Consider the following 141962-nt stretch of genomic DNA (forward strand, 5'->3'; position numbering starts at 1 on the left):
AAACTGGATTTAATCACTCATGCCTTGAGGGCCCTTGTCCTGAAGTATGTTTGCATGTTATTTTAAGTATTCAAAACCAAGAGTATTTTAGAGGAAATTTGGGGTGGTCAGTGATGCCTGCAGTTATGATTCTTTACCTCATCTAGCATCCTCAGTGATGGAGGAATGGTTATGTACCTTGGAGTCACGGCTGCAGCTGAGTCTTGCAGTGCGTGTTTAACAAGGAGAGCTCTGCAGGGACAATATATTTTGAGTGTGCCTTACTGTCAGCTTTCGCCTTCCCAGCTTCACTGTCGTGTGGCTCCGCCAAACCTCCAATGCCCAGCCAGCTCTGTCCAGCACATCTCGCATCGCCCTTGCTCTGGGATCCCCGCACTGCCACGCTGAATCTGTCCGCGTTTTCACTGCCTACTCCTTGCTGCGTTTTAACCTCTCTTCCTCCTCCTCCTCCTCCTCCTCCTCCCTTCTCCGCATTTGTTTTCCTCTGCGTGCCATCTTTTTGCGATATTAAACCTCGGCAATTCCAAGTTGCGGGCTAAACTTCCCTGCCCTGCCGGCAGACCCGGGATTCGGCCAGGCCTTGCAGCGAGGAGGCAGGTTGGCAGGAGCTGGGGCGCAGCGCATCCCTTGGGGTCTGGCCACCTCCTTGCAGAGCACCCGCGCCTTGGGGAGCTCCCCCCCTTCAACAGGTAGGCGTTGGGAGCAGCCAGCCTCGCTCTGCTCGTACTCCTGCGTGGAAAGGATGGCGGGGGCTGCCGCGGCGCTGGGAGGCCGGGCTTTGGCGGAGGGCCCCGGGGCATCGCCTGGGGGGTTGGTCCCGACCCGGGGCAGGGAGGACGGCAGCGACCCGCCGCCGCCGTGCGAGCTGCGGGGAGGGCAGCTCCGCACAAAGCGGGTGGGTAAACCCTCCTCCGGGGCGCAGGGAGGAGGAGGAGGAAGGCGGGGGGATGCTGCTTCCTTCCCTCCCTCTCTCCCTCCCTCGCCGCGGCCGGAGGAGCGCGCAGGCGGCGGCTGGCAGCCCCGGCTGGGGGGCTCGGGGCAGCGCTGCGGAGCGGAGCGGCTCCGGCCGCCCCCCGCTGGGGCAGCGGCGCGGTGAGTGCGTGCGGGGCGCGGCGGCCGTTCGCGTCCCTGCTCCCCCGGGGGCTCCGCTCCGCGCCTCCCCGGAGGCTGCGCCGGGTGGCAGACAACCGCCCCGGCGGGGGCTGGGGGGCGCGGGGGGCAGTGCGGACCCCGGCCGGGGATGGGGCTTCCGGGTGCTGCGCCGCCCCCCGGCTATTGTCTACGGGCCGGCGAACAATAGGGGGAGCAGCGGCCCCGCGGGGGAAGGGGGGCTCTGCCCTGCTCGCATCCCCCGGGCGGGGGGCTCGGGAGGGCGGCCGGGGGGTAGGAGCAGCTCCGCTCCCGCAGCAACTCCGAAGCGCGTCGCTCCGGAGCCGAGCGGCTGCCTGAGCCGTGCCGGGTGCCCCCCGCCCCCCGCCGGGCACCCCCGGAGCTCCAGCCTGCCCGCCGGCACTGTCGGCTGGAGAGTGGGGAGAGGTGTGAGAGGCTGCGATGGAAAATGTCTGGCCGAGGACAATACCGAGCCCCGTTCCTAGAGCCGGACGGTGAATGCAGGGGAAGGGCTGTGCAGGGAGAGCGGTGTAGTAAAGCAAAGTCAAATTTCCCCCTGAATCCTGCAGCCAGGCCTAATGGGCCCTGATGCTGTGGCGGGGTGGGGAGGAAAGGGGGGAGGGAAAGGAGTTTGGGGGACTGCAGTCTCCGAGGCTGATATGGGAAGAAAGGGAAAAGAGCTCCAGATCTTTCCTCCTCCCCCCTGAGTTACTAGGACTGAGATATGGATCATTAAAAAGGAGTAGCGTAATGCCATTAAGCGTTAGACAGTCCCCACTGCAACACTTACCCATTGTTCCTCACTCTGCCTGCTGCCAGAACGATTCTCGTCTGGACAAGAGAAGTCTAATTGAACAAATAGTTCATTTCCCCGGCCAATTGCATCTGTGGTCTCTCCTCTGAATCTGCTGCTGACTGGCTGCAAACGCAGCAGCGTCCCCAGACAGAAATGGAGAACCGGGACCCTTTGGTGAGACTCCCACTGTTGTGGGCTAGCTGGTAAGAGCAGCTCTGAGTGGCTGCTCACCTGAGTTGTTCTGACGGCAGTAGCAGAGCAGGTTTGCTGCCTCACCTCTTAGTTTCTGTGTGGGGAGCGTGAAGAAGAAAAATAACAGGTGGTGAGGCAGGTCCAGCCTACAACTAGAAGATGCTACGTGTGGTTCAGGCAAGTTCTCCCATTTCTGTAGTCTGTCTTTCAACTTTCGCTTTACCCTGGAGGATAAAGGATTTCAGGCTGTTTTGAGGCAATGCTGTTTTAGTGGAGTTTGCCAGCCTGCCCCTCAGCCTGTGCCTGTGGTGGCTGGGTGCCCTGCAGCATGCGCGCGCACACATGCACAGAGGCAGGGGTGCGCGAGCCCGAGGCTCCGGCTCTTTTCCGAGGGCTCTGAGCAGCTGGAGGGGTTGCGGCTGCACCTGGGCCCCTTGGTACATGCTTGGCTGGAGGGTGTGTCCTTTCCCCTGGAATCTCCTCCTGGTTTGCAGTGTGCACCAGAGCTCAGAGCACAGATGCATTGTCTGCACCGCTGCGAGACATGCTCAGCACTGGGAGGCTGCTGCTTTTCCTCGCTTCTGGAGCTTATCATAAGCCTGCATCATGCACCTTTCCTCCTTCTGTTCTTTCTCCTTTCCTCTTCCTTCTTTGTCTGTAGACTGCCGCCTGTCCCACTTCACTTTCAGCTTCTCCTTCTCATCTTTCTTGTGCTTAATCCATCCTTTCACCTCAGTTGCTTTTTCTCTAAGTAGACCTTGTCCTCTTCAGCCTGCTCCTCTCAACACTAGAGAAACTGCCCAGCCCCTCATCTCAGTCGGAGTATTCCTGCCAACTCTTTACAAAAAGTAGCACAATACCCAGGCTGAACACTGACATAATTACATACCCAGCCAGAGAGTGTAGTAAATAATCCTGCCTTTCAAGCTTTTGCCCAGTGGTGAGTCTTTTGCCATCTCCTTTGCCCGTGGGCTAAATGTATTATACTTGGCTTGTATTTACTTACGTTCTGGAAATACTAAGTCAGCACAGTCAGTGCACAGATACATGGTATCAGAGCGGATGTATGTTGATGTCTTGCACCATATACACTTACTGTGCCTGTATGCATCATGTGCCTGAATATGCATCATACAGCTCTGCTTCTGGGTTTAGGCTTTGACAGCCGTGCTTGGCAAGTGTGAGGGCTGTCAGGGAAGGAACAATTACTGAGGTATGGATATTGTTCCACTGGTGGAGGAAAGATGGCTGTGAGGTGAAGGTCAAAAGTGCCAACAAAAAGCGCAGGGCTTGGCTAGCCATGTTTGCATTGGTTAGGGTGCTATCTAGTTTTCCAAGGATTCGTGCATACATATGATTTCAGACTCTGGATATTGTCCGCACGGTTGTATTTCCAGTTGTGCTTGTGAGCCTGAGTCTGTCTGCAGTTGCTTTGATTGTGAGTCAGTCTGTCTGCAGTTGCAGTAGCTGTGAATCAGTGTCTGCCTGTAATTATGTGGGTGAATCAGTGTTGGCTTGTTACACTTTGAGTGCAAACGGTTTCCCATAGCGGTTGAGGGTGTGAATCACTCTACAGTCCCTCTGGATGTGTTTTTGAGTAGAAAGATGCAATACTGGGATTAATTTTGTTTTGATGAGGAAAAACTGTCAAGCAGTTTCTCGTTTTGAAAAATTAAAGCTGGGTTGGCAGTTGGGCATAGAGCTTGTTTCTCTATTACCACCTTTCTACAGAAGAGATCCACTTTAAGGCTTGCTCCCAAGATTTTCATGTCGATCTGAACCTTTAATTTCTTTGCCCTGTGCTTCTGGTTCCGAGTGTCCTATTCTGCTGCCATCTCTTGCAGAGCTGCAGATAACACATTCTGTAACCATCACATGTGCCTTGCACCTTATGTGTGTGGCAGATTCATGGGAAGGTTGGTTTTGGCTTCTGCAGTGCATGTGTTTGTGGGAATGAGCCAGTGTGGGCCTTTTGGGCAAGTAAACTCAAACATGTTCATGCTCACGAATTGAGGACTGTGTGGTTCCTCTGCCATGTGCCTCTTGCTGTGAGACAGTGTTGTTTCTCTAAGTAGCTGGTAAACAGCAAGTTTCATTCAGGTAGGTGGAGGTACTGCTACCTGTTTCTTGTTTGCTGACTCCTATAGAATGCTGTAGTAGCTTCTGGCCTTCAGCAGCATCTGTACGGCACAGAACAGCGCTAAACTGAGAGGCAAGTTGGAGAAATCTGGGCTCTCTCAGGTGATGGAAGCAGAGCACTCACCTCAGTCCAGGCTAACAAACAGAGCCTTCCTCTGCGCTAGCTGGTGCAGGTAGGGTGTGATGCTGGCAGTGCTGGACTGCTTCCAGTATGCGCTGGCTTGGGTGTCTCTGCCTGCGTTGTGCAGTGTATGCGTGCATCCCAGTTCGCTCATTTCAGAACAAAGGGACACAAACAACCAGTAGGACAAGGTCTTGTGAAACACCACGGTGTCTTATTCTATCGTTTCCAGGCTTCCAGATGAATCTTGTCTGCTTATTGCTGCCCCTGCCCTCAAATTAAAGAATGGTTTTATTCCAGGGGTCCCTCCTTCCTAGCTGAAGTGATTGAGAGCTGGAGCAAAACCTCCCCAACAGGGACACAGGGCAGCATGCGCATCGCCTGCATTTCTTGCTGCTGCTGCTGCACTGAGTGCTTGCTGGCCATCCATCTCTGCAGAGAGAGCTTGGAGCTTTACCCAAAGAAGCACTAGAAGAGGCATAGCAGTGATCGCCACAAGGCTGGTGTGCTCACAGAGGATTGGGGAAGGTTGGACAGAGCACAGCCCGTGAAGTCTGGATGATTTTGGAATCCTTGAGAGGTGTCAGAGGACTCCTGATATCTAGGACCTGTTTTGCAGAGGCTGCAGTGCAATGAGGAAGGGCAATAAGGAGCGCTTGTGCTGTGCAAGTGCACCTGGCTTTGGGAGTAAATATGCAGGTGTTGTGAGGTCACCTATAGTGCTGTGCTTGGTTGTGCTACTGTGTGTGCAGGTGGGTGAATGTGCTTGGGTCTAGATCACCCTTTTCTCCCTGAGTGGAAGTGCTTATATCTGGGCTTTTGGACTGAGGCTGCCTCTACTTCCCAGTCTGTTTTCCAGCTGGCTTCCCAGCATCAGCTCCTCATTGCATACCCCTCCCTGAGATACCTGACTTGGCAAAGATGTGGAGCAGCTGCAGGTCCTGGGGGTTGCAGGCTGAGTGGGAGCTGTAAGTGCTCAGCACTCCTTCAGCTGATGCCACTGGTGTGGGTGCATGGCGCGTGGGTGTGCTGACCTAATGACACTGCAGGTACACATCTCTGAGTGCAGTGATGGGGCAAATATGTCCTTTGGGCTGCTTCATGAATGCTGCCTGCATGATGAGATTATTGCTAAGTGAATCAGATTGTTCCCTTGGCTGTGCATGTTCCAGGGAGGCAGTAATTTGGGAGAGATACAGATGTGACTCTCACAAATGCACCCAGGTGGGTTTATGGGCCTTTTCTGTCTTCATTCCCTTTCTGATGGTTGCAGTATCACCCTCTCTGGGCTGTTCTCCCAGATTTTTTTGCAAGCTTTACCTTTCAGTCTCTACTGCTGGAGCTCTATCTGTCTTTCCCTTGTCAGCAGTAAGCCTGTGCTAATCACTCCTTCCAAGGAAGGCATTTCAGAATATTTAATAGTTTCTAGAATTAGGATTTCTGAAAAGATCAGGCTCAGTACGCCAACTCAGGAGATATATTCAATGTTAACATAGTACTAGGGTACCTTGCTGATCTGGAAGGTATCAGCACTTTCTTGGTTCCCAAACCCACCTCAGCAGGAATAGGGGCTGGAGCTGTCTTGGGGAGAAGGAAGCTTTTCCAGTTCTTCATTCCAAAACTGCACATCCAATAGGAAGGTTGTATTTCTCAGGAGTGTTGTTATGCCATGATGCTGTGGAGATTGGACAGACTGCATGTGTTGGAGAGGAGTGGGTATGCTTATGATGCCTTTAGGTATGTGGTTATAAAGACACCTGCCAAACTCCAGAGTGCACAGAACTGTAAACTTCAAGTAATGCTGGATTCCAGCTGCAAAGTGTTAGCAGGACTCCTTAGAAAATCTGCATTTGATTCAGCTGTGGAGGTTACCAGCAACTGCAGAATTAGCAGCGAATGCATTTGCTAACTGTGCCATTAGGAAATGAGCAATGGACAGATGGAGGAAGAAAGTGCAGAGCTGCTTTGAACATGTACAGTCCCTATAGGCTCCATCTTGCATAGCCATAGACAAGAACCAGATGCTATAGTGTGATTTTCTTTAACTTATGTGAAAGAGGGGTCAATCTAAATAAGTTTTCTGAGCTTAGAAATCTTTGCATTCTGCTTTTTTTCTTCACAGATACTATGCAGTTTCCTTTCAGCAAGACCTAGTAAGAGGTTTTGGGGTTTTTCCTTCTTTGAGACAACTACCATCCAATTAACATTCCTAAACCCTCACTCGGTTACATGCAGTTAACTGCAAGTTGCCTGCATCCTCCCTCCCCTTCCCAGAGGATCAGGGGTTCCTGTAGGTATTCAGATCAAGACATTGACTGTTTCAGAGCCTACCTGAGTGGGAAGTGACAAATTAATAGCACTTTATTCAAGTACCTTCTGCAAGGACAGCACCGGTTTGGGCTGGAGGAGCCTCAGCATTTCTTTTCCTGAGGCATACTCGTGGGTGTTTGCATTCCTTCGCTCGAGATGGTGCTGCACACCAAGGCCCCCCTGCCTGCCTGCCCTGCCACAAGCAGTAGCTGCGGCGGGGCAGGCAGCCCTCTGCAAGAGTGACTTTCGTGCTAAAATCTGAGGAGCTCAATTACTGGAGTCTTGAAACCAGGACTGGTTTTACAAACCTGCGAGGCCAGAAATCTTGTTATTAGAGAGGCTGTGTGGCCAGTAGCTATTTGGCTTATAAAGCACTTGCACTGGGTGAGGTTCTGTGTGTCCCTGTGGTTGGTGCTGGGCCTGGACTAGTAAGAGCCTTGGGAAAGGGGAGAGGTGATGCTGAGAGCTGTTGTGCTGTGGGGACCAGACTAGGCTTTGGCTATGAAAAGCTTTGGAAGATTCCTTAAGGTATGAGTGGTGAAATGTCTTCTGCAAAAGCCTCCTTGCATCCTCCAGAAATGTGTTTCCTGACTGGCAAGAGGGTGATGAGCACCGGCACTGGAAGGCTGTTCCTTCTGCTGCTCCCCCAGCAATGCCTGACCAGCCCTGGCTCAATGTCACCAAGGCTACTACTTTAACCAACAGTCAAAGCCCCTGTGTTAATCAGGAAGGTCAGCCACAATCCTCAGGACCAGGTCTGCTTCTCAATCCATCTCTCAATTTTAACAGAGAAAAAGAACAAGGAAAATACCATGCAGCCTCTTCTATCCAGCTCCCCAGGAAAAATACAATTCAAGCACCAAAGGAAAGTGGTAGAAAACAGTGCCAAGCTATTTTCAATGCTGTGTTGTCCTTTCCGAGTTCATAAACGCAGCCACAGCAAACCAGCAGTCCATCTACTCTCACACCCTATTTGGAAGGCGTTCTCTGTGCCAGCAAACTGAAGCCATGGCTGGCAAGGTAATCACTTGGACAACAGTGATTTTTCTCCCAGTGCAGGTATATAGAACTGGTTCTGATGCTTAAAATGAGACTTGTGCATGTATTTAACTTTATTCAAGCAGCCCTGTTATCCTTGGCTAGCACCTTCCTCAACAGAACTATCCAAAGTAGAAGATTAGTCCTTCTTCTCTGTATAATATTGAAGGAAAAGTATATGAACAAGGTTTGGTGGAAATGCAGTTTAGAGCTTCTTGGCACAGAGAGAGACACATGTCTTTTGCCTGCCTACATGGAAGGTGTAAGTGCTTCTGGATTTTGTCACTGTTCCTGATCTTACATCTTTCTGAATTACCTTGCTGTCCCATTTTCTGTTTCTTTTTTCTTCAGCTGCTCTGTCCGACCTTTGGTGCCTCATCTCCCCCACCCACGGTCTCACCAAATCTAATAAAAATGGTCCAAAATGTTCTAGAGTCAGAACAGTTCCTGCAGAGCAAGGAGGCACCTGCTGCAAAACCAAAGGGTCCTCGTTTGTGTGGATATCCCTGGTCAAAAACTGATGGCAGTTCAAATTCTGCCAAAACAAACCATTTATTGATATCAGCAGTTGAATGGGAAAGTATTGCTTTCAATGAAGTTTTTTGGTGGTGGTGTGGGAAGGGGAAGAGGCAATGTTGTTTTTTGCTTTTGGCTGGTGTTTGAAATTGCCTTAGAATAAAAACATCAGTAAAATCCTATTGTATAATATGCAAGTTTAAGTGAAATGAAAGGGAAAAGTTAAAAGGAAATATGTCGAGGAGCTGCTAATTGAAGGAGTTTTGAATTTGCCTTGTAAGAGACATCGATGTTTCAGCTGTCCTTGTTGCAATTTGGAATGAGAGTCCCCTAACTGTTGGAATTTCCCACAGAACAGATGTTCAGCCTCTTAATTTGTGCTTCATCAGCAACTACTTGAACTTCCAAGACTGTGTCCCTTCTCAGCTGGAGGGTGGCAGGAGCCAGAGGAGCCATCCCAAACCAGAGTTTGCCTCCCCAGAGGTGTAGATGTGCACATGCCAGAAGGCTCCTGCAGCCTCCGGTAAGCCTGTGCTCCTCTGGTGTGAAGGCTGCACTTCCCTAGGTAGCATCCTAATTAAATAAGGCCCAAGTACACTGGCAAATGCTTACCTGCACAAAATTAATCCGTGCACTGATAATCTGCAAAGATTTTGAGTGATGAGGAGGAAGATAAAGGTAACACGTGTCTTAAGTATGCTTTATGAAAGGCAATGCTAGGACCCTGTGCTATTTTTTCCCCTGTGTCTGCTATTAGTGAATATCCTGCCAGAACAAAAGCTGACGTGGGTGGATAAGGACTTGTAGTGTCTGGCTCTTACCTTCTGCCTGCTTGACAGCTCGTGTCCTCCTAGAGCTGTACTAAGCTAAAAGGCAAGGATCAGGCACAGCACCCTGGAAGACTGTATAGGGTCAAAATATTGCAGGGTGAGCAGGGCAGATAAATGCAGAATTGTGGGGTATCGCACAGCCCAGCCTGGCGTTGTGCCCCTTCTCCTCTTCCAGTCGTCTGTGGCAGAGGGAGCCAGATACACATCGCTGCACATACATGATATACGTGATCTCTAGGTGTTTCCATCCTGCTTGACTGAGCTGCCTGCTCTCTCTGCATGGAATTTCTGCTGGGGGTTCCAGTCTCCTGTGTGGCGTGCAGAAACTCACTGGTAGCACTTGCATAGCTCACCTGCCCCCTTCATCCTGGGGCACCCTCCACGAGCTGAGAAATTCCATTCAGGTGGTGTGGTTTGGCTTTCAAGCCAGCATCTCCTTCAATGCTGAAAGGAGCTGCCCAAGGCTCTGCAATGTTAGTGCCCATTAGGTGGGGAAATCCAGAGGTCAGGTCTGGCTGGCAACAACATCTCGCCCTGGTTTCTGCAGACTGTGATTGAAGTGAGCCTACCTTTATGACTCTGGATAGCCATATCACACTGGTCAGTTCTGCCTAGCTGCTGTGTGTGCTGAGCTTCTGCTGGGCTGAATCCTGTGTGCGCCACACATGAGGTATCAGGCTGTGGAGACGTCACAACAAGCTGTATTTATACAGGCCGTCCAAGGTGCATCAGCATAATGAGATACATAAAAGCGGAAAACAGTTAAATGTGCAGTAACATCACAATAAAAATAAAACTGAGCATTAATGAAAAATCTAAGCACGCTAAGTGAGGTACAGACAAACACTCCCATTACCTTGGGCCTCAGTGCTCAAATTTAGTAATTTCTGGCAGTGTCATTACCAGAGTTAAATGAGGACCTAACTGTCCAGAAAAAGACATTTGGAAAAAATGGGTCTTGAGACTTTGCAACTGGTTCTGCTGTGTGGGTGTCCCCAGGGTAGCACAGGTAGTAGGGGAACTGGGAGCTGCTGCAAGGGGAAGGCAATGACTGAGAGTACAGAGTGAGGAAGAGGAGGGAGTGATAGCTGAAAGAACCAGTTGCTGCAAGATGCTGAAGCACTTGGGGAGCTGCTGGACAGACTGTGAAGATGGGGTGAGAGTTTGTATGTGTAGGTACATGCTTGGCTCTGATCCTATGCTGCCACATCCCCTGGGCCAGCAGTGCTGCACAGGACCTGGGTCCTCTGGGTCCCTGCGGGGGGGTCCTCTGGGGCTTCAAATACAGAACCCCAGAAATACTGACTGCTGGCTAACATGGATGAACTGCTAGGAGAAACTGAACTAAGTGGATTGCTTCTCTCCTAGTAAGTAAAATCTCTTTTCTCTTCTTTCCTTTCCCTCTGTGCCCACCCTGGCAGGTTTTGGAGGCTTGCTTGCTGGTCGCCACGTGCTGACGCCATGGCGCTGAGGATCCCGGGAACAGGGTCGCTCTCTCTTGTTAGCCTTGGAGTCCTAGTCCTGGTTTTGGCTGTCCCTGCTGATGCTGGGTAAGGTGGTGAGCGCTGAGGCTGTTGGCTAAGGCTGCAGTCCTCTTGGTGTGCTTAATTATCCCGGGGCCAGTACCTGTGTGAAGTAATCCAGGGCAAAGCACTAAAAAGCATCTCTGCTGTGTTTGACCCTCCCCTTGTCACTGTCCCCATGCCTTTCACCTAAGGACTATTCAGGCTGAACTGACTGATTACATTAGCATTATCTGAGGTGCTCTCACTAAGGACAGTTGTCAGCGTTTTTTGCAACGAAACCAATTTTCAGATTTGGCCTCTGCACAATTCACTCTGGGCAAGGACTTGGCTTGGATGAGTTTTAACCTGGAAGAGAGACTCCCCCTGCTTTAATTTTTTAATACTCTTTTAAAGAAGAGAAAATGAAACTGCTTCGGCTGGGTAGCTGTTTATGGTATAACGACCCGCGAGCAGCACACCTATCTGCTGCAGCATGGGGGCTCTGGCTGGGCATGCTGCTCGCCCTCTGCCTGGGCTGGTGTCCCTGGGCATGTAGGCTCGCGCTGCCCCAGCACAGAGAGCACTGCCACCAGCCTCGCCTTCCCAGCTTCTGGGAGCTGTCAGGAGAAGACGAAAGCCTGTTAGTCCATGACAGGCTCTGCAGCCCTCCTCTGCATCTGGCTGGAGCCTGTGCTGAAGCTCAGTGAGCTCCGAGAGCCCTTCGAAGAAGGGAGCAGAGACACCCCCAGCGCTGCCTGCCAGCCGCAAGGAGGGAGGAGCTCTGTGCAGAGGGAGAGAAATGCAAATAATACATGACTTCTATAAAAAATTTAGGAAAACCTTTAGAGTGCCAGGTACGGACACTGAAATGCTATCTGTTGAGTTACGAGTCCTGCAGCTATCAATGATTTTCATGCATGAAAAGATGTCAGTGCTGTCACTCCTGCTTCACTCATGCACGCCTCTGTGTGCAGCGGGTTGCCCTGCTGCACACTCCTACCCTGTCCTGCCCACGTCACTTCACCTGCTTGGATCTCACTTTGCATAAGCAAATGCATCCTGAGCATGCCCTGACATGTAGATGCTGACCCTCCTATGGATGTACAGCTGACTGCCCCTGCCTCCCTGCATGGGCACAGGCACCCCAGGCACTGGCCTCTCGCCTTCCCCTCCAGCCTGCTGGGGCTGGGTCCCCGTCCCCATGCCAGCTGGTGGGGGGGTGGGGGTGGTGTTGGCAGCCCCCGTGCCTGCAGCCCTGCCTCTTCCTTCCCCACCACTGCCCTTTTGCTCTCCATCATATATTCACTGACGCTGCTGCCACCGCTGCTGCTCCTTTGCCACCTGCCACGTGGGTATTGCTCTGGTCCACAGGAGGATTTGTTTCCTAAATTGCATGTGGGGGATCCTTGTTTGGAGGTTAGCGTGCTGATGTGGCAGCCAGCTCTCCAGAGAGCATGTGCACGGGGAACGGGTGGCAAGGCAATGACTTTTTCTCAAGCCCATCCTAATTAAATTTGCTGTAAAGTTGTCTTCCCTGCCTGAGGGCTTCTAGTTATTTTAAAACCACGATCTTCATACCTCTTTGCAGTTCCTTTATGCCTTGCTAAAAGGCAGCTTTAGCTTTATGTTAAGGCTAGGTATGCCTGCCCAGACCTGGGCTGGGTTGGGGAATTAGCCCAAATCAGGCACCAGGCAGAGGTGCTGCTGGCTCTTCCCTGCCTGCACCTTTCCCTCACCCTGCATGCGCTGCTTTTTCCCCAGCACCTCCTGAGTGAATCCCACGCTGCTCATATTGAAGTCGAAACCTCAAATGTCAGGCTAAGTAAAATGGCTTTGAAATTTGTAAACTCATTTTTTCTATCACTGCTGAGCCTCCGCCAGGAGTTCCTTCACAAAAATCTGTCCTCTCACTCTTTATATTACGGGTAATTTTTAAAGATAGCTTATAAAACATTAATGAATGAGCTTTCATGAGCATGCTAGCTATTCATAAGTTATAGATGGTTATATACCCATCAGCAGACACTGGTACAGATTGCTTTTAACCATGACATCTATTGAAAGCTGGTACAATTGAAATCTTACTAATTACAGTAGACATTTGTTAAATTCCTCAAAATTCTGCTTCCCGGTAGGGAGTTCAGCTATTTCAAATATTTCAAGTCCAGATGAAAAGCCAAAACCAGTGTTTTGATTCAAATGGAAAGTCTTGAAGGCTGTGATGCAGTTTATAATATCAATGGTGTTTTGATGTTTTGGATCTGACAAGTTGAATTAGGGCTGGGACAAGTGTTTTCCTGACCATGCCTCACCGCCATGCCCTATGGGAACTCCAATTTAAGCACTTTATTACTCTTGTTGGGCTCTTGTAGGCTGAACTTCCTGGCTTGACCACTTCTCCCATGATAGCAAATATTGGTTTGATAAAAACCGGAGGCCGAGCAGCTCTGTGAGAGGTGGCATCTGATCCCTGGAGAAACAAACCTCAAGCACTTGAATGCAATTTCCCGGAGTGTTTGGTCATTGATGCCAACACAAATTAATGTCAAAATTGCCAAAAATGGAATATTTCAATTAGCTGCTGCATGCTAAATAGTATTGATTCAGCCTGACTCTAAAAATACCCGTACCCTGCTCTCTGTTTTTCTTCTTTTGCTAGAAAATACTTTCTGCTCTTCTTTTATCTTACAGAAGCTGGGTTTTCTGTTGGGAGAGGATTTTGATAGAAAACTCCAAGCCAGTTCTGCTACTTGCCACCCTACTGACCCTTCACAGGGTATTTACAAATGGACCATGTCAGGGGTAACTAGTCTAACCAGATGGGATACAGCAGGATTAAGCTTTGAACTCTTTAAATTATATTCCTCTCTCTGATCTTTTTCCCCCCAATTACTTCCTGATGCATGCTTAAAACAGGGGCTGCACACATCAACTGGAGCAAAAGAAAATGATGCTAGGGAGGAGAAGGAAAGGGGCAGAAGTGTTTGAAAGCAAAATTTAGGGACTTCTTTTCCCCCAGCTGTGGGGAGTGGGACCCTGCTTCAGAAGGACACGGGTCCCCTCCCTGGTAATTGCACCCACATGTTGCATCACCAATGTCCCTGTAGTTTGCTGCATTCGTGGCCTTTGTCTGGGCAATGCTCCCCAGTCACTTACCTCTCTGATTAGTGGCATGGAGCTGATCTGCCAGTAAGGGCCGTCCCACTTCTGAGGGGCTCCTGGTGCCGCTGCTGAGGATCCCTCTGCTCCAGCAGCCTTTTCTCCCACTGCCTGGCTGGGCTTCCTCAGCCATCCTGCTGCCTGTCTGTGCTGCTTAATATTATTTTGGCCTCATTGGTGTCTCTTTTATTTCCCCTTCCATCTTCCTTACAACCTATGCATCTCTATAGATTTTTCTTTAGGTTTGCTGTTACTTAATCTTCTGCCTTTTCGTTTGTTTTGGTCCTAACAGCTCTTTCTGCTGGGGGAGGCTGTGCGTGGAGCTATAGCACTGGTACTTTGTGTTGTCTGAAGTCTCTTTTAGAGACAGCCAATTTCAGAAGGATGCCCCGGCTCTTTTTCTGTTGATTGAAAGGGAGACACAAAATTCAAAGGTGTTATTTGAGTCCCTTGGGCTTGCAAAAGTACATTGAAGATTTTGCTCGGTGAGATGAACTTTGTTTGAGAAATTTACTGCCACCTGGGGCAGAAATTGCCCTGAGGAAATAATCTTATTTGGGGGCCTCCAGGCTTCTTGTGTTGAGCAGAGATAGGAATGTGAAAACTCATTTGGTTTTATAAACAGGGAAAGTTCAAGAAATGGTTCACAAAGAGTTTTAGTGATGGACTCAGGCTTCAAGCCTGCTTTGCTGAATTCCTGCTTTTCTACCTCCCTTCCCTCTTCCCAGCAGAGAATTTGGGAATGGCTCTATATGGCGAATAACTGGCATAATTTCTTCCATGCTGCCTACAAGAAGATACTGGCACTTGAGTAACTAAGGTACCTGCTGCCTCTGTTTGTAAACTGCCCTTTCTTAGGGACAGGCGAAGGATGCTGGGGCAGCGGAAGGCTTCCCCCCAAAACAGGGCTCCTAAACCACTACCCATGGTGCCACTGACCCTCAGCATGGAAAGGTGGGGATGGGGCAGCAGGGATGCCTCAGCTTCCGTGGTGAGGGTTGCAGTGACAGAGGCCAGAGGGGAGTTGATTTGAGATGCCCTGTGGGGAATCCTGCAAGCACATGACCTTAATGGGCGTACCTGGTCTTGCAGTTCAGAGCCCACTGCAGCACAGGCTGGAGCATGAACCAACCACCCCTTCATTTCCAGTAACTGTTCACAGTGTGTAAAGAGTAGGTTTCTCTTCTGATGGTGTTTTTTTCTCTTTTGTCCCCCCTGCATGCCAGGCTTTCTCAGAAGCATGTCTCAGACGTTGTTGATGACAGCAAAGATAACATCACCATTTTCACCCGCATCCTGGACAGGCTGTTGGATGGATATGACAACCGCCTGAGACCTGGACTTGGAGGTCAGTTGGGTGGAGAGATGATGTTTTCCACAGCTGTGTAGCTTTAGAAATGACAGATCTGCACAGATCACTTTAATAAGTCTGGTGCTGCCAGGAAGAGAGGCTGGATCAGCGCCAGAGTCAGTCTGTTGCTGGTTTCCCCATTTTGGGTCTGTGCTATCTTGTTTGATATTTTGTAAGGTGAGAGGTGCAAGTCTTTGACTGCTGTGGTCTTCTATGACATTACATTGATAGGCCTGTAGATGGAGCAAATATGATTAAATTTATTTCTGCTACTTTTATAGGCATTGCATTTTCAGAAATGATGATACTACTAGTTTGCAGGACCTTCAACTTGCATTGGTGTTGCTTTTTGGTTAGTGGGCTGTCCTACAGAGTCTCTATCTCAATATCTTCTATTTCTTATGTAGTTGTCACCTGGCAAGCTCTTCTCTGTGTGCTGGTCTGGGCACCGGGCTGTCAGATGGGCTCTGCTGTTCCCTGAGCTGCTTTTAACACTGCTGCCATTATAGATACTGCTGCTGAGTTCCTCTCCGAGCGCCTACAGATGTTTAAGGTGCTTTAGAAAGCAAAACTATGGTAGTCACCTTCCAATGTTTATGGCATACTTTTATCATGATATAAGGAGGCAGAAGCAATGGGGAGATGTGTGGGGAAGACAGACGAGAGCTTGCTTGGTGAGATGAGGGAGACATGGGCCTATGTGGTTTCTTGGTACATTGTTGCCAAGGGGCATTCCTGTGGCAAAGAAGATGACCCCTGTCAGGTGCCAGCAACTGTGTGCCACAGGGGCTGCTGAGGTGATGTCTCTGCACTGCTTTGAGCTTTCCTGCTTGGCTGCAGAGGTGTGCTGCTGGACCACAATTCCCAACCAAAGCTGGAGTCACCATGTGCTTCCCTGTTCCCTGAAGGTCCTGATGCCAAGGGAGGTCGGGAATGAACTTTCCTGAGCTCATGCATGCTGATGGGGGCTCCAGTGATATAATAATAGCCTGGAATTGCACCCTCCATTCCTCAGAGCAGCCTCGTTGTCTCTTGCCAGCCCACACCTGCCTCTGTGCCAGCCCTCTGCTCTGCACCAGTTCAGGAGTACTTTTATCCCAATCAGAGACCATGCAAAATCTGGGGAAGAAGAGTTTCTCCAGTAAGCATCCTCACTCTGATGGGCTGCCATGCTGCCGTACCTGGATAGGAAAGAGTTACTGTGCCTGCATAAGCCATCCATCAGTTTTATTGCTTTTGTTGCTTGTTTCTTTCCCCCAGAATTAACTGCGGTCCCACTAATAGCTTTGCCTCCTCAAGTCTCCCCGATGGCTGTATTGATTTAACTGAAATGAATTCTGAAAGGGGACTGAGGAGGCATTTGTGTTCACTTTGGGCTCGGTTGCAGACAACCCCATGCAAAGTATTAACAAGAGGACTCCCAGGAGCCCCTTGCTGGGGAAGTTAAAACCTTTCTTGGAATCTCTGCTCTGTTGCTTTAGATCCTTTAATAACGTGCTTAGCATAATACATTGCCTTTGCCTGAACCAGACACTGCATGTTTAAAGACTGCTTTCACCTCTGATTTCCCCTCATGGAGCACTCTCGCAGACCCAGATGGGAGGTTTTGACAAGGGCTCTTGGCTGCACATGAGTTGTCCCCACTGCTGGATCTGTTTTCCCCAAGTCTGGTCTTTTATTCTTTGGAAGTCTGTCAGGGCTGCTTATCAGGAAGAGCACTGGAGGAAAATAACTTTCCCACCGGTGCTGGTGGCCAGAGAAGCAGAAATAGTCCTGCTGCAGACTCTAGACTTAGGGGTTAATCAAATAGCCTGGGGTGGTAGTGAGCAAGAGACTGGGTTCCTGCTGTCCAAGGTTATGTGAGATCTCTGAAAAGGATAGCTTTGCTTCAAATTAGTGGCTGTGCTGCTGGGTGATTCAGTGACTTACAAGGTACATTAGTTTTCCTGTGAGGCAGCAATGGGCAGTCCTTTTAAGCCCCAGCAGCACTGGCTCTCCCCATTTTCCTCGGGAATATATTGCTTTTCTGAGGATGTCAGGTGAGAGCACCATGCAGTCCTGCTTTGGTGTCCATGGAAAGGGCAGACGTGGTGGTATTGTGCCCATGCACAAGCTAACGGAAAGACGGACAGGCCTAAATTGTGGGTAACCAGGAAGCAGGACACAGGGGGTCCCTTCTTGGCCTTGGTTTCCCTGCTCTGTATGAGACAGATCCCCCTGAAAACACTGGGTTGGGGCACAAAGGGCTGAGCGAGGTGCAAGGCTGCAGCACATCTTGGGGCTATGTGTGCCCCGGTGCCTGTCTTCTGCTTTCGGCAGAGCTGCCTCCTTGTGCACCGGCAACCGAGCAATGTTTGTTTAGGCTTTGGGAAAAGAGACTGTTTAAGCAACAGAGTGTCGATGTGGTGACTTCTCCCCTCAAGATAGCCTCTTTGTATTTATTTTCTTATCCCCTCTGTTTCCACCATCTGCTGCCACCCACTCTAATAGCTCCCATGCCAGAGCTCATCTTCCTACCAGGATGCTGCAGACACAAACTGAAGCAAACCAGTGCTGAAGCTGCTCGGGAGTGCCCAGTGCCGCAGAGCCAGGCTCCAGGCGAGGGTGGCCCTGTGCTTTGCTGCAGCTCCTCTCCCCAAGAGGTGGCTCAGCACATTCTCTCCAGCAAGGAGTCCTTGCAGTCTTGACAGCATGTAGAGGTTTGTGAGCATACTCTAGGCTAGCTTAGATGAGGGAAGGTGGGGGTGAAGGTGGCTGTCAGACCCCTCATTCTGCAGGAATGCCCCATAGCACTGGGGACACAAACATTAGTGTCACAGAGAAGTCTTGCATGGCTGGTAGGAGATTTCTGCCTGTGTCTGCCAGGTGAGTTGGGGCTGGTTTGCTCTTAGTGACAAAGCTGAGTCTTTCATTTGGCTCCATGACCACTGAAATAGAGTCTGGGCTTGGGAAAGGGGTAGCTGCATGAATAGATCATGTTATAGGACTCAGAGTGTGGAAGGAGAGGAACTATTAGCAGATAACCTCTGTTTCCCCTGGGAAAACACAAGGCAGATTGGTTATTAAGTCTGAAGAGGAACAGAAATGGACCCTGAGGGGATGGAGACATCTGTTGTCAAGGCCAACCTTGTAGGATAAGAAAATCTCCCACTGAGAGTTTCTATGGACAGCGCTGGCCTCCACTCCTGGTCTGGAGCTATGCAATCACGCAGATCCTCTGCCCAGCCCTGTGGGGGCTACAGTGAGGGGCCTCTATTTATAGCTCCCAAATTCTCTTTGCTGGGGCTCCCTGCAGAGCTGGCACATGGAGAGGCCTCAGCTTTGAACCTGGAGTTTGCCTAGCTTGCAGGAGTAGGAGGGAGTAGATGTGGCCATGGGAAAGAGGTAGAACTGGCTGAGAAAGGGAGAGACATCGTACACCCAAAAAAGAAGAGATGCTCAAGGAGTGGGATGTGAGCGATGGGAGTGTGAGTGATCCTCCAGGAATGCAGGATGCACAAAAATACCCGGTATATCCTTGTGCTGCTTACTGTGAAGAGTGAATGAAGTTCTGCAATCCTTACATGGCCAGCGTGATGCCCAGCACAGTTACCATGAGAGGGGATGTGGTGGCTGGGTTGTTTGAGGTTCAGTGATGGTCCCTGTGCAGCTGCACCTCCTGCAGCCTTATTTCCTCACCAATGAAGTTCGGTTTATTGCGCTGCAACTGACCACAACCATCTAGTGAATGCCTGGGGAGGTTTCCAGACTTGCCCCAGCCTTTTCCTTCCTTACAGCTTTGGTAATACAAAGCTACTGGGGGGCACCTTACTGCTCAGGGAGGAGGAACATGTGGCCTTTTTGTAGCTGTTTGCAAAATGGGGTAGGGATTTCTTCAGCTCAGCCAGAGATTGACTGCTTCATGGGGGCTGGGAACGTGTCTGAGGTGCTATTTGGTAGAAGGATGAGGAACCCACGGGGCATCTGGAGCAGTGGTGAGCAAAGCCTCTGTATCAGGTGGTTTTGGGAAGCCTGCACTCCAGAAAACTGTTGACCTTTTCCAGGGGATGCCAAGGAGGAAAAGATTTTTCCCTAAGGAAGAGAAAGAACGAGTAGGCTGTTCAGTTTTCTAAAAGATGGGCTGTAAACATTCCAGATAAGACAGTTTCTCCGATTGCAATTAAAAAGTAATTTGTACCATGTTAAACAGCTAGGCTAGGATCGATTGGTGTTATCCCTCTCAGATGCAGCATTGCTTACAAGGTATCTCATGTTATTTCCTTCAAGTTTGTACCACCTGTCTCTGGAGTCCCTAGATGGCTGACTCAGCCCCACTGAGGGAACGCTGGCTGGTGAGCATCCTGCCGGGCTGTGTCTGCATGATGTACTTCTGGACAGTTGAGAGTCAGCAGCCTACTGAAGTTTTCAGAGCATGGAGTTTACTGGGACCAGCAAACACAGGCAACTGGATTAAAGCAATTCCAGACTTGGTCTGGCCTTGAACTCTTCCGCAGTTTTTCAACCTGTGTGTGATGAGGCTGCCTGTAGTTTGTCATAAACATTATCTAGATCTGTTTGTGCAAGAGAAACATGAGATGACAAACCCAGTGGTCCTTTGTGGTTTGTTATGATTTCCAGGGTTTCTGGACTGTGTTTAATCCGGTTTTCTGTCTTAACGTTCCACCTCTCCCAATTTCTCATCTCTTCTCATCTTTTCTCTCTGATCTGACTTCATGCCTTGTACTGAATACTCCAGGGAGGAATCTGATCCTTTCTTAGAAAAAATCCATGTCTTATCTCAGATTTTTGTCTTTTTCTGAGATTCCTTGATGAGTTTTAATTTGAAGCTGAGGCATTGCCTGAACAGTGTTTTCTTCTATTTACCTTTCTGGGCAACGGGGACCCTGCTCTGTCTCGTCAAACTTCTGAAGTTAAGATCTATGAACAAATTGAAAAAAAGGTTGTCTTCCCCTTGGGTGCAGCTCTCCAGAGGCATCTTTGCCATGGATTTGCACAGCCCTGATGCTCTCCTCTCTCATGCAGAAATCCCAGTTGTGCTGCTGTTTAAACCCATGGTGTACAGAGGGAGGGAGCTCTGTGTGAAAAGGCATGCACACATCAGAAGGCAAGTGACGAATACGGGTTTGACAGCTATGCCTAAGGGTGAAAGTCTCTTAAATAAGTTACGAATTTGCTTAGGGCAACAAGCCTGTATCAAAGCTTCAGGGATATCACAAACACTCTGCAGGGGTCAGAAACCCGCTGTGAAAAGGAGTTCCTAGCTTTTGGTGTGAAATGGCACCTGGGCTTCAGGTCAGCACCAGATCCTTCGGGGGCATCTTGCGTCTGCCTGTGTCCCTGCAGTGCCAGGAAAGACTGGACCACCGTGGCAGGTCTCTGCCCAGCCACACTCTCCATGGGGGCAGTCATGTGGGCAAAGTCGATGACCAGTGACGAGGCTGTCCCTGGGCTGCACGCTCCTGGGCTCTCCAGAGGGGCTGCAACCAAGCCCCCAGGCTGCCGGGGTTGTGAATGGGAAGATGTTACTCGCACTACTTCGTATGCCTTTTTTTAGGTGATGCCTTCGTTTGCTGTGAGTGGTTCCAATGAGGAGTCTGCCCCAAGCTGCTAACCCCTCCATATACCCATGCATGTAGGCAAGAAGTAAGATTTTCCCCAAAGGGTGAGAAATTTTTCTAGGAAAGTAAATCCATTTGGAGGAATTTTTTACCCCGGTGATTTGTACTGGAGTAACATCTCAGAGCTTCAGTGCTAGATCAGACACCTGCAGTGAACCCCTGCAAAAGCTAAGCAGCTGATCCCTGCCTGAGGGGAAGCTGGTGTGTGTGTGTTGGAGATGGGATCAGCTATTTGTTTATAATGACTTTGGAAGGGGGGAACTGATGCTTAAGCATGTTAAACATGTGTTAGATGGTTTTAAGAACATTAGTAGATGATGTTATAGATGGCTATAAACTGCTTGCAAAGATGTCTTTATTGATCTGTTGGACTATGGCTGCTACTCGTTTATTAGAAATTTCCATTCGTTTAGTCCTCTGTAAAGGATTTATAATGTGTCTTTGATATGGATTGTGAAATAAGGGGGTTTTTTATTAGGTATTGTAGAGTTTAAAAACAACTTTAATTGGTTTATTCTGGGAAGCTGGTGGTGAACCAACTGGTCAAATATTGAGGAAACAGCAGTTATTTTATTCGTTGAGTGAAAGGATAAAACATTTGCAGCCGTTCATGTACCTGTACAGAGGCCCTGATTAAGTCTGATGAGGCAAAGTCGTTGATCATGTTGGTGGTGAATTTCAGCCCAGTTCCATCTGGAAGAAGCAATCAAATATCTACTCAGGCCCCCTGCGGTGGGGGGATTAATGCTGCTGATTCAGACCTGTTGGCTCATTAGTGCTGTTTCATTTATTTAAAGCTTATTGTTTGATTAAATAAAAATATTGGAATGTTTGTGAGGCTCTGGGAGATGCACGGGGCTTTGGGGAGTGAGTTGATGCAAAACTATGAGGCTAAACCGTGCAGGGTCCCTTAACTAAATACTGTTAAAAGTCAGAGTGAAATTCTCACCCCGCTGAAGTAAATGGCAAAGCTCTCAGCAAGTCTGGTGGGGCAGGAATTTCATGTAATGATTTCTTTGTCTGTGTGTACTAACCTGTAGCTTACTTTAAAAATCTGCCTCTGAAGGATATACAGCTAATGTTTATTTAAAAAAAAAAGTCTTTGTGGACTACTGGCAGTTGTCCATATAGCATACAGTATAGCCTAGAGAGAATTTTTAATGTGCAATTTGTATTGTGAGAAAAGGACACCCCGTTCACTTTACCTTCTGGAAGAACATAATTCAAACCAAAGTGATGAGAACAGGCATGGAGAAAAGCATATGATTTTTCTTCCCTCCCCCAAAACCTGCTGGAAAATCCTATTGATGACAAAGTTCAGACTGAATCAGTGGATGAAATGATTCATAACTGGAGTGAAATAAATTGTGTCTGAAAATTCAAGATGCTATATCAACATTGCAAAAGTCATTTCAGGTGCCTTTTTTTTTTTTTGAAGGATCAGTTCTGGTACAAGAAACTTTGTCAAGGAAAGGATCTGATGACCATTAAAAAATTCCACTAAACAACAGCAATTTGCAAAGGGGAAGGTGGCAGAAGATCTGCACAAGACTTACTGCACACATCTGAATTCTTGTCAAGGAAGTTTGTGTTCATACAGGCCAGATCAGATTTTTGCAGTCCTGCATTCCTACTTACCCACCCGAAGACATGCCTCCTGGAGAGCTGTGAATGTCACTTTAGCCAGTTAAGGCCACTCTCTTGCAAAAAATAAAGGTGCAAACTCTTCTTTCCACAAGTTGTGTTTTCTGTAAAGGGTCTGTGCACACGTGGGAATTGAATGACAGGCTTTTGTGCTTGAAAGATTAGAGCTCTTCCCTTTGGAGAGATGCACCTTGTCTTGCCTGAGAATTTGAAAAAGCCTTTTCCTAGAAAAGGGCCCTGTTTGCTTGCATGAGGAACAAAAGCATGAAATCTTTCCTGATCAATCTAACCATCATTATGAGAGAAGCTTTCTGATAGCTTCTCTTTGTCATGTAACGTTAATAACATTAAGTCCACTTTGGCAAGGAAAAGCAACATATAATTAATTTGAAAATCAGGAAAGTGAATGTGATTTTTATACAAAAGAGGTAGTCTTTAACTGCAGAAGGCATTGTGTGGGCATGGCCGTGCTGCAGATGGGACCTCTCCCCTCCAACGGGGCAGGAGTCCCTCCTCCAGCATCCCCCTCCCATAACGTGATGTTGGGGCCTGAGGTCCCAGGCTGGGCTGGTTCCCCCATGTGCCCCCCCCCCCTCTGTGCCCCCACCTTCAGTGGGTCCCAGTTTGCCAGTCAGAAAAGGGATTGAATCTGACCAGTAAGAGGGGAACCAGGTGGGGCAGGGGTGAGGTTAGGAATGTGCAAGTGCCTCTGAACACCTGCAGAGCAAGTTAGTTCAACCAGGTGGAAGTATCTGAGTCTCTGCCTCCATCCACTGTTCTTTTCTTTCTAGAGCCTTAGCTCTACTAGAATTATTATTATTTTCATGCAGAATGCATTAAAAAGGGAAAAGGAAAAAACTCAAGCCCTATCTGAACTGATTTGTTCCCAGAAAGATGTTTAATTTTGTATGTATAATTGAAAGGGGCTAAATATAGCTGTATTAATATTTATGGGCCTTATGTTGGAGTCAATACAAGAGTTGCTGTTCAAGGCAATTAAGCTTTACCTTTTCACATCTAGGATTTCAGCGTTTGGAGATGACATTAGTTGTGTGACCTGCATGCAAGAGAGAAAAAACTAAAAGCATGCCATTATCTGTCGAATATTATACCCTGTATTTAATGCTGTTTGCTGACAGGCAGTTTGTCTCCGGCAAGGGTGATCTCTCAGAAGCAGGACTGCTATCTTAATAGGTGGGAAATTGGAGAAATGAGTAATCTCAGAGGCTTGCAGAACTGTCCCCACAGCCAATGCTGTGTTTGGGGAGGAACTGAGTGACTAGACTATCTCGCGGCATCAGAACGTGGGCATTGTCCACCTCTGCTGCATCGGTAGCTGCTGGGGACGAGCAGAAAATGATTATGGTGGCACTTCATGGACTCCATTTGTCTTCATACTGCTGCCACCATGGAACTGGGGTGTAAGAAACACAACCCTCAGTAGCTCTCACGTGGGGCAGGGCGGGCTGGTTGCACCCTATTCCTGGGCTCAGGCTATCTGTGCGTGTCCGCAGGGCTAGTCACAACCTTCATGTCATTAAAGCACAGGGAAAGCAAATCCTGTCCAGAAATCTGAGCTGCTGTAGGGAGCATGTGCATGGGGAATTAGGTCGAGGCTGTAACGATGAAAACAAGTCAGTTTGCGTTAATAACAAAAGCAAAATGATGATGTGCTTGATTTCTAAAGCACTGCCTTTCAAGAGAAGGGTATCACTAGGATAACATGACAAGAGTCCTGGCAGTGGTTGAATTGCCCTGCATTGCTGCTTATTGGAAGCTGTAGCTCCTCACTGCTCCAGTTAACAAAGAAACTGTTAGATGCTGTAAAGAAACTGATAAGGATTGTCTGAATCCTGCCTTTCTACGAAATTTGATCAACGCGTCAGATTCTTCCTTTCTTCCGTCTGGACTCTAATAACTGCCTTTGAGCAGGAGGACAGCAGTAAGGAGCCTCCGTCAAGGCTGCTCTGCAGCCTCCTCGGGGAGCGAGGGGTTAACCTGCCCTCCCCGGGGCAGATGCTCACAGCTAGGGCTGCAGCTGGAGGTTGGCTCAGTGGGGTGAGCTTGGTGTTCATCCCTTCTTCTAGGATTCGTGCACCCCATGAATTTTGAAGCTTTGTGTGGGTGTGTTTCTGTTCTTTCACTGGTGCATTGTATATTTTGGTAGCTGGAAGCCTTTCAACCCCCTTCAGTAAGCATCAGGGAAAATGTGTTTTCTGATGGCTTTCGTTAATTTTTCCTGTCGGAGCACAATGGCTGCTTAAACAGGGAGGGGAAAGCTGAAATCAAATGGCACACCCACAGAGGCAGAAATGGTGGCCACACTCTTAGTGGCTGGAAATGAGTTTTCAGATCTAAATGGCCCCTCTGAATTCAGCCTTGGCTCTGGGGATTCGCACCAGGTGACGCTGACCCCAGCAGACCGGCATTTCCAATCACAGATGACAATATCCTTGCCAAAAGGTGTTGGCTTGGTAGAAAAGGATGGTTCTCTGTTGTGCCTGAGAGCAAGTCAGCTCAGGGCTGAGTCCCACCTCGTCTCTACTCCTGAACACAGGCAACCCAAGCTATATATTAAGGAACAAGGGAATTGCACCAGTTAAATTTAAAAAACTCATTTAGCTAAAGCAGCACAAGCCCCCATGAATATTTATCTAATGTTATGGAAGCATGTGGACTCCCACCTACTTTATTAAATTGATTTTCAATAAAAATGCCAGTGGAAGACATTTGATTAATGGCTGGTGGGACAGCACAATTAATGTGAAGTCTGGAGTCAGCAAGAAGTGTCCGCTGAGCCTGTGTCCCCCTGCTGGAGGCTGGGCTAGGAAAATGTTTTTAAACTTCTGAGGGACAACTGTGATGTTTCCCCATGTGGTTTCCACAATGAGGTGGACAGGAACTGCTGTCTTGCTGCTGTTTGGCTGGTGCATGGTTTTGCTGAGGGCTGATGTCCTGACCTTAAAGCTGGTGTGTGGCTTTCAGTCCCAGTGCTCTGCCTTTTCCTCTGCTTTTCACACCCCTCCGAGCAGGCAGCACCTGAGAATTAAGCACAGCAGTGAGCTTCAGCAATCATGTCAAGTTTGACTGAGGCTCCCTGGGCCTTTGCATTTAAGCATTCCTGGGATTAGCTCCATCAGCCTCCGGATCCACTCAGCTCCTACCAATTTACCTGCTAGGATTTGTCTCCTGAAGGAACACAATTTGAAGCTGTAATGTTACAGCTCTATTAAAGGGCTCCAGCACGGTTTCCCGTCGTGACCCCCTGCCAGGGCTGGCACCGCCTCTTTCCGATGAGCTGCCAGGAGCTTGGGTGGGAGATGCTGAGCGTGGTGCAAGTGAGGGTTGCAGGCACTGCAGTCCTGGGGCCCCGCTGAGCCGGGGAGCCTGGAAATCCCTGTGGCGTGAGGGGGGCTCCCTGCCCTGGGAAGGCAGCAGGGCTGGGGGCTGCCTGCACAGCCGGGAATAGAAACTGTCCCCAGGGATCTTGCAAAAAATGTTTGGAAGCTGCTGTGGGTGGGATGTTGCATCACTTTCTCTGCAGGGGGGTTCTGAGCCAGAGGCGTAGGTTTTTCGGGTGTGATGGTTAAGTGAGGACTGTGCGGGAACAGAGGCGGGTGGCGTGCCTTGGTGCAGCAGGGAAGGCGACGTGTTGGGCAGGGAGGTGTGTTGATCTCATCATCCCTCGGCTCCACACCTATGGAGCCCAGAGAGGTACTGCAACACTGTGTACTGCTGCAATGGGGGTGCCTGAGTGGCACCATGTAACCAAGACCAGGGGCATGAATCCTTCCCCCAGCTAATGCAGGAGCCCCGGGCTAGGGTCCTGCACTGGAGAGCAGGATCAGTGCGCTGCTGTGCTCACCCATTCCCAGAGGGCACACAGTGCCCAGCAGGCTACGGCCAGATGGCACGGGCAGAGCAGCCCTGGGCAGCAACAGGGCAGATGTTCCTGATGCTGCCCTCCAAGGCTGAGAGGCTCTTGTAGTAGTCTCTATTTTGCAGTATTTTGGGTTTTTCTCTGCATGCAAATGTATAATGATGCCCATGATGGTGCTCTGCCTGCAGGAGAAGAGGGGGACCCCGGGCAGCGCCCATGCCAGCAGGCAGGGAGTGGGTGCAGATACTCCAGCATGTGCTGAATTGCTTGGGCACTCCCGTGCTGCGCTTGCATTACCAGGGAGCTGGGCTGAGACTGGGCATTGGGGAGTGCTGGGAACAGAAAGGAATAATAGAAAAAAAAAAGGGAGCAGGTGCTGGCTAATATGTATGTGGCAGAAAAAGAGGAGAGTTCTGGCTGAAAACAGAAGCTGAGAAAAGGCAGATTGGCAGCCAGCATATTTCTGGAGACAGCTTTCTCCTCTGTAGGCTGTGAGTCGCTTAAGAAACGTGTCAGTAAAGCACACTTGCAGCCACTGTCTCTAATAAATATATATTTAAGAGAGACATTTCTTCAAAACTTTGGCTGGGAGATATCTAATGCTGAAGGGATGGCATGAAAAATGCCATCTCCAGTGGAAGCAGAGGGTTGCCATGGGAACTGGAACGCTTCGAAAGCATGTTGCTAAAACAAGAAAACATTCTCCCCAGCAAAGGAAATTAAAAATTACATCTGGAGGCATCTGCCCTCTGCTTGTCTCTGATGGGAGTATCGGAGTATTATGCAGCATATCATGAGTCATGTAGTGGACAGAACTGAAATTCGATTATTTGTTGCCCAGTTTTTGTCAGTAACTGTGATAAAAACCCTTCCTGTCCGTGGGACAGACAATGCTGGTGTCTGAACAGTGCTGGGGAGGTGGGAAGATTTAAAGCCATAATGGAATTTCCTCTAAAAGCATTTTGCTCACCTGGAGATAAAACAACAGCCTGAGCACACAAATAAGCCTGTCTTGCCACGTGGACCACCCCACCGCTCCTGGGGTTTGCTGCCCCTGTGTTTGCTGGCCACGTACTTCCCTGAGAGGCATGGGGAAGCTGGGTGAGAGTAGATGTGGTGGAAGGGCACAGTGCGTGTCCAAGGATTTATCTTGCACTTTGGACACTCCGTTTATCCTTGCAAGTCTGGGATAGCAAACGCAGGAGTTATTTCCATGCAGCAAAGGTGGACTTGCAGTCTATGCTGTCTAATAGATTTCTTGATGTGTTGGCAGCAGCATGTGCAGAGGTAACATGGGGAGCTAGGTGAGCCCAGGCGGTGAGGAGAGCTTGCCCTGCCGTAAGAGAGGACTCCAGCATCAGAGGAAATGTTAAATTGACCAGTGCAAGGCAATGTGAATTAAACAATTTCATTCGTACAATGCCTTGGTATTGCTGAAAAGTAAATGAGCAGCGGTCGTGCAGCCCGGTGACCTGTGTGTGATGAGGGAGAGACAACTCGGTGGAGACCTTGGCTCTGTGCACAGCTCAGCAGCCACACAAGCAAAGACCACTTGGGGTGCATGGATGTGGAAGGGAAGGCGTTTGTCTGTGTTGCCCTGGGGGTGGTGGTGAAGGATGCCAGAAGCGTCACTGGAGGCACACTGTCGCAGGAGCTGATTAAGTTCTCCCACTGAAGGAAATGCCAGCCAGGAGCTAACAGATAAGCGAACCAGAGTGCAAATTACTGTGTTGCTCCCTGCTATGGTTTTCTTGTATTTTCGTCCTAGTACCTGGCATTGGCCTCAGGGGACAGGCTGGAGAATTAAATGGACTCTTCCTCTCAGCTATACAGCAAGCCCCAGGAGCCACTTTCTTTTTCTTTTTTTTGCGCACTACAGTCCATCATGCGGTCTGGCAATCCTCAGCTTGCAGAGCAACCTGGAAGAAGATATAGCTGGAGGCTGCACTGAGCCTAAAAGGCAGACCGGGAAACCTAGGCACAGCAGAACTGCATTGCGTGCTCAGTGCCATAGTGCAGATTAGCACCGATGGTGGGATTGAAGCTCAGAGCTCGGTCTGCAAACATCACGCACTTGATTGAGATGTCTTGTTTATTATTTCTCCCTCTGCAATGACACAAAATTAATGCAATGTAGTGTGTCTTTCATTTGAGTTTTCTTACATTTCCCTGCTTGCTTTCTGGCTTTCCAGTCTTTCCAGTTGTTTTCTATGTATCAATGATTATCAGGTTAGCAGTAGCAGTTTTGTATTGCACCCTTGTGCTTATCTTTTTCCTGGGGATCTGCCTTGAGCTCTGATGAATTGCAGAGCTCAGTAATTGCTTTACAAATGCTAAGGATTTTACTGGCACTGATCTGAAGTTTTTGCAATTCCTCTTCAAGCATGCCAGTGACCTGATGGGAGGTGATGAACTCTGTTAAAGACCTGCTGAGAATCAGTTAACCAAAGGTTCAATGTTTTTAGGAAAGAAAGTAAGTGATAACCCGATAACCTGTGCGGGCCAGTCTGGAAGCTCCCTGATGGAGAAGCTTCAGAGGTTTACCATGTCCACGCAGCTTCTGGATAAGCCTGGTCTAATGACTGACTCTCCCAGCTGAGTTATGCATGTGTGAAGGGATACAGCAAAGGCACCAGCCTCGTGTCTGCTTTGTTCTGGTGCTTTATCCCTCCTGTGTCTCTGCAGCTTCAGCCACAGTACTGAGGCGCAGGACCTGCTGCAGTCTTTCCCTGAGGGTGCTGTTCACCAAGATCCCTTGAAGTGGTCAACAAGATCATCACTGACCCCTAAATAGGGAGATTAACTGAACATGAGGTCAGGAAGGCAGGGCCAGAACAGAACACAGGTGTTTGGCAGGTAACACGGAGATGTTTGCCTAACGCTGAAGTACCAGCCTGGTGGTTTTGCCTGCATCTCTTTGCTCCCTCCAGTGCATACAGCCACGCAGGCACCCTGCAGGGCTGTGGCCAGCAAGATTCTGCTGGCTTTGGTTTCATTAGGGCCACATCCACGTGTGCGAGCCAGCAACATAGCATTCACTGAATGCTCTTCCCCATCCACTGGGACCGCCAGGGATTCCCTTCCCCGAGTGCCTCTGGCTTAGCCATCAAGGACAGACTTTAATACTGAATATGTTAAATTATGCATGCTGATTTATATTCACACATTTTCATAGAATCATAGAACGGTTTGGGTTGGAAAAGACCTTAAATGTCATCTAGTTCCAAGCCCCCTACCATGCAGGGACACCTTAACAAACACGTTTATGTATCATCTGTATTCCATTACCACAGGCACTGTAGAACCTCTAAAAGCATGCTTATACATACACATTCCTCCTCTGTCTTCATCACATCTGAGGGTGTCCTGAGTCCTTAAAATAGTAACTACAGTAGCTTTGTTCATTCCATCTTTTCTGTCTGTAGCAAAAATAGCACAACTAATTTGTAGTCTCTGTTTGTAGTCTGGATGTGTGAGAATGAGGGGTGTGTGTAAAGCCTCCATGACTGCACATTCTCCAGCAGTTGCTGCTTCTGACTCTCTCTCTCTTCTGTTCTGCCTGGACTTTGTCAATAATTTGCACCACATCCTAATTCTAACCTCTGGATGTGTATTTTACGTCACCTAGTGCAGTAATAAGAATACATGCATGAGCATGCCTGCCCAGGGCAATGGGGGAAAGCTGAGTTAAACTGTATGAGCCAAATGCATAGTTCTGTTGAGTCGTGTGGTAGTTTTTTGCCTGGGCTCCTAATGGAGAAAGGCTTATCACATAATTCTTTCTGCCTTTTGTCTTCTAAAAGCTTTTGAGCCTGTTGGCTGATCTGAACAAAACCTGACAGAAAGGTAGATATCTTAGAGATTTTAAGTCCCTGCAAGATTTGTGGAATTATGCAGCTGTGTGGAAAAAGACCCAAAGCAGAGAGAGGTAACTGGGTGGGATCAACTAGTGTTAAGCATCAGGAAAACAGGCTGGAAAAGCTGATTTGTGGGAAAGCAGGGCTTATTGGCTCCACCACTAGTAAAGCAGCATCTCTCCTAGGCTGTTCTGCTGGATAGAGCTCTAACCTGCATCCCTCACTCTTGCTAAATGTGAGAAAATGCCTTTCTCTAGCATGGGAGGGTGTGAAATCCCTATAGCACCTTCTACAGCAACACGCTGACTTACCCACCGTGCCAGGTATGCCCTTATCCATCACATGTTGAGACAGAGGGACAGCGTAGCATGCTCTGTGCGGGGCATTCAGACTGGAAAACCGGGCTACCCTGTGCTGTTATTCACGTGGAAGTGCTAGGGAAGGAGTGCACTTTCTCACCCAAAAGGGGCAAGCAGATGCCCTGTGTGCCTCTCAGCGCTGTGCTGAGACGGCATCCTGCTCATTTTGGAAGCAAGGAGGAACGAGGTGTGTCTGACTCCTCAGCCTTCACCAGTAGTTGTGCCTTGATCCAAACTCCGTAGCCAACGCGTTACATAGGCATGGAGAGAGCTCAGACCTCGATCAGAGCCACAAGCAATTGTATAACACATTTGGAGACTGCTTAGGGATTTCTCTTCTAAGAACGGAGCTGATCTTCCCTACGTAACCCAAGGAGTTTGTGCCCTGGGTGGCTTGTTCCCCGGGGATCGCCTAGGAATTAGACATCCATCTAGGCATTACAGCGTGCTGTAAATCCTAGACAAAGGCATGCTCAAGTTGTAACTGGGTCACTTCATGGTCCTGCATCTAGCTCCTGCAGAGGACACTGGGTGCGGCCGTGTTAGAAAGCTGTGTATTGGCATGCTGTGTGAGACAGGGAATAAATCTCTTCATTGCATCAGCTCTCCCATGGCCCTGCTAAGAGACATAGGGCAGCAGGCTGTCTCTTTGAGGGGTTTGACAGGCATCGTCTCACTTCATCTGAGCTGAAAAATTAAGCACATGTAATTATAGTCCATGGTAATCTCTCTCATTATATGTGAGTGGGTTTGTTGCTGGCTGTCTCTTGGGAGCATCCCTGAAATTCTTTTTAACTTCTTGCTCCCCCTGTGCAGAAATATCCAAGTTGAGGGGAGAGAGAGCGAGCACAGCTGGAAGTGATATCACACATGTATCTGTGTTTACAGATTTGATGACTTCTGTCTAGTCTGGATGGAGGACATGCAATTGTAGACACTGATGTGCCATCACACCAGAGAGAAGGTAGTGATTAATAACCATGGCTCACAGACCAGCAACTTGGGAACTGGCTGTACAGCAAATATTGGCAGTCCCAGGGGATTCGTGTAGAATCAATCGGTGGGTGATAAGCCAGCCCCTGTGAGAGGATGCCTTGGCATGAGAGGGACAGGCTTGATGCTTTCATGGAGAGCAGCAGATAGCCTTGTCTCCTGTGTAAATGTGGTGCCTTTTTGATCATAACTCTGCAGAAGCCACCAGGAGTGTAACGGAGGGGGTCAGATCTGTTACACAGCCTGAGTTATTTCAGCTTTACGAGTGAGACAGGGCAACCACTTCTGGAAGCAAGCAAACAGCTGAACAAAACTGCATTAGACAAATTGTTCATGACACATAGACAGACCTAGATAAGGATCTGATCCAAAGGTCTCATTGGCAATCCCCTGCAGGCTTTTACTCACCCCTGCTTCTGCCGAGATAAGACATTTGTTTCAGACGTTTATATTGTTTCTTTCCTTACTGTGTAGTTTATTCTGTGGAGTACAAATTTCCCATTGTTCAGTCCTTGGCTGACCCTACTTTGCAGTAGAAGAACATCCCACCATCTTTAACCATGTTGTCCCAGGTAGGAGCATGGGGCTAAAGCCAGACTTCATCCATGGGACCCTGGTCATCTTCATCTCTGTGGTCACTAGAGAGAGGCAGATGCTATTGGATGCTGTCAGGTCTGGGTAGGCTGACCTACCTCTGGGATACACCTTCCCTCCATAGACAAAATGGGGCCAAAGGGGTCTCCGTTGTGTCTTGAAGCTTCTGCCCAAGTGAGTTTTCCCAGAGATGTTTTGGTGGTTTAGGTAGTTCAGGAAATTAAACCTGATGCTGCTGGTAACTCTGTCTGGCCTGCGAAGGACTGGGCCAGCTGCCAGCCCTCCTGGTGACACTCTTGGCTGTGATCACTGCCGTTCGGCACTGACTTCTGTAGGCTGTGTGGTGAGCTACCGAAAGCCTTTTCTTCTTGCTGATTTCAACCATTCCAATTCTATATAATTCTATATATGGAGGCAGTTACAATTTATTCCTATGTAAGAAAGACTGCTGACAGGACTGAGATACCTATATATGTTCTAGCTTATTATTCTTCTAACAACATGTGCACGCTGCCGTCCACTCTTGGGAAAGATGCCCAGGCTGAACTTGTCAAACCTGGGTGAATGTCTGCAATACGGGACTTGGCTTTTGCTTCTGTACAAGTAATTTTATATTCAAGGATGCTGAGGCACTAAAACAGCCAAGCAGCATCTGAAAAATATGTATTTTTACTTTGGGACTGGAAGTTTGAAGAGGTTGACTGTGACCTCTCTATGTGTGTTGTATAAGATACCCAAGTCAAAACCAATTGAAGAGAGAAAAGGGGCAGCACTGAGAGCTGCCCAGATCTCTCTGCACTCCAGCTCTGCTCTTGCTTTTGCAGATACTGGAGCAAATGCCAATACCGTCTCGGTTTTTGCCACCTCTGTTCCCCAGCCTTCCCCTCGTGACCCACACTCAGCCTCTGCTCCCAGGATACTTGGTGTGAAAGCATTCCAAGTGCAGCAGGGATGTTTGTGGTCCTGACATTAACAGTAGCACATGCTGCTTTGGGTGGCAGGAGCTCTGTCAGTCTATGTCCTTGGAGTCAGCTTTTTCCTCTGGCTGGGCTGGACAAGCCTAGGAGGCATTAATAGCACTGCAGTGATGTTCACTGAAATGTTTCCTTCTGTGCCGTTATTCCTGAGCTCCCTAGCAAAAAAATTGCAAGAAAAGCATCCTTAATGTATGTGGGAGAGTCTTGCTGGCCCCACAGCAACAGAGAAGCAGTGAAGGCTATTTCACAGGTTTCTTGTGCGTGGTAGGTGATGTAGATGTTGTGTCTCCATTTCTGCAGCTCTGGCAAGGGAGGTTGTGGGGAGAGGCATGGTTACCTTCTCCCCTCAGGCATCTACCCCTCTGCTTGTGCCTCCCTGTCGTCTCCCAGTACTGGAATGGCAGTCCCAAGGGCAAAGTCACAAAGAGGGTAGCCTGTGCCACAGTAATTCAAAGATGTACCCTTCTTTCTTCAGTGCCTCTCTTCTCACACGAAAGAAGGCACGACTCAGCTCTTGCTTCCCAAAACAAGGCAGCACCACAGGTTAAAAGGCCATCTGAAATACCAAGGTAGGAACTGGCAAAGGCAGCAGCCTTGGTGCAATGGGACTGAAGCTGTCAGAGTGAGAGGAGGAAACCGAGGGTGGAGTTTCTGGCTGGGGGCTGCAGCGTGCATCCTCCGAAGGCAAGGGCTGCCTTGAGCTGTGGTGCAGCTCAGCTACAGGAGGCTTGTGGGGCTTGTAGCAAACGTCATGAAAGCCTCTTTTGTTCCAGAAGCTAAACTGGGAAGGAAAATTAAATCCTCCCCACTGACCGGGTGAGAAAACAAAGAATGGCATATCCAAAAAGCTTTTGTGTGCAGCTACAAAAATTACCTTCTGCTGCTTATTAATTAGCATGGCAAGGATTTGGAAGAAGGCATGGTGTAGATGTTGGTAGTACAAACAAACTACTTGTGTTTCCATTCCTAGGGATGCTGGGTTAGCTGTAAAGCACCATCCTGTCCGGTGTGCTCGCTTTGGGTTATGTGACGTGGAAAAGAGCTACACAGCATCCCCTCTCTCCTTATGGTGACACTGCCCTCTCTGCAGGCTGGTAGGAGTCCTTCCCAAAGGATTTTGTGCATTTGAGGTGCCACTGGGCAGGTCCTTGAAAGATGATCACTCAATAAGGGGATGTCATCAAGCTGAGAAGCTCTTGAGCTGAGGCTAAATGCAATTGCAATCTAAGAAAGCGTTAAGGGACATTACCAGCTTGTTAATGCACTTTTTAGGTTGTGACCATGGTTGGAGATGGGATATTGGGCTGGCTGGAGTCCAGAGCAGTTCATAGGGAGCCTGGTGCAGGAACAGCTACCTCCAGGCACTGGCCTGGAGCAGGTTGAGGGTTTGTACCCCTGGGTGTAGAAAAGCCTGAACACCACTGTCCTCCTTTCTAGTCTCAGCCATGCCATCGTGCACAGAATACCAGTAGACAGACCTGTCACCTCAGAGCTCCCTTAGGTCCCAGTACAACCCTGGGGCAGGGCTGGAGCACCGCTACTCTGAGCACAGCCTCAAGGAGGTCCCCATCCCCTCCCTCATCCAGCTTATCTCCGACATAAGGATGTGCAGCCTCCCTGACGTCAGTCAGCGCAGCAGCCAGGAATCTCCTGCACGAAGCCGCAGTGGCTTCGCCCCTGTTTTAATAGCGCACATTGTTTGGGAGCCTCCAGTGTTCAGATGCAGGCACATCATTTCTGCTCGCTTGCGGCATAGCCTCTGGGAAACCCCGCCTGGGAAACGTGACTGTGTTCAGCACAGCCACAAACCTCAAGAGCTGAAACACAACCGGCCGAGTCGATTATATTACAGCTGAGATTCCTAAATAAACAGCACTTGATGAGTGCAGCGGGATGTTTAATAAGAGCCTCCTCAGCCCCTCATGCCCCCCGCCTCCCGTAATCAGTTGTAGAGGCAGCCCTACAATCTACAGCCAGCAAGGGGAGAGGCGGCATAATTTGTATTCCAGCTCCGCTACTGCTCCTGGTGCTTCCAAGCGGCAAGTAAAAATAGCACTCCGTCATTTTGTAAATAATAGCTATCTCTTCACGGGCCCGGGGAGTCACGAGCACTTAAAAGGGAGATTGTGGGAAGTGGGAAGCATCTGCCTTGAGCCAGGGCCAGGAGCATGGGACATGGGGACTCGGGGTGGGGGGGACAGGGTCAGGCGGGTGAGATGGAAACCCTGAAGCACCTCAGCAGCAGCTGCTGCTGCGTTACACCTTCTTCATGCACTAGGGAAGCAACCGACCCTGCTGGTGTAGGGCTGGGGGCTGCAGGATCCGGCCCTCCACACGGAGCTAATAAGGATGTTTATCACCTGCACAAGCAGCTAGATTTGGCGTAGCAAATTCTTGGAGGAGAGGGGTAGCTTTTAAAGAGCAGGCAGGTGTGGGGAGTGCCATGGTAACACTGTGGGAAGGGATGTTACAGCTTTTGTTTTGCATTTGCATTGCAGATCTGCCCAGCTGTGGGGGATTTCTGCAGGCAGGAGCAAGCCAGTGTTGCCGGAGGCAGGGAAGGGGTTTTGTATGCTGTGGAAGAATGGAGAGCATACAGATTGACCTGCAGCACCTTCTGCCTGCTTACACACTTGCTCTAGATAGTTTCAGAAATACAGTTGTGCTGAAGCTTGGGAATCAGCTGAGCCTATAAATGGGAAAAGCCCCCAGACACTGGAATCAGCCTCAAACAAATGGCTTGAGAACGTGGCATGCCTCTTGGGTCTCTAAATTCTGCTCATGTTCAAACGTTGAACCTGAAAATCTCTTGCTCTTCTGGTTTCCTGAGTGCTTCAGTGTCTTTCTTTGCTTCCTGGGTCACCATGTGGCAGCAGCTTGGGGCACAGTGAGACTCAGCAACTTGGCCAGAGGGTGCCTGTGCAGCTTGCCAAGAGCAACACCAAGCCCTCCACCGAGCCTGCATCATTCCTGGGGCCCTGGTCCTTGCTCCATTCTGGCTTCCTACCTTAAGCAAGTCTCTCCTTTTCAGTTTCCCCAGTTATAAAATAGGACTGGCAGAGTATCCACCTACTACCCCAGCAGGCTTGAAAGCTCAACTCAATTCACCTGTGCATGTAAAAAAACTTCGAGTCACAGGAAAGGATGATGCTAGGAAAGGAAAAATGCCATTTAATGTTCTGCAACAGGTCTAGGAAAAGTGCCTAACACTCAACAATACGGTCCTTAATTATTAAATCTTTGGTGAGAACTAGGCAAAACAGTCAAGCTGCAGTGTGAGTGTATCTGTGGATTGAGAAGGAGATAAGGATTTCCCTGACATGTCTGAGTGGAGGCAGGAGATGCTCCTCTCTCAGCTTTCTCTTGCTGCACAAGTAGATGCAGTTTCTTCTTGTTCAGGCTCAGGGTGGGTAAGTGTGAGGGTAAGGAGCAGGAAGGCTGGCTGAGTAGCTCCTCATTTCTCAGGAGGAGAAGGTTTCACCATCACAGAGCTGATGGGCTCAGGCAGAGCTGCAAGCAGTGCAGATGTTCATGGGCTGTAGGATCACAAAGGAAGCGAATCTCTGAGGCTGGAGCTTACTCTGTTCTGCTGGTGTTTTACTTATCTCTGGATTTCCCAGCTCTGCTGAAATCCCTGCTTGCGTAGTGATGATTTAATTTCAGAAACCCCTCCAGATCCCAGCCAAATCTTGCCCTTAGGAGCACATATTAACAGGGAAAGTTCAGTATGGCTTTTGCCGTGAAAGATGCAGGGAGCCCGTTTTTCTAAGTGCTGGGGCACATTGATAAGCCAGCAACTGTGCCAGTCCCCCCAGCTCGTTCCTGCACCAGGCACTGCCTTGCGGGCACGAGGGGGTCTCACCGAGTTCAGCAGGTTGGCACGGCCTGGCCCAAGGGCTATGTCTGCAGTCTGCAAATGGGGGATCCTCTTCAGACCCAGGTGGTAATTAATTAGTAATATTAATTAATAATATTAATAAATTAATGGCGTTTATTAATGCAATTATCTTTGATTGGATTTGCCAGTAGATTGAAGGGGCGGGAAGGGGTCTCTGGAGCTCTGTGACAGCCAGGTTACAGCATGATAAGAACATAAAGGCTGATGTAGAGACAGCAGGATCGTATTAAAAGGTGTCCAAAACTAGTTCTGCCTTTTTACCTCTCCGTCACTTCCTATACCCTTCCCTCATGCTTGGACCCTGAGGACCACATTGTAAAGTACGGGTCCTTTCATGGACCCCTGTCCCTCTGCCCCTTCAGGTGCAGGGAACAATTCATTTTGCACCTCACAAGGACTGGCTTCACTGGCCATGGGCAGCCCTGGACCCTGCTCTGATAACCATGGCAGTACATTATTATCTTGGGCAAACTGAATGCCAAGAAGGGAGGAGGGGAGGGGAGAGAGAGAGAGTTTGTGTTTTGTCTAAAACATAATTAGCTTTCTTTCACTGCACGTGTTAGCCGAAAGAGCCTCACTTCACTAAATGTTCTTCTCTGCTGTGTATCTCATTTGGGCACTTGTTTGGAAGGAGACAGAGAATACCCCGAGTATTTAAGTCTTACAGAAGTAACTCATTTTGTTCAGGGTGACGTCTTGTTGGCTTCCGGCTGTTTCAGAAAGTGTACCGCATACATATTTCTCTTTAACCTTCTTTTTATCTCATCAAGACAAGATCAAGGGTTACTTATATAGCACAATAATATCAGCCACAGGCTGCGTCAGAAACTTTCCAGCATAGTAACTAAAGATACGTATATGTATGTTTTAGCCATTAAGGAGAAAACCCTGCCAGAATGCATTATCTTATTTTTGGATACGAAACTGCAAGCACAAAACTAAGCTTCATAGTGCTGCAAAATAACCATCAAGGGTCAGAAGGATTTCCATAACTGAGTTGAGCAATGGGCTATCCAGGCTACTTGCAAAGCTGCTGCAGTGGCCAAAATAGAGTACTGTGCATAAAACATGAAGTCTTTGGGGCTCTAAATTAGTTCTTTCATTGGGAAAGCAGCTCAGAGCTAGCTTATGCCATACAAAAGGAGCACAACGGCATGATCTATCCCTAAAGCAGTGGTGATTTATAGTAACATAGGGCTAAACTCAAGACACCTCATCCATCATTTTTTCACTACAACCCAGTGGGCAGAGCATAGGACGATGAATCTGGCAAATCACTGTGCCTTGATTTCCATGTGAAATGGGACAGCAACAGAGATTTCAATTAGGAAACATGCCGAAATTGTAATGAAGGCAGGAATGACAGCTGTATGTGCTGCTCAGCATGTGCTGGTGGCTGTGTTCTGCAAAGCAGTTCGGTTTATCTTTACCTGAAGGTGAGTGATTTTGATTGTCCCTGGGTTTTAGCGCTCAGCGTAGGAACTGTGTGTGTGTGTGGTTTGGCTGGGGCAGTGAGGCTGCTGTTCAGCACCCACGAGGGTGGCGCAGCCTGGGATGCAGGGGAGCGTGTGATGCAGGCGAGCAGCAGTTTTGCAAGAGCAGCTACTCGCCAGGAGCAAGGCACTTAGGAGAACAGCAAGCTCGATGGCAGTAAAAGGCAATCAGAATATTGGTTCCTTTTACATACATATAAGCCTGAAGCTGTAACAAACCCAGGGTTTCCTAAAACTGGTGGAACATTGTTAGGCTGTTTATCAGGCTGGGAGACACAAAGGCATTTCAGATTAAAAGGAGTTTCAAAGCATCAAGGCTTACCTCTCTATTGAAAACGTGCAGATCTATACCATGTTATGTATCATGTAGTCACATACATTTTGTAAATACGCATTGTCTGGCTGTGTGGGACATATTCATCCTCGATGTAAGTGTGGAAAGCAGCAGAGCTACATCAGAGATGAATTTGCCCAATTACAAGTGATAAAATCAGCCATTGTTCAGGGCACAGCAGAGAGCATGATGCTCACTTGCTGAGGGCTCGCTAGGGAGGTGCCTGGCGGGGAAAACCACCACATAACAAAACCCAAACCCTTTCTTTGTACAAGCAAATTCAGTTCTCTAATTGCTTTTTTTTCCTTTTCTTTTTTTTTTTTTTTTTTTTTGTCCCAGACAGCGTAACTGAAGTCAAGACAGACATTTACGTGACGAGTTTCGGCCCTGTCTCGGACACAGATATGGTAGGTGCCACTGGCTGGGATGGCTCTTCTCCTGCAGCTGCAGCAGATGTGTCCCACCCTTGCCCCCAATCTGGGCAAAAGTGGGATTTTCCTAAATAGCAAGAACACAAGCAAGCATCCTAGCTGCCTCTCTGGGCAAGAGTGCACCTCATCATCTTCTCACAGGCCAGGGGAGCTCAGTGTGGGTGGTAGACAGGGATTGTTTCTCACGTGTGTTTGGGCTTTTAGAAACCAACTGGTAATGCAGCCTTGGAGGGGGTCAATGCCTTTGCACCACTCAAGCACACTGCAGGGTCTTCTTCTTTCCTGCAAGTGCAACCTAATGAAATGGGGAGAACTGCCCATGGGACCAAGACCTGGTCATGGCATGTTCCACCCGTTACATGCCTTGAGAAACTCCCTCACTGCAGCCAGCTATCCTTGACCCGACTGTGCATGGAGGAAGGAGGGTGCTCCCTGGGAAGAGCAGAGGATGCCAGGATCCAGTTTGTTTTGGTGGTAGTGCTGGAAGAGAAGAGTTCACCATCAAACTGTCCTTATTGCTTGAACCCAAAGGGAGACAAAAGAGAAAAAAGAAAAAGAGTGAACTGATTGCAATATTTTGACATGTACAGGGAAAATTATTAATGAAAAGGCCTGAGGTCTGAATTTAGGCTTGTATTCCCACAACAGTTTGTCTTCTAATTAAAACAGGACTGTGGAGCATAATTAATAGTGAGCTTTCTCAACAGCATTTCTTGCAGCTCATATTCCACACACGCCCAGGCACACAGAGAAGAGTTGGCTATTGATGGTTGCTCAACATTTCAAGGGTGCCACATGAGGACAGTCATGTATTCAGGACTGAGACCCTCCTGCACATCCAGTCCCAGAGGTGACCTGATGCTGGCATAGCCCAGGCTAGCAGTGAGCAGTCCCAGTCTTGGAGGGAACACACTTCAGGAGCAGGAGCAAGACATTGCTCTCACCAGCTTGGTCAGGCAGGAGCAATGTCCTGTGGCTCTTGCAGCCCCACTGGAGCTGGGAGGGTTTCATTTGCTGTGCTGACATGCCCATGAACATCTCTTCTGCTGCCCCACTGACAGTCCTATGCTAGCAAGCAGAGGAGTTGGGGGAGAATAAAATCTGTTTCGTTGAGGTGCTAGCCCCTTCACGCAGCCCCATGTTTCTTTGGAAAGACCACTCCCTCCAGGGTTAGAAGTTAACTTGGTATCAGCGTAGCCAAGAGTATTAATCTCATCTGAGTTCTCTCTCTATCTCGCTTGCTTTCCTACCGCAGTGGAGACCCGTAATATATTCAGCATCTTAGCCCTTGGGGAGTATCTGATAATTACTTCCAAGGTGGAGCATATTTGATTAAGGGAGTGTGTATAATGAACTGTGAAGAAGAAATATGAGGTATTGAAAAGAGGAAGGTATTCTCTGCAATGTGATTTGACAAAATGAATTTAAAATTAGGAAGACAGTTAAAGAATAGTAAATTATTTCCTCTTCACGTGCTTTAGTTCCATGTATTTTACAAATGCATAGCCAATGTGTTTTAGCGTGCTGTTCTGGTGCTAAATGCACTCAGAAACGTGAGAGAGAAAAACCCTGTCTCCTTGGGAAGTGTGGGGAGAGCCTGCTTTTCTGAGGTGGTTCCTTTCATCTCTGGAGTGGGGAAGCCCCTCCTTCCCAGCTTGCATCCACAACCATTAGTCATTGCGATGGAAAGCTGCTCCTGTGCATCTTGATGCAGACAGAGACTGTAATTATGATGATGGAGGAGAGGCAGGTAAAGCTGCTATGGAGAGCGGAGGAGAGCAGCTGGTTACAAAGTGTGGAGGAGGACATGTAGACCTTTTCCCTGAGATGCTCCAAGGGGCTTCTAATATCTCTTTCAGTTTGGTTTGGAAAGTAGAGCCCGATAGGACCTGACATATGCCTGAATCTTTGGTAGTGAGCTCTTGCAGCTTTGCCTCAGTCCCCAGAGGGGAAAAAAAAACGTTCAAAGGAGTTTTATGCTTTGGCAGATGGACTCTGGAGAGACTCAGCCTTAATGGTTTTGGTCACTTCTATAAGTAGGGAAGAGCATAACATAGAAGTAAGCGTGCTCCTTGGAAAGGGTGGCTTGGGAATGATGCTGTCATGGAAAGAAGTATAGAAAAGAGGCGAAGAATCTGAACATGATTTCTCTTTTCTTTGGGAATGATTCCTTAGCATAAAAGAAGAAAAAGAGGACCTGGGAAGCTGTTATGAAAGTTTTGCTTCTTTCTTTGGGTTTTTTTGATAGGAACAGGGAGTCCTGAATAAGGTAGCTTTTCTCCTGAGAAGGACTTTTCCCAAACCTACCTCCTGGGACTGCACACTGGCTCATTCCTTTGTTTCATCCCTTTACTGAGCTTAAAACCGCAAACTAAACATCTGTTCCACAAAGGGGCAGAATATCTTGTACAGGGCAAGGCCTGTGGGAGCATAGTATCTTCTTTTCCCTTCCCCCAGCCAGGCTCCAGAAACACATTTGAGCAGGAGCGGTTCTGTGGCCAGGGACTGGGGATGAATTTCTTTACCAAGATGCTTTCATTCAGCTGCCATCTGCTGCGAAACCTGTAGGAATTTCTGTGACCTATAGGAAACTGATGCACAGCAGCTTTTACATGCTGCTAAGAAGAGCTGCAGGAAAGAAATCACTCACAATGATAAGTTTAGTTGGTTCTGCAGCCTCCAGGAACCCATAAATAAAGACTATGAGTCTGCAACGGCAAGGGAAGAACAGCTGGGACAGACAGCTTTTCCAAAGCCCCCGTCTCTCTCTGAAAGTCTTGTGAGCTAATGAGATCCTTCATTAGCAAGAGGAGGTGTGTGTTGTAGAGGTGAGCAGTGATGCAGCTCATGCTGATGGGCTGAAGACTTCCCCTCAAGTGACATGGACCCTCACAGGACACAGGGTGGCTCAGGTCACAAGGAACAGCAATCCCTTATGCCAGGCACCGGGCAGATTGATCGATTTTTGCCTTGAGGTGACTGTGGAGCTGTAGCACCTTGGCTGCTTGGTCAAGTGGTTTCTGAGGCTGCATGCACCGAGCAAGGAGCTGGCCCTGACTGCAGGGTTCCAAAGAGATGACTTCTAATTGCCCCAACTGGAATTATGCCTAGGAAATGGGTTTCTACACGAGCTGAAAGGACAAAAAAAAAAAAAAAAAAAAAAAAAAAAAAGGATAAATAGGGAAAAGAAGAAAAAGAAAAGAAAGTCACAGAATCTTGTAATGCAAGTTTGTGAAGTCCTTGATTCAATGATTTTCTAGAGTTAGCCTGGGGAACAAAATAACATTAAGTAACATTAAGACAACGTCATGAAACTTTCTTTCCTTTCTTCTTTTTTTTTTTTTTTTTTTTTTATGAACAGGGGTATAATTGCCAGTATCCTGGCCAAATTCCATCTCCAGGAGCTTTATTTTTGCCTTTTTCAATTCCTGTCTAGCTACACACAATGGTTCCTTCCCCTGAAACATCTGGCTAAAGGTGGTGGTGCAGCAGGGCTACATGAAGGCTGGACACTGTAGGCTGTATTGCAGCTTGTCTACAGTGGTCAGAAACACTGAAAGTAAATTTTGGTGTCATATGTAAGTCATACAAGACAGGGTAAATTCCCTCTGTCCTCCACAGATTTCTCCACTGCCGTTAATCTCTACTTCTTGTTGCTTCATGTCAACCAAGATGTGCCAAAACACAGTATGCTTAATGACCAAAGATATTTGCTGTTTCTTGAAGTGACTTGTTTGCAATGAAGAGCTGAGTGAAGCAACTTACTTTTCTCTCCTTTCTCCACAAAGGAGTATACTATTGATGTCTTTTTCCGGCAATCCTGGAGAGATGAAAGGCTGAAGTTTGATGGTCCCATGAAAATACTTCCCCTGAACAACCTGCTGGCCAGTAAGATCTGGACTCCTGATACCTTCTTCCACAATGGGAAGAAATCTGTCGCCCATAACATGACAACACCCAACAAGTTGCTGCGCCTGGTAGACAATGGCACCCTCCTGTACACCATGAGGTAAGTCTGTGTCTCCTGGGCCATGGTCTTCCAGGTCCCTATGCGCATGCTGGCAAGGATGGGACCTCAGGGTACGTTACAGCAGGGTTTGTGCCAACTTCCACTGGCTCTGTTAGTGCACCTGAGTCTCACCCTGCTGCTTTCCCTGCCACCCTTGTTTCCTACCTATATAGCATCACTGATCCTCAACTTAAGCACATTCTTACAGGTAGCTTTTTTCTCATCATTCCTGTTGATTTTTTTTTTCTTTTATGTGATGAAGTAGAAGTGTTGGGATCTATAGTTTGTGGAGTTGGTGTGCCACCCGACTTATTTTTGTTTCTGACCTCTGATGGAATATGAAGTCAGGTTTCCAGTATTGGTAGGGGGCAACATTAGGATGGGAGAATTTGTTACTCTCCAGCAGCTTGAGAACAGATCTAAATTTGTTCAAGATGTTACACCAGAGCTGTTTGAAACATTTAATGAGCCCAAGCTTGCTTGTGAGAACAATGGCGGTCTTTTTGCTACTTCATGGAATCAAAAATCCAAATCTGTGTAATCAATGCCTATCTTTAGGGGAAAACATCAACAGCTTATTAAAAATTGTGGTTTGGAGGTGCCTGGTTTGGCGAGGCCATTGGAAGCTCTCAGTTTAGCCCAGCCCGTCAGTTGAGCTCTCAGTGGGAGCCCCAAACACAAGGTAGCCCTGCAGCGTGAGGCCCCAGGCAGTGATACAGCCTGTGCAACCCTGCTGTGAGGTCCTCCTAAAACACAAGTTGCTGTTGGGGAACCACGCTTGGGCAGTCGTCTCTGGATTTCTCACGAACAGCCATGGTGCATACATTTATCACTGAGCTGCAACAGGGGGAGAGCATGAAGAGAAATACCTTTAGGTTAATTGTATGTTCATTCCAGAACTATTCAGATATTCCTGTATGCTTGTAAGCTATTCACCCATGCAAATAATGTTTGCCACCTGGGCTGAATGTACTAATGCGCCTTGTGAGGTAAATGGGTTTATAAATGAAACAAGCTACTCATAGATGCACAAGAAAGGTATTGAGTTAGTTTTGGAAAGGTGTAAATTTTTGTTTTCAAAAATTATTTTCTCTGCTTTCATCTTCAAGCTGATCCTAACTAGTAACAGGCTTCATTGTGGATTCTGTGTGCTGAGATGCTGCACTTTGACCTCTGTTTTTTGAGGACCAGACAGAATTTCATCTCTTCATAGTTAAGCTGCCTGTGAACCTACATAGTGTCAGCAAGTTTTACAGCCTACATTGATAAACAATGCTTTGCTTTTGCGCAGCAGTTCTCAAATATGAACTAATCCTGCCAGTGCCCTGGGGGTTTAGGTCTCCACACATCAGCGATCTCACGTTACTGAGGCAGATGGGGTAAATGAAGGGAGAAGCCCAACTTGACTTCAGGGCTCAGTTCTGCTCCTGGCTCTCTGACCTGCATGTTGATGACTAACATTCCCTGGGTTTGTATCATTGACTTGTAAAGTATTACAGGAGCTACTGGCATAAGACAGCAAAAAAGGACTCAATTTCAGGGCTTTTATATCATTTCAGTTCTTTATTCAGCAAACAGCCATTAGCTTCAGCAAGTTTTGTGTGACTGAGAAAGTACTGGATTTCCTTTTCCGTTTAGGGCTGGGCAGGTGCCAGGATGGAAGCATCACAAGGTTCTTGGGAACGAGCTTCTTGAAGAAAATGGAGTCATAGGATTTTTAAAATAAATTCAACACAACCTTCAGTTTAGATCTCTCCCAAAGAAGAAGGAGGTGAAGGAGAGTCTGAACCTCCCTTTGCGTATGCTCCTGCCCCCCTTAAATGTACCCCTAAGGCTTTGTAAGAGGTAAAGAGCCCACTCAGAGATACTCAAAGGTTGAGGGCCATATATGAGACCTTTTGTCATGTGTTTTATTGCATAGTACCAGGAGCTGTAGTCCATGGAGATCTTTTCCTTACTCAGTACAGATGGCTGCTGTGCAGATGTGTGTGAAGCTCTCCTGGTGGGGCTCTGGACAGTATTGGACCAGTCTGATGCTGGAGATGCAGTTAGAGCTGGCCAGATGGCTATCTGCAAGGCACTGCTCCCTGCGCAGGACAGTGTGTCAGGGGTGAAGCAGGGCTTCTTTGGGTTTGCAGTTCAACACAACCAGGATGGGATGTCTGTCCTGGTGCGTTTGATGATTGCCCCTCTTCCTGATGCTGAAGGAAACGCCTGCTCAGGGCCATGCAGGGTCTTTTGAGTGAGAGCTCAGAAAGAAAGATGCAAGGGCACAGACTGTGTGACCAGGACTGTGCATCAGTGTCAAGCCCAGAGACCAAGTGCTACCTGGCTCTGCCACTCACAGGCACTCACACCTCAACTCCACAGTAAAATCATGATGATCACCTTCTCTTGTTAAGTGCTTTGAAACCTCCTCCCAGAAAAGGGCTGGAAAGAGACTCATGTTTTACGTCAAGTGGCACACTCACTGTTCTCCCCCATGCCCAGTGGCATGCACATGTGTCCTTCTCAAAGCAGGACCATGAAGCCAATCTCAGCCCCACACAGCTGACATCTGGCAAAGTGCAAATCCCAAAGAGGCACGCTCTGTCCTGCTAACTAAGGACTGAGTTTGGACCTCCACCAGACTTCCCCCAGACTGGCAGGACAGGCCAGGTGATCCTTTGCAGGCTCAGTCTGGACTGGTACATTGCCATGCAGTTGGACTCCTGAAATATATCCTGCTCCTTTACCTTGTACCAGCAAATATCCTTGAGGGATCGGTTCTGCTGATCTGCAATTAGAGGCATGTCTCTTGCTATTTATCCTGCTGTGAAAGCCAACTTCTCTTAGTCAAGGCTTACATTTATAGATGAAGTTGCTCTGGTGGAACAGCAACTCTGACACAGGCATCCAGCAAAATTACACCTGTGTGACAATATTTATAGCTCCTGGAGAGAGCCTCTTTATCACTGACCTGAGCTTCAAGGAGTTGCACACCAGCTGTAGCTGAGTGTCCAGAGATTTCCTTTAGTCATGGCACAGCCTCCTCATGGACTGATGGAACATCACAGTGCAAACATCTGATCACTGACTCAAGCCTTGACACCTGGGTGACAAGATGGCCTTTGCAACCGCAGCACAAAATTGCATTTCTCTATTCCCCTCCTTCGGGCTGCTGAGGAAAGGACAGGATTAACAATCCCTCTGCCTCTTCCCTGCTACTCCAACTGCCTTAGAGGGCATGGGAAACATAGTTTTATTACGTACCCCTGCCTCTGCAGTCTTGTTTGTGGAGCTCCTACAAGATGCAAGTAGTTGTCAAAAGCCCGGGTAGGGCCTCAAAGCTCTGGTATCAGACCTGAATACAACAAACTGGGAATTGTGTGTGGATTTACATAAGGTACAGACAAAAAACTCAGCTGCTGCAGCAATCTCTGGATGTATTCCCTGCCTCAAATTGTGTGTGGGACATAGATGACGTTCTGGTTCTTCCTGGCCTTGAAGCATATGAAAATACTGAAAGCTTAATGCTGTGCCAATGCTATTCAACTTTGTGAACCTCTTCAAAGAGCTCTCCTGCTCTTCACATGGACTGTCAGAGTGGCACGTTGAGGCTTTGTGGTTATCGTCAGAGTGGTTCCCAAACAATATGTGTTCAAGTTATGAAGTTAAAGGATGTTTTCTTTAATTACCAAGCTGACGCATTCAGCTGCGTGCCCAAAGGCTTTGCCTCAAGAACCTGTATTGCTAAAGACAACGTGAAGTCCTTAGCAGCAGTGCAGGAGCACTTGGGAAGGACGGTCAGTAAACCCCTCGCTTAGGCAGAGGCAGAACAGGAGGGAAAGCCGAGTACAATGGCACCCAGGTCACGTGCAGCCCTGCCGTGGCTGTTGAACCCCACATAACAAGCCCTGTACCTACTGCAGCATGCTCAGGGGTTTGAGCTTCCCGGGCTCCTTTTTCAAATCACAGAGCTCTGCAGTGTCTCTCCCAGCAAAGGCTTTGGGTTGTCTTTACTGCCTGGTTTTTTTAAGCCCCAGGCAACTTGTGAGAGCTATAGGCTGAAACTTGCAGAACCCTTCCACTTGATGGAGGTACAACTGTCATTCTCCTTTCTGCAACAGCAGCAGCTGGGACATCCCAGCACCAGCTCCTCTGGGTAGTACAGACTGGCAGCGATTTGGCTGCATCCCACATCAGGGCTGATCCTAGAAAACAGCGTAAATGGACCCAAGCAGACCAAAGCTAGACTGCTAAACACCCAAGCGGAAGAACAGATGAGATGAGATTTGCACAGCCTGCTTTTCCCTGCCTTACAGATTCCGGGGTGGATCCAAAGGCAGAAATGATCTGTTTTCCAGCTTGGTTTTGTGCGGGCAGACTTTTGTAAGGAAGCTGTCCCAGGAGGGAGAAACTTTCAGAGATCGCCTTATCTCGCTGCTTTTCTGCCATCATGGGCTGAAATCTCCAGGGGCTGGGGGAGGATGCAAAGTGAATTCAGTGCTTTCAGATCCAGCACAAGGATCCTAGAAGCAATTTGGCTTTCAAGCTCAAACCCCAGCAATTAAACCTAACCTAGATTCTCACACAGCCTAAACCGTAAACACTATCTGACCTGACTGTGGTTATTAATGAATCTCCTAGAGGAGAAATCGGGACAAAACTCAAGAATATCCCTGGCATAAACAAAGTCTGTTCTGCTGTGCAGGGTGCTGTCATGTTTTTGTACCACACATATACCAAGGGATTATTACATTTGCATGCCAGAAATTGGACTGAGACTCTTGCTCATCCTGCAGCACGATGCAGGTAACGACAGGGGCTCTAATGACACATCAAAGGCTTTGCTAAGCTCTTGGTAACCATGAGAACGAAGCTGAAGTGGTTTGTTGTACCGTCAGCCCTGGGAGAGGTATGTTTAGCCTGATTCATGCTTCTTGCCATTGTGTTGAGCAGTTCAAAGGACTTCCCATGACTTTAAAGAGAAAAACATGGTTTCTGTCCTGGATGTTCCACTTTTGGTGCCATTGCACCAGCAAAGTAAAGAGAACATGAGGACTTTGGGGGTTGATTGCAAGACAGTTCTGCACAAGTTATTGCTAGCGCCTGGGACAGATGACCCAAAGGATACAACAGCTGGATTATGTGGTTACTGGCAGCTTGACTATTTTTCACATGCTGTTTGGGTTTTATAATGACATTTCAGGGCTCAGATGTCTGGACCTGAACAGGGCATCAGAGCAATGAAACAAACCTCTGTGGCTAGCTGGCCATAAGCTCCCTTGTACGGGGTAAGGGGCAAAGATGAGAATTTCTGCAACAGGCTTTTTTACCCAGATGCTGCAGAGGCAGTGATAATCGTCTGGAAAGCAAGGTACATTCCTCTTAGTTTGACATTTTGATGTTTCATTAGGCAAAGCATATGGTGCTGAGGAGTCCTTCACCAGCAACAGGAGGTGGCAGGGAAGCCAGCGGGGGGGGGGGCAGTGGAAGGGGAATGTGGGCAGTCTCCTGAGCGGTGATTGATTCCACAGCTCACCTAAGTACCTCTGCTAATTAGTGCTCTAAAAGATGAGTGTATGCAAGAAAGGCTGCGGGAGGGAGGTGAAAGATGGTCAGGGGATGCAAGGGGCAGAGGGGTGAGCAGGAGTGAGCAGCAGTGCACGCACTCTCGTCCTGGGGAGAGCATCTCGGGGAGCCAGCATACCCCAGCGTGTGTAGGGGCAAAGGGAAGAGGTTTCAGGCAAGGGAGAACACCTAGGAGGGGGAATGCTTCTATTTCTTCCCCCTTCAGCAGGGAAGCTGGCTACCTTTGTGTCTTACCTGTGAAAGTGCTGACTTCTGGCTGGCTGAAGTTGCTGAACCAGACTCTTCTCACTGGAATGATGTGACACGTTCTTTTTTATTTAATTTCAGGAGACTTAAAAGCTCCTTCAGTTGTAGGTGGAGATGTGGCAGATTAGGTTGCTTTTTCAGTGGTTTGTTGATGGATTTATTGTGTTGTTGTTTACTGGCTCAGCTAATAAAACACACTTTAGATTTAAAATGTGACTGCTGCATTCCCACACACCTATGGAGTCATCCAGCATCCTTATAAAGTTCTCTCTTTCCCTTGACATCACTTGCTCTTGTTGGCCATGGCCTGGAGAGGGCAGGAGGGTATGGCCAAAGCCAGCTTGTGCCCAGCTGGTCTGTGCTGCCATCCTGGCTCGCTCTGAGGCTCTTTCTGGCTGCTCTACATGGCGCTCGGCCACCGGGCCCACAATGTGCAGTCCTTTGAGTCATTCAGCCTTATTGATAGTGGCTGTTGATCACAGCCAAGAAGCAAACAGTACAGTGGATGAAAAAGGCCTTTCTGGGTTTTTTTAGAGAGTTCAGGATACATCAGAAGGAAAGCACTGATCAGATGAGAGGTCCTTTGGGAAAGCCGACTTTGGGAACACCCAGCTAAGAGCCTTTTGAAATAATTAGTGAAGCCAACAGAGGAATAGGAAGGTAAAAAGGAAGTTTTGTGTGGCCTGATGAGGGAGACAGGGGAAATACATCAACGCTTCTTTACACAAGTGACAGTGACAAATATAAGAAGCAAAAAGTCCATTGCAGTTGGAAAGGACACAGAAAGAATTGAATGGTAAGATCTGTGAGGACATGCTTGACAAGCTTGCTAACCATTAAGCTCCCCAAGTGAATTTTGAGCTGACAGAAGAAAGCATCACAAAAGAAACAGAACAGGAGGAGCAAGGCTGTCAAGTTTAAATCTTGCTGCTAGGTTTTCATACCTGCTTCTTGAAATCCTAATCTTCATCCAGATTATAAAAGAGAGACATCAGAGCTAGTGAGTAATTTGTTTGTGGTGACCTTTGAGTGTCCAGAAGAAAATCATTCCAATGATGTGCTCAGTATCACTGTCAGTCTTTCCATTGACTTCAATGACTCTTGGTTGAAGTCCTAGAGAACAGGTCTTCTCTCTTGTGTAAAACAGGTACTTTCAGTCCAAAGAAGAGATCAGCAAGTCAGAAAGAGTGATTTGTTTCCAAGGAAGTTACATTGGCCACACAGTGGTTCTTGGGTTGGCTGTGAAAGCCAAGCTGGGGCCAGACATAATGCAAGCAGGACAGTCATCATCACCTCTTTGTCAGCAGAATGATTATTATGGGACATAGTGGTCACTGTCCACGTACCTGGCTTCAGAAAGGATTGGCAGACTCAGTGTAGAAAAGGTCCTTGGTCTCTGGTGCACAGTTGTGTCTGGATACCTTGTCTGAATCATGGAAGCCATAAGCCATCAGCTGCTGGGAGACAACAGTGAGGTGTAGCTTGCTCTGAATTCACCCCAGTTTCATACTTCTCCCTAAGTATCCACTGGCCTCCTCTACTGGAAGTGGAGTCAGCCTGCACAGACCCAATAAACCCGCTGTGATTAACCTGGCTGAGTCTGGAGCCTTGCATCAGCCACGGGTGGGCTGTGAGCCCTTGGGACCCAGCAGGGAATGGTGACTCAACAGCCAGCCTCTTCAGTGCAATCAGTCCCCGTGGGGCGTGTAGGGACCATGTCCTGCTGATGCTGAATAGCTGAGAGCTGTTTGGTAGGACCAAAGTTGTCCTGATTGTGGGAATTGCTTTTATAGGGGGGTTTCTGTCTGTGTCGTAGCTCGTGGTGCAGATGTGCCCAGTGGAGACAGGACAGTGGTACATGGCACTGAACAACAGCAGAAATGAGTATGTGCTGCTGTTGCATTAAGGAGCAGGGAGGTACCGCTGAAACACTGTGGGGCTGGGGTCAGAAGGTCTGCAGGAAACTCACCGCTTTCCTTTGCTAGCTCGTACAAGAATATGGGGTAGACTTCCCCACGGTGCAGGCTGCTCTGCGGCATGTAACCCTAAGTGGCCTCACCTTCCAGCTGTTCCCAAAGGCTGGGTTAACTGGGATTTAAACCCCTGCTGTGGGTGCTGCAGGGGCTCCAGGTCACGCAGGAGAGTTTTGGCCATCCAACCCTAGCCCGCTGAAGTTACAGCAGCTTCCAGCTCTGCTCCTCCGCTTCTTGATTTAATGCCTCTGCCTGTCTCTCGGGGGATGCCAGCTTTCCTAGAACCTCTAAAACAAGCAGATGAGGCTGAACGTGGGTCTGAAATCGTGAGGTTCATTTCCTCACCCAGCAGAGCAAAATTCACAGCCAGCAGAGAGTTTCTAGCGCAGCCTGGGCTGCCCTTGCAGCCGGTACAGAGCAGCTGTGCGAGAATTTGCTGCTGCTCCATCCCTCGCTTGCGCTGGTGTCCGCCTGCCACAGCACCATCTGCCGCCTGCAGCCACCATCGCTGCGGCCTCGGAGATCCCCTGCGCCCCCGAGCCACGCTGATTCTGCTTTGTTTCCCCCACAGGGGTGAAGTGCTTCGTTTCCTACCAATTTTTTTTTTTTTTGGCAAATTTAAAAAGCAGTCTCTTTTTTTTTTTTTTTTTTTTTTTTTTTTTTGGTAGAGCTATTTAAGGTTTGTCCACCTGAAAGAAATAATAACCTTTATTTTTCTTTTCTTTTCTTTCCTTTTTTTTTTTTATTGGCTTTTAGTAAACAAAATCTGAACCCTTTTTTTTTTCCCCAGGGTTTGTTTTGCATTTGACTAATCCTTAATATTTTCTATGAAGAATAACTTGAACATTTTTCCAGCTGAAGGAAAATATCTCAATAGAAGCTTTCCACTGTGCCTCTTCACCTGAGTTTTTCACAAGCCACATTTCAGCCTTAGGTCTGTTTTAGGTCTTAGGTCTGCTTGCCCTTTGCATCCACCTGTTGCTCCTGTCATAGTTTATTCACGATTTTGCTGAGCCATCAGAAGTGCGTCCTTTTTTCTACAAATAGTTCCTTCAGACAAGATTGTATTAGACGCCTCCGGGGAGGCTGTGTGTCCTGGCTCCCCCTCCTAGGCTACAAGCTTTGCAATACTTCAGGAAGGAACATGAGTTTCGAGCTACCTTTTTTATTAGAGCCTTTTATAATGGATGTTTTTATGCCTGGCCCCACATTCTGCAGCACACTGCTTTTATGGTTGTGCCTCCCTCACAAAACCACTTCCTGACAAGGTATCCTACTGGGATTTGGTGGATGCATAAAGCACAACAGTTGTCTTGCACCCACCCACACAGCCCCAGGACATGCAGTTCTACATCTGCCCGCAGGATCCTCTGCAGTGCCGGCAGGGAGGGGAGAGCTGGGGAAGCTGGGATGAGGTGCTCCACGTGCACGGGGCTGTGTTGTACCCTGGTGCAACACCTGCGCCTTCATGGCTCTGACTGACTTCGTTCAGCAAGCCTAGCAGGGCTGTGGCCTCCTGACAGAACAATCTGCCAGCCCTCAGCTCCTTCCAGACCACGGGAAGAAAAGGCCATGTTCCCTGGAAGCCCTTTCCCTCTGCTTTCCAGCATGGTCCATGAGATGTCCCCTGGCCCCAGGCATTAATGAGCTCTTTGTGCACAGTGCATAAGCAAACAGAAGTCCTGGGCTTTGGCAGATTTTCTGATCACACTGAGTGGATAAAGATGAACTCAGTCAATAGGGTTGAGTTTATACAATGGGAAAGGTTGCCAGATCTCTGTGCCTGCTGTTCTCTCCACAGCTGATGGCCTTCTGCCCAGAGACCTAGAGGTTAGTGATCACATTGAGGCCTTTGTCGCCTTTGATGGATGCAGGGCAAAGACACGGTGACAGAAGGGCCAGGTGGGAGCCTCTGCAGCCATGTGTTTCTGATCATGCCCTGTGTTTTGTCTTGTAGGCTAACGATTCACGCAGAGTGCCCCATGCACCTGGAGGACTTCCCAATGGATGTGCATGCTTGCCCGCTGAAATTTGGGAGCTGTAAGTACCCTGATCAGCCTCTGAAAGGAGGTGGGTACAGAGCTAAAGAATAGTCCTTTATGTGGCTAGTGTTTTCCAGTATTCTAGCAACAGCGTTATTAATTATTGCTAATGGTAATGTCACCAAGAACATGTTTCTGGTATCTTATACATGCAATTCCTGCCGTCATCAGAAATGGGCAGCAAGCAAATCTGTGGTCAATTCCGGCTCACAGGACGGGTTAGACACCGATAGTTTTGCTGTAAGTTTATTAGGGAAGTGGGAAGAGCAGTGGAAAGGCCCTCCCTGCCTTCAGTGGGTTGTGCTGCCTCAGTAGGACCAGCATTGGTGGAAAACTCAGAGATGCTTTTCCTTCATCACAAGATGATCCTGGGTGGACAGATTTGTGAAGATATCGGTGGTGTCTGCTGCTAGGTGTCCTGTCCAGCATCCCTGCATCACTCCGGCCAGTCTGGGGAGAACCTGAAATCTCTGGTTGCTCTGGCTCCATGCTCTGATGCAGATTATAAACCCCTTGCTTTTCTTCAGTCTGTCAGGCAGGCTGCTCTCAAGTAAAAGGCTTGGGAACTCTGGGAATCTCAGTTCCAGCACTCAAGGGTCCTGGTTTAGGGAAAATTTGCAGGCTTCTGGGGAGCTGAAAACTGCTCCCAGCCTCCCAGGCTTGCAACTGCTCATCTGCCTGGGCTTCCCATAACCTGCCTAGAAACAAGTTCCCTCTACTCTCCCATATGCAAGTTAAATTTGTTTTGCTTTTGTTCCTAAAGTGAGTGGGAACCAAATTCCAAGCCACTGGTTCACCATAATGTGGAAATAAATTTCCTAGTCCCACTCTACCTGGAGTCTCCTCCAGGTCCAAAAAACTGAGCACCACTCACAGAGACTGACTGTGTTAGGTGGAAGAGTTACCCACCTCCAACTAAAGAATAAGCCCTCACCAGAAATCCCTCTTTTGGACTCTAAGAAAACCGAGAAGTCACAACCTTTCTGAACTGATAACTTCCTTCCTGTAGCCATTTGTGAGTCAACTAAGGAGAAAGTTGAAAAGTTTGATTGACACCAGAAGAAATCATGTTTATCATGTGCATCTGCTCCTCTGCTTCATGACAAAATGCATCCATGAAACTGGATTATTCAAAACTACTAAAATAAAGTTATTTCTTAGGCAGCACCTAATTAAATGTAGAACTCATTGCCACAAGACATCACAAAGGCCAATAAAATAGCAAGCCTTAGAGAAGGATGAATTATTAATGTTAATTGACCTTGTGAGGAGGGATATAAAATCTCATACCTCAGGCCTAAACTCTGGGATTATTACAAGACTTGCAGGAAGGCAGATTAGTCCACATCTAATTGCTATAATGTTTGTTAGTGGGGAAAAGAGATTAATGTGCACATTTCTGCTGGAACACCCTTTGGGGTTCTTCTGAATATTTTTACTGATTTGGCCTGTGAACGATGAGAGTTGTGACACAAGCAGCTCAGGAGCTGCCCCTGATTAACATTAATATGGCTCTTTCTAAAGCACCCCATCCACGTAGCATCTGAGCTCACCTCTCCTGTGTTGGAGTAGGATTAAACCAGTGTTTGCACCAAAAAAGCCATCAACAGCTGGAAGCTGCTCATTTGCAAGAAGCTTAGAGTGGGTCAGATTTATAAGTAGCAGGACAATGCCAGGGCCTGTTCAAAGGACAGCCAGATTTGCCTCAGTGACCACCTTCCAGTGATCCCCATAACCTGAAAGGCTCGTCAGTGGCCTTCCGGCCCTGTGCCACCATGGCAGCCACCCGAAGGGGAAGGCAGCGAGCTTGCAGAGGGAATAAGGGCATCAGGCATTTCAGATAGCTTCAGCTGCCCACCTGCATCATTGCTTGGACCAAGTGCAGTGAAGGTGATGGCTTTACCTATCACCATGCTCCCTAGAAGGTGGATATACACAGCAGAGAACAGTTTCTAAGCTAGTCATAGGACAATTGTACCACAGCTGTCTGAGACCAGGCTTGCAGAAGATGTTGCTGAAGTGACCAGCTCCATGAAATGCCAGAGCTGTCCTTGTTTGGATTGGACTAGACTGCGTTGCAAGTGAGGCGTTGAGCAGAACCAGAACAGCTTCATGGCATTAAACATGTTCCAAGCATCCATGCCACGCCTACGTGACACCAGATACGCTTCTGTCCCAGACAACCAGACATGTAGACAGCTGCGTTTTCAGGGATGATGGCAATGAAAATGTGGGCAAGTTTCCTTTGTAGACTAACGGTGGGTGAACCAAGACCGTTACAGCAGAAGGTGCTGCCCATCAAGGTGGAAGAGCACTGGCAGGGCTGTACAAAGCTAAGCTTGAAGGAGGATGGAGGTTTCTAGAAGCATGTTGAGAGCTGGAAGGAGGGGTTGGAAAAGCAGAGTGTTGCATATCGGATGAGAGGTGCCAGCCTGCATCAGAAGTGCTTAAGCAGCATGCTGGTGTGCTGCGAGGCGTTGGCTGATCATCAAAACCACCCCTCTCATTTTGCACAGCTCCTGCTTAGTATTTGACACGTTTGCCAAAACCTTTGGTGCAGGGGTAACCATGGTTGTTTTAAAAAGATCAGAGAAATATGGTTGTCTCAGGACACAATCTTCCACAAAGCAGGAGCTGAGACGTATCTGTAGTAGACCTGACCCATTGCTTAACCTGACCCCAGCCAAAGAATGCCTTAATGTCTTACTAGGAGAAGCTGGTGGTAAAAAATAATTAAAAGCTTGTTTTAGTGAACCTTGCTCTTGCCTAAAAAACTGGTATAATGTGTGTATGCATGGGAAGCTTGGGCATTATGGGGAGAGGCAGCTCCTAGCAGAGTCTGGAGAGACTCCATAGGACTGGCAAAACCAAGAGCATGCAGGTTCTGTTGGGAGAGGGAGTGACTATGAGGACAAGGAGTGGTTTGGCCACAAAGGCTTGTGAAGGTGATGGTGACTGCGTGTGTTCAAGAGAGGTGTTTGCATATGGGGAGCTGGGCAGGTGGGACAGAGAGGGGAACTCAGAAGTTCCTGGAATGATGCAGTCCAGCAGCACTTGCCTGCTGTTTCTCTTGCAATGTGCGGGAAGGCTTTCCTCAGCACTGCCCTCCCCCACTGCCCGGTGGATTGGCCTGGAGGCTGGCAAACACAGGGTCATGCAGGGGAAAAAGCACCTTGGTGGGAAGGCACACCACCTCTAAAGCTGAGAGGCTTGGAGAAGGTTGCTTCTGAGTGAGGGTAAATATTTTTGACATTTTCTCCTTAGCCTAAAATTCAACCCCATGGCATTTAGCCTTCCTCACCAGCTGCTGCCAGCATGACTTTCCCGGTCCCTGGCATGGCAGGGCTGTGGCCATCCCGCTGCCCCAGCAGCCTGCTGGTCTGGATGCCTTCCTATCTTGTCTCTGCTTGGAGCCAGCCCTTGCAGAGTCAGCATGTCAAGGGGACAGCGTGTCTCTCAACGACAGTGCTCTGCCCCCTCTTCCAGCTCCCTTCCGAAAACCCCAGCTCTCTTTTGCTCAGTTGATTTAACAGTTGCTGAACTGCCTTGGTCTCTGGCCATGCTCGGCTGTGCTCAGCCATGTGGCTCTGAGGAATGCACAGCAGGGATTAATTTGGCTACAGGCTAATTTTGGTATATCTTAGGTCAGGCAGAAGCACAAACCTCATTCTTCTTTCTCCTCCGCAGATGCCTACACAAAGACAGAGGTGATCTATACCTGGACACTGGGGAAGGATAAATCAGTGGAAGTAGCGAAGGGTGGATCTCGCCTGAACCAGTATGACCTGCTGGGCCATGTTGTTGGGACAGAGATGGTTCGTTCCAGCACAGGTACTTGTGGGACCACGATGCTGTGCATGGGCTGAGCACACTGTCAGACGAGAGGAACCCATGGGCTTTAAACGCCAGGAATTGGCATAATTATAGAGGCAGTACCTGTGGGCAGTGAGCACCACAGTACTTCCCAAGCCACATGCTTTTGGAGGATATGGCTGGGGACATCTGGAGCAGTCACCCAGCAACAGTTTAATTTTTTGTGGTTTCCACTGGAAGACCCTTATTGCCATACCCTCTAGAAAACTGATTTCAAGCATCTAAAAATTATCTGTTGTGTGGGAAAATTGCCCCACCTTGCCCAGCTGGTTCTTGGTACTGTGGGTTCATTTGTCTTGGATCCTTTTCCAGTCCCTCAGGAGAGCATTGCGGGCAGGGGAGGTGAATGCAACATAATGTTCAAGTGTGATTTTCACTGCATCTGCTTACACAAATATTATCACAGCTAATAGAAGATTATCCCAAACAAATGTTTCCTCTGATTAATGACCAATATTAATCATCCTTGTCTCCCATCTGCTGCTCCTCCCTTCCCTTCTGAATCCAGGTACTGATAGCTTCTGTTATTTCGTGTGTCTCTCTCTTCCTTTTTTCATTCTTTTTTTTTTTTCTTCTGTATGCACCAGTAATTCTCTCATTTGAGGATATTTCCTCTCTGATGCACTTGATTTTAATAGTGTCTGTCTGTAACAACTTATATCACCTCCCTTGGGGAAATGTGGGGAGTCCAGGGAACTAAATGTCATAATATCTGGCCCATCTCTCTACTTCAGTTGTTGTAAAAATGTCCAGATGAATAACCTGAAGTGGGAAGAAAGACGCTAAAGGCTCCTGTGTATAATGATTTAGCAAGGCCATGCTCACAACAAAAAGGCACAATAATCCAAAAAAATATTCAAAGCTTTGAGTGGAGGAATAGGGCATTGAGGGAAAACAGGGACAGCTCTTTCTTTGGTTTACAGCCCAGACCTTTAACGACAGAACTTGCCCTGATTTTTGAGACGGTTACAGTGTGAGGAAAGGTGGATTATTTTCAGGATTGTCTGAGAAAATAAAATCCTTTGTCCAGAAATCCCACTGAAGTGCTGCTAGGGTCTCTCTAGGCCTAAGGGATCTCACCCGCAATGTGGCTCCCTAGGCTGAAGAGAAAAAGGATGGGAGCTTCATCCTGAGGGACCCCCAGAAGCATCTTGCTCCTGGCATGAAACAGGGAAAGCCTATTGTGCAGTTGTTTATTGGCACTGATTTGCCTTTGTCCCACAACCGTTTTGTTGTAAATTAAAGAAGTCTCCAGAGAAGTGTTGTGAAAGGACAAATGCTGTGTGGAAGTCACCCAGGCTCCACTGGGGCAGGCGCCTGGCACAGCAGATGTGGGTGTGTGCGCAGGAGATGCAAAGTCAGTGTCAACAGTGTGCTGCAGCATGCGTCCCTCCTTCACATAGCTGTTAGGGTGGCCTGCAGTACTGTGGGATACCAGGGCATGGCAGCCAATATGACACACATGCTGTGATTTCATCTAAGAACTTGAAAGTTTGTTCAGAACAGATCTTTGGTGATTGAGAGATGGATTGGTGATGAGCTGGACCATCCTGGAAAGTACCGGTGGCTCAGCGTCTCTAACTGGTTGTCTCTGCAGGAGAGTATGTTGTCATGACCACACACTTCCACCTCAAGAGGAAGATTGGGTACTTTGTGATCCAGACCTACCTACCCTGCATTATGACGGTCATCCTGTCCCAGGTCTCCTTCTGGCTTAACAGGGAGTCCGTTCCTGCCCGAACAGTTTTTGGTGAGTCTGGGAGCATGGGGACATCCTCTCAGGTCAGGGAAGAAAGGCACCACAAATGATGGGAAATAGGCTGAGCATTAGAGCTGGTCTTCTCCAGGCCTTGATTGGCATCAGTGAAGCTGCTGCCATTTCCCAGAACAGCTCTCAGTGTCTTCCCAGTGCCCCTGCTTCCACTGAATCACTGCAAAAATACTCCTCTCCATGTTTCCGCTACAAGCCAAGCTATACATATTAACAGTAATCAAGGTATTGATCATCTAATTATATGCATTTGGCTGTGTCTGCTTATCTATATTGGCTTTTGAGTTGAGGAGAGCATAGGTACATGGGGAGGCATTTAAAGCTCTACATTTGAAATTGCTAATGTGCCCCTGGTCAGCTCCACATAACAAGTTCCTGGGCTGAGGCAGTATAACTGCACAGTAAATATATGGTTATTATTTTCCTCAGCTGGTTTCAGATCATCTTTCCAAGGTAAAGTGTTAGGCTGGCATTGCACATATATTAATAGCTTTCACAAACATTTCATAACAGAATTGCTTCGTGCCTTCCTGCCAGGACCTTTAGTTCAGGATCTACGCACACATGCTCACAGACCAGGTATGATGCTGCAGGGTTGTATTTCCTGGAAATAACGTTGCCCAGCAGATACCAGTTAACAAAGAGTATATTAGACAAAAGTTACCGGGCAGAGAGGGGATATATGGTATCACCTGCTCGTGTTTTTGAATAAGACAGAAACCAGTGCGGTTTCAAAGATCATTAAACACTTTCTCTGTAGCAAGAGTCATGATAGAAATACTCCCACAAGCCCAACAAGGCTGATGTCCTTCTTTCTGGACCTTCTCTGCAGGCCTGGACTTTGTTCCCATGCTGTGGACTGGAACAGGACACAGGGAGGGTCACAGGTGGTTCTGCACCTTCCTAAATGAGCTAGAATGGAATAATTATGGGGGTTTGTGTTCTCTGGGGATTGTGAAATGTAGTTCATGAACAAGCTTTTAAATTTACAGTTGACCCCAGTTTCTCCCTGTTAGCACCGAGTTGCCTTCCCTTCCCCAGTGAAGCAAATCCTACAGCGATCCTCAGGGTCGAGTGCAGCTGCAGGGAGCCGGGTGGTTAGTATGACCAAACTGCTTTGCACCATCTAGACTGTGAGAGCTGCACTGAACAGCGGTAACAGTGAAAAAGAGGGGATACAGCCCCTTAGCACCCATGTTTTGATGTTTTCATCCAATAGAATGGAAAAGGGGGTCCCAGACAGAAATCATGTGGAAAATAGGACCAGCTCTGGCATATAGAGTCATTGATGAACTCTGCTCACTCATCTATCTGCAAATCATTTGCAACTAAACCCTCAGAGTGCACAACCAGACCCCATGTCTGTCCATGCCCCAGGTGGGCCCCTAACATCTGCATTGGTTCTGGAATATCTCTGCATCCTTGACACCGGGCACGAGCCCTTCTCTGAGGATATTTGATTCCCTCCTATGTTATCCTGAGACTTGCAATTAAACAGGTTTCCTCGAGCAGCAGCTCAGATCAAGCAGGAAAGAGCTGACTGAAAAATTAAAACCTACCTTTGTGAAAAATGTCTTTGCTTCCAAATTGCTTTGCTTTCCTATTAAGAAGGTAATGAGAACTCCAATTGTTTATCCCTTTTTTTTTTTTGCCTCTCAGAATGTATGTCAACAATATTGTTGAAACTCTTCAATTACCAGAAGTATGGCTTAGGGGAAGTGAAAATTAGTCAATATTTTTATACAATTTTTAATGCATTTTTAATTGAAAAGCACATTATTGGGGAAAATGGATAGCAACAGTTGCTTGCTTTAATGAAAAAAGCTTTAAAAGGCATTTGCAACAGATCATTTTTTGATTTGATAAATTATTGTGGCACTTGGCCAGCAGCTTGGACCACTGACGGGTGCCTGGCTGTGCCAGCAGGACCCAGGATCCCAGGTGTCCATCCATGCAGGTCACAACACTTTTTTGAAAATGTTGAGAGAACCGTATTGCATGAGTGCTCAGCTGCTGGTCCTCAGTGAAGTTCCCAACCCTATAGCTGTCCTTTTTACTGTTATTTTACTATTTTTACTTTATTGCAAAACCAACCAGAGGCTTCTCTGTGGCATATTCTACATGAGGAGGCTGGGTCTAGCAACACACAACTCGTCCAACTGGCAGATGAGGAATTGAACGCAAGTGCCTACCTATGAGCTAGGGCTCTTTTGTAGTGGGCAGAGGTCTAGTCAACGGAGTTTGGGGAAGATTCATCTCATCCTAATGCAGATGTTTGCCATTGATTATCTGAATTGGGGATACTCAAAACTGAACCAGAGAAGGCCCCGAGTAACCTGAAGTTGGCCCTGATTTGAGCAGGGCTTTGACAAGGTGACTTCCTTTCCAACTTGGACTGTTCCATTTTTCTATGGATTGCACAACAGACTTGAGCTGGGTAAGGCTCCCTTAATTATAGCAGGAATGTGGGCCACATGGCTTAGAGGATGGCTCCTAAATTTACATGATGGAAATGCCAACTGTGTGATTTGAGGAGAAACCGGGTGGGTATATGTGTATAGTCTCACACCATCCTTGTCTCCTGCTGTGTTTCCACAGGTGTCACCACCGTCCTCACCATGACCACACTAAGCATCAGCGCAAGAAACTCGTTACCTAAAGTGGCGTACGCGACGGCCATGGACTGGTTCATAGCCGTCTGTTACGCCTTTGTGTTTTCTGCGCTGATCGAATTTGCCACGGTCAACTACTTCACCAAGCGCAGCTGGGCTTGGGATGGCAAGAAGGTGCTGGAAGCCCAAGAGATGAAGGTCAGCCCTGTGACCAGTGCCGGGGAGGGGGTGGGGGTGAAGAAACGCTGCATGAGAGAGCTGCGCTGGGGCCAGGAGTGGGTAACATGCAGCCCCGCAGTGCTCCAGGGGGCTGGATGCTACTTACTGGAGTCCCCAGCAGAGGTCTCGACTGGAGCGGTTCTTGAGGGTCGAGGGAGGAAGGACTTTGAGGGCTGGTCACTGTGCTTAGCTGGAGAAAAACACCCAGGCATGACTGCTCACTTTCCCGCTGTCCTTCTGCACGACCATTTGCTGGTGGAAACGTGAATGCATGCGTGTTTTGGTCTTGCTCCGCCAGCAGCCTCCTCTCTCTTTTCTTCTCCCTCCAACTCATAAATGCTCTGCGCCGTGTTGCTAGCATGCTAGACAAACCCAAATATGCCACGGGATGCCAGCCTCACCAGTGGAGGTGGTCCCACTCTGCTGTGTCCTCTGCAGCTGGTATCTCCAACTGTAGGTCTCCCCTGGCATGGGCGAGCATGGCGCAGCGACGTGGAGGTCTAGTGCTCATGCTGTTGCCCACAGCTGCTGGCAGCTGCTGCTTTGTAAGCTCGCGCAGAGAGGGTGGGTGGGAAGCAAGCAATCAGAAGCGGCAACTGGCAGTAAATTAGTGCCTGGCATCACCCACGTTTTCCCTTCTTGCTCAGGATCAACCTCTCTGGCAGCTTCCTTCCTGACAGCCACCACTACCCCTGCTTGTGCCCTCTCCCTCCTACCTAATTTAATCTCAGCTGCTCAGAGAAATCGCTTACTGTAGCATGCTGCTCCTTGTTTATATTTATTGAATCAATTTGAAAATCAGCTTTGTCCTTGTTCTTGGTTCTGGAGCCTTTATATTTTTCTCCTTTGCATTTTAATGTGTTTTTTAAAATTGTTGTGAGGCTGTATGCAAATACCTGGCAGAATTGCAGTAACTTCTGGGAAGACAACAGCCAATCATCTCTATGGTATGGAGGTCAAAGCAGGAGAACAGAGACCTTATGGAGAACCATAGCCATCACTGGGTGTTCAATGCTTCTCTCTTGTGTTTCTTGGATGCTATCTGTTTGCTTTTGCAGCTGTGGTCTAAGCAACAGACTCATGGCAGAAAGGCTCCAGAGGAGGCCAGCTGATGGTCTTCCACTTCCATCATGAACAATAACGCTAATCTGGCCTCTAGAAATGAGAGAAGCCTTTCCCATATCATTGGCATCAGTGGAGGGTCAGAACAGATCCTCAAAGCAACCATGTCCCTTTCAGGGATCGGCAAATGAGCACAAAGTCAGGATTCACACAGCTTTGGGCAGTTATGTGAGTAGGGCACAGCTGAAAAAACAGCAAAGGCTCAAAAGCTTCAGTTTGTCATAGAAGAAGCATGAACCTTAATTCATTCATTGAGCCAGCACTGTAGGACTAACAGTGCTGAAACAGTAGGATAAGAGCATGCAGAACGTTTATGCATGTGGTAATCAAGAACAAAACAAAGCAGGACCAGGAATGTTTCGGGAGTGCTCTTTGTGAGTGTGCTGCAATTGATATCAGGCTGGAGAATCATGAAGGACTCCAAATTTGTGGATGCTTTTTCAAGCTAACCCTGATCTGTGCCTTAGAAGGCTGACCCACTCCTGATGTCTGCAGCTCAGAGAGCTCCATGAAGACTGGTGGGCTTTCAGGGAACTTGGGAATAGGATGTGTCAGCATATTTGCTTTTCATCTTTATTCCATTGAATATTTCCAAGAGGGAATTTGCTACGCAATGAAGGTGCCTCATTGGCTCAGTTTCAGCCTTTAATTAGCTCTTCTTGAAACAATTGACAAGCTGGGTGGTTGAAACCACAAAACAAAGAGGAGGCAGAAGAATAACTATTGGCATTTTAAAGTGTTTGTACCAGGAGTAAAACTACCAGTGACAAGCCCAGGCTGAGCCCTGGTCTCTGGAGGGCCTTCCCCCCAAGCCCAAAAGAATTGTCTTTGTTGATGTGATGGCAGGAATCCTCACTCCAGGTTTGATTGCTTCCGTGCATGAACATGAAGAAAAAAATAAAATCAATAAGCATCAGCCCTTCCCTCACCTCAGCTGTAGGCATCCCATTTGAAAGCAATCACTGCCTTGCAAAAGCTGCTGGTTGCTGACAGGCATTCCCAGCGTGTTCACTCTCTCAAGGCTGGTTCCGTTCTTTCTTTCTCCCCTTCAGCCAGCCTATGGGTTTAGATGTGAAGAGCATTTTTTCAGGTAGCATCTAACATGATGGGCTGGTCTTGGTGAATCGCTGATCTCTGTATCATAAATGATCATGATGATGTTCTGGCTATAGCCACAGCTGGGTTCTGGTTCTCGCTTTGAGCTACTCTGCACATTCTGTGCAGTTCTCCTCTAATAAAAGTCAGGTAGAGATCACAGATGTCACCAAAAACTCCCTTTAGTGCACACTCTGATAAGATTTGACTGATGTTTCTCGGACCCAAAGATCTTCCAAGCCTTTTCTGACTGCCACCCATAATCGCTAAATGGGGATGAAGGATTTATAGTGGCTGCAACCATCCTAGAGCTGCAGATCAAATTGGAGAGAGGTATCTGGATCCAACGTGGAAAACTTGTTAGTAAAGATGATTTTTTAAAAAACATCATCAGGAGGAAGGCGGGAGATGACAGTAGTTGAGGAGGAGTGAGAGACCAAAGAGATTGAAAGATGAGTGGATTCAGTAGCCAGCAAAGCTCCCTATCTCCAGCATCCTCAAAATATCTTCTTAAAAGGATCGACTTCAGGACAGAATGGGTGTGTCTGAACAGAGTGAGATCCATCCAACCATACCATCCCATCCATCCATCCCAACCACAGGGATGGCCATCTCTGGAGCCAACAAGGTCTCTTCCTGAGTGGGTGTTACAGTGCAGATCCGGAAAGACAACCATTAACAGTGACTTCACCACTGGGAAACTCATCAAGTCTGCAAGGATGACATTTACCAGGGAGTTTCCTGTAAAAAAGTGTTGTCTCTTCTTCAGGATGGAAGATGCTTTGGATCCTTGGAAGATGCTTACTTAAACACACTGCCACCTGCAACACCATGTCTAGGCATAAAATCTGAATTAGCTCTGTACCTGTGCTTTTATGACATTGCCCTGAAATCCTGGGTGGCAAGAAGCCAAAAAACCAGTACAAGTAGCTGCAGACACATGAAAAGAAGGAAAAACATACTTTGAATGGAAGCATAGTCCTGGATCTTTATCCTTCTCATCCTTAAGACAATAATCCTGTAGTGCATCTTGAGAAGATTAGGTCCAGACTTTTAATGTACTTTTCACATATCTTTTCACTAAGGGAAAATCACCAAAAAGCATCCTCCAACCTCTCTGTTGATACAATCATCATGGTTTTCTTGTATTTTGGAAGTGATGGGCATGCTCACCATTTGCACTAGGTGCGTTTTCCACTGAGTAAAGCCTAACCCACTCTTCAGCAACTCTGAAGTTTTCCCCTTGATCCAGGTCACTTGGGAACCATTCTTCTTTCTCCTTTGTTTTTTTTTTTCTATTTGAGGCATCTTTGTTTCAATCCCCTCCTTGCCAGCAGGGAGGAACTAGAACCAACCTTGACAAGTCACCATTTTCTCAAGTCTTACAGAGTCACAGGCTGGTTCACACCCATCTCTCTTTTTTTGTGCCTCGCTATGGTAACTATGTTTTTGCTGGGACCTTCCCTTGCCGGCCATGCTCTGCAGCCCATGTGTCCTTTGTCCTGCTGCACTTGCAATCACCTGTAGGTCTCCATAGCGCTACCAGTGATTTATGTTCTCTGCATCTTCACTAGAGTCCATGTATCATTCCTCAACAACATTTCACCCTCTTTCAGCACGGTCTGCATGCTGTGTTGGGCTGATTATTGACTCCATCCAACCTCTGAGTCTTTGTCTGGTGATCCAGGGAGCATAAGATCATTGGGCTCAGTCCCACATAATCTGAATGAAGAGATGGGAGGGATGAGTGGTGCCAAAGGTTACACCAGCAGCTGACAGTAACCTGGCATTGGCATAGCCTGCTCGTTAATGCAGGATTGCATTGTTCGGAGCCCTTGGCTCTGCTCGGGGTGTAGGCATCTCAATGTAAAACATTTTTCTGCTATTGTCTGATAGGATCAAATCTTTGGCACACTGCAGAGGGGAACTTTGGCTGGCATGAGGAAGGAGTGACGTGTTTGCTGGAGCAGCAACTGCAGTTGCTGGGCTTTGAATTATACGATACAAGTACGTCAGAGACTAGAGCTGCTTGGAGGTCATTAAAGTGACTTTCCTCTAGAATTGCAAGTGGCAGATACCTTGCATTTCTCAAGTACTGCAGATATTAGTGATGCTGACCTTCAGAGTGGCCTGTCAGAGGGATAGTGCTTCCAACCCAAATTTCTAGCCAAGGAGCAAGCACAGAGAACTAAATCTCCAGCAGGTGATAGGCAGAACCAGTAGTTCCCATAATTCAGACATTCAGCAATTAATTCCTCAACAGAGAGGCTTGAAGACAGGAATATTTTACAAAAATGCTGTTATTTTCCAGTATGCGTGTTGTGGAAGAACTTGTCAGACTGCAATATTCGGGGAACATAGTTATCTCTAAACTAGCTTCCACAGCTTTTCCCTCAGGAGAGCAGCGCAGGGAGAGCGTTGTACAGCGGTTCAGTCTCCCTGTGCCCAAACTGGGCCATGAATGCAGGAGTTGCTTTGCAACGTAGATATTTTAAATAGGACAAGTTTTCAAAGCAAACATGAAGTTTCCTCCTGTTTTTCCACTCTTTCCTTCTGTTTCAATAGGCTGTGGAACTCCTCACAGATAAAGGTGCAGGGGGAAGGCTGGGGGCTACTTTGCAGCTGACAGCAATAAGCACATTTTGCTTTGTTTATTTGTTTGTCAAAATCTTGCCCGAAACACTTATTTATAAAGCCCAGCCCAGTAAACTTCAGGCCAAGCCATTTCTTCTGACATCTCAGGAGCAGAGCCCATCCAGCGCACACATGTGCCTTGATGTGAGCAGCGTGAGCTCTGGGTGCTTCCCCAAGGCTCCCCAGGCTCCCGGCTCTGGCCAGGGCAGGAGACCCCATAGGCAGCTGGAAAAAGGCCCTGGCTGCAGGCTCCCAAGCCTCTGCTCTGCCTGGACAGCCTGATCTGAGGTCCAGAGAAGCCCGAGTTGGTGCCTGGGGGGCTCTGGATCACACTAATACGAGCAGTAGCTTACAGTCACCACCAAAAGCATTTGTATTTGCCTGACTTTACCCCTTTTCAGCCAGCTGTTTTCAGATGCCTTTGGCCAGGCAAGACAGATCCACTTTCCGAGCCCTGGGGCAGAAAAGCTAACCAGGTTGAAAATGTCACGTCACTTGTAGTCATCTTATTCCTGTAATGAGTAACGTGACTGATTAATACTAAAATAATCACAGTGCACTTCAAATTGCATTCTGTGAACAACAATCTGTTTTTCATTTCATTACTGATTATTAATTGTTTTATTACCTCCTGTAGCTGTGTTAATAAGTAACCATACTTAAGCATATTTAAATATTTTAGAAGTGAAACATCTTTAGTCCCTTATTTGCTCTTGTGAGCTTTTCAGCAGGAAAAGTTCACCTGCTGTGCAGGGGGTACAAGTTACCATGGCTCTAATGATTGCAGACATCAGTCGCTCAGTTAATCGTTAAAGATCCTAACACTGTCTCCCATAAAAAACTATGGATATGGTCTGGTCAGTGATTCAGTCTGATCTGGAGTCCGAAGACATTTAGACCTCTTTCTAACAGCAGGTTAATTTCTGTAATTGCTGGCATTATTACAAGGCTGCAGGACTGGCTTGATGTTATTGGAGAGGGGTTTAAAGATTGCACAGAAGTCTGCTTTTACTGTCCCCCTGAAAATCACTGTGGAAAATTAATTTCCTAAGGTAACTAGAAATATCTGTGGTGATTGTGGACAGGTTTAAAATGGAAGTACAGCATGAGAGCTAAAGACCTTTGAGTATCTCTGCAGAGCAGACTGGGAAAATCTGGCCTTTCCAGCTCCCAGTGCTACCCAGTGATGCTGCCTGCTACCAGTTCCCAGGCTAGAGTGGTGAGCTGAACAGGGCCTGCAGGCTGCACGCTCTCCCCTTCTGAGAAGCACTTTGTACATGGTTCCCTCATATGTATGTGCAAGACCATGCCAGGCACCCCTGGGAAATGGCTGGATGAGCCTCACCTTGTGTTTCAGTTGCTTTTGAATAGAAAATGTGATCCAAAGTCACACCTTGTTCTGAGTTTAGATATTAGGTTCCCACCACGAGTCATTGCTGTGTCTAATGCTGGCTCTTGGTGTAATTGTAGTGGACACCACATAGGGTACGTGAGTGCTGGGACATGTAGGGTGCCTGATGTCTGCATACTAATAGATTTTGTTCAGTGGGATTCTCCTGGTAGACCTGGATTGTTTTATACGATACAGTCCACGGTGCAGCTGGTCTCAGGTCCCTGACAGCAACAGGAAGATCCCCAGAGTGGGGACAACACCTATCATGACTTCCCAGCTCCATCTTCCCGTCCACTCCTCTTCGTTAACATCTGAACTGTCTACCTTCAGCACCTTCCATCATCCTTCAGTACATCGTGTCTGACACACAAGTGCCTCTTCTGCCATTTGCTGTGCAAGCTCTTCTCTCTTCAGCATGGACAGCGTGGTTGTCCCTGGAGCCTTGTGGAGAGGGTGCATTTATCTCACGTTATTTGCAGCAACTCTTGGATACGAAGGCAAGATGAAAGGCTTCCCTCTGTCCTGTAGTGCCGTGTTGAGCAGTCCTGAACTCCAGGGCTAGTGTAAATGCCTTCCATCTGTTCTGTATCTTACCTGGGTAGGTCATGAGGTGCTTTAAAGTGTTTCAGAGGCATTTTGGACACCATGATGTTAAATCACAAGGTATTCCTGTGAGGTATTTGGGGCACTGAGGCAGTGTATGATATGGCCTTGTAATATGGTGCAAAAATATTGCAGTGCTGTCACAAACATTCTTAAAGCCACTGACTTTCTGCTACAAAAAGAAAAAAAACCACTATAATCCTCTGTGATGTCTCCTCCTCTCACCTGACCCAGGAAGCAGGCCATCAAAGCAGAAAATCAAGTTCTTTCCCTGGGATGACCACACTGGGTGTCATTCTTTTCTAAAGACCACAGTCCTGCATCATCTCTCCATGGCTGAACTTTTCATGCAACAGAAAACACTGCCCAGCTGACAGAGAAAACAAGGAGTTTCTATAGTTTGACCCTGTATTCATTTATACTGACCTGGCGGTACGGAACATAGACCCGGCAGCACTCAGCTAATCAAGGATTCACCCGCCTGGGGCGGCTGCTACTCCAGTGCAGCTGCACACACCTTTTAATACCGCTATGCTGATCTAAGGGGCTGCAAGGAGGCTACAAACCCAGCTGTGTGGCTTCAGTTATTTGACTTGCAGCAGGACCTAGCTGCCAGACCAGGACCTCTTTGAGCTACATGCCATATGCCAGGTTTACATGGAGTAGCTGATCCACCCTAGTCCAGCACGTCCTTATGCTCCAGCAGCCCTCAAGTGGCAGATGTCATGGTTTCTGGCCACCTTCTCACCACATCTTCCCTCCCTTCCACAATGCTTTCTTCTGGGTCTCTTGCTCCTCGCACCCTTTTTCCATCTTCTCATCTGGAAAGCAGGTAAACTCAGAGGACAAAATGTTCTCCGTGCAATTCTACAGTCACTTCATCTCTGTTATGTTTTTTTTTTTTTCTTCCACCTTCCCTAGAAAAAAGAGCCAGTGGCACTAGCGAAGAAAACCAACAACACCTACAACATTGTTGGCACCACATATGCCCTCAACATTGCCAAGGATCCCGGCCTGCCCACCATCTCCAAGAGTGCTGCTGCCACTGCTACTGCCACCAACGTACCCCCCAAGATGCCCCGCATAGAAGAGAAGCTCCCAGAGAGTAAGAAGACGTACAACAGCGTCAGCAAGGTAGACAAGATGTCCCGCATCGTCTTTCCAGTCCTCTTTGCCATTTTCAACTTAGTCTACTGGGCCACATATGTAAACCGGGAGTCAGCTATCAAGGGAATGATCCCCAAACAATAAAACCGGTCACCGAAACCTTCCATCAGTGAGCACCATCCAGGCAGGAATTCTCCAGGGCTTTCTTCTTTCATTTTTTGTTTAATTATTATTGTTCATTTGAGATTATTATTATTATTACTATTAGATTGTTCTTTTATAATGTAAACAAAACTGTGATTTTAATTTAATTCTGTATACTTTAGTTTTGTTTTACTTTGTCTCTGATGATGAAAGGAAAAGAAAAGGATCATAACAAGTTGTGCCTCTAACATCATGAGTCTGATGTCCCCCATCTGTCCAAGTCACCTTGTGCTTCCATCTCTCCTCGTCCACCTCCTGCCATTCCACAGTCCACTCTGCTGGGGGCTGCTGCTGTGGTCTGCCCCCCTCCTCCTCTTCTGTGATGGACTGCCCTAGCATGGTAGATGCTCCTGGTGGCCTGGACTCAAGGATGTGGAGGCCTCCAGCGCCAGTCAGTCAGCTGGACTGCTCCTCAGCGCCCGGTGCTTTGTGCTAGGCGGTGCTCTCCAGCCTGTGGATGCAGGTGAGCTGGTCCACTGAGGGAGCAGTGTGGCATGGGACAGCTTGTAGCCCAATGCCTGATGGGGGCGAACCCACCGCTGCTGTGGTCTATGGAGTCATTGCAGGGGTAGAACAGGGTGGCAGCATCTTGTAGGTATCTACAGGGCTTCTTCCTCTCTGTCTTCATCAAACCCAGCTGCTGATTTCCTCCTTGTCTCTGCCCAGACTAGAACAGGTGAGAAAGGTCATGTCTGTCTGCCATCCTGTGCCCCTGGGGCAATTCATGTTAGAGGGTGGAGTGGTTCCTACTAGAGAAATAATTTTTCTCAGGGTCAGTCAGCAAGTCAAGACAGGAGCTTTTTAATGCCTTGGAGGAGACAGTAGCTTGTGAGGCCGCATGCATTCAGCATCAGGACTGGAAGCCATAGAGTTCATGTTCAGATAGGTGGTTTATCACTTTCTCTTGGCCCTTGTCTTCATCTACTTATCCTTCTTGGCATCTCCTTTCTGTCCTAGCCCCTTCCAGCTCCCCATTCATCCTCTCTTGGCTACTAAGTAGTAGTAGTATCTCACTGCTCATGGGTGGGTTTAGGCAGAGAAGCCCCTACCTCTCAGATAAGCCACACTGCAGAGTCGGAGCACAGCCCAGGGAAGTCCAGCTCATGGTTCCTCCCTGCTCCGGTGCACCAGAGCAGGAACGACGTTGGTTCAGGCCAGCTCACATGCAGGCTGTTTCCTGTGGGACACACCAGGGACCACTCTGCCTGTGGGGGTGAGTCAGAGGACGGTCAGTCCCCAAGTACCTCCCTGCCCCTGGTGAACAGATGCAGCTGAGCATCCTCAGCACCATGGAAGAACAGCAGAAGGGGCTCTTTGAATACTGCTGTCCCAGAGAACCATGTGAGCCAGGTGCCATCCCAGAAAGCCATTGAGATAAAACCCAACTCTAACACATGCACACTCCTCCAAGGAAAGCCCTCCAGTGCCTTGGAGAGAGGCCTTTTCTCCCTTCCCAGCCACTACAGTCAAGGACCCAAAACAGTGGCTGTCACCTTCCCAGCAGCAGTGTAAGACGGAGGAATCCAAGCCATCTGTCCCCCCTCCCTGGTGCCCGGACCCACGGACACACTGTCCTGCTACAAGGAAGGGCATCCTGTGCCTGGTGAGGTCTCACCCCCAGCCTGTGAGCCCTGCTCCCAGGGTGGGATCCATCCCCTCTTTCCTGGGCCTCCCTCTGAGCTGCCCCCAGCACATTTTAGGTGCATGCAGCCAAGCCAAGGCCCCAGCTCCCCCAAGGTGACATCTTTGGCATTGCTTTGAGCCGCTGTGCTGAGCTCAGTTTCCCCCTGCCCATGCAAGAGCAGGGCTGAGCACAAGGCACAGGATTTACCCCACCTGGAATATCCATGGGGACGGCAGGACAGAGCGGGAAAGGCCAGGGCACTTTGCCTGGCAGTATGGGTGGCATTGGTGTGTGTCCTTCCCGTCCCTTACCAATCTTGCTGGCTCAACAGCAGTGCAGTCACCCCCCCTGCCTACAGCTGCAGTGAGGAGAGGGGCTCGGAGACATTTATCTCAGTCCAGGAGTGCATCCACACCAGCGGGCAGCACTGGGCAAGAGGTGGCAACCCCCCCGCAAGCCAATGCTAAGGAAACCAGCTCTCTCCCCATCTTCTCCCACGGTGTCCGAACCCCAAACCGCCCATGATGTTTCTACAGTGCCTTTCGTCCCCGAGGGCTCCCTGCTGGGTGGTGAGGAGGGGAAAGCCCGGGAGCTCTCCCCCTTTCCACGCAGCATGGGGTTGGAGAGGCAGAGGGAGGCTACGCTGTCCCCAGCCCTCCTGCGGGGCAGGGGGGGCATCTGGCTCCTCCTGGCACTGGCCTCCTGCTGCTGCCACAGCCACCCTGCTCTGACAGCCCGGCTGCCCCCAGCACTGCCCCGCCACGGCCCCATACCCCTTGCCACAGAGGCCCCCTGTCCCCCTCTGTCCCCGCCGCCACCAGCACCGTCCCCTCCAGCAGTGAGTGCCATTGCTGCCTCCCTTCTGCTCCCTGGCTTTTGGGCAGGAGCTGCTGCACCAACCAGCCGTGAGGCTGTTTGGTTTAGAAACTACTTGGATGTCATTTTCTTAAATAAGCTAGATGAAGTGTATCTTATAAAACATTCATGTCACTATAATACTCAGGCCTAAGTGAAGGGAATAGAAACCCTATAAAAAGCAAAACAAACACAATAAAATGGTAACAAAGAGTATATTGTGTTTACTAATCGAATTACATCAAAGGCAAGTTTAAATACAGGATCCAGTGACTTAGCTGACTTGAGTTGGCCCCAGGCACAGAGGTGGTCTCCTCTGCTAGCCTGGGCATTCCCCCAAACCCCCTCTGCCCTGAGGGCCACGTCCTACCGTGCATCACCTCACTACATGTTCCTCTGTCTGTTGGTGCCTTCTTCATAGAGCTCTCTTTAAATTGTCACATCTTACTGTTGGCTTCTCATCCGCCCGAGCACCCACAGGCGCTGCCTTTGCTACCCGCCCAGGGCCACCCAGGCTCGGTGCAGCAGGGTGATGCTCAGGTGCTGGGGCCAGATCTCTCTGCAGTGCTGGGCACAGCATCGGGGCAGCATCTGAGCCTCCTCCCTTCATGAAGATGATCTGATCTGTCTCACCGAACTGTCTGGGTGAGTCTCCTGCCCGTTCCTTCCCTCCCTACAATGCCAAGACTCTTGTCCCTCCCCAGGACACAGCCCACCGATCTGGCTTGCTGGTGACACCTGTCTGCTGGCTCATCTTTGCTCTTCCTGACTCCAAAAACGTTGTTCTCTGCCTGATAAAAGGCTGCCTTCCTGGATCTGTGTTAGTACGCCTTGAAAGCCAAGTCTATTCCCACCAAAGCCTGGCACTGGCTCCAAGTCTTTTTGCCAGCTGGAAGCAGAAATACCAGCATCCTTTGGTTAAAGACAACAAACCAAACAGGATTTGTAGTTTAGCTTCCAAGCAGGGAAGCATTTTGGGAAGACAGTTATAAATAAGTGGTTTAACATCTCCTGCCAGCAGACATCACAGAGAAGATAATGTTCTTTTTTTTTTTTAAATCTGTCAGCAGCTTAAACTGGGACGTTTCCTTCCCAGCTAACGCGAGGCTGCTGATGGGGGCTTCTTCTAAGGGCACGCCGGGCCAGAGCCGACCTAGCATCAGTTACCGGTGTTTAACGCTTGTTGTAATGGTATCTAAGGGCTCCATTTTTATAGCTGGTGTTGTATAGGAATAGATCTGTACACAGCCATCGATAATCTATTCCACAGTTGTGCACAGAACGGGCACCTCATTTTGCTGTGAACCTCGGTACTCCAATATTTCTTTTCTTCTGGCAATGCCCAGACTCTCCCTAAGTTGATGAGAGTCTCCCAGGCAGGAACTAGAAGTCCTTGAGGGTGATAAAAATTACCTGTTCTGCCTGCACTCCTGTTTTGTAGCTTGCATTACCTGGGACGTACACAGTGCAGTCCAAGCCTGCCATTGCATTCCTTCTGAAAATGTCAGAGGGACATTTGGGCGCTGGCAGCTTGCCTCTTCCCTCCTCTGGGACCGCACATGGGCAAAAGCAGTGCTGCTCACAGAGCTCCGCGCCCTGGGGAGGCGGGGGACAGTTCAGCTGAGGTCCTCCAAGCTGGCAGGGGAGGCAGCGTGTGGTGGCTTCAAGCGCCATGTTAGTGCTGTGACATTTCTGCGGGGTGACATGTGAGGGATGGGGGAGAAGTGGTCCCTCAGTGCCACTCGTTCTTCTGAAGGGCTGATGGAGTTACTCCCATACAACGCCTTGAAAGCTTCTTGAACATCACTGAGCGGGACCGTGACACCCGAGACAGAGCTTCCCAGTTTTCCTCTGTGCACTGAGCTCAACACAAGCAAAGCTGGCTTTGCCACTCTCTAGGGTTTACAGACAAGTGCTGTGGGCAGCACAGCTCACCCCTGTCCTGATCGCTGCCAGCTCGGTGGCACTGGCAGGGTCCTAACTTGTTTGCTGTAGGACATCGCCTGTGCAAGCAGACCCTGTGCTTGCCGTCCTCAGAGACAAGCCATGCATGCAAACAAGGTCACGACCAGCCTGTTTCTGCAGCCTATCCTGTGGACATAAGGTACATTCATTTCTCATCCGCTGCCTTCATTTCTTCTGTCCATATCTTGGACTCCTTTCAGCCATCCCTTGGGGAGGATTATAGGGCTGCGTCACGGACCAGGAAGGGGTTTCTCTTGCTCCAGCTCACCTCACATGGGGAGACCCTCTGTTCTGCTAAGAATCTCTGAGACCTTGAGAAACATGGAGTTGTTGTGTCTTCCAGAGGGTGCTGTAGAAACGGCCTCTTTGCAGCTGCTGGAGCAACAGAGCAGTTAAACACACGCTGCTGTTAAAGGAAGGATCATGGTCAAAGGCAAGTGGCTATTGAGGACAGGTACCACCTTCTCCCAGCTTGCCAGGGCATTCCATGAGCAGGAGAGGACCAGGCAGCTCCCGGTGGGCTCGCTTGGGGAATGGTTTGGCAGGGATGTGCTAGTGCCCCCCTTCCATGTGCTTGGTCCTGGAGGTGGTGGAGAGCCGGCGTGGGGCCACGGGACTGGGCCATCGCAGTGTGCAGCGTCAGGCCAGCCCTTGCTCCAAGCCCTGTTCCCCAAATTGTATGCCTTCCTGGGACCAAACCTTAACCCACTTGATCAAATATCTGTCTGGATTTTGCAGATTTGAGAGAAACAACATTTCCCGGACTCCTTGATGGCTGTTGGGTGTGGGGAGGGCTCAGCCAGGGCAAGTGACACGTTCAGGAAAACATAAATGCTCTTAATGTCAAAGCAGGGAGAAAGAAAACCCAAACAATTCACCAATCGTCTCTCCATATCAAGCTAAACTACTCCCGAAGGTATTTTTGGCAAAAGGCCACAGCACAGATGAGATTGATGCCTTCCAGGTATAAATATTTACTGTTTGACCTTGTTATTGTTCAGTCAGCCAAAGGTTTTTGTTTATATATATATACACGCGTGTGTATATTTATGCTCACAAACTCTTTATATTTAAAAGTCAAACCTCTTTCTCTTTGAAAGAGAAAATGGCCACTTCCAATTATTTTACTTCCCTCTCATTCTCTTTGCTAAATCTTCTGGAAGGAGATGCATCCCTCTCTGCTGGTCCTCAGGATGGCTTTGGAAGGCACCAGGAACAAAGGGAACAAGGAAGAGCCTGTCTACACTGGGGTCTCGGTGCAGGTTTGCTGCCTGGACCAAGGTCACGGCTGGCAGCTTTCAGGCAAGCTTAGTCCCAAAGGTCACAACTTCTCCAGCGCAGCACTTGTCCTGCCCTGGACACTAGGATGTTCCCAGGAAGGCAGCATGGCTTTTCAACAGCTGAATGTCATAAGCATTTAGCCCTCACCCCATAGCACAACCAGGTAACATGCAGCTGAACATTCCAAAGGGATGTGAGGTCTCCACTCTGAGTCTGCTTCAGGAGGGAGCACAAAACCTGGTGGGATCCATTCCAGCTGTCCTTGACCAGAGGAACCCACAGGCAGGGGCTGTGCTCCAGCTGTGGCTCTCCTGCAGAACAAAGGGAAGCGCTGGCACTCGGCCGCTGCTCGCCTCTTGTCCAGGTGGGATGTGCCAGTACGTGGCTGTTCTGTTGATTGTGGGAGGGGTCAGCAAAAGCACAGGCCTTTGCTGCCACTGTGTCTTGGACTTGCACCTGATCCCATGTCAGCACAAGCAGGACCAAAGACAAATGCTGGGCAGCCCGAGAGCAGTGGGACCACAGAAGTGAGCACCTTGCAGCCCGTAGCAGCGGTACTCAGCATCAACCCCTTAATGTCACCCCTTCATCTTCTGTCTTAGAAGAAGCATTTAGGCACTGATCCTGCAACTGCACTCATAGCTCCTACATGTCCTCCTCTGCTGCTGGAGAAGGCTCTTGCGGTCAGCAGCAATTGCCGCCTGGGCCTTGTGGTGTCCCAGCCATGAGAATGAAGGATGTCTCCACCACCCACAAGCAAACAAAGGTGGTTCTCTTTCTGGGTCTATGCCTGCCTGCCTCCCACCACAGGAATCCGCGCTGCTTTTAAACTGCAGAGAGCCTTGGGCTTGGATTAGTCCTAACGTTCAACCTGTCATCCTTCACCACAAGCGGGGTTACATTGGGTTTTGCTCATGAAGCTTTAGGACAAAATATCTTGTTCTAGCTACTCTTTCCTATTCTCCACTGTCCTGGTCCCCACCAGTGCAGATCTCTTCTGCACACAGCTTTAATGATCCCATCTGCCCAGAGAGGGAAGCCTGCTCCCAGGTTTGCTATGTGAGCCAGGATGCTCCCACAGTTTTCAAAGGTTCTTGGCTCTTCACTTCACTGCTGCTTGAAGGTCCTGTCAACTTGATAAGTCCATTGGCTCATGTTACATTGCTAGCAGCGCTGTTTCCCCTGAAAAGTCTGTCGATTCCTCCTATATTTTTGCAGGGCACCCGGCAAATGTAGTGGCAATCATACACTGAATGATTTGATTTTTGCAACCATGGAAAAGTAGGGCAGAGTTGGGAAACCTGAGTCACTGCCACATTGCCTTTGCCAGGCTGCATTTAGAGTTGAAGGGCTCCTCTTTGTTGTCACGAGGGAGTTTCTCAGCTCACCAGATCTAGTCAGGTGGCCACAAATATCCCTTCATCAACTAGATTTTCACTGTCAACTGACTTGGGGATAGCTGCAGGCAAATGTCCTATCTGAAGGTGAGGGCACCTGCTGCTGCTTTAGCTGCAGCCCTTGTGCCCAGGGCAGGGAAAGTTGCATTAGCATCATGCTAGGGCAGCCCATCATGGGAAAGAGCAAACCGCAACAAATCACCAGAGAATATGCTCATTTTCACTGCCTCGGGTTCAATCTGTGCCCCAGTATGTCTTCTGCTCTGTTTTCCATCTTGTGAGACTCTCTTTACTCCACTTTGAGAAAGAATCTAGCCGGCAGCAGTTTAATGCATGACAATCCTGTTATTACAGCTGTAAATAATTAACAACTAGAAAAAAATGCATTTTTTTTTATTTTTTGTTGACTGTTTTCTCTATTGACTAGCTGGTAGCCACTTTGTTAAGGGATTTCTCATGGAAACTGCGACCTTCTCTCTATTTCTCTCTCTCCCCTCTTCTTTCTGAGATTCGTGTTTCAAATGCTTTTTGGTGCAATGTTCAATGCCTGTTTGTATTTTTGAATCGTATTTTTCAACCTTTGCCGGGGAAAAAAAAAAATTGCCCATTCTAATTGGCAGGATTTTGAGTCCTGCAATTTTTTTCAGCTTTTAGCTTTTTCAATAAGTTAAAGCAACAGAAAAATGTCTCAAAAAATTACAGTGAAGTTCTGAAGAGAGATTAGAAAATATCAGAAACAAGAACTACATGGATAAGATCAGCAAGCTGAGTGGAGGAGGGGGACTCTTCTGACCACCTACCAACCTCCTGATCTAACACACAAGGCAGGACTCGACCTTTTCACTGAATTAAATCACTCTGCTTTTCCACTCTACCCACTCTCTCGAACTCCGATCAAAACAAATAAAAATTCATATTTTAAAAAAATCTGTGTCGTCATTTTTCCCCATCGTTGTTTCTCAAAGCCAAATGCTGTTGACATACAAAGGAATGGGGAGCCTGGGGAGCCAGTCCTCCGGGCTTCAGGCTACCTGCACATCTGGGGAGTGTGTCCCAGCAATGAGCAGACAGGCAGCGCATGAGAAAATAAATATTCCAGGAGAAAATAAAAGAGCTTGAAAATATTCCATGGTTCCTACGGGGTTATGTTTAAAATGCTTTCCCTTCCAATGACAGGGGAGTGGAGGGCACAAGGTATGTTCAAGGCAAATTGGCTGGGGAGCCGGGGAACCAACTCAAAGACGGGATGGTGGTGGCGTGATGGCTGAGCAAGGAGACCCCAAGGTGTGCTCTTTCCCCGCAGAGTGTCATCCGTGGTTAGACTTTGCTTTTCCAGTAGAGGTCTTTGGTATTTCTCCATGTACAACATGAATCAAGCTTTCTGCTGCTCAAGGGGCAACCCTTGGCCAAGATGCTAGTTTATCCAACCCACCATATACTCTTCTCCAGCTGAATCATGCCTTAAAGAGACTCTGGTGGGGAGAAGGTCATGGAAGCCCTTAGCCCAACTGTCTTTGGACATGTGGTAAATTGAATGTGTGCCAAGGAAAAATTGTGGGCCCTTTAACCCACCCTGCTGTGCTGTTCAGCTGTTACAGTGACCTCCACTGTCACTTTGGTCCACCCAGACAGCTTCCAGGCATGATCTGGGATTGACCATGGTCCAGAGACCTTTGCTGCAGGGAGTTTTCATTGTGGCAACCCTGGTTTTGGAGATTTAATAGCACATAGCTGTCTATGCCATGTCACTCAGACAGTGTGACGTGCCCAGGTAACTGTGTGGTCTCCTGGCAAGGAAGTTCAAGGTATAAGGGCTTCACTTGGACACCTCATTGAATCTCCTTGGATGCACAAGAAGTTATATTTAGCAACTAATAGAAAAAAGGATTTTTCTCACTGTGTAGGAAGATCTGAAATGAAGTAAAACTCTTCAAATACAAAAGCAGAAGAAACATCACATGCAAGAAATGCAGAAGTTCTTCCTGTTGCACTGTTTGAAGCATCCTGTGTTCTCTGATTTTGTTCTGCATTTTTGTCTACTTTTAGGTTAAAAATATTGATGATTTACCCAAAGCCCACATATTCAATGAGGACTTTTTTCCCCTTGAATTACCACTAGGAAACAGCAAGAGAAGCAAATAACTCCAGTGACATCATCAGTTGTTTTCTACACCTGAATAAGGAACAAAATGCCCTCCCCCCCTTTCCCCGGATTCCCTGAGCACCATCTGGATGCTGCACCAGGGATTTGCTGGCGGGACAATATCTCCAAACATATTGCAACCTTGAACAAAAAAAGTTACGCATTTGAATTTGCTGCATTCAGCTGAATCCTCCTTCTTGCTCAGAGATTCGGATGACAGAAGAGGCTTGGGAGCGCCGGGGCTCGCAGCTGCTGTGGCAGATGGATAGTTACCACGGGTCTTAGCAGTACAGGCTGCATACTTATGTCTTGCCGAGGAAGGAGCATAGCTTGTGACCTCAGCAAGAGCAGGCAAGGAAGGAGCCCACCACTGTTTTACACCGTGAAAGCTGGAACCTGAAGTTTTCATCCCCTTCCCCACCCCCCGCCTGAGTCCTTCCTCAATCAAAACTGCACAGGGTTGGTCCCAGCCTGAAAAGATCTTCCTGACTCAGAAGATAAAAATAAACAGCGATGTGAAAAGCTTCCCTGCATTATCGCTTCTCTATTTGAACCTGGAACAAGGGCCCTGAAGAGGAACAGAGTGTAATTGCAGTGTCCACAGAAAAGAAATACTAATGAAAACAGGCAGAGCCAGGAGAATTGGCAGAGAAGAGGCATAGCTGAGCAAGTATTTATTACCCCAGCACTTAGTGCTCAGGCTGACAGGTGTCTTAGGAATGCAATAGCTGGGTTTTATTAGTTGGCGCTTATACTACAGCAGTGTTCGGAGAGGGGAGCCATTGACGTGTGGCTCCTGAGGTGTCAGATATTGGGGAACAGATAATAAATGTGTCCCCTATGCCAGGCTGCAATGTGGCCGGTGCACACAGCTCAACCCCACAGCCCCCTGAAGGAAAGGGTTCCCTGGGGCAGAGTGGTCATCTTCTGCCTTCTGTTCCAGACACCTCTCCTGTGAACCACCTCCTCACGAGGTGGGGTGAGTGCCCCAAAGCCAGCCCTAAGCGAGCCTTCATGTGTTTGGGTGCTATGATCAGAAACGCCAGCATCAAGGTAGGGTCCCCCGGCAGAAGGAACTCTCTTCTCTGGTTCCTTCACCCTGTAAGACAAGCAGGTCCAACACTGCATGACCCCCATTCACAGGGCTCTTCCCAGGACCACTGCCATGCTGGCTGCCTTGTAAGCAAACAGAGCTTTCTTCTGCAAAGCACAATTCCTCCTGACCGAATTCATCCATCAGCAGCTTGTCAGCAGGAACATGGTTTGAGACTTTGCGGTTGCCCCACTCCATGGAGAACACCCTCGCTTGGCAGATTCGTGGTTTGCTGGGATTCATTCTCCCTTACACTTTCACACATTGGCAGGCTGAGGTCTGCAGGGGCCTCGCAGGGGATCCCAGGTTTTGCCGGCACAAGCGCACACTCACTGCTATCAGAGGTGGGAGAAAGTGGCTGTGACTTTCCTCCTGCCCCCACCACCTTCCCTTTCCATGGTCGGTGGATGGGTGATGTGTTAAAAGCAGCCAGAGCAGCAAGGGGGGCTGTTTCCCATCACAGACATGCTCAGCTCCATCTGCAGATCCTCAGCGTCCTTCATGGGGATTAAGATGTCCTCTTCTTTTCCACCCCTAAGCAGGCAGCAAGTGATGGGCTGTGGAGGGGACTGGATGATGTGCCTGGAGTGGTGGCTGTGGGTGTCAACCACAGCAAAGCTCCTTCACCCCGCCGCAGCCCGGAATGCCTCCCTGAGCCCCCTGGTCAGGGGAAGCAGGAGAAGGAGCAGACTCCAGCCCTGCTCTGACCCCAGGACAGGGGCCACATCTCTGGTGTGGGAACTGCAGGGCTCCTTGGGTCTCATTCTTGGGCAACCCTGCAGGGTTACCAACAAAGGAGGTGTCTACACGACGTACTGCCACTGTCCCTGCTCCAGGGGAGGAGCACCAAGGGTGGGATTCAGGTCTCCCCCCACAGCCCACCCATGGGCTACAACGGCTGTTTTGCAGTGCGGGGTGTGGAAGACACAGCTGTAGGGCACTGGGGTGGGAGAGGGGAACCAGCCAGCCTGGGGACAGCAGGGACCCTGGGCTGGGCAGGGCTGTGTCACCCCCACAGCCACCCTTTTGGCTTGCAGAGAGAAAATGTCTCTGAAAAGCAGCTCTGGGTGATTTTCTTCAGAAGTAAAAGGTATAGGAGCTAGCTGAGCATTAGGCATGTTATGAAGGCACTTTGGGATCCCTGATAAATAGCAATCTAGGAATTGACAGCAGTGGTTTCAGCAGAGGTGGTATTGCGGCCGTGATGGTCTAAAGACATAAGTGAGGCAAAGCTGGTAGGAAAAGCAATACATTTTTATTACACAGAGAGCACAGCTGCAGAAAAGAAGCCAGACTTTCAGGCCTACAAAGTCTCCTTCAGATGTGGTGCTGTAAACCTCATATGCCTGGGAAGGATGGGTCTGGGCTAGCTTCATTAACGGGGCAATCGGAAAGCAAAGGCTCCCAGCTCCTATGCAGAGTAGCACGTCTTATAAGGGGAAAGGTACTTCTTGGTTTTTTGTGAAGAATGGGGGAGAATAGGAAACAAAATAGTATTGCTGATTTTATTCAGAGGAAGAAAGAAAAGTATGCAGTGATCTGGATTTAAAAAAAAAAAAAAGAAGATAAACCCACATATAATACAGACAGAAACCTTCTTTAAAGTCAATGCACAGTTTTTTCAGCACGTGTAGGTTTTACACTTGCTCAAGAAGCCTGGGAGCAGTACGTCTCCAGTCTGACCCAGCTCAGCCATACATCAGCCCAGAACTGTGCTGGAGACAACCATAACTTATCTGCCCATCTCCTGCCATTCAAGGGAAGCTGTTTAGGCTTCTCCTAAAATTTCTCTTTGCTGTTGTGAATCTTTAAATATCTGTGCCAGACTGTAATCCCCAACTTGACCGTAAAGCTAGCCTTTGCCTTCATCCTGCCTTATGATGTCCAGCTTAAATTTTGAGGGGTAGCAAGACAGGGTTGATAAGGAGGATTTATTATGCTTGAATGACTACCTATAGCAACTCATTGCTGGGTGACTGCCTCTCCCTCTCCTGGAGAACAGCTGTGGCCAGAATACACTCATTTTCAAGTGTGAACTCTAAATCAACTAGGATCAGAGGACCTCACTCACATCCTCATTGGGAGGAGAGGATTGGGTTCACCTGACCACAGTTGTAAAGGGAAGCACCTCTAAGTAACTGGCTTGTGAGGGCCCTGGCCTGGAGGATATGTGGAGGTTGAGCTGTAGGGGAAGACTTGAGATGGGGGTCTGTCATCATATGGTGGCACTGTGATGGCCTGAGTAAGGAGCAGAGATGTACAGAGTCCTTTACCTTGAGGTAAGGATGCTGTAGGTGCTGGGGGGAAGGAGCCCTGAGTGCATCACGTGGTGGTCACGGGGCACTCAAGGTGGTGAAAACTGCATTTCATCCAAGGCAGCAACTCCTCTCCCTCCTTGGGTTTCCAAGTAGGCAGTGTAATGCAAACCAGCTTCCTGGGAGTATGCTGAGAGTCAGCATCCCCACGGGGAACATTAGTGGCTGTCTGCTGGGATATGCAGGCAACTGTGCCACCTCCCAGGGTGGAAATCAAGTCCAACTTGTAACAGGGGAGAGCCGATCTCTTCCTGTAGCCCGCAGGGGTACTGCGGGGAGGTCAGCCTTTTTGGTATGGTTTTTAAGGAATTATTGCTGGGGAGTTGGGTGACATTTTCCTTCCTTTGCTATGTTTAGAAGGTAATTGTTATGCTGCTTGTTTAAGCTTTTTGCAGCCCTGCTGTCTGGGGATCTCATTTGCGTAATTTTCTTGGGTCCTGGCTAATAATGACGTCACATAAACCCAATTCATTCTGCTGGACTGAGAGTGGGCTCCATTGTCATGGTAACCTTTGATTTGGAGACTCGCGGGAAGGAGACAGGTAAGTGCTTGAAATTGCCATATTTCAGCATGGTTTCAAATGCCTCAGAAGTCTGAGGCCCATTTTCTATAAATTAAATTTCAAGTCTCATTGAATTACTTCGTAAACAAAATTCATTTATTGCTTGAAGAAAATGGAGTAGAATTTAGTGGAAGAAAATACTTTCAGAAAAAATTAAGGTTTCTTGAAGTCCTCTACAAAATAATGGGAGTTAAAGCACCAACAGGATGTGCTAATGCTGCTTTGTTCCCTGAAACCCAGACCTGGAGAGGAGCGATGCTTTCCCTGCGAGGGGCGAGAGTCCAGTGGTCCTGGGGGCCAGCTCAGTAAGGAGACCCATCTGCTGGGGGGTATGAAGAGGGACAGAAGCAGGTCTGACGGGAGCAATGTTTGTTTAGTATCAAATGCATCCCCCACAAGTGTGCTGTGTTTCACCCAGTCTGAATCCATGAACCTTTCTGTCCCCAAAATGTGGGTCAACGCGTACTACATTAGTCAAAATACTCTGGAAGCCAAGATAGTCACCCGGAGCCAGATATTTACATGCTATTCGGAGATCTGATTAGGAATGCTTGTGGCTTCTCTGAAAAATCAAACCGGGATAATGTTAGCCCCTCTGGATATGAGTTGGTTTGAACTGGGGTTGCAGGGAGACCTTTCCAGCCAGAAAGCCTTGGGCTTCTGAAGAGAGATTCCCAGTTTGGAGATGCTGTATAAAATCAGCAAAAGCTGTATAGTGCTGAATTCCTTTGAAAGTTAAAATCAGCCTGAACCCAAAGGCATGCCATGAGAGGCAGAAGTCAGCGTTTGTTATCTGGATCCAGCCAACACTTGGTCAGAGATCTTTGACTCTGTAGCCCCCTAAATAATCTCCACGGGGATGTCCAAGCATCTGCAAGTGAAGTTGCTTGGGCAGACTATAGTGTGAACAGAGAACCTGATGCATTGCTGTTACCCAGATCTGGGTTGCAGCACTTATCAAAACCCTCTTTGGCATGACTTAGACCCCCTTGAAATGCTGGGAGTCTTCCTTTGCCTGGAGTAGGGTGGCCATTTGGGGGGGCTTTCCTCCAAAGCTAAAACAATTTCTTGCCACTTTAACTCATGCATAAAACCTGCTGTTTTCTTCAGGGCATGTGGGACAGGGAGCTGTTTCAGCTCAGCTACAACTGGTGATTTGGGGAGGGAGGGGGATAATGAGATGAAACCCAGGTGGGACTATAGAAATCCAATGCCCAGGTGCCAGGTTGTTGAGCCCCATAGCTGCCCCGGGAAGCAGAAGCACCATGTGGACTATTTAGGACATGGCTCAAGCAAATGGGTCTCTGAGGTCTGGAGTACAGGCTGGAGAGGACCACAGCTGGTGTAGGGATTGTGGCAAAGCTGGAACTGTCTTGTGCATGTTCAGGGTCCTGCTAAGTCCAACAGATGTTCAAAGCAGCTCCTGTGAGTTGCACCAGCCCTTTCAGAGTGAGAGAGGTTTCCATGGCAGGATGGAGCATCGTGGTGGGGAGGGAGCTCTGGGGGGAATATAACCCCAGGGCAGAGCAGCATAATGGATCCGTGCTTCTTGGGCTCGCAAGGACCCTATCCCTGGTGCATATGGGAAATGCCTGAAATAGAAGCATTTGGGAAATAGTGAAAAAGGGAGTGTTTCCAAAGGGCTCAAACCCTTCTCCATGTGATTTGCTCAACCCCTTAGAGCGTTTGTTGCTTTTTTTGGTGGCGGAAGCTATTCAGGGAATTTGACCTGAATTTTTGCATCACTTTGCCTAGAAATCGCATTTATTTAAAGCAAATAAGTCATTTGTTGAAAAAATATTGCCCAGCTATGTGCAGGAAGAAAGGCAGGTGTTCCTAAAATTAACCCAATGTTAGTGCAAGTGTTTGCTGGGCTTAAAACCTGCAGACACAGAAGAGCTGCTGTACTGGGAGAGCCAAAAGCCTTGTCTAAACGGTGCCCAATTTTTGATAAGAGTCAAACAGCAGGTGCTTCCTATAACGTTAGGCTCTCTTTCACTCTATGCATCTTGCAGAGCTTCACCAGGGTGCTCTCCCAGCCTCCAGCAATCTGTGGCTCCAGGATTTGCCTGTAAAAGCCACATCCTTATGTTTAATTATGTTACCCTTATGTTAAGGATGCTGAGAGGTGACCTCATTGCTCTCTATAGCCTCCTGAGGAGGTGAAGTAGAGGGAGGTGCTGATCTCCCTGGTACCCAGTGATAGGATGTGTGGGAATGGTTCAAAGCTGTGCTAGGGAAGGTTTAGACTGGACATTAGGAAGCATTTTTTTACCCAGAGAGTGGTCAAACACTGGAGCAGGTTTCCTAGAGAAGTGGTCAATGCCTGAAGCCTGTCAGTGTTTAAGAGGCATTTGGACAATGCTCTTAATTTGCCTTAACTTTGTCAGTCCTGAAATGGTCAGGCTAGATGACTGTTGTATGTCCCTTCCAATTGAAAATACTCTAATCTGATAACTCTTGATGGATTCTTGTTGCTGTTCTGCTGTTTCTTGAACTCGTATCAAGTGTCCACACCATCCTGAAGAAAGGAGTTTCCCATAGATTTAGGGGCTGTGATTTTCCCCTTCCATTTGTCTCCTTGTGTGCTTGCATTAGAAAAGGTGAACGCTTGATCCCTGTCCACCCTCTGCCTGCCTCACACGATGATACACTTGAACTTTATGTTCTGTATCCCAGGTATCTCAGTCATGGCTCTGGGTGCTGAGGGAGCCAAGGGGTCTGCATAGCCAGTGATTCAGCTGGGACAAGCTGTGCTGGCTGGTGGATAAAGGCGCAGTATGTTTCCTTCTGCCTGAGCCTCTGAGTACAGCAGCTCCCGAGCAAAATCTGAGTGCTGACGAGCTGCAGCACGGTGGCCAGTGCCCAGAGGCAGGGTTAATGTGATGCTGGTCCTGTGCTAGGCAGCTGTGTGCCTGCTGCTCGGTGCCTGACTCAGTGTTTTTTTTGGAGCGTCTTTGGTGAAGTTTCCCCCAAGTTCCTGTGCCCATGTGCCAGGATCTCCCTGTGGGATGTGCAGAGCTCCTGTAGCAGCACACCAGAGGATGGTTTCTAGGACAGAATTTCAGAAAAATGGATTCACATCAGCCTGGGAAACCCCAGAACATGCTAGGACTTCTCATGTGGCATGCAGGCCTGGTCCTTGCTCTATTGCTTTCCCACGGCCTGAAAGAACTGCAGCTTTCTAATAGTCTTGCCTAAGTTGCGGTATTCGCATCGGTTGTGCAAAGTGGCTTCCCAGCCAAATTTCAGTAGCAGGAGCTGACTGTAGCCCTCCCCTTGAGGAGTGGCCACCTCTGCCCTTGGTCTTACAGGGCACAGAGTCACAACCTGTCACGCTGGAGGGCTCCCCGTCTCCTGGAAGGAGCTACAGAAGAGCAGAGCCTGTTTTGCAAAGTGCTATGTTCTGCAGGAGCCGATTGAATGAGCATTGTCACACTGCGGATCTTTCCTCTGTTTGCAGCATTGGAGGTAAATGAGGCTTACGTAAATGGGGGACAGATGAGAGCTACGTGGGGGCAGTGGCGGTGCATGGAGGTGCTGTATCGAAGCCTCCCTCTGCAGCACTGATGGTGGCCCTCTGCCCTGACCCCAGCTCCCCTGCTGCTCTGGTTCAGGCTGCTAATGATGCTGTCAGTTCTGACAAGGCACCTCCGTCCCCATCGGCACCCCCTGGCCATTCTGACCCTCCCTTTGTCCTTGCTCTGCTCAGCAAGGGCACTCCTCGGGCTGAAGGGCTTCTAGGGTTTTGCTTCTGGCTGCTGACCGCCAGTCATGCCCAACAATAGCAGGGCGTTTTAATGATGTAGCTAAATATTTCTTGAGAGTGTGGACTTCACTTTAGTGATCAGGACAGATTTTCAGGGACAAAACATGGATTTAGAGCTTAATCCCTGGCTCTTGCTGTGTTGCAAGCACTCTCTAAAATCTTTGTGGACACCAAGGCCATTTTAGAGTTTCAGAGTTAAACAATTGCTCTCTCCCCCTCCTTGTAAACACCAGGAGGACTGGAGAATCAAAGCCTCAGTGCGAATGTAGTCTGGCTCTTGGGTGTTTCCCTGCCTTGAACCTGCTTGTGTGGCTTGACTCCACATCTTCCTAGCTTGTTTTCTGTCTTTAGGGCTAGAGCTGGTCAGAGAAGTTCAAAACAATCATAATTCTGCTCCCCCCACTCCAATGCATGGATACCTTGCAAACAAAAAAGACAGTGAATTTTAGCATAAATTAATATTAATTTTGTTTTTGGAAACTTCTCATTTATTTTTCTCTCTCTGACTCTTACTAAAAAATCATCCTATCATCCAGTCAAGGACAGGAAAGGACTAGCTGGGGCTTTGCTGGCTGACCCTGTGGCACAGAGATCACCTTGCAGACCGATGAGCCCATCTGTTAATCTGTGCCTGGCAGGATGAAAATGGCTCATCAAAACTATATGGCAAAGAGCTAAAAATTTGCCAGGGTGAATTCAGCTGGTGCAGAGTATGTCCCCTTTAGCAGTGGGTGTTCAGATCAGCGAAGCCCTTGCTTTGATTTACACTTTCCTGGCCTCCCCTAAACTTCTGGAAATATTCTCCAGAGTGATACGATGCTTGGGAAGAGAGAGGGGAAATACAAAAGGTAACAGATAAAGTAATCTGCAAGGAAAAACTATCAGTGAACAAAAGGCTTTGCTTTGCCAGCAGTCGAACTATTCAGCCAGCCACAATAGCATGCTCCCCCCCGTTCTTTGCACCCCGGCCCCATGCATTTGTGGTTATTATCTTGCCTGGACCAGATTGGTGTTGACAAACAAAAACCCAGGTAGCTTTGATTTTTTTCCTTGTGTGCACAGTCAAAGGGAAGCACTCATCTGCCCCTCAGTGTCTGATTTTCATTGTCCTTGCTCTGCTTTATTCCCTCTGCACCGTGGCACGGAACAAAGACTTGAATTATGGCAGAAGATGAATGAAGTCTTTGAAAAACTATTAGAACAATTAGGCACTGAGGCACAGTGCAGGGGGAGAGCAAAGGGGTCACCACTTCAATGGGATGGAGCGCTCTAGTTTTAGGAAGGTTTGGGAGGCTGGTCCTCTGGAGGGCAAGCAGGAGGAGAGAAATGCAGAGAAAAGTCAGAAGTGGTGGCAGCTGCTGCCATCAGCTGTCCTGTAACTGGCTCCCTAGATAAGGTAACCTGACATCAGTCAAAGTCTCTTTTTGGCTCTACTTCTCCATCCTGAGCTGGTGTGGGAAGCAATTCCCAGCCCTGCCAAGAGAGAGCCTGGGAAAGCAAGGAGACAACAGGACAACAGCAATTCATGAGAGGTGACTTGCTGAAATGTGAAGGGTCCTCCTGGAAAGGGAGGAACCATCTGTATACCTGCCCCTTGGCTTAGCATCTCTGCTGGGCAGTCACTGGGAGACAGACAAGAGGCACGGTGAGGACCTGGGTCTGCCTGCTGTGGCCTCTCTCACAATGTGCTATTGCTCTGCAGATCTCATTCTGTATGTACGTGGAAAGAGAATTTCTAACAAGGACAGTGGTTGATAGCAGCAGTGCAGCGCTCCTCAGTGCTAAGGGCACATGCTAAAGATCAGGATTATTTCTTCCGTTACACCGCTGGGAAGCAGAGCACCAAGAAAACTCCTGCAGGCTCAAGCCAAGACAGCTTCAGAGCTGCAAAGAGCCCTAGACCATGAGATGTTTTTCAATGGATGGTGCTTCTTCACATGGTGGGAGGAGGGTATGGCAATCTCTAGGGCGCTTGGATGGTAAGCAAGAGCAGTGTGAATGGGGGAGCAGAAACAAAGACCCACAGAGACAAATCACTGCTGGAAAAAAAATGTGCTGAGGGTGAAAAGCTAGAAAAGGGAATGACCCTGGTGTAGCACTACTTAGCGTTCATCAGATGTGATGGGAGGCTGGGTGGTACATAGGTTTCCCTTCTGTGCTACTGTCCCCAGAGCACTCCCTTTAGCCTTTAGTCCAGGCTTGCAGAAAAGCTTTTACTCCCCCAAAATCAGACTTTGTGACAACAGAAAATGAGATCACGACTTTCTTGCTAGCAGAGTGGTGTGAAACAATGGTGATACAAAAAAAAAAATAATAGTAATCTCTTTAGAAAAGAAAGGCCTGGTCTCGCTTGGCAGGTGTTATTTATTTTTTCTAGCACAGGGAGCAAGAAACTGTGGCTGGAATCTCTGGTTGGCTTCCCAAGGTACTACTGTGACATTTTAATGATCTAATTCCCCTCAACGGTGGCATTTTCACTTGTTCCCCTGACCTATCACTGTACGTTCACTGTGAAACAAACTATCTGCTATCAGCCCTGACATCTCAGGCTCAGAGGGGGGAAAAAAAGATAAGACTGTGATACTAATGCAGTGGACGGACTCTTTGCCCTGTTAATCCTTATGAGGATGTAGCTGGCCATCCTCCCTGTGTGCTGGAGGACCATGGGCTCTTTGGGAGTGTGTCAGCATGATGCCATTCACCTGTGCAGCTCCCACCAGCAGAGGCTGTGACTCAAGGTGCACCGGTGTGACGCTTCCTGGCCCATTTACACCCTCCTGCACTGCTAAAGGTGATGCTCATGCTGGTGAGGCCCTCTTCTCACTCTGTAGCGTGGCTCTGCCCTGTTTCGAGGAGTCTTGCCAGGCTGAAGCATTGTTTGGGATAGGCATGGCTGGGATGAGACAACCTGCAGAGTACGTGGCTTGCAGGATGCCCTGCCCCACAGCCAGGTTCTGGTTTCTGTTCTCTGGAGATAAACTAGTTCACGCTGGTGTAAAATGTGTGCAATGAATAACACAACTACAGCAAAATAGTTTATGTAAAGCACTGATGTGGGAGAAGTTTCATAAGAGGTTTCATACCTCAAAAAGGCCTTTTGTCAAAAATAGAAGCATTTTCTCTAAGAAAAAAAATTCAAGTTTCTTGCACAGTCTTACTGTCATCCAGTGCTGTTCCTAGCTGCCATGGAGACCCTCTTTTCTCCCAGAGTGAGAGATACTGTTACAGTCTTTTTCTGAGCAGGACAGAAAGCAGAAGCAGCCCTTCCAGGCATGACTGGGCTGGAGATACCCCCCGCCACCCACCGGGGCGACTGGCCCTACAGCAAAGCCCATGGGGGGCTGTGTTCCGTGTCTGAGAGGTTTTAAGGGGGCAGGTTAGGGGGCATGAACAGCTGCTGAGTGAGCTGGTCTGGTAGGAAACAGGGAGCTCGGGGACAGGCGAGTGCTGACGTGACCCGCAAGGGAGCAGAAGTGGGAAAACTGGCTGGGAAATGGTGTGTGGGGAAACGTCTGCCTCTGCCTTGAGACTGGGTCAAGCAAAAGTAGCTCAGGGCATGTGCTGCCAAACCTCCAGGTAAACACTGGCATCCAGTACCAATATTTCATTTTCTTCTGGGAAAGAAATGGGGATACAGCGAAACCCCAAATAAGCAGGACACTGGTGCTCCTACTCCAATGGGGCAGGGTGGCTACAGGGATGGGGAGAATCCAGGCAGAGAAACCAGGCCATGGAAATCAATGCAAATTACTTTGATCGTGGAGTTTCAAGCCCATTTGCTCTGCAGGAAGCACGGCTGTCGGAAAGGATAGGCAGTGAGAGGGGTGGGATCTCACAGCTTGCAAGATGAAATGGAGAATGTGGCAGATGCTTTTTTTTTTTTTTTTTCCTAGCTTCAGAGAGCTCTTAAAGTGATGCGAAGGACTCTGTGCTAATGGACCAAAAAAGGGGATGATTTCAAGCTCCAGCCTCATATCCCTATATTTCTGCTGATTTAAGTGGCAGCGTGATAGGCAGTGTTGGTACCAAGCCTGCACGGTGATGGGGCCAGCAAGTGATGGACGCCAGGTGGGACTGGTTGTGGGGAGCCAGCAGGGCCCAGTGAAGCACCTCTTCCTGGGGCACAGGGAAGCCTGGTGCACCAGAGACCCCCGGGGACACCCTCGGAGCCACCCAGGGAAGCAGCAGAGCCTCTCCATGAGCAACAGCTGGCAGCGTGGGAAGGGAGAGCGCTACCTACGAGCGGGCTCTGCACCCTGCGCACCGCCCCTGGGGAGCGCTCACGTGGGGAAAAGCTCCAGTTGTGTCTGTCATCATGTCTGGGCATTTTAAAAAAGAAATCTCTTTGGGGCAGGGGCTCTGTTTTCATTCAGAGCAGCACATGATGGGATGTATGCCTCTGCTCTGCTTTCTGAGTGCCACTGCCGTTGTAGGTTAATTATTGTAAGTAATTAACCATCACTACTCATAGAAAGGCTTTTCCCTGCTGGTTAGGAGTCACGCAAAGCATTAACAGCTGTTTTACACTGCAAACACAACTCCAGTTTGGCCCAGGGACTTCTGGCCCCAGCAGCTGCCTTGCAGCCTGGCGAACCCTTGGAACATGGGTTGGAATTGGGGGAGTCTGGGTTGCCCTGCCTGGTGACTTTTTTTTTTTTTAAATATAATTTAAATACAGATGGCTAAAATCTCTCCATGATCATGCTTGCACAGGGTCTCCTAGACTAATTCTTGTTGACTTTTTCCTTCTTTTAAGAAGTTTCTGATGCAGTGAGGCAGCTGGATCAAATCTGGTGATACCTCCACTTGTGACACATCAGTTTTCAAAGATGTAGCTGAAAAAAGCTAATAAATGTAGTCATCGCTTTCGCTATACTTTTAAAAATAAAAGGGAAGGATGTTTCTGGGAGGGCCAGCCCAGGGAAGGAGAGACCTGGAGAGCCCTGCTGGCCTTGGGGTCACGCAGGCGTGGGCATGGCCATGAGCCATCTGTCCTGGCAGGAGCCGCTGCCAGCATCAGCCTCTCCACAGCACTTGGGTTGTGGGTTTTGGTTTGGGGTTTTTTTTTTCCCCCTCACAAATCCAGCCACCAGATCCTAAACCAGGTCAGGCATATGGGATCATGGCATGAGCAAATTCGGCTGGCTCAAGTTCAAGTTTATAAGGAACTCAGTTGCCTTTTTATCTTTTTTTTTTTTTTTTTTTTTTTCAACTCCAACCAAATCCCAAACACAAATTATGGGAACCAGGCGCTTCCTGGCGCCTGCAGCTGCTCGGCAAAATTGACTTTTCTGTCAGTGCTGCCGCTCATAGCGCAAACCTGGCAGCTGAGCACCGGACCCAGTTGGAGCCCTGCTTTTTGATTCAACAAAAGTTCAGCCAACTTGGAGCATTTCAGACTCAGCGAATTATTTTCTGACAAAAATGTTGGTTTATTGGGAAATTTCCGGCTGGCTCTAATTGGGACAGCTGTTAAGGCGGCAGTTTTCACAAGAACTAAAAGTCACTTTCAGATGAGTACAGCCCTTAAAACGGCTGCTGCTTTGATAGCTGCTCATTGCCTTTCTTGTCTGATTATTGAGCTTAGTATCTCCCTGCAAGCTTAAAAAAAATCCACTTTGCCTGTCTCATCTTTCTCTACTCTTTACCAAATATTATCTTCTGCCCCTCCTCCTCCTTCAAGGAGACTGTCAGTTCAAATTTGACCCTAAATTTGAGCTTTGCAAAAATTAACATGTATAGTATTTCAGATTAAGAGAATTTTTCTCTCCCTCGTTCCCCACCCCCCATCTTCCCAGGGCTCACAAACACATTCAAAAAGTCAAAGCAAACATTTGCCTTGTTGCTTTAACATGGGAGATCCTGCCAAGAAAATTAACGGGGCCTATCTCCACAGAGGGAACAAACTCATCTAATCCTGATGGTGGTACTGAAAGATGTGCAGCTTGCTAGCTTTCTGTAATGACTTGGTTTTTAATTTAACTGTTTTTCCTTTTTAATCCCACATACATTTTTGCCACCAAAGCAAGGAAGTGGAATAAAGCATGCAAAGGTTCCTAAATAGCTCATACAGTCCCAGAGCCTATGAGCTGGAAAATTTATATCCTTAGGGAACTGTGAGCTGTAAGGGCTTGACAAAAGCCCTTGATAAAACAATTTTATGAGTTTTACTGTGATCTGCTGGAAATTCTCACCAAACCCACCATGCTCACCACAGGGCAATGGGAAGACCTGCAACTCTAGAAGCCCCTGGCTCATCCTGGCTTCGTAGATGCTTGCAGGAGGGACAGGAGCAGAGATGCAGTATCCCCGGCTATAGCCCAGTAGTACAGGGTGGTGACAGCTGTTCTTCCGTAGGGACAGCACAGTGTCCCTGTCTTAGCCGGGGATGCGCTGCTGCTGGGCTTCCAGGCTGTCCGCCCACCCCGCTCTGCCCTCAGCCATCTCATTGCCTAGAGATCTTAATTTCTGCTGGAGTTTTACCACCAGCAGTCATTTTTTCTTCCACAAAGCTGGCCCCGTGCAGGATACCTGACCACTGCTGAGTCGCTTGAACAAAACTAGCCAGGTGTTGCTTGAACATCCCCTTCGTGCCAACGCCAGCTGTGCCAGCTGTGGCTGTGCACGCTGGGAGTGTGCACGGGGCTGGGGCTGCAGCAAGAGCGGCTCTCCAGGGAATATGCATCGCAGATATGGAAATTGCTCTGGAACAGGGTGAGGAATGGATTAAATTTGGTTCAGACTGAATCCTTTTGTTTGTTTGTTTGTTTTTTAATATGGCTTTCCAGTGAAAGAGGAAAAATGAAAAAAATTCATCTTGTCACCTTAGTATGTTCTTCAAGCCAGAACAGTGGTTCCTTTTCTACTCTTTTTATTTCAGAAAAGTAGAGTTTTAAATGAACAGCAGTGTGCTGAAGTGGAGAAACTTGAAGCATTTAATTTGGAGACTGGATCAATGAAACATTTTGGCATTCTTAAGCAAAATATTTTATTTCAAAACAGGTTGGGAAAAGTGCTTTGATTGCAGCTGTTTTTTCTTGGATTGTGGTTTTGCTTGTTTTTCTTCTCACTTAAACTAATTGCCAAATTCTGCCTAAACTTGCCAATTGCTCAGGATTCTGTTGCACACCAGATTGTGGTTCATTTAAAATGAAAAACATTTGACTGCAAGTCACGGATAAACAAGGAGCTAATGGGAGACCCTTGACTTTTGGGTCCTGATGTGCAGTCCTTTGCAGCTTGCGTTGGGAATAGCTACCTGACAGCAGTGCATCCCGTAATTCCCCTATAGGCATTGCCCCGTGGAGTGTAGTTTTGCTCCTGCTCATAAATAGGTTGCTAGAAAACCATGCAATGCCAGTGCTGTCCCTCTGGGCTCTGTGCTAGTGCCTCTGCTGCTGCATGGCCCATTCAAGAGCCCATGAGCCTTCCAGGGGTCCCCAGCCCTCCCCAGGCAGGGAGCAGGGGCATTCTGCAGGGCTCTGGGACCCACAGAATGCATATGGTGCTTTTCATCCAGCTGTGGACCACAGCCCTACCCCTGGGTGGCAGAGGGAAGGCATTTAAATAAAGAGAAGTGAAGTTTATATTTAGAGCCGGAGGATGCTCCTTCATCAGATTACGCCAGTTTTAAGTAGGTCAGGCAGGAGACCCAAGATATCCGAGTCCCCGTCAAAGGCATCCATCCGTCACTTATTATTCCAGGCATTTCCCTTTCACTCTGCCTTCCTTTCACAGCCCCGGCCCTTTGTTGCTGCTTCTGGGCTGCGCTGGCTCTTGCTGTGCTTCCCAACACTTGCTCCTTTCATTGCTTTTCCCAGCCCTCATCCCACCCCTGGCTCTGGTACAGCGGTGGGGACAGCGGCCTCGGCTGTGTCATTAAGCCGGGGGGTGCTCGAGGCCACCGTTTTGGGGTGCAGCCCACAGGCTGAGGCCAGAGGGGAGGCTGCGTGCATGGGGTGCTCCTCACAGCACCATGTCCCCCCATGTCTGGGTTTTTAACCTGAACACAGTTTGAGGTGAAGGCAAGAAACGATAGCAATGAAAACATCCAAAATGCAAAAGAATTCCCCAAACCTCCCCATCTGACCCTTCTATTCTGGGAAAAGAATTGTCTGCCCTCATCAACCTGAGACCGCCTGCCTGCTCTCCCCAGCAGCACTGGCATCCAGGCATCCTTTCCAGCCCGCTTCCCCTGCAATCAATCCTAATAATAACGGCTCTGGGCACACAGAGGACCCTTCCTGCACGTTCCCAGGCTGCCTCACAAACAAATGCACAGCGAGGAGGAGAACAGCTTACAGGGTCTTGTTGCACGGCTCTGAAATGCAACCCTGTTGCCTTCATTACTCAGAATTAAATGCCCCCTTCAGCATGGGCAGGGCTGGCACAGGTGAGGGCATGGCATGGAGCAGGCCCTGAGGCTGATCCTCCAGCAAAGCACTTCGATGTGCACCAAGTCAATTTTTTCCCGGCTGGCTGAGGTTATTTGAGTGCTCATGATTATGGGCTTTGTAGGGTGGCAGCAGGGATCCCGCACCTGGGAGGAGCGAGGCTTTGCCACTGGTGGGAAGGAGCCTGCAGACAGGCTGGGCAGGTCAACAGTGCCTGGTGCCATCCCCCAGGGCTGGCGTTCGTGCCGACCTCAAGCAGATCCCGTGCAGGCTGTGCTGGGGCCAGGGATGCTCCAGACCCTTCTGTCGGCTGCACTGGCACCAGTACCAAAATCACTAGCAAGTAATACCTGCTTGTTTTTATCGAGCTATTTTCTTTCCTTACTCTCAGCCTATTACATTTTTCAACTCTTGGTGGAACTTCTATTTTTTTTTTTTTAACTCAAGGCCTCCTTCGAGCTGATCACAAGGGAACGCTGAGTGCTTGTTTTTTAATATTCTGACAGGTGCTATTTTGCTATTTGCTTGTGATGATTCAGGACATTTGCATCTCTTTGTCCTTAATTAAAAAGCACTTCACCCTTGCTGCAGGGGTATGGCAGATTTCTCTTGATCTATTCATTTTGGGGGACTTTTAATCAATGTATCCACTCTATCGGTGCGGGTGCATTTCTGACAGGGGGGGGAAGCTTAGCGCAGTGTGGAGAGCTGTGTGGGTGTAATTATGGCTTGCTCTTTTTTTTTTTTTTTTTTTTTTTTTTGTGAATTTGACTGCTGTTGAAAGGCATTTTCTAACAGCCTCCTAGAATACAGGAGTCCCCTGTCCACCAAACACATGGGCAATGACAAAGGCAAAATTTGCTGCAAAGCCTGAAGCTGGCAGAGGAGCTGGCAGCTGCCTGCGGAGTCAGTGCTTTGCCTCCCTGCCGCAGGCTCTAGCCAAGAGCCTGCAGACAGGCTGCCCTCACTTTATGGGACCCCCATTAGATCCCACCCTGCTTGCACAGACACGATCTGGTTCAGCATGTCCGGGGCTGGGCACATCCCTCTGCACTGTGTGGGACAAAGGTTTGTGTGCTCAGTGTGCCGCACCGGGGTGCATTTGGAGTGTGCCATGGATGATCCTTGGTCTCTTCCAAACACAGGCACTTTTTGGTGAAAAGGTGAAAGGGCAGCACCTTTCATAGCAGAGCTTTATTTAGTGGCAACATGTGTTGCTTTGGGCTGTCAGGGATGCTAAACATACCTGTGAGCTGAGGAAGGGATTCAGCAGCAGCTCTGTGGGCAGTGAAAAGTAAATAGTCTGGAAGCAATTTCCACTGCAGGAACCCCCCAAGCCTCAAGGGAGGATACAAGGAGAGAGGAGACCTCTTCATGCATGTCCCTTGTGCGAGGGGGAGAGGGTGCTGGCACAAGGCTGCCTGCAGGGATGCTGTGAGGCAATGGGGTGCAGGAGGGGTGATGCAGCCTCAGGCAGGGTGGTGGCAGCCAGCTGCTGCTCTGCCCTGGCTCTTTACCCTGAGAGCCCAGGATGATGGACAGCAAACACCCTGCCTGGATGGAGGCAGAGGCTGTCTGCCCTTGGCAACCCCTTCCGCACCCCCAGAACAGGTTACCCACCTGGGGGATCTCACCCAGGGAGAAGCATCCAGCCCCTCATGTGCCGCTGCTCTGGCCAGTCCCCAGCCTGGTGGGGAAATGGGAACTGGGTTTTGCCCCAGGAACCTGAGCCTGCCAGGCAGCAGTGACCTCAGGGATGGGGTCCCAGCAGAGGGGGACAAGCCCTGGGTGATGAGATCCCGTAACTGCTTTCTGATTCCAGCCTTAACTTTTCTGTCTCCTCCCACAAAATGCGAGACTAAAAGCAATTCCAGTGAGGTTCTTGCTGCTGTTCCCAGTGTTTATCTGTTCCGCTTTTCTAGGCTGGGGCATGCAGGCTCGTGGGAACCTTTGAAGATTATTTCTCTTCAGTTTTCTGAAGAGATTTCAGTCTCTTCTTGAATCTTTTTATTTTACCTCCTTTCAACGCATCAGCCCAATTTCTCTGAGACTTAACAGCGACAAACAAGATTAAGATTGGAGCTTAGTGAGTATTAGGAGAAGATCTCTCATTCCTGACGTGCTGGCAATTACCAGATCCTTGTGCCAGCATCTCTCTTTTGGAGAGGTGCTGCATGTGCAGGCATTTCTGCTCTGCTGACTTTGGGAGCACAGCAGCTGGAGGGCACTGAGCACGAAAGCCACAGATCATAGTGTCAGCTTCTTTGCACTTCAGCTGCCACTGATTGCTTTCAGCAACCAGAGGGGCTGGGATGGAGAGGAAGAAAACGGAAGGTGAGGGGGATGGTGGATGCTGGGCAGTGTGGCACTGGCTGTGTCGGCCAGATGCATCTGGATTTCCACTCGATCACGTGTGAGGACTGTTCAGTTGGAAAGTAAAATCCTGAAGACGGGTTGGGGGCGGGTATCTGAGTGGGGCTTGCTGTGCCCAGGAGCACATGCCTGAGCTCATGTGTGGTGCAGGGCTGATCTAGGTCAGTGTTTCATGGGAGATCCTGGAACTGAGGAAGAGAGCAGTGCTGGCGTTTCTCCATATACTCTTGTGGGCATGGGCTGAGGAGCACCACAGATGCTCACAAGGGTGTGGAGGTGGAAAGGGTGCAAATGGTGGTGCTAGCAGCAGAGAGCAGCTGGCTGCTGAGCAAAGTCTGGACTGGGAGAGCAGTTAGATGTCACTGGACTTTGGGGAATCCTGGTGGCATGACCATGGAGGGCTCTCGGGGCTGCCGTGGGGGCCAGCTGTCCTGCTGTGTCCCATCTGGGTGAAGAGGACACGAAAGGAGAAGCAGTCCTGTTGCTTCCCCCCATCTGAGAACAGGTAATAGCAGCACAGAGGATGCTCTCTTCCCCCTGAATGAATGATACTTTGGGCCAGGGTGGAAGAGGGGCTGCCGAGCTGCTCCAGGCAAGGAGCAGGCGCTGCCCCTGCCCTGAGCAGGCATGTGCTCGGGAGCCCACACATCGGATAGGTAAACCACATCGAGGTGTGCCAAGCCTGTTCTCAGCTGGTCACCTCTCTGGTGAGCTCTTGCTGATGCAGTCCTGTTGAGGTGGCACTGTGGACCGCAGCACCGCAGTCCCAAACACCGCCTCCCTAAAACACAGCAAAAACCAGCCCCTCCAAAATGTGTCCCTTTGAGCTCAGGCACCTGAGCAAGAAGGGCTTTTGCCTCTTGCTGAGGCAGACACCAGAGCTGCACAGGGGAGGAAAATAAAGAGGCCCTGAGAATGTCTAATAGTTCCCAAGAAGGAAAGAAGTATGAGAATACGGGCTTGCTGCAGGCATCTGTCCCAGCTCTTCAGAGTCAGTCCCGTAACACACAGCAAAGCAACACAGCTCGTGTGACCCCAGATCACCCGGTACTTGCCACAGAAGGGACTGCGTTCTGCCCTGGCTCTCAGAGGAAAGCTTCTTCTACTCGTTTCTCTACTTGCTGACTGCCCTGTGTTATCCTCAGACTGACAAAATGTCAAGCTGCCAGGCAAGCTGCAGAGCTGGGGCAAGAGGGAAAGCAGAGTGCAGGACTCAGACCAGCTGCTGGAAACTGTTGTAATTGCAACAGCTAAACTTGGCCGCAGATGAGCAGTTAACATTATTTACTGGTGTATAAACATTCCCGAGCCAGTGCAGAGAGAAGTCATTGAAATCCCCACATCTCTAGACAGAAATGCCTAAGGGTATTAACAATAAAAGGCAACTGTGCCTCCCTCTCTCACTCTCGTAAATCCTAGCAGGGAGGCCAGTGGGTGATGATGTGCCCTCAGCTGTGCTTCAGAGCTGCGGTATGGAAAGGCTTAGCAGGGTTACTGCTGGCCAGGTGCCTCCATGGGGTTTCGGTTGTGAGCATCGTCTTCTGCATGTGTAGGCCTTGCTCGGAATCCTGGCGTGTCCTCTGGAGATCCCCAAGCCCGGGTATTTCCTAGATACTGAGCAACCCTGGGAGGAATCACTGTGTGAAATATAGTTTGCATCCCAATGGCAGGTTTTTTTGCCTCTATGACCTTCCTGGCTCCTTTTCCTCTACTCTGAACTGCTGTGGCATGGGTTGACAAGGAGCTAGTGTGCCTCCATCCAGAGGCAGACACATTTCTACAGTGAAAAGAAGCAGCTGCTCCTGTTCCTGCAGCTGCATTTCCCCAAAGTTTGTGTCAGCAGTTGCACAGTATTTATGATATGGATGTACTGCCTGGGAGTTATTCTGGGAGTGACTCGCCAAACTACTAGCTCATGGTCCTCTAACTGGACATACGACATCAGATATATAGACGGCATAGCTTGTCAAATCCATGTGGAAAAGTATTGAAACACCTGGTGCTCAATTTGCTGAGGTTTTTCTCTTTTTTATCAAATGCTGCAATTCTCTTCCTCTCCCCACCCTTTCCCCTATACTTTTTCTCTTTTCACATATTGATCCCTGGGAAGAATGTAAGCCCTGAGCTGGGGAGAGTGCCAGAAGACCAGAACCATAAAAGCACAGGAAACAGCATCTTTCCCATCCCCAGGGTGACAGCAAGAACCAGTCTGATATCCAGGATCAGATCACCTACCAGTTTGGTGATCTCTTCCCACTAATTTTGAAGAGGTACTGTCCACAGTGGAAGGGATGTGGAGACTCCTTCAGGCCTGGCCTGACGTAGCAGCAGAGGATGAAAGTTCTCACTCCTGTCAAACGCTCTTGTCACCCTCTGGGACAGTTTGCATCAGCTCTTGCTATGGCCTGGGCTGTCCTCCCACACCCTTCATTCTCCTTGTAAAACATTCACGTCACATTTGTTCAGGCTCCAAACACATTTTTTTTAATCTGTCAGCACTGCAAGTTCACTCCAGCACCTAAAAACCAAACTGTGGCCTGTCTGCTGCATCCATAGTAGTGGGAAGCCAGAGCCCAGCTGTAGTGGTTACTGATGTCGTGTGAGCCAGATGCAGCATCTGCTGCTGTGCCCGGTCTGCCTGGTGAGCCTGGAAAAGGCAAAACCTCACTATGTTGATCAAATGCCCTGGTAGAGTAAACAAATATTTCTACTGTGCACGACGTGCCCCAGCTTGGAGGAAAGGGTTGAGACTTATACAGCATTTTTCATCTTCCAAGTTTTCCAAAGGGACCCTGTAACCAGCTTCTCCTTAGATGTCCTTCACCACTGTCATCCCAGGTGTGTCAGCATACTTGGCCTCACAGATGCTGCTGTAGGAGGCTTACAGCCTGACCAGTCTCTGCCTTCTGCCAGAGCCTCCAGCTCTGGGCACGGGGAGGAGATCCATGGGGAACCTCATCATGAGAACCGGCATTGCTCTCAGAGGATGCACTGGCTAGGTAACAGCACAAGCCCTGGTTCATTACCAGGAGGAGAGTGAGCATCAAGGACAGTGGCTCTAACTGTGCTCTGCCCTCAGACAGATGACGTGGAGCAGTGACAGGAGGAGGGGAAAGGAAATTCACCTCCATGCCGCCCTTCAAAGCTGTCTGCTGCATGGCCCTGGCAGTGGGTGCCTGCAAATATCCTGGCAGCTCCTTGTCCTGGCATCCCCAGCTCTGCCAGCAGTGTTCTCAAGCCTGAGATGTTTCTGCAGAGCCCTGTGGGATCTGTCTCTGCCGGGGGTCCTCCAGCCCCGCCATGGGTCACCTTGCTCCTCCACCCTTGAAAGATATCTGTCTGAGGAGGATTTTGCAAATGCCACGAGCCTGAGTTTTCTCAGAAACAAGCTCCTAAACACCTTGGGTTAATATTTTTCTCCACTTATATCTGTTTTCCCTCAGTACAGCACTCCTGGCATAGCTCAGAAGAAGAGCAGACTCTGTGGACAGAGACACTCGTTGACCTTGGCATTGCCTGACCAGCCCCTTGCAGAAGGAAGAGGAGGGCAGAGCATTGCCTCCTGCCTTCACCTGCTGCTCCAGCCTGCAGTCATAACCACCACCCCCCAGCGCCAGAGCAGGCAGCACAGATTTCATGGCTGACACTGCAAAGGAGCTTTGCTTTGACTCATACAAGACTCTCTGGCTATGGGGCAGTTCCCTCTGAAGGCACTGTCAGTCTTGCGAGGTTTGAGATCCTGGGCCAGGGCTGGAATTGTCTCCTCTTCTCCCAGGGCTAAATCCTGCTGTGAGGACTGCACGATCAAACCCTCATTTACTGTGGCAGCATGGCCCCTGGGTGCTGTGCTCACGAGGACTCTGCAAATAATAGGTTTGATTAGTTTGCCAGTTAAACTGAAATACCAGAAGGGACACAAAGCATCTTGAATAAAACATTTCATCTCCTGTTTAAGTTTGGAGAATCCCATGACAGTAGATCTCAAACCAAATGTCTCTTCAAAGTGGAAAACAGGGGCTTTTTTGTCCCAAAACACTGGTGCAGGGCATTTTGTCCTTCTCAGCATTTGGTGGTTTTTCCTGGTCAAAATCATTCATCGTGAATTTGAAATGGGTTTCTCCCAGGCTGAGCCTGTGCTCTTGATAAATATGGTGTTTGCTTAAAAAGCAGTGCTCTCCCCTTGCTCTCCCATGCCGTCAACACACTTCATTCTTATCCTTGCTCCCAGTAAAAGACTCAGTACCAGTCACAACAAGAAACCACTGTAGATGAAGGGGAAGAACAGGGAGGACAGCCGCTTGGATGCTCCTGGTACGTACAACTGCCTGAAAGGTGCCACCAAAACAGCATCGTAAATGGATGTTGTGATTTCCTAACACTGCTCAGACCATCTCCAGTTCTCCAAGCATCAGTCCTCCCCAGATATCTCAGTTCTCAGGTAGCAGAAGAGATGGTCAAAAGAAATCAGTCCCATGAATTTTCCCACATACCACTTCACATCCTGCGTCTTGAGGGGGAGCTGAGAGCACATATATGAACCCCTGGATTTTCTGTGATCTGATGGTTCATGACCAGAATCCTTGACAGCTACGTCCTCCCTGTGGCTGCTCTTGCACCTTTCCCAAGTTCAGCTTCATCTGGATCCCTGAACAGCTTCTGGGGCAATCCAGTAGTTTGCTTTGAAGCTTAATGTGCTCTTTCCCCCTTCACTGCTGCTTTGATATTCATTATTTACTCTTTTGGCATGTGCCTCCTGTAAAGTGCCACCCCAGAACTGGTTTCTTTGCATGCAGTAGAGGAAACATAATCTGCAGACGCCTGGTTACAGGGAAATGCCATCTTGTAGCTGCGATGCCTGGAGCCGGCTCCTACGGCTTTGAAGCTGCTCAGATCTCATGCTTGAGGGCTTAAGGTGATCATTGCAAGAATCAGCAAGGGAGAGCCTGCGTAGGAAGAGCCTTGAAAAATCATCCAAGTGTGCTGCTGTTATTTACTGCGTGGACTCCTGTAGCACTCCTAGTGCCCCTTGAGAGCAGTCCTGGCTATTAGGCACCGAACGTGCTAGGGAACAGGTATCTCCCTGTCCTGCCGAGCTGAGCAAAGGAGACAGTGGTTACCAGCGTGCTCTAGATGGAGAGCAGAGAGGTGATTTGCCCATGTTCGTGTGGGGAAGGCTGTGACAGGGCCAGGAGGGAGGAAGGCAGTGGTCCTCGGCCCCACTGCAGTACCAGGGATGGTCCCACTCCAGTTCAGAGGGGTGGCACCAAATCCCCATTTGTCATCAGTGTTACCAGACCCTCTGGGAGATGCAGGCCCAGGCCCCTCTGGGGACCGGCTCCTGCCACTCACGGCTGTAACCAGGTGATGAACGACAATTATTAGTACCTCGTGTAGCTCTTACAAAGTTGCTTCCGAGCAAATCTCACCCAGATCTCACCCAGAAGCAGCCCCTTATTCCTGTTTACAAGTCGGATGCCAGCCGGGAAAAGAAACGCCCAGGTGCAGCTCGGCAAACCGTGAGAGCAGGGAGCAACGGGATGACAACCCGCAGCCCCCCGCGATCCCTGGCAGACCCCACGCACCCTCCCCGCTTTTTTCGGCGGGACAGAGCCCCAACAGGTGGGAAAGGGCTCTCCCGGCTGCCTCTCCCTGGCAGCTCTGTCCAGCGGGGACTGACGCCTTGCATATTTTAACAATAATTACCCACTGGTTTTTTTTTTTTTTTTAAGGAAAAAAAAAAATCCCAAGTGTTGTGCATTGTAAGAAAAGCTACTATTAAGAGAAACGAAGCGCCTCGTTACGCAAAGGGGGAGCGAGAGCGCCTTGCACCAGCTGACGGTGCTCGCTCCCCGCAGCAGGCAGATGCGCGGGCTTGACTCTGCCGTGCGCCCCCCCGCGCTGGCGCTCAGCCCTGGGGGGGTGCGGGGGGAGCCAGCCCCTGCGCGGGGCGGTAGGACCCTGCGCCGAGCCCCTCCCCGCCGCCGAGTCGGAGAAGAGATGCCCAACTTTCCGCTTCCTCCCCGGCGGCGCGGAGCGGGGCGCGGAGCGCGGAGCCGGGCGGGCGGCGGCGGGGCTGGAGCGCGGTGCAGCGGGCAGCGGGGGGGCCCCGCCGCCGCCCCCGCCCCGGCCCCGAGCTGAGCCCCGCCGGGGCGGGCGCACCGCCGCCGCTGCCCCCCGGCCCGGGGCCGGCCCTCGCCTCGCCGCGATGCCCGGGACGGTGCTGCTGCTCTGCCTGGCCCTCGGGCCGGTCCTGCGCGCCAGGTGAGACCCCCCGCCGGCCGGGACGCCCCCTCCCCGCCTCAGTTTACCGGTCGGGGCAATGGGAGGGGAGGGGGCTGGAGTCGCAGCATCGGTCCCCGCTCCCCCCCACGGCCCCCACCCCCGGCTTCAGCGGGGGTTGGGGCGCCTCTGTGCCCCCAGCGGTCCCTTTCAGCCGGCCCCGAGGCAGGATCAGGTCTGGTCGCGGCCGCACCTGGCATCTGCAGGTCCCTTGCACCCGGGTCCCCGCTTCGCACGCCAGGAATCAGAGCACATCCAATTTTCCCCCCTGCCATCACATCGCTGACTAAATCCTGCCGGGGGCTGAGCCCCCTTCTGGGGGTGCCCAGAGCAGGATCAGAGCTCGTCACCTCCTGGGGGCTCCATCCATCACCAGGGTATTTCCACACGGAGTCGGGCTGGTTGGGATGGAGCTTGCATCCCCTTCCCGACACTCCATCTCCTGGCCCCCCGAAAGCCCCTGCAGGGCTGGCAGCCTGGCAGGCGAAGGGCAGCGCAGGCTCCTGCCTTGCTCTACAGGTTGGCCCCTGGTCCCAGCCCGATGGCAGCCCGATGCCAGCAGAACGCTGGGTGAGAAGGCGAGCAGAGGCGTGGGGGGCTGGCAGATCACGGTTCTCTCCCGGGGCTAGTGGTTTTTAGTGCTTTTCTGTAGACATTGATGAAAGGCCCCCCACACGGGGTTTTCAAGTTTCTTTTTTTTTTTCTTTTTTTTTCTTGTTTTTTCTTGTTTTTTTTTCCTTTTTTTTCTTTTTTTTTTTTTTTTTCACAATTCCTAGCCCTGCCGGTGAGTTTAATAGCTAGATTGGGACAGAACATGTTGTCAGCAGATTGTTGCCCCCAGGGCTCGGGGGAAGAGGGATTTTACTGGCTGAAGCTAATTGGCAGAATAAGCCACCTTAAAGCCGATCAAATCCCATTACAAATGCAGTCAGGGACAGGGAGCATGAATCCTACTACTAATGGTCTGCTCTGCCAAGGCTTCCCGACATCGGGTGTGGGCAGAAAGTCCATCCCTGACACAGTCCTCCAGGTCTTGGGCTTCCCAGGGTCGAGGCAGTGAGAGCTGCCCCGTGGCTGGTGCCCTGACACCCGGCCTCTCACCAGCGTGGACGAGAGGGGGGTCCGTGGGGATCCAGGTTCCTGTGCCCTACTGTCCCTGCAGCGCACTGCCACCAGCACTGCATTTTGAGAGGGTGAGTCGTAAGCTGCTAGATCACATGGAGAAAGCAGTTAAGTCATGTTTTCGCATGCCCTTGAGCAGGAAGATTCACCCAGTAGCTGGCCCGGCTTCCCTTCTGCCCACTCCCTCATGTCTGCCGCTTCCCTGAGCCCCACTTTGCCAGGAGCAGTGTCTATGCATGCTGGGGGGATGATGGAGCAGGAGAGGAAGCCTGTCGGAGAAAGGGAGCAAGTTGTATCAGGTTCATACTCTGCAGTCGCTGCGTTTTTCCTGGCTGCAGCTTGCTGGGGGGGCGGGAGGCGGGGGGGTGAATCTTGCCTGCCCCACACTTGATGGTGGGTGCTGGATGCTGGAGTGAGGAGCCCAGTTCAGGTGCTTCGCGTGTGTGTGAGCTCTTCTCCCAGCACAAGCTGCAAGACCCATCCCCTGGCGCTGGAGGCTTTGTGCCAGGTGACTCAGCACTCCCCTGATGGTCCCCCCACCACAGAGCCTAATTCAGCAGCGTTTCCCGGGGCACTGCCTCAATCGGGACCAAGGCACCCAACTCTGAGCCCTGAAGGCAGGACCCCTGCACAGCACCACATCACCAGAAAGCTGGGCTTGGCAAATTGTTGAAGCTGTGCAGACTTGACCATTGGGGCTTCATGGAGCATGCTGTGAGAGGTACAAAGACATGTGAAACAGGTAGGGTACAGTTCAGTGAGCGCCCTGTCCTTAAATCCTCTGCATGCTTCTAATTCCGAGAAATGTGCCTGAACGTCCTTGTGCCTACAGCCCTTGGAGGTGTTGGGATGGGTGGCTAGAAGGACACATTAGCACGTGGTAATTTGGATTGACCACAGCGCTTTTCAACCAAGGGAAATGTTCTTGCATTTTGTTGCTGTCTGGTCCTCCAGAGTAGGGGAGGCTTTGAGCTATGTTTGCAGAGGGGCTGGACAACCACAGCCCTGGTATCTGCACTTGCTCCAGGATGTTCCTGCTTCAGGGCTAGGGATAGCTGAGAGGGTGTGTGTCACCTCCCCGGTGGGTGCAGGTCTCAGTACAAAATTCTACTGGTCTCAGACTTCATTACAGACTAGTTTGCAAATAGTAGCAGGCCTGCGTCATGGTCAAGCACCATTGGCTGTCCTACCAGGCAAGGAGCAGAAGTGTCTTTGAAGGCTCTTGGCACATGTTCTTTCCCTCCTCCTGCTAAGGGAAACCTTGTCAGACAGCTTGGGCACTGGGGGAGGGAGCCAGCCACCAGCTCTTCAGGTGGCATTTACTGATGACCAGTGTGCTTGGAAACCTCAGCAAAACAGGTGTCTGCTTGAGTAAAACAGAATTAGGGAGCCAAGGCAGAGTACTGTCCTGTGTAATGCCAAGGATTGCCCAAGGAGGGTTGTCCAACCCCATTCATACATGTGAACGCATCTGAAAGGACACCTCCCTGCTGTGCAGCCCTCCTGCTTTGGGCACCAGCGGGAGCTGCCATGGCCCCGACCACAACTGTCAGACCAGGCGTTTCCTCGCACTGTCCCCAGCTCTGCCCTGCTGTCGTCCCCCCTGCCCACACTCCCTGCCCACACTCGTGGCTGCATCCCAACCCCATGGCCGAGTGCTGGAGCGCTGTGAGGTGGATGTTTTGATATTTCAACAGGCAGAGGTGACAAAATGTGGCTCTGCCTTTCCTCCTGGCTGCACAGAGACATATGAGAACTGGCTGTCCCCTCTTACCGAGCAAGTCACTTTGCACCAGGAGACACAGCCACCAGGCCAGCAAGTGTTTGCAGCACGTTGAGGATCACTGCAGATTTGCAGTGTGACATTTCCATTAGCAGCTGTGGGGGCACATGCACGTGTCACCTTAATTCCTCTCCTCTGCAATAGCTCATGGACTCTTCCCTTCTTGAAGTGGGCCCACTGGGAAGCGAGACCGGTGAGGAGGCAGGGGCTTGCATACGGTGGCATGAGAGTTACGCTCCTGACCAGCAAGGGTGTGTGCACAGACACCCTGCAAAACTGTATTTTCTCCACCAAAAACTGGCTTGCCTATGCTAAGATGGCTTAGTATGGTTTAGTAGTCCAGGATTAGCTGCATTAAAAAAATGCATATTTTTGGTAGTGTCACTGCATCTGTAATAGGGATGTGACTCCCTGGAAATGCCATCCCAAGCCTGAGGGTGTTAACCAGCAACACTAAAGGGGGGGAGGCCAGAAGGCTGAGGTCAGAGTAACCAGCCTGGTTTTGTTCAGCCCTGGAGGAATGTTTCAGACTCTACTGTGGCCTTATGGCTTGCAGGAACTGGATTTTAGCAGGGCAGTGGGACACGCAGAGTTCAGTGCAGGCAGGGCTGACTCAAGTCGGGTCAAGGGAACACCGAGATAAGGTTTCAGTACAGCTGTTGCAACCCTGCTAGAGGCAGCCTGCACCACCCAAAACACTGGCAGCAAGGGAAAGCAGTTAGGATTGCTTTCCTGTGCCCTCAGTTGGGCTGCGGGCAGAGACAGGTGTCCTTTGTGCCCCACAGGAGAGGGGCCGGCCTCGGATTTCGGCTCTCGGCACCTTTTGGGTGGGCACAGTGGTGGTCCCCTGTGCCTCCTGCAGCTGCTGGATGCTGTGGAGCTGTCTGCTCAGCTGCGTTTCGAAGGCACAACAGGCAGGCGAGCCCTTTCTGCCGCTGCTCAGATAGGGAAGCACATCCTGACAGTGTTGCTTTAGACTCCTGAAGCATCGTTAGGAAGTGCAGCGCAATCAGACAGGAAACAAGCTGATGTACCAATACCTAATGTGCGATGGCAGGCAGCCAGCTGCACGCAGCCCAGCCCTTGTCGGGGGACACATCCTGGTGCCTCAAATCTGGGGAGATGCAAAGAGTTTTAAAGTGATTGTGAAAGCAAGTTTTATCTGGGGTTTTAAAAGAGGAGCATCTGATAAATTGACTGCAACATGTCAATTTAATGCTTTTTTCCTCGTTAAGCACCTTTGCCAGGCTCTGCCTCCCTAAGCACTGAAGGGAGATGTGTATCGGAGGTGCCTGATTGCACCTTGGAGCTGCGAGGCTTCAGCTGGGAAGTGTCAACACAGTGGCAGCTCCTGCTGCGAGACCCTTTCTGGCGCTGGAGCAGGTGACACGCTGACATGGCAGGCATCAAGGGAGGGTGTGCAGGGTGTGGGATCGCTCGGCATCCTCTCCCACATATGGCTGTGTCATTCCAGGGACAATCTTGTGAATGAGCTGCCCAGAGCAGCGGCAGGTGGTTAGAATCTCCCGGGTGACCATGTGAACCTAATTTAATTAGAGGGTTTAGGAAAACTCCTTTAGAAAAAGGGAGGGGTGCAAAAGGCTTAGGGAGGGCAGATTTAAAAGGCAGTGGGAGAAGCTGTTGCTAAGTGGATCGTGTCCAAAGGTGCATACAAGTTTTCCCTGCCTGGCTTGGAACTGGAAGATCGGGAGGACGGAGCATCTTTAAATGGGAGCTTGTGCTAAAGGCTGAGGAGGAAGGGCTGGTGAGTACAGGGAATGAGTTGTGGCAGTCTTTGCCTGAAGGCAGAGGAGTTTGCACAAGGCTTTAATTTCCGAGGATCCGTGTAAGGCAGATGGTTGGATTCCTGGCAAGCCAGATGTGCATGCTGCCTGCTTGGTAATTTTAGGACCTCTTTTTTCTGAAGTGCTTTTATTGTAAATGCCTCACTCCCCAAAAATGTTGATTTGGTCACTGTCTTCTTCCTCAGAGGAAGCCTGCTTCAGGTGCAAGTGGCGGGCAGAGCAGCCGAGGTATCTGAGGTTGACAGGCAACTCCAGGAGCAGGAATGGGGGTACAGGAGTGGGATGGGCAAGAAAGCTGCAGGGGGAGGACAGGACTGGCTCCCACTCTTCTGGGATGAGCAGTGTGTCTCCAAAGGGAGCTGGGGAGGATATGGAGCGCCCCATGCCAGCTAGTCCTGACTACTGGTGGCAAGGCCCCTGCACATCTGGGGACACTGAAGTGAGCAAAGGCACCAGGTGACTTGTGTCTTCTTAGTAGCATGGCTGAGAGGAGATCCCTGAGCTCCTTATGTTCTGCCTTTTAGCAGTGCTGCATCCTCCTCCTTTAGTGTCTCTGAAACCCAGCTGTGCCCCTACTTGCACAGAGCACCAGAGAGCTGCCACAGTGATGTCTCTCTCTCTCTGCTCCAGGTGTGAGAGCACAGAAGAATATGATTATGATTACCTCAGCATCAATAAAACCTGGGTCCTTACCCCCAAGGCACAGGAGACTGATGCCACGCAGATCCTCAACTCACTGCTGAAGAACTATGATAACAAGCTGAGGCCAGACATTGGCAGTAAGTGTCCCTTGAAGCTCCCTGTGGCCACAGGTAATGCCTGGCCTGGCTGTGTTGTGTGTGTTCCATGCTTCTGTGGCTGCTGTAGTTGGGATTTTTAGTGAGACTGAGCCTTGCTGATCCCAGGTGCTCCCCTGGTCCTCAGCCCTTTACAAATAATCCTAGCCCAAGCTTACCCGTCCCTATTTTATTTTCTTTACAGTCAAGCCCACGTTTATCGATGTGGATATCTACGTGAACAGCATTGGGCCAGTGTCTGTCATCCAAATGGTGAGTGGTGTCGCGCAGGGTTGCGGTATCACCTCAGCTGAGCTCACGGGAGGTAGCTGGCCCAGCACTGCTGGGAGGTTGTGTCATGCTGGCTAGACACGATGTGAAGGTTGTGTTGTCATGAGAAGAGGTGGATTTGTTTCTCTTCCCTTGGGAAGAGGTGCTCTGACCTGCGCTAGAAAGGCTTGACAGCCATACCTGGTCAGGAGCAAGGTCCTCAGGTGCCCTTGGTGAGCTCAGCAACCTACCATGCTTGCAAGCTCAAGTGGAAGGGTACTGCTGCTCTTTGGTCTCACTGGCAATGTGTGGACAGACACCTCTGCCTGGTGGCTTTGCCCTCTCCTGCCTGGGAAGCGTGCAGGTGCCAGGATGCTTGGAGCAAACTGCACCACCCTGGTTGAACCAGTGTGGTGGTGGCTGGGAGGGGGAGCAGCACGCTTCCCAGGAGGACTGAAATAGGTACCTAGAGGTGGTTTCCATGGCTGTGGTCTGATGGTGTGAAACTTAGGTGCCTAGCCCTGGACTGTGGTGCTGGGGAGGGGCAGCCAGCGTGTCTCGGGTCCGACAGCTCTTCTTCAGTGTGTAGCACCTTAGATTGATGCCACCGTGACTGTGATGGTTTCTGCTCATCGGGTCCCCCACTGTACCAGGAGCTGTGGAAAAACTCAACAGAGATGCTCTTTGGTCTGAAGACCCTACAGGACATGCACTGGAGAGCAGCTGTTGATTATATATTTTTCATGGGAAACTTCCATTACTGTTTTCCATGTGAAGTCATTTTTTCCCCTTTTCTAGTAAGAAACAAACCTGACTGCCATCAGGTTTTGAATCATTTCTTTGGTCCACTGGGCAGTGGGGTAGAGGGGACAAAGGAGAGGTACAGCCAGGACAACTTGGCTTTTTTTGTCTATCTCTATGCAAAACAGAGCAGGAAAAAACCCAGCCCCCTTAAACAAAAACAAAAAAATAAAGTTCTTGGGACAGGCACATTATTTTTAGTTTCCCAGGTAGAAAATTTCCACTGAACAAACCCCTCTGGGGATGGAGGAATGTCATTGTAGTTGTAGCACCACTTCCACTCCAAAAAAACCCCAACAAAACCACCATTTTGAAGCATCTCTTCTGCCTGGCCACCACCAAGCATGTGCCGCCAAGCAGTGCCTGCTCGTGAGCTACCAGATGGGCAGCTGGCTGGGTGCTGGCGTGCACGGTGAGGGCACCATCAGGAGGCCCATCGGGGACATCCTCAAGGCCAAAAAATTTCCTTTCATTCTTTCTGTGGGCCTGGTCTCCAGGAGGACCACAGACAAAGCCATGTGGATGTCATCCCTGGCTTCCAGCAGATACTGCAAGCTGTGTGGGTGTGTGGACATGAAGCCACACAAAAGCAGCAGTGTGGGGGAAGGGTGCAGGGGCTGGATGTACTCACTTCCCCAGCTACTGCTGTTCCTGGATGTAGAGCATAAGAGTTGTGTTATAGGTGGTTGTCCCATCTGCTTTGCAGTGCCCAAGGATACGCCAAGAAAACCACACTGCGTGTCCTAATTTCCTTCTCTTTTCCTCTCATCCATGTACTTTACTCCTTTCCACCCTACTGGAAGCTCTGCTCTCCTCCCTGTCACAGGAGCACTGCATTGCCATGCAGGTGGTAGCCGTAGAGAGTGGCTTATAAAATCCAGTCTTGCATCCAGAGTTCATCTCGTCTCCTAAACAGAGATACCAGGCACTGCTGCTAGTCTGGTTTCCTAAGAAACACAGCTTATGCCATGGTGATGGGTGTGTGAGAAAGTAAGTACGTCCATCCCAGTCTTTCAGTATTTTATATCCACTGGGCTAATACCAGCCATGTATGGCTGCCGGTATAGCAGCTTCAGGCGTGTTCAGCATCTCCAGTATTTTTGTGAAAACAGGATGCAAGTCAGCGACAACAGCCATCCCCACTGAGGGGGAAAACTGTTGTGTGGACTCAACCCTTACTAGAATCATATGGGAGGGTGCTGCTGAAGACAGCCCTGACCGTTCCTAGAGCAGCTCAACCCATGTGTTTAGCTCTTTCTGAGGGTCAGCAGAAGTTTTTATGCTTCATATAGGGGGGCTCCACAACTGCACAGGATCTCAGGGGGTCCCAGCCCACTTAATGCAAGCCAGGAGTGAGAAGGCAAGACTGGCACTTGGAATCGCCTACATCTGCAGGGCTCTGCTGGGGAAGCTGCTGCCACAGGGCTGATCTACCCGCCTGCAGCCTTGCCACCTGAGAAGGTATTGTTGTTTGTGGGAATGGCATGGCGAGGAGCTGCTCAGGTAGGGAAGGAAACCACTTGTTGTAGAGACAGTTGAGGGATTTTGTGGCATCAGTCACAACTGGGTGCACTGTCTCTCTAAAGTGCCCAGATGCTACAAGTCCAGGGATCCCTGCTGAGTCCTGACCAGCGATCTGAAGACACCTCCGTATGACTCCCCAGGTAGACTCTCTATGGACATCTCTTCTTCCCCCATCCCCTTGGGGATCTTCCTAAGCTTGACTCTGTGATGACCTTGAACTTCAAAACCTTTCTCCCCAAGATCCTGGGCTGATTAAAGGTACTGAGGACAGCTAGATCCAGGTCTCGTAGCATTGGATGGCAGCTTTCTGCCATCTGTACTCTGAATACTTCCCCCTGCTCACAAGGGAGGCTCCATCGTGCTACAGCGTCTCCTGAAGCAAGAGAAAAGGGCTGTGACAAAGCTGCCAGTGTCACCTCTAGACCTGGCTGCTTCACCCACTTGCTTTGTGTTTGTTTGCTTTTCCATGCTGATACAATGAATTAAGGCATTCTGTGGGTCATGCCAGCCACTGACAGGCTGGCATCAAATGTATGATATAGATTGTCTTTGCTGGGGACATGTCATTCCCACTTTGTCCTCTTTTATCTAGCTTCTCCCAACCTGAGAAGCTCTGCCTTGTCCCAGCTATCAGGCCCATCCCTCCTGCCTGATCTTTCCCTTTCCCTTATGTAACCTGAGAAAATGCACATTTCAGAGGGAAGGGAACCAGAATATGACTCCGAGCTAGATCTCTTGAGCCTGTGGTGGGACTTCTGTCTGCCACAGCTACAGAGGCTCATGTAGGCTGGAAGGCCCACTGAAGGGGAAATGTCCCATCTCTTTAGGTGCATTGTAGTGACAGCATTTTACATAAATATTTCTCTTTCACATAGCCATGCTATGTAGAAGATAAAAAAAACCCTAGTTCCGCTTTTAAGAAATACAGCAGCATTACTGTGGCTATCAGCTTGGACCAGCACGGTCTGTGCATCTGAAGCTGAAGGCTATAGGATGGCCTGACATGCCAGTGGAATAGACAGCTCCAGCTTAAGCAATGTAGTTTGGTCTCTTAGGGTCTTCTGCACACCCCACAAAGTGTTAACCACTCACCACTGCCTTCAGCCTGGTGATGCTCTGTCAGGGCTTGGAAGCTGGCCCTGCGTAGCCGCTGCTCAACCTCCAAATGATAAATCATGTCAGGATACAAAACTGATTTCAGTCCTTAAAAATGAATAGGTGATTTGAAAATGTCCTGTGCTGGGTGTGAATTCTGCATCCCCCTCATCAATCACTTGTCATAAATAACATTAACATTCAGGAGCCAGCAGAAGGCAGGCAAGTTTGGAGGGGGAAGAAATGTTAAGTGATTTCCTGGTATCTTTTGTAGACCAGAAGGGCAGTCTTGTTTCCCATTTAGGTAGTTGAGCAAATTCTACATTCTCTCCTCCCTGGGGAAAAGACCCTTTGTGCTCTTCCAGCCAAGTGTGGCAGTAACTAGAAATAAAGCTAGGAGATGGTTAAATGGTAGGAAGTGGCATGGGGCTTGGTTTAAAGGGGATGGGCTGAGAGGGAAAAGTGTGCAGGAAAGTGGGACCATCAGGTCCCAAAGCTGTTTGCTCCAGTTGCTGTATGGACTGGGATTTCCTCCCCATCTCCATGAAACTGTCATCTTTGGGTGGGATTGGGGCAATTGGTGCTTCTCAGGTGGTGGGAAGCTGCGTTCACATCATCAAGGAAAGGATGTTCTCAGCCATGAGCCCTTCCAGGGCTGCCTGCTGCCGCTGGGTGCCAGCCAGTAGCACCTCAAGCCAAATGAGTTATCACCTACAGCGCTGCAGCTTTCCAAGCTGTGTCGCAGATCTGGATGCCCAATTAGATTCCCATTAATGCAGACAGTGGTTAGGTGTCCTTGGCTTATCACTAAGCTGAGCCTGGTGCAAAGACCCACCTTGGTTCTCCGAGCATGTTTGCAGGAAGAGGTGCCAGGGAGGGCTATAGCACCAGGGACTGATGGAAGGAGACTTTGGGTTCAAATTTTTCACTGACTGGTTGTTTGCTGGAGGGATTTGCTCCTGGTTTTATTTTCTAATGGCTTTATTGCTATAGATTATAGCTTTAACTGGTGTCAAGGGCACCTAGAGTTCTGGATCACCTTCCTTTAGGGATGCTTAACTCTCAGGAAATGATGCTGTAGAATCGATGTGGTTGCCAGCTATTGGGGTTGAGTGTCTTTCAGTCCTGAAGATGTCCGTGAAGTGTCCATGAGAGCCAGCATGGGTGGGAGTGGAAAAAGTGCTTCTGTTCTGAGCTTGGGGATGGAGCAAGTCTTGCCCAGAGCTTCTCAGAGTCCTCCCATAGCTCAGAGCTGAATATCCTTTTCTTCCTTTCTTGTGCAAAACCAGGTGGGAGGCTTGAGGAGTTGAACACTGAGAACTTAACCCAAACACTTGGTAGCCTTCTGGCCAAAGTGAATGGAGACATGCCACGCATCCAAGGACCTGCCTTGGTTACCGGTCTCAGGTGTCTGGGATCAGAGGCAATGCAGTCGGGGCTAGTTTAGATGCTGGAGGCTCCACTCTTTGGTATGTGAGAGGAGATATATTTGTGTGCCAAATTCTGTAGCAAAACTTGATGACAGCTCTTCTGGGATTCTGCCTCAATCACCACCTCAATCTCGTTACTTAATGATAATAAAGATGGAAAGAGCAAAATTGGCCTCCTCCATTCACTGGGGACCAGATTCTGCTGCCTCTGAAGTGCCTGTGATTTCCAAAGGGGTAGGGCTAAGCTCTTGCTTCCATTATTACAGCAAATTATTTTCTTATCTCTCTGCCTGTGAGCAGAGGACTGGAACCTAAAGAGGGTGATATGTCCAAATACACATGTTGAATATTCCTTCCTTCCCTCTTTAGGAGGGAGATGCTGCACACTATTAAATTCATAATGCTGTGCCTGGCTGCATTAGTTACCATGCAACACACTAACGAAATTGAGGATGAAGAACATATTTTCCCACGTCTGCAGTACTGCAGAATAGATTTAATAGACTTGCATGTATGGTGCATTTGTGAAAACACTGTGAGAAAGGGGGACGGAGGGAGGGAGGGGGGAAATGTTTATTCGTTATTTGCTGATGAATAATTAATTTACAAATGTTGTCTTGTTAAATATAAATTAAATCCTCATTTGACACACTTTATAATTTAGAAGTATAAGCCCAGCATGAATGAAGAGAACTCCCCACTGACTGTGTTCATGTAAATCCTGAGGAGCCAGGGAGGGAGGTTTGGCTTTCAAAGCTAAAGCTGACAAGGGGTAGCGATGAGGAATGGGGCTGCTGTGACAAAGCCAGCTTGGGGACCTGGGGCACTTTGTCTTTGTTCCTGGGTGCTTGTCGTGCAGGGATGGCTTAGCAGGGCAGGGAGGCAGTGGATGTCCGCACAACCCTCTTGCAAAGATTGCTTCCTCCCCACTCAGAGCCGTGGGTGGCTGAGCTGCTGAATCGCAGCTCTTTGAGTAAAATCCCCATCAATGCCACATTATCAGTGGGCAGCAAGCTGGCAGCTGCTTGTGAACAGCTGAGCTATCCCAGCAGCAGGAGCAAAGATCCCCAAGAGTGGAGCTAGGCTCTACAAAAGCCCTATGGGACTAAGCCACCCTTATGGAGAGCCCTTAGGTGGTTTGAGGCATCTCCGCACAGAAGCGGAGCCGTATCCCAAGGAACGGCGGCGGTGCTTTGTTGGAAGGCAGTTAGCGTGGGAGCCACAGCGGGAAGCCTTGGGTTACAGCCCTGGTGTCCTGCTGCAAGGCTTGGGTTAATATGGTAGTTTCTTCTTAATAGATGGGGAAACCGAGACCAACAATAATTGTCTGGCTCTGAGGAACACTTAAGTCTTGATTATACTTAGCTTTGGCTGCTTTGGAATAAGTAGGAAGGAAATGAAATGAAAATGGCACACTTTTTAGAATGCTTGAATATGTTGCTCTGGAGCACAAGATAAGCCTATAGGTAAAAGAAATTTGTTAACTCCCCACCTTCTTTCCTGCTAATAATAGACTCCAGTGGTTGCACAGCACTTTTCAACTGAAAGGACTTGAAAATGCTTCACAAATCATCTGTCTTGGAGGCAATAACCCAGATGCACCCACTTCTAGGGTGGATTGCAGTGCCTGAAGCACACCACAATGCTCTGCCAAGGACTGTGTGCTGCTCTTGGCCTGCCCAGTGTGCCACCATAGTCAGGCATCAGCATCAATTAGTGAAGTTGCACAGGATACACACTCATGTAATGAGCTAGGTCGGGTTTTGGTCCCTGATAAAGATGTATATTGTAGAAATTTAAATTTTGAGAAATGAGTTTTGCTCACTAAGGGCCCCAGTGCTTTTCCTGGCCATTAGTTTCCATGCCTGAGTGATGGCTGGAGCTGCTGGTGCATTTATAATGTCTTCACAAATACTCATTTGCTTGGAGAGTGCTCACGTCTGGTGATTCCTTGATGTTCAGGAACGGTCACCTGAGCTCATTCCTGTGTGCCCGAGTGCTAGGAGAGGGACTGTTCCTCATGTAGCTGCATGCAGTGAGGTCAGTTTTTTGTCATTGTTTGTCATTGGCTTAAGAAAAATAAAAATCCAAAAGCCACTGAGGAATATTACCGATCACATGTAACTTGTGGGACAAATCACAAACCACAGCAGAAGGTCTAATGAAATAACATGAGTTACTCCCATCCTGAACAAATAGCCCGAGAGCTTCTGCAAGTTTCAGGATCCGCTCCCAAACTGGAAAAGAGCTGATTTATTCACTATGAATAATTCAACCAGCTCCTTTTATTATCCAGAACATATACTAATCCCCTCCAGATATTTTCTGTGTGACATCGATGTTGGTATTTTATTTATAGGCTGTTTATTGTGCAGAAGACACAAGGAGTCCATTATAAGGGAAGATGAACAAAAAGCTGGGGGTTTGCCTCTAAATTTTGGAGCTAAACAAAATGTAAAAGTCTGGACAGCAGCCTCCTAGGGGAAAAGTGCTTTTCTTCAGAGGCATTTCTGGAGAGCAAAGCCCTAAAGTTAATTAACATCTGTGCTCAAAGTCCAGCGCTGAATGAGGAATGCGGCTGTACTCCGTCAGGTTTCTTAAACTGCAGCATCAGTCCTGGCACACAGGTGTCTCCATGCAGCCCACAGCCTGGGCGGCCTCCGGCCCTCCGGCAGCGTGGCATAAATCAACATTCATAATGCAGTAAGTGGCTCTTGTAAATTCCTTCAGGGATCTGATTTCTGGCCTTCTGCTGGCAGGAATGGCTCAATCCCACATTCAATTTGTGCCAGCCTTTGGAGAAAACTTACATTTCTTCAGCCAGGCTGAATGCAGAGGGTTTTTTTGCTCTGGACCCTTGCAGGCAGCCTGGGAAGGATGCTTACTAGGTGCTGCCCAGGTAGCCAGTGCGCTTACTGTGCCCAGCCTCAGCGTGTTGTAACTTGTAATTCCTCACCCTTACCCACAGAAAACCTTTCTAACATAGCTCGTGACTGCAGCAGCTGCGCCTGGTCTCTCTTTCCAGAGGTGTCTGTCAGCCACTGAGTTTTTGCTTCTTAATACACCATGACGACAGTTTTCCAGTGACCAGGAGACTCACCTTACTGGGGCCTGGACCAGGCTGGAGGGATGTCCCCTGCACTGACAACCCTGTCAGCTAGCAGCTTTCGGGTTCGTAGGAGCTTTCCCTTCTGGCAGGGCATTTACCGTGAGGCATAGGCATGGACATGGCTGCAGTCACTGGGCGGTGGGAGCGCACCCTTGCCCATCCCGCGGTGGTAGGGATGTGCCTGTGAGATGCGGGGTCAGGCTCAGAGCTGCTGTGTGCAGCTGCCTCTCGCAAAGAAAAGTCCAGATGCAAGTTGTCTCCATCACAAGCGCGTCAGCTAATGGAGTTGCTCGGTGGTTCCCCAATGGCCCCACTTCTCCGTACAGAGACGGTGTGTGTGGACAGGCCAGGAAGCATGTATTTGATTTGGGTACTGATCTGTGCTCTGAACCTCATTAAATTGATTCTTCCAAGTCAAAGGGAAAGCACTATTGTGTCAAATTTGAAAGATATAGGCTCTGAGCTGTACCAACACTTGTCACTTGATGGGCTGAATTATTTTTAAGGCTGAGCTGATTTATCTGAACTGAAGGATTTAGATCTCTCCACAGGAGAGGTCTGGGTATTTCAGGTACGTGACAGCCAAGTCAAAGAGCTGGTCAGAGGCCAGGGTTTCTGGTCTAGGGCAAAAAGCCAGCATCATAGGGGAGGGGACAAACAACCAAAATTCTTAAGCAGTTCTGAGGGAAAATGGGTTTAGGGGCAATCAAAACATTTATGTTTAGCATCAGCAGTTTGTTTTTCATTTGCTTTTCATACGGTGATAAATTCTGTCCTATAAGTAAAGCATGAAAAAGAGTATTTGAAAATAAAAGTAAAAATGAAGTGTATCAAATAGATAAGTGTAAAGCAAAATATTTTGTTAGCTTGCTAGAGAAAAAAAAAAGTTTCTGAACGAAATGATGAGGTTGAGGTAATTCATTTTAGGTTTTGACAGTTTAAATTTATTTTCAACAAAAGTTCATTTTCTCAGTAGAAATCATCCTCAGGTGAAGCAGTCCTGCCATCTCCCCTAAAAGGCTGACGTGAAATCTGCTTGCTATAAATGTTTTATGAAATGGACCATTCCTCGGAATTCAGTGGTTGTGGGTGACCAGCAGCAATATGCTTCAAGGACCTCTTCATGCCTCAATGTTAAAGGCTGAATATTCAGACTATTACATCCCATCTCTGTGCACAGGAAGGGTTTAATTGCCCATGATACAAATGGCAAGCAAGCAGCAGTGATACTGCCAGCCTGAGCCTCCCCGTGGCACCGGGGCTGGCTGGGCTGAGCCAGCGCTTTGCTTCTCTTCCCTGCAAGCCCTTGCATCTCCCCCGCGCCTTAAGCTGTGTCTTAAGCTTGGTGTCTTTTGCGCTGGTAGGAGGTAGGTGTTAGGGTCAGCAAGTGGGTGGGCAGGTAGATCATCACAGTGTCTGCCATGATGCCTCGCACGGGTCAGCAGCAGCCCACTCTGCTGTGGGTTTGCTGATGCTGCAGCCATTTCACACCAGTGCTGCTGAGACTGGCCCCAGTAATTCCCAATGCAACAGCTCCTCAAGGCCCCTGAAAAATCATACTGGCTGCATGGGGCACTACGGGTCGGGGAATAAGTCTGGCCAGGGATCTTTGGGCTTGGTGTGTGCTGGTAGCATGGAGTTGATGGTAGCTGAGGACCCTGGTATAAACCTTGGTTGTCCACCTTCATGTCCAGAGGGCTTTTCTGTGAGGATTTCTGTGGTTCTTGACAGACCTGCAGTTAGCTGGGAATGGCTCTAACATCTGATCAGCTTTGTTCAACAGGAGAACGCAGGTGGGAGTAATGGCTCACCTGCTGGCAGATGCACAGGGTATGTGTGAGCTAAAACACTTGGGAGTGTGAGTAGGGGAACACCTTGTCTCCATGTGGCTGGGCAACAGGGAAGGACAGAGCAGGGACTTTGCAAATGTTGTAAGCCTTGTTTCTGACACTTCCCCCTGATCTGCTTCTCTTTCCCTCCAGCTTTTTCAGTGTACCTGTTACACCTGCCAGACCAGGCCTGTGTCCTTTGGTCTGTCATTCCTCCACAGACACCCACAGCCACCTTAGTAGTGTAGTGAGGACATGGAGAGGAAGTGGAGCAATGGGATAGAGAAGTGGGAAGGATTTGTGGGAGTTAAGTTGGTTGTTCCTACAGCCACAGGGAGGTAGGAGGGTGAAGTTAAGATGATAACTGGCTGATCTCTTAATTTGCTCCGTGAAAAGAAAAGCTGAAGGCAAAGAGAACCGTAATATTCAAGACAACCATTTCCTTTTGTGGTCTGGCAGTGGTAGACTGACAAACCTGTCCAGAGTTTGCAGCCTTAGCTTCTCACGTGACCCTGCACCCTGTGAGAAGGTGTGATGGACCCTGGTTTCCCCTGCCAGAACAAAAAGCCACAGTGGTGACATGGCTTGGAGCAGTGTGCCAGAGGGATTTGCAGATCTCAACAGGAGGCTTGGGGAGAGAAGGTCTCTGCAGAGCAGGTAGGGAATAGAAGGAGCTCTGGGAATGGGGATGTTGACACCCAGTTTGCACTGCAAGGGAGGAGTGAGCCATTGCATGGAGCCAAGCTCCCTTCCGCGGGATTGCTCACGGCTGGCTGGATGTGAGCTCTGCATGCAGCCTCCTGTGGAGCTGGCTGCAAGCTTCGGTCCAGTTCTGCAGCAGTGAGGCTGGGGGCTGCTTGGATGCTGGTGCTCTCTCACGGGATCAGCAAGAGGGGAGATGAAAATACTTCAGTGTTGCTGCTACCTCAGAAAGTCAAAGGCAGGTCCAAGTGCTGGGATTTGGTAAGGGGCAGCAGAGGATGGGCTGTCCAGCTCCCAGGAACCTTGGACTAAGCTCAAGAGCCAAAATTATTTGGTTTCTTTGCATGTATAATTCTGGGATATACAAGCTGTACCAATACGTCCCTTAGACCTCTGTGCAGAAAACCTCTTCATCTTTTTCGCTTATTCCCCAAAGATGTCCTAAAGCCATCTAAGGGGAGTTGGGTAAAGTAAGGTGGTTGAGTTTTAAAGGAGGCATCTGCAGTGGGCTGGGTCTCTACAAAACAGTTGGGAGCTGGTAAAAAAGACTGGGAATACCAGCCCCTGCTTTCTGAGGAGAGTCTTTTGCAGCCACCAGGTGCCATAGGAAGTGAGCAGCCCAGAGCAGCAGAGCTCTGCAGGTCCTGCTTGCCTGGTGGCTGGTGTCCTGGTTTCCAAATGACCGCCACACTTAGCCTGAAGTGTGGATGTATGCCTGGAAAGGAGAATCAGCTGGCTTGGTGTCCCTTCTGTAACTGCAGTCCAGCCTGCTTTGCCCTTCAAATATCCAACAGGGGAGACAGAAATTGTTCTTTCTTTGTAACCTGATTCTCCCAGCTGCTTTCCCTCATCCTGGTGCTCCTTTGAAATCTCATTAGGGCTGGGCCGTGACTTTGTGGTGGCTTGAAAAAAACTGTGAAAGGAAAAACAAAATGAAGCAGGGAGAAGGAGCTATATCAAGGAACTGGCAGGGCAGGACAAGAAAGCTGGCAAGCACAGCAAAGGGGCATGAGAGACAACATGAAACAGGTTTCCTTGAAAGAGTCAGTGGAGCAGAGTACACTGTCCCCACCTCCTTCTTCATCTGGAGCCAGGAGAGAACAGTGTCAGGAGTGACGATTTCTGCAGAGGGCACAAAACCTTTCCCTTCTGTGAAAGCAGAACTTTCTCAGATTTTTTGAATGTGCTTTTTTCCTTGAGGATGAGGATTAGAAAGGGATTTACACAGGCAAACAGTGGTTTTCCTCCTGGCCAGCATAAGCATTTCCATACAATGGGTGGCATCCCAGGGACTCAGGTGCACTGTGCTTTCTCAGACCCGTTTTGGTGGGAGGAGGACAGAGTAGCATCAGGGTTTGGGAGATGGACCTCTCAGGTGCTGTCCTGACTCACTGGTTTTGGAGAACTGAACCATACTGCCCAGCCAGGGCATTACCTCGTGATGCTTTGTGCTGTGTCGTGACTCATGTGGTGCAGCCTGTTAGCCCACCACAGCCTGTCATTGATCTCCCAGGCCCAGTACAGTTCCTACAGCCAGTGGTGTGCCTCACTTCTTCAGCACAGGTTCTGAGGTCTGCTGGCTTCTCCACCCTGTCAATGTGCTGCCCATGAAGGTGGTTTGACAGAGCTCAGTGCCTGTTGGAAGCAAGGGGTTCTCATGGAGGACAGCATATTTAGCAGAAGGCTGTAGTGATTTTCCTGTTCCTTGTACTCTGTCCCTAAGCTCTTGGGACTGGCCACCATAGGAGCCTGTTGGGACCGAGGGGCACTGCCTGACACTGTTTGCCCATTCTTATCCCTCTGGCTTTGTATGCTGTTGTGCCATGCCATGCAATTCCTGCACTGGAAGGAAGTTTCTGGCTCTGATGCACACAGAAAGCAGAGCTCCTAAGGCTCCCTCCCTCTGCCACCCTTTCCCTCCTGTCTTGACCTCAAAGCACAGCTTATGTAGCAATTTTTTCATCGCTAGGACTGCAATGGGAGGGACTTTGTTCCCTTTGCATGACAATTGCTATCCAGCTGAGATCACTAGACACCTTTCAGTCCATAGAGAGAGGCAGTCTGTGCCCTGGAGAGCCTTACTAGACAAAGCAAAGTCCCGTGAGAAGGTGGGGAGAGGTTGGAAAATTATGTGATGCTTGAATAGGGCCATTACAATTGAAGCTGTTTCTGTTTGAGGAGGGGTATGGGCAGGGTGTTGATACCTTTCTTGCTGAGGCAGAGAAGCAGAGTGGTGAGCTACAGGCCACAGAGAGTGTGGAGAGGGCATTGGAGAGGAGCAGGAGGAAAGAAGGCTAGAACAGGGAGGAAAGGGAAAAGAGGGAAAACCCAAGAAAGCCTGGAGAGATGAAAAAACAACAAAGGGAACTGAGCAGCAGATGTGGGTTTTCAGTCCCTGAGCAGACAGGGAAGGTGCTGAGACCTTTACAAAGGTCTGCAGACTACTGTGGACTACTCTACTTCTCCAAAACCCTCAGTCCTTCCAAACAGGGACTGAATGTAAATAAGAATCAGACCCTAAATTTCAGACACTGTCTTGATTTTACCAGCCCTTAGTCTATCTGGTGAGCCAGCAGCAGCAGTCGGCTGTACTGGTGTCTGGCAAAGCCGGTGGTGATGCCAGTGGTGGTCCCTTCTGTATGAGGTATGAGATTGGTGGCAGGGAGGCAGGCCCGGCTGGCAAGCCCTAAGCTTAGAAAGATGCTTGCTCTAATACTTCAAAACCACACAGCCACAGGCTTCTGACAGTTGAAGGCATTCGGGTCATTTGAATGTTTGGAGGACTTTCCTGCCTTCCTTTGCTTCACCTGAGGGCCATTTCCCTGCTGTCACAACGGGATACTGCTCTCGTTCCTGCCTCTTCATCCTAGGGAGGAGGCAGTGAGGCTGCAGCATCCAGCTCCCAAACTGAGCAGGAATCCAGCAGCCCAGGACAGGAGTTTTGTAAGGACAGAGAGATGAGGAACATGTCAGTGCTGGAGGAACTGATCATGTTCCCAGCCAATGACAGACTCACAGATGTCACCATCCCAGAAAGTCCTCCTCAGGAGTGTTAAGGACTGGACACCTTGGGGGGTCCATGGGACCTCCTGCCTTCCTTTGTCTATTACAGGGGAGCCGCAGCAACTGGTTTCCCTGTCCTGGGTAGTATTAGACTGCCCATCCCAGTGTTTAATTTTAAATGCAGTGGGTGGCATGGGAATGGGAAATGCAATTAAAGAAATTCCAGCTTCCCATCTGAATCTCACCAAGATGTTCTTGGTAAGACCAATCTTGGGAAGTTAACTGTATGCAGTGAGGTTTGTCTTCTAGCCCTTTTAAAGGAAATTTCTTTTTGTCTTGTCAAGAACCCCATGAGCTTAAAGGACAAATAAACCAAGAGCACCTGCCCAAAGTGCTAAGTATTCTCTTCCAGTTATCCTGTGTGATTCTGTCCTCACCTCTTCTCTTCCCCCACCTGCTTGCTTCTTCAGGCACAAAGTTGCTTCAAGCCCAACACTGGGGAGCATTTAAGCATTTAGCGGTAAGGTTTGACATGCAAATGAGACTTTGGACAAGTGTGGCTTTGCTCTGCAGCAGCCTAGACATTTTCTAGAGATCATGGTAACTGGCCTGCATCCTTGTTTGCATCAGAAGGTGCTTACACATGACTCTCCACCCAGGCCATGTCCTGTCCTGAGAGTGGTGAAAAAACAAACTAAAAGGAGATGGCTCCTTCCCTGTACTGCTTTGCATAACACTTCAGTGAAGTGTTCAGTATCTTCTTTAAATCTGCCCCATCTGCATATAGCATCCTGTGTCCATGCCACTGCCTAATAACCTCGCCAGGGACAGTGCAGACAGATGGTGCTTCTGTAAACCAGAGTTTGGCTGATGTCATGTCTCGACTCAAGGACTTTCCTTGATCCTTTGGGTAATGACTGTTAATCAGATGCTAAAACACACACTATGTCACACGCCCCTGGGGCTCACAGTGAGAGACTCCCTGTGCCAGGCTATGCTCCAATGAATAGAGGAACGGACACCATGGCACGAAGCCATCTTGGGGTTGCATGTGAGGAGATAACATCACTGAAGGACTGAAAGTGGTGGTATAAGGGAACAGCTCACAAGAAAGGGTTTGGGGGAGAGGCAGCAGTCTGGAGTGGTTGGCTGTCATGAGTATAAAAGCCTGCCTTTTAGATGTCGCTGTTTGCCCATGCATGGGAGCAGGCATGAGCAGAGGTGTGTGGGAACAGGCAGGCAGAGATCTCGGAAGCCAGTACTAGGTTTTGAAAGCCCTGTCCACTTCCCATCTGCAGAGATTCCAATGGGTGAGCAAGCCATGAGTGGGGAGTTTGAAATCGAGAGAGCAGCATGTACAGCATGTCTTGTTTGAAGGCTCCTGGCATGAGGACAGGACATGGTGATGGTTTTTAATAGCAAGTTTGTATTATAAAAAGAACACTGTCTCAACTGAGATTCCCTGGGCAGAGGCAAAAGACATTCAGACAAGGACAGCACTGCCAGTGTTGCTGCAGAAGTGAAACAGATGGGAAGTTCAGTGTGTCACCTTGAAAATACAGATCACCAGAGCTCTGCTCCTTTTGTCCTTGTGAGCTCCCATTGTCACTCCAGCATCATGTCCAGAAAGCTCTCTGGGGTCTGATTCGGAGAGAGGAGGACCTTGGGAGCATAAGGAAACTCCCATTCTCATTCTATTGCTCTTTGTGTTGGGGAGACAGAACTCACCCAGAGCAGGGACACAGAGGCATCCACAAGCAAGGTGTCTCACACTGCTGATGGGAGAACTGAGAGAAGCCTGACGCTGCCCAGCTGGTCGCTGAAGTGGTCAGTGTCAGGCATTAGCATGTGCTGTCTGCGCATGTCCCCTCTGCTTGCTGCCTTTGGAGAGTGCTTGCATGTGTCATGCTAGAAGCACGTTCCTGCCCGCTAGCTGTGGGGACAAGAAGGTGTGCATCAGATTTGAAGATTATTCTAAAATAAGGTTATTTTATTTAGTTTATTTATTTAGCCTGGAGAGTGTCTGCAGACTTTTTGCTATTAAGCGCATTCCCTGGGACACAGAGCTGGCTGCTGGGAGCACCCCAGGGTTTGTAAGAGATGTTTTCAGGCTGGGAGGGATGCATAGAATGTTCTGGAGAAGAAAATGCTCACCTGTGCAGGGCTGTGGGGGTATGGAGCTGCTGAGTAAAGTTCTGTTGGAAGCAGGGATGCTTGGGCTGACTCCTGTTCTGCAGAACAGGGAGACTGGAGGAGAAGCTTCCCGGCTTCCCTCGAGCTGCATAGAGTGACCTACCAGCCCTTGAAAGAAATATACCCCATTTGTGGTACTTCTCCAATAATTCCTGAGATTTTCATGAATTGCAGTTCCCAAAGAGTTTGCCTGTAATACTTGCTCTCCTTAGCTCTGTGACTGACTGCACAGATCCATCAGATTCACGTCAGCCCACCTGAAATGCTGGCCATGCTTCCCAGGAAAGCAGCCTGCTCTATGTACTGCAGCGAGGGATTTGCTTGGAGGTGCAGAGGGAAGTGGGCTCTGTAAGAACAGATACCAGAACAATAAAAGCTAGAATGAGACTGGCTAGGATATTAATCTCTCAGCCCCACTGTTATTTAGGATTTTTCCAAACTATCTGTCCATCAGAGGAAACCGGAGGAACCTGTTTCCAGGTCTCTGTCTTCTCTATTTGGAGGTCGTCTTGTTGCTGTTGAATACAAATGACGTTGCAGAAAACACCTTTAAATCCTTAATTTTATCCTAATTTAGGAAGATATCTAAGACATTTCCATCTCATGCCTTTGCTTCTCTCTTTGGCATTTGTCAGAAAACTGAGCTTTTAAGGAACCCGGAGAAGGAAGTTCATAGACACAGAGGAACCATGGGGTACCAACTCTTTTGTATCCCACTAACTGCACCCTCGAGAGGGCTCAGCTGATCTGCACACACAAAGTTGCTTTGAGCCATTTGAAAAGGACCTTCTGGCAGCGCATAGCTGTGTTTATTTGGTTTATAAGCTAACCTGAAAATAGACACTGCTAATTTCAAGTTGTGTCATGCTAACCCTGTGAGTTCAAGCTGTTAGTCTGCAACTGGGTAGCCCTAACTCATACCTGCTCTGAACCTGGGGTGGAACTTCATCTAAAGTAGAGTTCCTGGGGCCAAATGCGACTGGAAATATGGGCTGATTCTCCATGTGTGTCCACATACAGCGGTGAGAGAGGGGGCACAGGAAGGAGCAAGCTGAGGCCAGGTACAACAAGGATGTCCTTGTTGTACCAGGACATCAGGATGGGGAGCAAGGAGATCCTCCTGGGCCGTGAAGGTTAGGGCAGGACGGCTGGGGCTTGGATGACCCAAGGAACAGGGCTTAGGGTGGCACTAAACCACAACAGTGCCCAGCTCCCAACTCTTGTGCAGGGGACTGGCTGATTACTGAACCTGTTTCTTTTGGATTGAAAATTTGGGGGTTTTCTTTGAAATGACTTTTCACATGGAAATTTCATAGCTTTTCACTCAAAGTATGCTTTTAAAAATGAAAGGCTTTGAGAGCACAGTAAAGTCTTTTTGTTACTGTTTTATTTTTTTCTTCCAAGATGAAATATTCTTGTGAAATCCACATCCCCTTATTTCCCACAAATCCTCTTTCACAGGACAGGTTTTTTTCCATTAGATGTTTTGAGATTTTTACCATTTTCTGGGACTGGGTTTCCATCAGCATCTGTGTTGCCCACATGAGGAAAACAAGGACTGATCAGTGATGTGCAGCAGTGCCAGGTGATGATGGTGACCAAGAGCCAGCTGGGTCATGCTGAAAGGCTGAGTTCAACATGAGCCCACACAGCTGGCAGCGGTGATGCTTCAGGGTGTTCCTCAGCTTTGGATAAACTCATGTGATAGTAGTTAGGGTAGGCAGTCTTCAGTGTTTGCCTTACGGGTAGTTTGATTTATTATTTTATGACTGAAGTTTGATGTAATATGGCGTGCATGCCAACATGTGTGTGCTACCCCATGTGTAATCCAAACGGCATGACCTAATTGTTAGAGCAATTCCTCTTATTTCATTAGCTTTTCTGCTGAAAACTTTTTAAAAGCCCATGCTTTTACAGAGAAGGTAACAACATCCATGTGCTGCATAGCAGATGGTACAGTAATGTTGGAGGCATATTTTACAATAACCTTTTTCCAAATGTGTAAACTGAGGTATTGAGAAGTCTGTTTCTGATGCTTGAAAATGAACCAGGGCAGAGAGAAACTACAGGAGTGCAAGAAACAGTACTGTCATATGTTTTAGGGGCTGACCTTGTCCTGCCAAACTTCAGCTATTCAGCCTTGATCAGCCAGGACTCTTCTAAGGTCCTTAAGAGTGTGAGGCTTTCCAGAACTTGGACTGCTTCATACTGGGATCTCTCTCCAGAAGTGCCTATCCTTCTGCAATGACTGTAGGGAGCCCATGATCAAACACCTCCTATTTAATCACCTTGGTCAGATGCCTACAGCTAAGTGGGATCTGATTAATGCTCAGAGAAAGAAAGGTCCGAGAGCCGTCCCACAGCTGATCAGTGCAGAACCACAGCCATGCAAGGTTCTTCAGCATCAATGCAAACCACACTTGATGGGAACAGCTGCTAACATCTTCAGGAACTGTTGTGGTTTAACCCCAGCAAGCAACTAAGCACTACACAGCTGCTTGCTTACTCCCCTGCAGCAGGATGGGGGAGAGAATCAGAAGGGTAAAAGTGCTCCCAAAGGCTGGAGCATCTTTGTATAAATCTTGCCTCAGATAATTCTGAATGAAAATACATTTGGAAATGCCAACATTTCCCAGTGGGTTCCCCATGTAGAGGCAAGGGAGCCAGCTCAGCTCATAAGTTCTTCCTCATGAACAGCTGTGCTAATAATAGCCATTGAAATTAGATCAAACCACAGGACAGTGACAATAACAGCTCAGATTTTTCAAAAGAGCTGAATGACTTGTGCACTACACCTTTTGCAAAGGCTGGCTAAGAATGGCACAAGAGGAGCTCTTTAATGCTGATCCCTTCTGAAAATCTGGGCTTGACAACAAATACTAAACTCCTGGGTTAGCTGACCCTCCACACTCCTGAAACATTAGCATTGGTTATCCCAGACCTGCATACTGAACTTTACAGCAGGACACCTAACCTGAGCTGCCAGGCCAGAAGCAAGATCTCACAAGTGATTCCAGTCAGGAGTTAGAGACTCATAGGGGCATCTAACATGGATTTATCATTGCATCGTTGGTTGCTTTCTCCTACACCAGAGATACTGCTTAGGAGGAGCAATGTAAGCTCATACTGGCTCAAACTGGGATTGCAGGGCTGGGGGAGAATATGTCAAATGTTGTGTTATTTTGGCCTCAACAGCTGGCAAGGAAAAGAAAATGGCCCCAAGCAGAATAAAGTCAACCCACCCCCATATGTCATTTTCTCAGGCTGCCATTACCCCATCTTGTCCCTGCTGTGCCGATGCTTCTTTGCCCACCCATGGGCTTTATTTCACTGTTTTACAACCTGATGTCCTATGTCCAAGCAGTACCCAGTGCGATCCAGAGCATTCAGATGCTGGAATGTGCTCTTTCCACCTTCTGTTTTCAGGTAGTGGCCATGCTTGTGCACTTGGCTTTGAGGGCTGCTGCTATCCTAACTCTGTGTCTCCTCATGTCTGTTTTGAATGAACTGTAGAGCCAATGCCATCACTCTGAACATGCTGCATCTGTCTCCATTTAGAGATACGTTAGGAACTCATCCCTGGCACCTTGCTCATCCCTGTGTCTAACCAGGGTGAAGGATCAGCCCAGAGAATGACTTGACCGCCTGATGGCAAATGCTCTTTTCTCATGATCTCATTCCTATGCTAGGGACGTTTTTGGTACCAATCACTCATCGCCGGTTGGCTGACAGTGGAGTGAGGGCAAGGAAAATGAAGCAGGGAGTCGTGCGTTGCCCTGCTCTGCGTGCCCCCAGCAGGACACAACGTCCAAGGGAGCGCACTAAGAGCGCCAGCATCTATTTTAATGGCATGGTTTGAGAAGTCAGCTCTGAACCAGCAGCAAGGGCAGCAAAGGGAGGATGTGCTGCAGTCATAAAAATTCCACCGAGATAAATCAATAGAGGGAGGAGGAGAATGAGAGGGAGAGATGGCAAAGTCAGACATTGTTCATCTTTGCCACAGGAGAGAGGGAGATGATGCCTCTGTGGTCAGGCAGCTTTGACAGCAGTGAAAGGGAGCAAAGTCCAAGTCAGGGAGGAACTGTCAGGAACAAGTGGCAGCCTTTAATATGGGCTGGTGAAACTGGATTTGGGGGTCTGGTTCAGACATCCACTGAGTGCCAGACACGCTCCTGCATGGCACTAGTTAAGACATTCACAAGCAGGCTGAAAAAGAGGGTAAGGAGCAGTAGCAGCAAGCAGCAGAATGGTGGGCTAATGAGGTGGACTACTGCCAATCCGATTGAGACAGGAGCTGCCTCCTAGAAATGCTAGTTATGGGTGAGCTATGACACCCTCTCTCTCACCAAAACAAAAGGTCCTTATGGTACAAACTCTGTTTTCTGTCTGCAAAAGACTCCAGATTTTGAACTGGTTGCATCAAGAGCTGGGTCCATAGCAGCCCCTGCCCCAGCTTCCTTTTCTAATCTTCAGCAAGGGGTATCTGCCCAGGAACCCATAGTGCTCCAGTTTTCCATATAAAACATTTACAGTGTAAGTCCTGCAGCAAGGGGTGGATTCTCACTAGATTTATGCACAATACTGCTATTGCTATATGTACAAATTAGGTGTATGTAGCACTGCGGGGCTGTATCCTAATAAATAACAGAGTTGGCTGCTTGCCTTCCCTCGTAAGCTGGTGAGCAGCTTTCCTTGCCTGTGTTTGAAACGTGTACTGAAAAGATGCTGAACTTAGGACTCGATTCAGGCAGTGTCCACACTGCCCCTTCATGCCTATGCTTAGGAGTGTTTGGCTTGAGCTGTCTGTCAAGAGGAGACCCAAGCCCTTGTTTGTATGGCCTTGGCTTTCCAGGCATGGGTCAGGCCAAACATGCTACAGCTCAGCCCACCAGTCAGCACACAGTCTTTGGCTCTTCCAAAGTATGCCATGGATGTCCTGATCCTGAACTAAAGATGAGCCTGAAAAGGTGTCAGTGGTCACCAACACCTGCTCCCAGACTTAAAAAGCAAATGTTCTGGCTATGACTCCAAAACAGTGGCCTGCAGACTAGAGGACAGGGCTCTGCTTTGCCTGAATTCCTCTCAGCAAGACATGTTCTTCCTTCTCTTTCACAGGAATACACCATTGACATCTTCTTTGCTCAGACGTGGTATGACCGGCGTCTTCGTTTCAACAGCACCTTGAAAGCCCTCACCCTGAACACCAACATGGTGAGCCGCATCTGGATCCCAGATACCTTTTTTAGGAACTCCAAGCGGGCTGATTCCCACTGGATAACTACACCTAATCAGCTCCTTCGCATCTGGAATGACGGAAAAGTGCTCTACACGCTCAGGTACATCCAGCAGGCACTGTAGCTGGCTGCTGAAGTGAGGGAAAAAGGAGCTGGTCAAAGCAGAGGTTTCCAGGTGCCCTATGACAGAGTAGTGGAGATGTGTCCCAGTGCTGATGGGAGTACACAGGAAGTACTGGCTGCAGAATGGGCTGCTTCTTCCCAGGATGCAGACTTCCATAAAAATCAAACTGATTTTCTGTCTTATACCTAGAAAAAAGTCAAAACTATAAATGGTTCCCTAAACCAAAGTGTATGTGGGTCAGTCCAGCTATTTCATTCTGGTAATAAACATTTGGCTTTTGTTCCCATAAATTCTCACTCCCACAAATGAACCTGAAAAGCTCACTAAACAAAAAGACTTTTAAAATATGAAAATAAGATGTTTTTTCTCACTTTGAAAATATCCAAACATGTATTTTGTTTTGCCGCTGTTTTGAAATGTTCCTGCAAACAGACTGATCTTCAACAAATCAGTGTTTCTCTCTCAAGGGAGTGAGAATCTCTCTGTCATTCTGTGGTGCTGGAATCAAGCCACCTTCACCAACACAAAATCTCAGTCTCCCTTTCTCTCTCTTCCTCTCTCAGGCTGACAATCGAGGCTGAATGTCTGCTGCAGCTGCAGAATTTCCCAATGGACACTCACTCCTGCCCTTTGGTTTTTTCCAGTTGTGAGTAGACATATTTTTAAAATAGTTTTAGAAAGCAAGTAGAGAAAGTCAGTAGAGTAAAACTCTTCTGGGGAGACCATCCTCCCTTTTAGCTACTTTTTTCACCTGATCTCCAATGATGCTTTTCCTGTCCCATTACCTATCATGCCCTGAAACATCCTCCCGCTCCTGGGCTAGCAGAGGTCTTCAGGAACAGATTCACAGCACCTCTGAGCTTCTCCTTAATTTGGGTGCATGGCTGGAAGTGATTAGTTCACTGACCTTGTGGTCACTCTAGACAGAATATATCCCTTCAGCTGGCAGACAAATGGCACCCGTCCTGCCTTGCATCTTCCCCCTTCTCCTGCTCTCTGAGGTGACAGCTCGGCTTTCCAGACCTCAGCCCAGAGTCAGGCTGCACCCTGCACCCAAGGCCATTGCAAAGGAGGGGTACTTAGACCTCCCCTCACAGTCCCCACTTGTCCATTCTCATCAGAGGAGAGGGCTGCTGATGTTGGCACATCTCCACTGGTAATTTTTCAGGAAGCAAAGGGAGATTCCTGTCCTCATATGTTGGTTGGAAATCTGATTTAGTCATCTTAGCTCGGGTTCACTTCTCCTGCTTCCCCTGCCACTGAAGAGATGCTGCTCACATGGCTCTGAAGGGTGCTGCAGAGGGGGGCAGCATGCTGAGGACATACCATCCCCTTGTCTCCCACCATCCCTTGTTCTTTGCTAATTAACGGTACATGCCATACATGCTTGATAATTAGAAACACACTTTCAGTAAGCTGCCAAGCTTTTACTCCTCTCCTCTGAGGAAATCTCTCGTAGGTGTCAAGGTCCCTGCTTCACAGGAGGTTTGTTTCTTTGTCAAGAAAGCCAGAGCCAGGAGAAGCCATGCTCTAGCCTGCAGGAGCCAGGTCTCCTTCTCCACGGAGAATGCCCCCTTCTTTTCCACACACAGACCAGCTCCCAGGGCGAGAGATACAGAGGTAGTCAGAGCAGCCACAGCCATGCTACCTCCCACGTTGGCAGCTTTGTATTCCTGGTGTGCTCATGCTTGGGAAGGGAAGGTAGTCAAGGAGTAGTGGATCCCCCGTGCTGCTCCAGGGAACTAAAACCCTTAAAGATTTAAGGCTGGGGGAGTCCTCTTACACCAACCCAAGTCTCATTCCAGCAGTGCAGTCCTTAGAAAGGCTCTGTTTCTAGCGTTGCTTTTCCTATCCCTAGGATTTGAAGTGGCCTGCAAGGGGAGATGCTGTCCCCAGGGATGCCTATGGGATACTAAACAAAAGGCATCAGAAATACCTGCCTGAACATTTCATGTTTACAAAACAGCTCAAGTGAGATGCCAGCGCTTTTGCTGTCAGGGTGGTGGATGAGGTGGAGGCACATGACCTACTCTTTCATTGACGTCCTTGCCCCTTTTCCCAGATGGCTACCCACGCGAGGAGATTGTCTATCGCTGGAGGCGCTACTCCATTGAAGTCTCTGACCAGCGCACTTGGAGGCTCTACCAGTTTGACTTCACGGGGCTGAGGAACACCTCAGAAGTTCTCAGGACTGGGGCAGGTGAGGCAATGGGAGACAGCCCACAGAAACAGCAGTGTGTTGGCAACCTCATGGGTGGCAAAGGAGTGATCAGACAGTTCCTCAGTGGTTGTTGGGGAAGGAACAGCACAGTTAGAGAAACGTAAGAATGAAGGGATGGACCTTTGCTAGAAGGAGTAGAAATGGTGGACATGAAGGGTGAGGGAAAGATGAAGCAGGGGTAGGCCAGAACCACCGACGTCTCTGAACTGTGGGGTGACAATGCGGATGTGAATGAACCTATCCCTAATTGAAGGGTCAGGAGGGAGAGGAGATGGAGCTCAGATCCCCTCTTGCTGCAGTATGCACATATTACGTGATTCCTGGGTGATGGTTATCATTGGAACAGGGATGGGGAAATCAGAACTTGCAGGTCTCAGTCTTTCCTTCTGTAAAGTTCTGTGTGGCTGATAACATCTGAGACAGAAGATGCCTTAAGAGACAGAAACAAGGCTGCATGTGTGAAGAAACCAGGGAATGGGCACCCTTCAGCTCCTCCTCCTCTTCATAGTAGCTCACATCCCCTTTCCTTCCCACAGCAAACTGAGGAGAGCTTATTTGGATTCCTGCAGGTGGGGCGAGCTCATATTTTTAAGCCCTCTGAAGCAAGCAAGTTCAGGTAGTGCTTCCACAACTCTGCAGAAAGTTGCTGTTGCCAACACTGGCAGCCAGCCTCTAAACAGGGTAGAAAGGCAGCACAAACTGGGACAAGAACTGGTGCAGTGAAAGTGTCTTGAATGCACCAGTGGCTGTCTGACATTTGTAACTCTCTTTTTTGGTAATTGCTTGCAAACTCCATCATAACCCTAGAGCTGTCGGGTGGCTTTCTTCCAATACTCACTAGGAGCCTCTGAAAATGAGGAAGAACCTCAGCTCTAAGTTGCTAAATGAGCAATTAGGATGTACAGCACCACATGCCTTTTCCAGGGACAGAACCAGAGTCTCAATGAAAAGAGACTGAAGAACATCTCCTTTGTCACAGCTCAGGTAGGTAGTTAGCAAGCCAGGCCATGTAGCCTGTTACAGCTAAATAGCTTCTATAGAAAAGAAACCCTTGCAGCAATCAGCTGAAGATGAATACTCTCTGTATAGTTTCTTCCCTGAAACTTTTCCAGACTGGATGATTTTCAGTGTGCTTGGACACACAGCCAGGCCAGTACAAATACAGCCCGGTGGACACACAGCCAGGCCAGTACAAATAGAGTCTGATGGACACACAGCCAGCCAGGCATATAGCCAGCTGGGCAACAGCAAAGTCAACTCTTAAATTAGTCACAAAGACATTAAGTCAGACAGCTACAGAGCCAGCCAGGCAGCCAGAGTCCACTAGCCACAAAACCAGTTAGCCAGCCACAATGCCAGTGAGCCACCAAACCTACTCTGCCAGCCACACAGCTACCAATGAAGCTAACAATCTGGGCAGCCACAAAGCCAGCCACAAAACCAGCTAGCCAGGCACTTAAAACAACAAGAAAACCTCATCAGAAACACTAAAAATTCTGAAAGTTTGCTGGGTTTTGTGTTTTAGGAAGCTGCATGCTGTGATTCCAATGTCTCTGTTGCTTTTTCCTAGGGGAGTACATGGTGATGACAGTTTCTTTTGACCTAAGTAGACGTATGGGTTATTTTGCCATTCAGACCTACATTCCCTGCATCCTGACTGTTGTTCTTTCCTGGGTTTCCTTCTGGATCAAGAGAGACTCTACACCTGCCAGGACATCTCTGGGTAAGAGACAGGTTGTTGCATGTGTGATACTTGTTGAACTCTGCAAGGCTAGCAGATCGGCAATGTTGGAGTACAAAATCTCCTAAAGCACTTTGCCATTTTCTAGCATTATTCCGCTTACTGGAGAGCAGTCCACTCCTCCATCTTTCTGTTTATAACACTATCATCAAGCTCAACTGAATGTTGAAGCGGTGCTGGCTTGGACCACTGGATTATTTCAGGATAGTACAACATTCTCGTATCTTGATCTGAGACCTGAACACAGCCTTTTCCAAGCTGACAATGTCATGTTCTTATGCACTGAAAGGGAGAGGGAAGAGGTGAGCTGTGGCATTGCAATACTGGCCAAAGGGCTCCTGCACATGCATGTGCTCTCATGCATTTCCTCATGACTCAGTGTAGGCAGGGCCAGGAGTGAAGGTGGTAGTTTAAAACACAGTGTCACCATCATTTCAGCAAAGTCCCTGAGGCATGCCACTCCAGCAGACATGCTCTGGAGCAGAGGATCATGCCAAGGGACCGTGGCTCAGTGCCAGGTCCTGCACTTGGGTCACAACAGTCCCACGCAGCGCTACAGGCTTGAGGCAGAGTGGCTGGAAAGCGGCCTGGTAGAAAAGGACGTGGGCGTATTGGTCAACAGCCAGCTGAACAGGAGCCAGCCCTGTGCCCAGGTGGCCACGGGGGCCAGCAGCAGCCTGGCTGGTGTCAGGAACAGTGTGGCCAGCAGGGCCAGGGCAGTGCCCGTCCCCCTGTGCTGGGCCCTGGTGAGGCCGCCCCTCGAATCCTGTGTTCAGCTTTGGGCCCCTCACTGCCAGGGGGACGTGGAGGGGCTGGAGCGTGTCCAGAGCCGGGCAGGGGCTGGGGCAGGGGCTGGGGCACGAGGCTGATGGGGGGCGGCTGAGGGGACTGGGGGGGCTGGTCTGGAGAGGAGGCGGCTCAGGGGGGCGCTGACCGCTCTCTGCAGCTCCCTGGCAGGGGCTGTAGGCAGGGGGGTCGGTCTGTTCCCCCAGGTAATGAGCGACAGGACAAGAGGAAACAGCCTTAAGTTGCACCAGGGGAGGTTTAGATTGGATGTTAGGAAATTTTTTTCACTGAAAGGGTTATCAAGCATTGGAACAGGCTGCCCAGGGAAGTGGAAGAATCACCATTCCTGGATGTATGTAAAACACATGTAGATGCAGTGCTTAGGGATATTGTTTAGTGATGGACTTGGTAGTGTTAGGTTAATGGTTGGACTTGATGATCTTAGAGGTCTTTTGCAACCTAAATGGTCCTGTGATTCTATTTATGATTCTTCAAGGTCTCAGTGTAGGACTAGTGACATGAAGATTATAGGGTAATGAACAAAGTTGCTGGGCTATATCCATAGAGTACCAAGCTCTGGCAGGATGTGGAACCCTGTAGGCCTTTCTCTGTCATTCACCCCACAGAGGGAGCTCAGGATGTGGCAACAGCTCTGCCTATTGTTTAGATTTTCTCAGCAACTGCAGTGGCTCTTTGAGGTAGGAAAATGCTTATGTTGATTGAATTCTTCGCCGATAGGCACTAAAGAGATCTACAAATCTTGGATGCACTTTGGCTGTATCTGCATTTTACAGCAAGCTCTGCTTCCCAGCGCTGTCCTTCCCATCAATGCCACTGACTTTCCCTTTAATTTGAGGTAGCATTCCCAGCCCTGCCTGCAGACCTCTTGTGGGGAGAGGAAAGGTGAGGGACCATCAGCATCAAGCAAGGTATTCGCAGCCCATTCATTCTGACCCTCTCTCCCCACCTTCCAAACAAAATCAATTTCTTTGGTGCCCATGGAGAGAGCAGGAGGAGGAGTGGGGTGTCATTTCCAGTTGAGGGTACACCATAGTCCATGGCTGGGAAAGGAACGAACAGCAAGAGGCAAAATGTTCTGCATGGCTGACACCCACTGCAGTGGTGGTCTCAAAACACAAAGGAAAGTTTCCCTAGGCAGGGGAGGCCCTCTCTGTGGGAAGAGACCTTAGCTCATCGAGAGTAATGAATTCTCTCCACAGCCCGTTGTACTTCATACAAATGATCCCTAGTACATTTCAAGCACGCCAGCCTACATTAGGGGGATGTAAACTGGACCAGTTCCATTGGCATTTCAAATATACAGGAAGTCACATCATATCTGCTAATGCAAATACAGTAGGAAAATATGAAAATCTCTTGCCATGCTCCCACCCAGAGCCATAGGGGTGGCAGGTGGATCTAGATGAATGCTAGAGAAGGAGAAACGGGTAGAGTTCCTGCTTCTTCTCCACAGCTTAAAAAGCAATGGATGAGATCACAATACCAACTCTTGCAGCTGATCCTTTGTTGGCTCATGATACTTTACCTCTGGAAACAGGTCTGTGAGCATTATTGCTGCTGCAAAAACAATTCCAAGCCACGTTCAAGTCAAAAGAGATTTCTTATCATCTCCTACCCACTTGCCCTCTATGTCAAAAACCTGATAGATTGTGAAGAGCTGTCTCTGAAGAATAGCCACAAGTGGGTTGAAAGCTTATGGGTAAGAATTAAGAGATGAAGGCAACAAAGGGAACCTTGTTGTTGGTTTTTAACTGCAGGCTGCCCAATCAAGGGTTGCCCGTTGACAAAGCCTTCTTACTCCAGCTACAGGAGGCATTGTGCTCGCAGGCTGTCATCCTGCTGGGGGACTTCAACCACCCCAACATCTGCTGGGAAGGTAGCACAGCAAGCTGTAGGCAATCCAGGAGACTCCTGGAATGCATGGAGGATAACTTCTTAAGCCAGGTAGTAGACAGCCCTACCAGAGGGGATCCAATGCTGTACTTGATGGCCACCAATGCAAGTGAGCTAACTGGTGACATCAACATTGGAGGCAGCCTGGGCTGCAGCTGTCATGCACTGGTGGAGTTTGGGCAGTGTCCCTATACTCCTCCCAGGATACCTGTCCCCACTTCCACTGCCTGTGCATTTCCTTCTTGCACTTTAGTTTGACCGGCAGGTCTTGACTAATCCATGCTGGTCTCTTGTCTTCCTTTCCTGATTTCTTACACCTGGGGAATGAGAGCTCTTACACTCTATGAAGAGTGTCCTTAAAGATTTGCCGTCTCTGTTCTTCTTCCTTGTCCCTGAGGGCAGTTTCCCAGGGCGTCCTACTGACATAACTCCTGGAAAAACTAGAAGTTTGATTTCCTAAAAATTCAGGGTCCTGACTTTACTCTTCACCTGAACCATATTCCTCAGGACTGCCAACTCCAAAGGTATGTCTTTCTTTTGGACTCTCCTCCCATCATCAAGCAGTTGTTCCTGTGTACAGCCTTAAGCACAGTCCAAGTTCCCCACTCCTCTGCCAGTCTACACTGATGGCCTGTGTGACACCTGGGTTTTGAACAGCTTTTTTTCCATAGAGCATTGTCAGAGGGCACCTCAAGACCAGCATCTGGCTGAGCAGAGCAAAAATGGGATCAGACAACTAGAGGAATTTCTCTTCTACAGGACAGGGGAAATGTGGATATTACAGGGACTGAATGCATGTAGAAGACAGAAGTGCTCCTCTTCATTACTTAATCCAGCTATTTTCTCTCTTAGGTATTACGACTGTGCTAACAATGACCACCCTGAGTACCATCTCCCGCAAGCACCTTCCCCGTGTTTCCTATATCACAGCCATGGACCTCTTTGTCTCTGTGTGCTTCATCTTCGTCTTTGCAGCTCTCATGGAGTACGCTACACTCAACTACCTGGTGGGAAACAAGAAACCACTTGAGCACAACAACAGGAAAGCCAGGCTGGTAGGTCAAAGGGGCCAGCAGAAGTGGATGCTGTTAGAACCCCAAGCTATTTGGAAATATCCCTCCTGAGCCTGTACTAGAAACTGCTGACAAGGTTTAGTGCCTGACCCATACTGTGTTCATAAGGTCCTCAAACCACTCTGTGTGCTGGGTCTGACCACTTGAAAGGTGAGACACAACGATAAAAAGCAGCTGAGGGTCCCATAAAACAAGGAGGTCCCTGTCAGAGCCAGGCACCCTGTGTTCTCTCCAGAATTGCTGGGCAGCTCATCAGTGGTTTAGGATGACTCACATGACCAAATGTAAATGTCCACTTTAAGACAGGGTGGCCTAAAGCCAGATTCTTCCACTTGTACCGGTTTGATCTCTGTGGGTTACAGAGGTATCTTAGGTCACAGAAATGCAGAAACCTACTTTCTTTTGTGGTCTGTCCATCAGAAGACCTCCAGAGTGTGGGGATAGTGAACCCAGAGTGGTCATCATCCTCTTCAGATCTGCCCACGCTCACGGCAGGTACTTCTGACACATCAGCTGAAACAGGCTTCTGAATTGGGACAGAACTGAAACCAGAAAAGACAGATCTCTTCTGTGCCAGCCTCATTTCCCAGCACAGGTGGAGAGAGCTCTTCCATGATGCTGACGATATGCCTTTTATTCCTGGGCCAAGAGGTTATGAGTCACACACAGCCTTTCCTCAGCTTTTTTCCAGCAGCTGACAGCAATCAGAAGACACATCTGGACTGTGTGCCATGTCTTCAGAGACAGCTGAGCTCAGGGGAGTGAGAGAAAAGGCTAGCACAGCTGAAACTAAACAGGTTCTGTTTCTGCACTGAAGATTAGTGAAAGAGATGGGGAATCAGAGCAATTAGATCTTTGCTGAGTAAAGCTATGCCCTAGGGTGCCAGGGAGGAAACTCACAGTCATGCAGGGACCTGACAGTACCCACAGTAGGCCAAGGTGGTGATTTACAACTGATGCAGAGATGGGGGATGATCAGTCATCCCTTGCCACTGAACTGTATCTATGCTATGAACTTATCTATTGCCGATTGGATGGGTTTTGATGTCTAGAACATATTTTCTTGCCTTTCCCTTCCCTTTGTTCCACCTACCCCTCCTCATTACAGCCGCCTGCTGGTGCACAGGTGATGCCATCCTTTACCACTATCAACATCAACAACATCATGCACTGGCCCCCAGAGATAGAGGAGGATGACGATGAAGAACCTGGCTCCCCGTGCCTGGAAGGAAAGGAATGTGAGAGGTTCTTCTGTTGCATTGAAGACTGTCAGACAGGAATGTGGCGGGAGGGGAGGGTCCGCATTCACATCTCCCGCCTGGACTCCTACTCTCGCGTCTTCTTCCCCACCGCCTTCCTGCTCTTCAACATTGTCTACTGGATTGCCTATCTCTATCTCTAGCCATTCTTCGTCCTCAGCTGGAATGGACTGGAGACCAGCAAGATGGGCTTCTCAAGGAGCACAGAAAACAGCATCTCTTCTGTTGTAGTTGATTGTCAGCCTGAACAATCCAACCTGGCGATTCCCTCCTCCTGCTCTCTCATCTCTTCTAAGAAGAACCAGACAGCTTTTTTTTTTAGCCTTCTAACATATCTTTTTAGAAAATCTAGCCTTCCCAAACAACTCCCTCTCCAGTACCACCAGCATTTTACTCCTTGTAAGATTGCCCAAAAATGTCCTATTCCCATCTCAAACATTAGGGATTTTGTCAAAAACAAAAACCTTAATGTGTTTCATTTTTCCATCCAATCCCACTTGAAATTTCCATGGAAAGTGATGGAAAATAGAGTTTTCTGCATAGTTATTAAGACTGCAAAGGAAATAAAGTAGATCTTAAAACTTCTGCACAACTTCCACCAGAATAGACTTTGTGGAGTGCTAGAGGTTTGGAAAGGTCAGAAGGAAAGAAACATGAAAGAGGGTAGCACTACAGCTTTTCTGCAGTAGCTGGGCTTGGCTAAAATGTTTTGACCCTGCCCAGAAAGCTGGAAGTGGCACTAACAATGATGGAATAGCTACAAGCCTCTACGAGCTCCCCATACAGAATCTGTGGAGCATCCCTCATGGATCACTCTACTAGTACTAAGTTGCACCCAAGGCATCCACCCACTAAGGCATTGTTGAGTCTCATCAGATGGTGGGAAAAAGCACTTCACAAATTTCAAAGGCCCATCTGCCTTACTGGAGCAGACTCTTCAGGGCCCACGGTGACATTCTGCTTTGTGATCAGGATTGAAGCAGGCTTACGTTGGCCGTAGCCAAAAGAGGGAGAAAGTTCTTATGCTTCAAAGACCAGAAGCAGTCACAAGAGCCCATTGTGAGGCAGCTTGCTTTGGCCTCTCTCATGTAAGCTGATCCCTATTGTATCATGCATTATAGCAGGGCAACGACACTTGTTAAAACCATCAGATCTGTGCTTGGTAGTAGGTGCTAACCTGAGAAAGGAGTACTAGAAAAGGTAATACAACCAGCTACCAGCATGGCACCTACCAGTGGTGGGGAGAGAGCGTTCCTGCAGCTCAAATGTGTTTCCTTACTTCTTTTTTTTTCATAATTACGTAAAAAAAGACTTCACTAAAACTGTACGGCTTCTCCCAGCCACCACCACCACTTGGCCCTTTTCTTCCCAAATTCAGGAAGCTGAGTGAGTCATCCTTGGTAGATTTCAGCAAGGTCAGACATAGTAAGATGGTTCCCTATGGTCCATCTTAAAGGGACAGAAAAATGCATAATACAGTCTCAACTGGGAAAAAACTGCATAAGGTAGAAGAGGAAACTCAGGCCCAAGGTCCATAATGTGTAAATCAGTTGCCAACTGCTGATGTGCCCCACAGCACGATTGTGAAAAGCACTGTGACATTAATAGTTACTTACTGTGTAAATTACAAACAAACAAAAAAATCTTTTTAAACCCAGCATGTTTTAGAAACAGTACTTAAAAGGTTTTTCATGAGGAGAAAGTTGGCAGGGCTGCAGAGAAAAAGTTGGGAACAGCTCACAGGACAGCTAACAGGGGCAGGTGGTTTTACGTATTCTTAGAAAGCAATTTGATGTGGTTAAAAGATGGATTTTGACACTGTTAAATCTGATCAGAGTAATGAAGTGTCATGTTTAATTCATTCATAAATACAGCCCTACCTGGGTGCCAGAAGAACAGCTAGGGCACCTAATTAAGTATACAATAGTACAACACTCAGCTAAGTATAACCTAATGGGGTCAGACCAGCATAGCTCTGGAAGGAGAAATTGTGCCTGTCTAACCTGTTACAGTTCTTTTTTAAAATACCAAGTAAGAGATAAAGGTTACCCAGAAGCATAATTTGCTTAGCTACTACAGCTTTTGAAAGGATGGAAAGAAATTATGGCGGGTGGTTCTGAGGAAATTGATTTAGCAAAAGAATTATTAAGGAGGTTCTAATTAAAGGAAATTAACTGAGGAGAGAGGAAAAAAGAATTGTTAAGGAGGTTCTAATTAGAGGAAATTAATGTTTTAGAGAGAAAGACGCAGAGAGGGAGAAGTCTAAGAAAAGAATAAAAACAACTTCCAGACAAGGAGAGCTGCTGGGTGACAGTGCTGACTCCCAGCCAAGCGGGTTGATGTTCTGCTCCTGATAGCAAAGTGCTATTAGATGTAGCAACAGAAAAACCTCCTATGACTCAACCATACACCGACAGGGAGCTGGATTAAACAGGGTCCTGTGATCTCTGTGGGGAGCCAAAAGGAAAGAGCATCCTAGATTAAAACTGGTTCACA

General features: G+C 48.9%; 2 protein-coding genes across 2 annotated transcripts in view; both read left to right on the plus strand.

The window, feature by feature from the left end:
- The first annotated feature begins 742 nt into the window (after window positions 1-742).
- GABRA3 (gamma-aminobutyric acid type A receptor subunit alpha3) lies at window positions 743-77671 on the plus strand. Its single transcript, XM_037408394.1, has 11 exons — window positions 743-895; window positions 977-1092; window positions 10474-10602; window positions 14943-15064; window positions 39054-39121; window positions 42934-43154; window positions 52905-52987; window positions 56677-56820; window positions 58460-58612; window positions 61232-61443; window positions 69233-77671. Exons 1-11 carry the CDS (start codon window positions 743-745, stop codon window positions 69560-69562), a joined length of 1731 nt encoding a protein of 576 aa, XP_037264291.1. The 3' UTR covers window positions 69563-77671.
- A 25862-nt stretch (window positions 77672-103533) lies between these two features.
- GABRE (gamma-aminobutyric acid type A receptor subunit epsilon) overlaps window positions 103534-141962 on the plus strand; it is a 39370-nt gene continuing 941 nt past the window's right edge. Inside the window, exons 1-9 of the mRNA XM_037408421.1 lie at window positions 103534-103654; window positions 109013-109161; window positions 109364-109431; window positions 130230-130450; window positions 131036-131118; window positions 132535-132672; window positions 134264-134416; window positions 137987-138189; window positions 139316-141962. The exon at window positions 139316-141962 is cut by the window's right edge and continues 941 nt beyond it. Of these exons, the coding sequence (XP_037264318.1) occupies window positions 103599-103654; window positions 109013-109161; window positions 109364-109431; window positions 130230-130450; window positions 131036-131118; window positions 132535-132672; window positions 134264-134416; window positions 137987-138189; window positions 139316-139609 (1365 nt within the window). The 5' untranslated portion in view covers window positions 103534-103598 and the 3' untranslated portion in view covers window positions 139610-141962. The remainder of the gene's footprint in view (window positions 103655-109012; window positions 109162-109363; window positions 109432-130229; window positions 130451-131035; window positions 131119-132534; window positions 132673-134263; window positions 134417-137986; window positions 138190-139315) is intronic.

Source organism: Falco rusticolus, chromosome 14 (genome assembly GCF_015220075.1).
Source record: "Falco rusticolus isolate bFalRus1 chromosome 14, bFalRus1.pri, whole genome shotgun sequence".
In the NCBI taxonomy this organism is placed as follows: domain Eukaryota; kingdom Metazoa; phylum Chordata; class Aves; order Falconiformes; family Falconidae; genus Falco; species Falco rusticolus.

Coding starts and splice junctions, on each gene's coding strand:
- GABRA3 (XM_037408394.1), top strand. CDS start 743: ATGGCGGGGGCTGCCGCGGCGCTGGGAGGCCGGGCTTTGGCGGAGGGC. Junction 58,613..61,231: donor TCCTGCCCGAACAGTTTTTG/GTGAGTCTGGGA, acceptor GTGTTTCCACAG/GTGTCACCACCGTCCTCACC. Junction 61,444..69,232: donor TGGAAGCCCAAGAGATGAAG/GTCAGCCCTGTG, acceptor CACCTTCCCTAG/AAAAAAGAGCCAGTGGCACT.